Source organism: Phoxinus phoxinus, assembly GCF_949152265.1.
Source record: "Phoxinus phoxinus genome assembly, chromosome: 5".
Taxonomy (NCBI): Eukaryota; Metazoa; Chordata; class Actinopteri; order Cypriniformes; family Leuciscidae; genus Phoxinus; species Phoxinus phoxinus.
Genome location: NC_136880.1, coordinates 12,928,608 through 13,072,786, shown reverse-complemented (window position 1 = coordinate 13,072,786; position 144,179 = coordinate 12,928,608). Strand labels below are relative to the sequence as shown.

Genomic DNA, 144,179 nt, shown 5'->3' with positions numbered 1-144,179 from the left:
ACGTAGTAAGATTAGGTGGAGCAACACAAAAGTCACACCTCTGTTCAAACGGTTCTTGTTTCACACGTGACAGTCTTTTGATGTCTAAGGTATTTGCAGTGAAATTACTTTGCCGTTAAAAGAGCAAGAGATTTTCAGCTGGTCTCTGAAGGACAACAAAATGTGGAGGAGTAGGTAGCTAGTGATATGTGTGAGGTCAGTAATGTGGTACAATAAAAGGGAGTAAGGTTTAGCACCTGCCAAGTGACTTCTCCATCATATCCTTGCAACAAAAACAAACTGATAATTAAAACAGAAATGGTAAACAATATATAATTTACTATGTTACTTCACACAATACATTATTGACTTATATAACTCAATGTTAGGCTGCATAGATTAGGTCAGCCGGAACTGGGAACACTTCCCTTGTACTCGTTACATCATAAGAAGAATGGCATCTACGCTAATTTTAGTGTCTTTGTTTATCCCGAGGTTTTCCCGCAGCCTGCCGGATCCAGGCCGTATCCAGATCTGACGAAAGACCTTCGCCTGGACCCGATGACAACACAGTGCTGAAGTGCCAACTAGCCTCTCCCTATGGAGGATCCCTTTACCACTCTACAGATAAAGCGTTTTTGGGATAATTTCGGTTTCGCGTATCTACCCCGTAGTGATAAAATTCTGTATAAAAATGTTAAGGCCAGACAAGTAGTTTAAGGCTTGGTTTGTAGAGAATTATAAACCTGCGCACATATATTCAAATGCGTATAACTATAGAATTAATTCTTAATGCGCACGTAAGCGCCATCAGCGTTTCTCACAGGTTCGTGTTTAAAGTCTGTGTAGAGAGACCGGTGTCGTCTTAGCGGTCTCTAATTTAATAACTAATGATCGTTGCGACGGATGTGAATCAATCAAAACTAACTTTAGCTGGAAAATATCTTTATTCAAGAACCGCTATAAAGCCAAAACAATCTGTTACCTTAAATTATACGTTTATCTCTGTAAAGCCGCTTTGAAACAATCTACATTGTTAAAAGCGCTATATAAATGAAGATGACTTGACTTGTTTAAGTTGCTGTTGACATTTTGTGAATTCCTCTAAAACTCGCCTGAAAAATTGTTTAAATGTTTGCTTTTTTAGTGCATAAAATCATTATCATTCTGATTCCACCTATTTATTTTGGTTCCTTATTGGTTCTGGGGTGTGTTTCCTTTACAACTCACTGCTTAAAGGAGTGATAAACTTGAGAAACCCATTTTTCATTGAGCTTTTGACATATAAGAGGTCATCAAACTATAAGAATATCCTGTAAGTTTTAGAACTGAAAACTTCCTTGTTAGTCAAGTCAAGTCACCTTTATTTATATAGCGCTTTTTACAATACAGATTGTATCAAAGCAGCTTCACAGTGATAACATGAATTTTTTTTTTAAAAATTCATCATCGTCCACCTTTAAGGCAGATCTATAATATTGTTGAATATTAAATGTCCCCAACTAAGCAAGCCAGAAGGCAAGGCAACAGCGGCAAGGAACCAAAACTCCATCAGGGCAGATTGGAGAAAAAACCTTGGGAGAACCCAGGCTCAGTCGGGGGCCAGTTCTCCTCTGGCCAACGAGCGAACAGTGTATGATTATGATTCATGAGCATTACAGGTCAGAAGTTCAGAATGAATCAGAGTATTTGTCCAGTTCCGGTTGGTTGAAGTCGGAGTGGAAAGGAGGAGAGACTGGTTGACACTTCAGGTCAGCGGCGTCGTCGTGTCCTGGCGCTGGTCCTTCATCAGATTTGGATACGGCCTGGTTCCGGTGGACAGCGGTAAACCTCTGGATAGACAGGGAGACTAATATTAGCGTAGACGCCATCCTTCTTATGATGTACCAAGTACATCAGGATTTACGGGAAGTGTTCCCGGTCTCGGCTGTTCTAAACTATGCAGCCTAACATTGAGTTATAGAAGTCTATAATGTGTTATGTGTATGCTAGGCCGAAGAGATGTGTTTTTAGTCTAGATTTGAACTGAGTGTGTCTGCTTCCCGGACAATGGTAGGAAGACTGTTCCAAAGTTTTGGTGCTAAGTAGGAAAAGGATCTACCGCCAGCAGTCGATTTTGATATTCTAGGTATTATTAACTGGCCGGAATTTTGAGATCGCAGTAGACGTGAAGGACTATAATGCGTTAAGAGCTCGCTCAAGTACTCCGGAGCTAAACCATTTAGTGCTTTGTAAGTGATCAGCAATATTTTAAAATGTATACGATGTTTAATAGGCAGCCAATGCAGTGTTGACAGAACGGGGCTAATATGGTCATACTTCCTGGTTCTGGTAAGAACTCGAGCGGCTGCGTATTGAACTAGCTGTAGTTTGTTTATGAAGCATGCAGGGCAACCACCCATAGAGCATTACAATAATCTAGCCTTGAGGTCATAAACGCATGAACTAATTGTTCTGCATTATTCATTGAGAGCATATGACGTAATTTAGATATATTTTTAAGATGGAAGAAAGCGGTTTTACAGATACTAGACACTAGTATCAAATGAATTTCAAATGAAAGATTGGTTGTTAGTCCAATAAAAGCTTTAATTGACACCAGGCACAGCGAACGACAGGTTTTTCAAAGTGGGGATCTATGAGGTCAAAGGGTATCAAACACCGCCTCCGCAGAAGAAGATCGACGCCTACTTCAACACCGCCTGTTTAGCCCCACCCATCGATTCGCGCATTACATGAAACTCCTTATAATATTCAAAACTGTTATCCAATCATAGCAGTGGGCGTTTACTTAAAAGTCTGCAATGTGGCACGCCCATAAAAACCGAGCGTTTCAGGAGCTTGGCTCAAAACAGAAAATAGCCTATTACTTATTAATTTTGATGTTTTTGAATGTAAAAACCAAGCAAACGTCATAAGTTGACCTCAGACAACAATATAAAAACTTTTTAAAAGCAAGTTCATGACCCCTTTAACCACGATGCATCTTGGGACAAACTAACTAGATAGTCTCAACTGTTTCCTGACATAGTAACCTAACTTTGTCGCACATCCGTCATTCGAACCACGTTGGTTCAACAATAATAGTTTACGAAAAACACAGGTGGTGGAGTAATAATAATGTCTACTATTTAATCAGATCGAATTAATGTAAGATTATTGCTGTAAATAACGAACATGGCATCTGAACACTACTTCCCTATTTTTTTTTTCTCCAAGTATCATTCAATCGCAGGTTCCCTCTTACGTCACTCTGGGGTTCCCCTGGCGTACTAGAGCACGTACGCACACGCTTCAAAAACAGCACTTCAATTCTCTTGACAAACTAAAAGACGTAGAATGGAATCTGTATGTATTTGGAATGAAAGATATAGAATACTGCATGTGGCTTGCTTATTTTCCTCAAGAGCATTATCTAAGTTCACATGTGCTTCTAACCACAGTTCGAGAGCTTTAATTCCAACCACACAATTTTGCAATTCTGTTAGCAAATGTTCATTGGAACTATGATTTGGGGAAATCGTTGAACTGCTGGTAACGATGGAACTTGCGACCATAGTTGGCTAATAATGCTTTTGGGAAATGCACCCCTGAACGATTATTTTAGTAATATTGAGGAAGAAAGAATAGATGTGTTCAATGGATGGGTCCGTTCTTCATGCCTCGCTTTAATACATCTGAGATGAGATTTGACAGATGCTAAATCTTTTAATCGTGATAATTGATCTCTTGCAAATTTGGTTCTTCAAATTAATTTGCGAATCTGATTAAAATATCTGGATTTGTATAGGCTACTGCATATTTTATTATGCTGTTAGTGTTTCAACTGCATGAGCAGAATAATGCAAACGTTCTAATAAATACATCTGAGAAGAATACTCTATATCACGGAATCCCTCACCATCTGTGCTACAACGATGAATGATACCTAAACTATCACAAAGTCTTAAAGGTGGGCTCTTTTGACTGGTTATTGATCCACAAATATAGAAACTTTATCTGCATACTGTACATACAGTGTACTCACATATAGGGTAATATGTGCTGTGGGAAATCTCAACTGCTTGACCGCTTGTATCGTCACAAAATGTCAATTATATTATCACAGAGCTCTAATTTTCTAAATGCGAATACAAGACAAAAATATTAAGATATTATAAACGTTAACATCATGATTTTCTGTAAAGCTTCTATGTGTATTGGGAAAAGTGTCTTGACTTGAAAAATCATATTCAATATTTTTTTAAGCAATGGGCCTGCTTGTCAGATATAGTGCATCTAGACCACTTGCAATACATTTGAACTAAGAAGTGCTATTGGGGGTTTAGTATGCTGGTGTTATGGAAGGTTTCAGCGAGCCTTTCGGAGTGCTAGATGAATGACTATGAACAGTATGTAATGAGTATGTTGGCAACTGACACTCACAGTTGTTCCAGTAACATGTCATGTTTTGACTGCCTGCTCCATTTGGATTCACCCGAAAGGAACCTGTGCTTAAACCCCTGAATGTGCAGTATCATTAAAGGTGTTGTTGTTATTGTAGCTCATATTGTGACCACTACACATACATAGATATGGTGTGTGTGTGTGTGTGTGTGTGTGTGTGTGTGTGTGTGTGTGTGTGTGCCTGCGTGTGTGCGTGCGTGCGTGCGTGCTTGTGTGTGTCAAAAAGTAGTTAAAGTCCCCCTGTAGTGAATATTATCCCTTAAAACACATCTTTAATCACCAAAATGGTATATTTGAACTTTTTTTCTGTGAAAAAATATATATTCATGCCTTAAAATAGCTTAAATGCAACTCTACAGCCTTGCTTGATTTAGTGTATGTGGATCAATGAATATGCAAATGAGCCCTGCCTCCACTCACTCATACAGGCTCGCCTACAAGTCGATGTATCAGAATGTTAATGCATTTTATATATCGCTCTCTACAACATCGGACACATAACAGTAATTAATATGGTTAGCCTTTTGCTAGACTATGTTATCAAACAGTTAATAATGTGTTCATGTTACACAATCCATGTTCCCGCCCTCTCAGAGTCAGACAGCTGCCTTATAAAAACCAGCATCCTTAGAAACACTTTAAACAACTAAGAACATCAGTGGAGGAAGACATTGAAATATACCACATATACATAATTCACCCGCTATATTGCTAAATGTACCCGATTTTTCATGTCAACAGAAAAGTATACCTGGATAATCTGGTTCTCTTGAGACTCCTCTGCTTCGCAGCATCATTATGATGATATGCTAAAGCCGGCCACACGTTGACCTGATTGGTTACAAGGTAGTTTGTGACCACAGAAACACCAGCGATTTTATACTGTGTTTTTGAGACTGTCTTTGGTTCACTGCAGTTTTAAGGAGAAAATAATCATAATAATTTCTTACATTTATATAGCGCTTTTTCTGAGACCTCAAAGCGCTTCACATATGGAAGGGGGGAATCTCCTCAACCACCAATGAGCAGCATCACCTGATTGATGCGACGGCAGCCATATTGCGCCAGAACGCAATACACAGCAATGGTGTTGACTTATGAATTTACACATGGTTTGTCGGAAAGCAATAAAAACACCACATAGACATATAAACAACATTAAAAATTAGATTTTCACTTCAGTGTATTTTAAAGGGGTCTTTAAAATAATTTAGATCGTTGATTCACGCTCACGACGGGACGCCAGATTGTTTGAAGTAGACAGTGCCACTTTCACTGAAATGGCTATAAGTCTTGAATGCAATGAGATATTTTCACCTAACTTGTTATATTCATGTATGAGTTCATTCTGTGGTCACACAAAAAATATCTGTAGCGATTTACCACTTGGTGGTGCTATAATTCGAAAAATCGGTCCGATTGACTTGAAAATTGTCATTCAATGTCTTTGTCCATGTTGCCATTATGATTTATGAGGATATTTGTGTATCGTGAAAAACATGGCTGCCATTGGCCAGTAAAGTTTGAGCTCATATTAGACCAGGTTATTGGAGGCAGATCAGAACGAAACTCAGTGGGCCTGTTTGACTCATGGTCCTAGATGTGCGAGGTTTGAAAGAAAACGTCCACCAGGTGGTGCTATCACGTTTTAGACCCTATGAATCAAGCAACGTATCACACATACACACATTATTTATATCAAATGTTAAAGCAGAGCTATGTATTTTCGGGAATTTCTTCGCTGTATTCTCGCTTTTTGCTCGCAGGTTTCTCTATAGAGCTCCCCCTACAGCTTCGGAATATATATTTGACAACACTGTCGAAAAATTTGTTATCGACTCTCAGATACCAGTGGCTAGTAGATCAACGACATCATCAAAGCAGACGGGACATTCTTTACAACGTCGTCTTCATTCGGGTTCGAACAGCGTGAGGGAGCGCAATAATGACATAATTTTAGCAGATTTTTTTTGCCGTAAAGCAAATCGTTACATCGCAACCTGATATCATGCGATACTTCCTGACGGGGGCGGCCGGCGGCCCAAAGTTGCAAGTGTGTTTTTTCCGCTCACATGCGATAGGGGGAAGCGAGGCGACCACCATTCAACCCGAAAAAAGTAATATAACCATTCCAATGACTCCGAAGCTGTTCGGTTAAGGTAAAAAAAACTGCATAGTTCACCTTTAAATCTCCTCATGACTTTGCCTCAAGAACCACTGCTGTCAATCAAATCATTCATTAAATATTTGAGATTATATAAATCCTTGCAGGCCATTTGTTCGATTTGCTCAAAACTTGACATGCATCATTTAGAGACTATCATGAGAAAATTATCAAAATAATTTTGATCTATTCAGCAGATACAAATTTTGTCTGGTATGGTCCATTATGTTTATATGTTGTGTGCACAAAGTACAAACTTATAAAATATGTCTACATATGGAGAACAGTGTCACCAACACCGGAGGAGACAGACAGGTTTGGGTGCACACCGTGTTTATTGAAAGCAGAGTGGTGGTGGAACAACGGGAACCAGGCGATGGTGACTTGCAGAATGATGATGGTGACTTAGCTGGTGATGACTGAAGGGTGTACTCTGGTGATTGGGAACAAGTGGGCGGGTCCTGGTGATTGACTGATGATTGGGGCTGTGACGTGTGGCTGACTCTGGGACACATGCTTAGTTTCATGAATTTCTGATGCTCAGAGGGCTCACAGTAAATTCTAAACTATCAGCTATTCCATCTGAAGATGAAGGCTGTAATACTACTGTTGTCCACTAGAGAAGGATGAGAAATCTTTTTAATCAAATCTTTCTATCAGTTTCCAGCATTGACTGATAAATAAATGCTTAAAACCATTTTTATGATGATGCACTGGTAATACAGTTTTATATCATTAGATTACAATAGCAATATGTGAACTACTTATAGACCATTAAAATATATTTTCACAATATATCCCAATAACATTGAAGACATGGATGGGTTTAAGCCTTTCTTTTCTGTGTGTCTAAGTGTATTATTTTTTGTGCATATTTTATGGTGGCAGCCCTACAGTTCGGGTCGGCCAAAACCCTAACAGCATAGATGGCATAAAGGTCTTAAAACGCTTGAAACCCGAGTTGCTGCTCTCAGCTATTTTCAATTATGTCATTGCAATGGTGCTGCAATTATTATTGCAAATGAAACCCTTTCTTTGAGTTCAGAGAGCATTTTTGTAACTGACCTGTCTACTGTCATTAAGGTTTGTGGTCTGGAGGTCAAGAACACAAGAAAACAAAATCAAGTTGGCATCTTTCTGGGTTTCCAGCAGATAATGCCCTCAGTGACGTGAAGTGAAGTGGAGTGAAGTGAAGTGAAGTGGAGGCCAAGTATGCTAACCCATACTCTGAATTTGCCCTCTGCATTTAACCCATCCAAGTCAGTGCACACAGGAGCAGTGAGTAGTAAACACACACACACACACACACACACACACACACACACACACACACACACACACACACACACACACACACACACACACACACACACACACACACACACACAAAACAGTGATTAGCTATTAATAAGTTTAAATCCACCTGCCTAAAAGCAGCCTAAATGAAATATGTTAATTACATGAAGCAATCGTGATTCTTCAAAAGACTTGCTTGATTAATCCTATTCTCTTTATAAACTTTTTAAAGCGTTTTGGGAGAATGGATTTTCAATTAAGGGGTGGAAATTTAAAAAGATTTTAATTTGTGTCTTATGGATTTGATACAACATGACTGAGGATGAGAAAATGATAACAGAATTTTCATTTTTGGATGAACTATCCCTCAAGATTTAGCGTACACAATAAATTGTACAATTAGCATGCTTGTGTAATATAAAATCTAAATATAAAATGACTTAATCTTGGAGTTTATTACCTCCTATTTTTTTAGTTCAGTTAATGTATTTGGGGTTTACAGTGTGCACTCAAATTGTGCTCAAAGTACGGTTACTGTATATTAGGTAAGGTTACTGTAAAAAAATCCATAGATTACATCTGAAGATATCAAAGGCTTTACAGAATACACCAAATGTAGTGTTAAAGTCTGTTGAGAAATGTTTTTGTAAATGTCGCTATAAAGGTTTTTTTTTTTTTTTTTTTTTGTGGTACTGTTACGGCTTCCAGTCCCGCTGTCTCTAACAGTAACCAGCAACAAGCGCCCTCGCCCGAATACTAATGGTCTCCCAAACTCCAAATCCCAGTCTGCCTCACTCACGCACTGATTGCCTTTCCACCTGTGTGTAATGATCACTCATCTTCAACCTATATCAACCATGCCCACGGCTCACTCTGTGCGAAGTATTGTTTCACAGTTGTGTTGCATGTCTGAGCTCTCTCAGTAGTTATCCCGCCCATGTCCCTTGCTATTTCTAACTCTCTGTGATTGTCTGCAGCCTGCCTATCGACCCTCTGCCTGTACCTGGATTACGTTTGTCTGCTACCTGCCTACTGATCTTCTGCCTGGCTCTCTTCATGCTTCTGCACGCCCTCCTACACAGTCTATGCTGATATTGACCCTTGCCTGGTGGATTTGATTAATAAATTGTTGCAAATGGATCTGACTCGGTCTTCTGGTTCACAACAGAATACTTTGCCGAACGAAGATCCAGCAACGATGACTGCATTATCCACCGCTTTCTCTGCTCAAGCCTCCCAGCTCGCTTCTCATCATCATCAGCTAAACCGACTAACTTCATTAACCGAAGAATTAATACAAGCGGTCCGTACTCTACACACCTCAACCTCTGATCCGTCTCCAGCGCCGATGCCTGCCGCATCCGTGCCTGTGCTTCAATCATCCGCGAGCGTGAGTCCCCGCCTTGCGCTTCAAGAAAAGAACGAAGGGGATCCAGGTAAATGCAAGAGCTTTGTTCTCCAGTGTTTCATTTATCTCACTCAACAGCCCACGCTTCACTCCAGTGATGCTAGTAAAATTGCCTTTGTTTGCTCTCTCCTCACTGGCCGCGCTCTGGATTGGATTACGGCGGTATGGAGAACGGACGGCTCAGCTTTTTCCACATTTGACGAATTCCTTCAGCGGTTCCAAGCTGTCTTTGAACACTCCAAGGAGGGTAAAGGAGCAGAGGATCGGCTTCTGGAACTCATGCAAGGGCGCTCGACCGCCGCTGAATATGCACTTGAATTCCGGACCCTCGCAGCTCAAACAAACTGGACTGACAACGCGCTGAAGTTGGTCTATAGGCGTGGCTTAACCCATGAACTGCAAGCGGAGCTGACCTGTCGCGATGAAGGAAAGGATTTTGATCAGTTCATTCACTTGTCCATTCAAATAGACAATCTGATACGCTCAGGCCGCCCAAACAATCGCTCCATATCTACCTCACGCTACCTCTACACTCCGCGAGCCTCCGGTCCCACAGCAGCGGATACCAGTGAGCCCATGCAAATTAACACTTCTCGATTGACCCAGGAGGAAAAGGAGCGACGTAAATCACATAATTTATGCCTGTACTGCGGTGGGGCTGGTCACTTTCGTCTCAATTGCCCTTTAAGACCCACTCCTAAGGATGTGACACCGGTGAGTCTGTCTATTGATTCTCTTAATCTCCATTCCTGTGTATCTGTACCCCTTGAATTCAACATAAATGTTTAATCGATGTTTAATCCAGCTTTAATCGATTCCGGAGCTGCTGGAAACTTCATGTCCCGAGATTATGCCCTGCATCACCAGATTTCTCTAATTCCCTGTTCCTCTCTCCTTTCAGTCGAGGCAGTCGATGGGTGGTCGTTAGGCTCTGGTCGAAATTCCCACATCACTCAAGAGCTTCACATTAGAACTGGAGTTCTCCACTGTGAAACTATACTTCACGCACCGCACACACCTGTCATCTTCGGTCTACCCTGGCTCCGCAAGCACGACCCACACATCCAATGGACATTCGGTCAAATCGTCTGCTGGGGTAAGAACTGTCTCACTACCTGTTTAACCACTATCATCAGTTCAGAGCATCATCCAAACCACGGGAGAACATAGAGTTGAGCCGTCTTCCTTCCATGTATCACGACCTGACGGAAGCCTTCAGCAAGACCAACGCATCCAAGTTACCTCCTCATCGAGCATCTGATTGCGCCATCGATCTCATGCCGGGCTCCACACCATCCAAGGGTCGAGATTTCCCGCTCTCTCAACCTGAAACCGAGGTCATGCAGAAATACATAGAGGAAGAACTCGCTAAGGGGTTTATTCGACCATCTACATCCCCTGCATCGGCCGGGTTTTTCTTTGTGCAGAAGAAAGACGGCGGTCTCCGACCTTGTATTGATTATAGAGCCCTCAATGATTGCACAGTCAAGTTCCGCTATCCGCTGCCTCTAGTGCCCGCCGCTCTGGGACTCCTTCGCACGGCCAAGTTCTTCACCAAACTGGACTTGCGGTGTGCTTATAATCTGATCCGCATCCGCAAGGGGGATGAGTGGAAGACCGCTTTTTCCACCTGCACAGGGCACTACGAATATCTGGTCATGCCTTTCAGTCTTTCAAACAGTCCAGCCGTTTTACAGTCCTTCATTAATGATGTGTTCCGGGATATGCTCCACCGTTCCGTCATCGTCTACATTGACGACATCCTTATTTATTCTGATACCCTGAAAGACCACATCCAGCACGTCCGGGCAGTTCTCCAAAGGCTCGTTCAGCACCAAATTTATGCAAAAATAGAGAAATGCGATTTCCACCAGACCACCATAACGTTCCTGGGTTATGTCATCAAACCAGAAGGCGTGGCAATGGACAAGAGTAAAGTCAAGGCGGTGCTGGATTGGCCTCAACCCACCTCTCTGAAGGAACTGCAACGCTTCCTTGGGTTCGCAAACTTTTACCATCGCTTCATCAGAGACTTCAGCTCGGTGGCAGGACCTCTTACCTCTCTGGTACGGAAGAGTACGTCACGGCTTCCCTGGAATGAGAGTGCCACTCACGCCTTCAATCAGCTTAAACAACGGTTCACCACGGCACCCATCCTACACCATTCTAACCCCAAGTTGCCTTTCGTAGTGGAAGTGGATGCCTCTAATACGGGTTTAGGCGCCATTCTCTCGCAACAGCAGGGTTCCCCATCCAAGTTATATCCTTGCGCTTACTACTCCAGGAAGCTCAACGCAGCAGAACGGAACTACGATGTAGGAGATCGTGAATTACTGGCGATGAAAGCGGCATTTGAAGAATGGCGGCACTGGCTGGAGGGAGCTTCACATTCTTTCATCGTACTCACAGACCATAAGAACCTAGAGTACCTCCGCACAGCAAAGAGATTGAATCCCAGACAAGCCAGATGGTCTCTATTCTTCTCCCGGTTCCAATTCATGGTCACTTACCGTCCTGGCTCTAAGAACACTAAGGCTGATTCTCTGTCCCGTCAGTTCGATCCTGAAATGACCAAACAACCTCCTGAAATAGTCTTGAATCCCGACCTCATCCTCAGTCCCATCCAGTGGGATATTGAAACAGAGCTCAACCTGGCCAACGCCAATGTGGAAGTTCCTCCAGACTGTCCTCCCAATAAAGTTCATGTCCCCGAAGCACTCCGTGAGAAGGTCCTGGAGCATGTGCACTCTCTCCCCAGTTCTGGGCATCCGGTCATCACAGCCACCATTCAACTCCTCCAGAATCACTACTGGTGGCCCACATTAGCCCGTGACGCCAGCAAGTTCGTGCAGCAGTGTCAGAACTGCAATTCTCAAAAATCATCTCGACTTCGGCCTGCCGGTCTTCTCCATCCTCTTCCGATCCCGCAACGTCCCTGGTCTCATATAGCCATCGATTTCATCACTGATTCCCTCTCCCTCCGACTCCCTCTGACGGTCACACCACCATCCTCACTGTGATAGACCGCTTTTCTAAAGCCTGCCGTCTCATTCCACTCAGCAAACTACCCACTGCGTTACAAACGGCGGAGCACCTCTGCAACCTGATATTCCGGTTTCACGGGCTACCTGAGGACATCGTGTCGGATAGGGGTCCTCAATTCACCTCTCGTGTCTGGGCAGCATTCTTTCAGATGCTTCAAATCAATGTGAGCCTCACATCCGGGTACCATCCCCAGGCCAATGGCCAAGCAGAGCGCCTCAATCCGGAGATCACCCGGTTCCTCCGTTCCTACTGTCACCTTCACCAAGAGGATTGAAGTCAATATCTAATGTGGGCAGAGTATGCCCAAAACTCCATTCGCAAGCACTCCACGGGTCTGACTCCCTTTCAGTGTGTCCTCGGTTTTCAGCCACCCCTGTTTCCGTGGTCCGGTGAACCCACAAACGTTCCTTCTGTGGATGACTGGTTAAGACGCATTTGTTACGGCTTCCAGTCCCGCTGTCTCTAACAGTAACCAGCAACGAGCGCCCTCGCCCGAATACTAATGGTCTCCCAAACTCCAAATCCCAGTCTGCCTCACTCAAGCACTGATTGCCTTTCCACCTGTGTGTAATGATCACTCATCTTCAACCTATATCAACCATGCCCACGGCTCACTCTGTGCGAAGAATTGTTTCACAGTTGTGTTGCATGTCCGAGCTCTCTCAGTAATTATCCTGCCCATGTCCCTTGCTATTTCTAACTCTCTGTGATTGTCTGCAGCCTGCCTATCGACCCTCTGCCTGGAAAATGGAAGCTAAGAATAGTGTGGCTATTCCTTTGCCCAAATAATTCTTATTTAACACTACACACATTAGCTTTAAGATAATAAATGTAAATAATTTAAGGCAAAACATGAATAGCCAGTAAAATTCTCCAACTGCAATTTGATGACTCGTTGGTAACATCGTAAGATGATGCTTGAGGGTCATAGGGTCTATTTTCAAGATGCTAGAGACTATTTATATATGTTTATATAGATTTATATGTTAGATAAAGATTTTATGGCTTATAGTATTTATAAATATATGCCTTTCTGCTTTATTTGTCATACAGCTCATAAATTGTTTTTGTCAATTACAGTTTGAGTGATACTTATTCTTGATGTTTAACAAAGTTAACACATTGAATGTGGTCAGTGTTCCGTGTATCAGTCAAGCAAATAATAATAAAAAAGTAATAAAAAAAGATCACAAAAAAAGCTCTTATAAGGGTCACTCTGATTTTGTCAAGTAAGACATGTTCCTAGATAAACATATTATGTTGATCCTAGAACAACATTCCTGTCCGAAAGTTAAGTCCTTACCCTATCCCAACCCCTAAAACTAACCATATCCATAACTTATCCCTAAAATCAGTCCCGAAATGATGATAAATAACACTGATGTAGAAGCACCTAACCCTGATTGTAAGCCCAAACTTTAAGTCCCTTAAATCTGATTGGTTGATTGGAATGTCAAAGATGTTGATCCAGGAAGGAACACATTGGTCTTGGTGAAATCACATTCACTCTCTTGGTCGAGGTAAATGGTCAGTTTGAGATGAGAAGGATTTAGCAGTTTGAAATAATGTGTCACATCTTAGCAGTGTTTTCATTGTATATGCGGAATAACATAATAATAATAATGACGGCGCAATATGATGCCTGATATACTGAAAAGCTGGTTTGTCTTTGAATGTTACATTAAAATGTTCCACTACTTAGCACTCTGTCTTTTTGTGGGTGATGCATTAAGGGTCAAATCTGATGGATATGGATTGGTTTACCTACAAATGACAGTGATGAGCAGAAAACTAATTCACTTTTTGAGCTCAGATCCATTGTGTGAACCCCACCCTGCGGTGAAGTGTGCTTATATCAGCGTAAGTATATCAATGACAAGGTGACTAGGGGGTAGAGGAAAGGGGTTATTATCAGTGAAGCCTGCTGCTGCTGTTCACGACTAGTTCCAGTAATTACTTCACAAAGGGTGGTTTTTGCCATCCCACTGTTTTTCCCACACAGGGCAGGCACAGAATTCCAAGTGGCCTCAGACTTGCAATCTCCTTGCTTAAACCCAGGCAAATTGCTAAGCTTGGCCATTCTTCAGGAACTGTAATTGCATTTTAGTGCCGTTTTTATTGGTGCCGGCTTGCCCAGCCCCCCGGTCTGACCACTGAACACTAGGGATGCCATTGAATACAGGGTAAATAGAGAGTAAATAATTTGTTTATTGGGCGGTTTAAATTAGGGGTTAATTAAGGATTTATAAAAATAAAAAAAGGGATATTAAAGGGATAGTTTACCCAAAAATGAAAACTAAATCACACATTTATAATATTTATTTATTTAAAGTTCTATCTATAAACAGTGTTGAAGACATTGTGCAATTTCATAAAGTCAATTCTTTTAAAGGGTTAGTTCACCCAAAAAATGAAAATTCTGTCATTAATTACTCACCCTCATGTTGTTCCAAACCCTCAAGAGTTTTGTTCATCTTCGAAACACAATTCTGCTCAATTCATAAACCACTCAATTCATATGAATTAGTTTTAGGTGTCTCTTTCTGAACTTTTTGAAGCGTGTCAGTTTGCGTAGCAGTCAATGGAGGTACAGAAAGCTCTCAGATTGAATCAAAAAGATCTTCATTTGTGTTTCGAAGACGAAGGAAAGTCTCGACGGTTTGGAACGACATGAGGGTCAGTAATTAATGACAGATTTTTAATTTTTGTGTGAACTATCCCTTTAAAAGAATTGACTCTCTACTAAATAAATAATTATTACAATTTTGTGGTTTTCAACATGTTATATGTAACTAAAGTTATTGTATATAACATCTTGTAAAGATGTTTGGTCAGGTAATCTAAAATGGGCTTCATGTGACAATCTACAATAATTTGTGTTATTTATATGAAAAAAAGTATTATGTCTGAATAAATCTAACAACATTCAACAAGTCATTTTTAAGGGTTAAATCTAGCAGAAACATAACCTTAGGTTAACAATTGCATATGAGCTACCCCTGAATCAACAACCGTTTTAACCATTTTTAGAGGTTTGTTCAAATGTGGATGCTGAAGTTCATCTCATTAAAATACTAAAAGAGATCTAATTTTGTTCTTGGCACCATTGAGCTGTTCTTCTTGAGTCCCTGCTTCTCATTCGATACATTCCAGAGCTGGACAACCAAGCAAGTGTTGTTTGCATTGAATAGAAATAACAGCAGAAAACTGAAATGGCCGCAGGATTAAGGGATCTGAACAGGATAAAAGGATAAAAGATTCTTGGTGTTATCCATTTTAGCTTAAAAATGGAGTCTTAACCAGGATTTTGGACCTCACAACTCTTTATAGAGTCTTTATAAAGCATGGCTGTGCAATTTGTAATGATCCAAATTTGACATTTTTTGTATTATATTGTGTCAATGAGTAAACGGGGGGAAAAGAATGACAAAATAATATTTGTTGCATGCTGAGCACAATGCAAATGTTCTCAAAATAGTTTGGATGTTATAGCTTAAATGTAATAATTCAAAATAAATTACATTCAATAAAGTCAAAAAAGTTTGCAATGGTAAGTTATTTAACACAGTTGAGGACATTTGTGTCTTTTTTGGTACTAAGAGTGGTCATGCACAGTAATTGCACAGATGTGAGGAGCATAGATCAAACTACATCCTATATTGTGGATTGTTTATATTTTCTGAATAGTCACTAAATGCTGGCGTTGTGGTGGTTGCCACACTCAGAAAATAATACAAAAGAAGGTACCTTTAGGGGTACAACAGTGATAAACTGCTGTACCCCTAAAGGTACAATGTTTGCACATTTGTTCTGACCATGTAACACAGTCTCACCCCAAAACGTCACATACTGACGCGTCTTGACCATTCGGCAACATACGACGAAAAGGGTACCCTTTAACGTCCATATGTGACGATTCGGGAATGGTTGGGTTTAGGTATGCGGTAGGGTACCGCTAGAGGGCGCTGCTGGTGCGCTTATGTCTGCGTCTCATATGGACGTTAAAGGGTACCTTTTTCGTCGTATGTTGCCGAATGGTCAAGACGCGTCAGTATGTGACGTTTTGGGGTGAGACCGGCAGGGTGTGGCAATGCACTTGCTAATGTGTTGTGAGTGGTTGTTAACTTGTTGCTAGGGTTCCTTACTTGCCCAAGTCAAAATAGCCCACTCCAAGCCTCTATGATAGTCTTGTCCCATTTGACTTGGCTCCCCAAAGAAAGATTTAATTTTATTTAGTAAGACACTACTCCCCAACCAACCACATGATTTGAAGTATCATTCATGACCAACACACAAATAGCTAAGGATAGAAGTGAATAAGATGAAGAAATTTGTAAAGATTTTTTTTTAACTTCAGCCATGGAAAAACTTTAGTAAAGACAAAAAATTCTGTCATCAATTACTCATCGCATGTCGTTCCAAATCCATACAACTTTTGTTTATCACAAATGAAGATATTTTTAATGATATCTGGAAGATTTCTGTCCCTTTATTGAAAGTCTATTTACCCAAAACTCTCACGCATCAAAACGTTCATAAAGAGGTAGTAAAATCCATGTAAATCGAGCATTTTAATCCAAGTCTTATATGCTTTATATGATGAACAGATTTCATTTAATTTTGATCACCTATAAACATTGATAAACGAATATAAACTTGCTAGAACAAGCCTCATTTGAGAATCTCAAATGTGCTGTGTGACACACGAGAATGAACCTCATTGCTTCTTGCGCATCAAGCAAGTATGCTTGACCTTCTTGTTCTGGTTCTGCCAAAACAGAACTAGTTTCTGCTCCCCTACTGGTCATTTTATATTCTACTGCTTAAATTTATATTATTCCGTTTCCGGGGTTAAGTTTTGAAGAACAGCGAATGTTAAAGAAAGTTGATAACCAGACAGACGGTAGCCATTGACTTCCATAGTAATACCATAAAGTCAATGGCTTCCATCAACTGTCTGGTTACAAATATTCTTTAAAATATCTTTTTTTGTGCTGAACAGAAGAAAGAAACTCATACAGGTTTGGAAAAACATATCTGTCAGTATATTTATATAGTGTAAACAATTTGTATGATTGTCTCATGTTGAACATAATTGGACTCAAAAATTGTTAATGTAACAGTTTATTTATATAATTTTTTTATTTAATTTTACAGTTTTACAAATGTTACTTATTAAATCATGTGAACGACGACTTCCTGGTGTCAAGACTTAATATTGATTAGAACTGTTTAGCTTGCTGGGAACGAAGCCGGTACAGCTTCCTTGAACAAATTTGAATGCTGCAAAAATTGTTTGTTGATCAATGTTTAAATGTTAATAAACACCTAAATTAAGTATGTTCATATAAAGTGATCATACCTCTTCAGAAAACTTTGATTTAACCGCTCGATTCATGTGGATTTCTTTTACGATCTCTTTGTGAACGTTTTGAGTTTTGGATGAATAGACATCAGCTGGGGTAAAATCTTTCTTGATGAAATAAAGCATAAAGCAATAAAGCAAGTCACTGTAAAAAGCGCCTGCCACTGACCAGTCACCGTAAAAAGCGCCTGCCACTGACCTATCCACCGTTATATTCGCTTACCTGGTGATTAATTACCATTAAATACTTCATCCTTGGGACCTGTCACCGTTAAACGTGCCTGCTTGGCGATCCTTCGCCATTATATGGACCATTTCACTCCATCTGATAGACTTTCAATGGAGGTACAGAAATATTTCAGATTTCATTAAAATATCTTCATTTGTGTTCCAAAAATGAACCTAAGTCTTATGGATGTGGAACAACATGAGAGAGTAAAGGATGACATTTTTGGGTGAACTAACCCTTTAAGACAGACCTGCGTATGACAGATGGACAAGTTAAAACTAAAGATTAACACTGGGATCCCAGTGTTAAAATCAGTTACGGCATGCATAAAAATTCCAGTGAAGCTCCAAACGTTTATACTTCACTCGAACATCATGCATGGTGCATTTCGTACAGATGTGCTTGTAGATCTTTCAAATACTGCCTGGACTGACATTCCACCCCACAGATCAAACGCACACACACACACATGTAGATAAAGTCTCTCAAGAGGCCTTTCATGGTGAAAGCATCCCTTGTAATTATGAAGCTCAATTGCTCGGCTCTCCTCAGCTGTAATTTGTGCAGTAATCAGTATAACCCACATCTCACTTACAGTGGCCTGACACCTTTGACCCCACACACAGTGTTAAACAGCCTGTCAGTGGGGCTTAATAAAGCAAAATGACAAGTCTCCAGAGACGTTACCACACCGCCATGTCAGTCGGCAATGAGTGGTTGTTGCCGCCTGCCAGGTACTGAGGTATTTTATTTAGCCCTGAGGAGGACAGGTGTGCTCTGCAACAGCACGAGAGAGAGAATGCCAAAGGTCTTCTAGTTGGAAGCCGCTATAGGAGTTGGCGCACAGACAAGATTAACGTAAAAATGAATATTTCCATTATCAAGGAGCATTTTTATGCGTCCTCATTTTATTTGTACCCTCTTTTGATTCCGATAAACACAACAGGAGGTTTTAAGTCTCTTTGTGACATTTAGGAAATGCAGACAACATGACAGCATTCTTAAGTGTCAAAAGAGATTCATACTTCACAATCAATATACTGACTCTGCCACAAGTGCAGGATTAAATATAATTACAGAAATTATGCCCATCAAGGAGAAAACCTGTCTATGGGGATTTGATCATATCAAAAGAGACACTGGTGTGATGTGAAAAGCACTGAGGAGACACGCCTGGACCACCTTAGAGCGATGAGATCTCTGACGCTTTGAGAGGTTCTTTACATGGTTAAACTCCCTTTAACCCCATTAGGGGAATTCGACTGCCATCTCTTAGCCTTCATCCTGAGAGGACAAAAACTTGTGAGGCAAGGGTGGCTTACAGATCAAAATGAAAATGTGGCACACTGTGCCAAGTGGAATTGTTTTGGTCTCAAGTTTGTTTCAACAAGCTAAACATTTTACAAAGCATGCCCAACAAGGCGACAATAAAGGCCATGGCGATTTTTTAGTCAAGTACCTACACTGCTTTTAAAATGTAAGTATTAAACATGCTCACTTCAAACACCCTTGTGTCATTCCAGCATGTCTTGGCTTCAATCTGCCAAGTAAACCAGACGTCATGTTAATTTCCAAAAGTCAGGGACCCTGGTAGAAAATAAAACATGGGCTACACTTAAAACAAGTGCTATCACTTAACCAGGAAATACATTCAATAAACTTCCCTCACATGCCTTACTTCCTCGATATTACCTCACCGTGACTGCATGGGCCAAGTGACTGAACACCAAATAGGTGTCATTTGAGCAGTGTTAATGTATTAATGGTTGTGATGTCATGGTTGCAACAAGCCATTTTTTAGGTTAGTTTCAAAGAAAAGTCTTGGATTTGAGAGGAAGTTAGAAGTTCTGAAAGTTGATGCTGATTTTTTCCCCTCCAAAATATCAATGAAATCACGATTTTTTTCACAATGCTATATCCTTTAAGGGAAACATTTTATGGGCCTAGTAGTTCTTTAAGCCTTGTGCTCTAACTGCAATTCGTTATGCAGTCCAAAAGAGTAGAGTTCGAGCTGTGGGTGGAAACTCAACTCGATGACAGTGAAATATTTCGAAGGCTGCGCACGTTTCTCGACGGGACTGCGGAAGTGGTGCAAAATGCGATGTAAATCCCCTTAACGACCTTTCAGGCTATCAGTAATCAGCACACAAAGGTGATTGGCAGCCGACACTGAGAGGCGCATTTATTCGCGCTGAACCCAGCCCCTCTCAACGTTGACCCCTACTGTGCGAGGCGTGGGGTAGAGTGCCCAACGACTCCTGCTGCCAACACTGGGAGCCAGCGAGGGAAGGGGAGGTGTGGTCATAATGTTGTTTGTTTCCTAACCTGGACATCTTTAGGTTCTTTTGTAGCACAATCTCTTGGGCGTCTGAGAACAGAGGGGTTCTTCCACGTTTGTCAGTCTTCGTCAAAAAGCTACACGCTAGCTCGCTTCCCATTGAGAAATTGAGCAAGTCTCGTTGTTCCTGTCCCTGGTCAGTTCTTTACAATGAGAACAAATAGTGATGCACTTTTGCTATTGTTGTTATTCACGTTATTATTATGACAGACACGCCTAGCACACCAGGCGCGAGTTGCTTCACCCAATTTTCAATTGACAAAGCCAGCACGCCTCGTATTTGATGCCCCAAACTCTCAATGCACACACATTCTCCCACAATCCCTTTGAAGAACACACTGTTCTCACACTGTGCAATATTCTGCTCTCCAGGCCCCGTCTCAGAGGGGAACATGGTTGTACCCTACTGAGATGCAAGCCCCATTTCCTACTGAGAGGCCCGTTTTGTCCCTTGGCGGTCTTCCTCCATTGAAGCGGCGCTCCATGCTACCAATACACAAATCTAAGGGGATTATCTTCTTTTTGTGGTGAGTGACCCTATAAATAAAACCAGCAGTAGCTACAGATTGATGAGCCTGGACAGAATTATTTGCTGTTCTACATATTTACCCTTTATCTTAAGTTATTGTTGCTCTCTAATGCTAATGAATCTGTTAAAGGGATAGTTCACCCAAAGATTTTAATTCTGTCATCATTTACTCAGCATTTTTTTCCCTACTACTGACTACTGGCTTACTGTCAACTTTCTGTTTAAGATGAGTGTAAAATATGTGTTGGAGAATGTGCTCAGGAAGGAATAATTGATTATGGACTAATAAATGATTGGAAATTGCATTCATTTTCAATAATTCAGTCAATTATTCCACTTATTTATTTCCCTTATACCATTTTTGTAACAATTAATTTTACAGTGTCCTTGTTACATTTTACACGTAGTTACTATAGTAATAACTTTAAATTAAGCATAGTTGCATGCAACTAAACCAAACCTAATACTAACTCTAACCCTGTAAATACATGTAGTTAATCAATATTACTTGGTATTTAAATCTATAATTACACTGAAACAGTAACACCTGAGAATAGCGTGAAACCCCATTTTTCAGGAAAGTTATCAGTTTTACTACATTTCTCAATGACAAGGTGGTAACAACAAGTAATGAGAAATGTAATAGCAAAACTGTTTTATTGGTTAATGAGACAAGGAGAAAGGAGAATAGTTAAAGTCCCACTGTAGTTAATAATTTTATGCCTTAAAACTCATCTTTGATCACCAAAATTTGTAAATGATTTTTCCTGTGAAAAAAAAATCTTCATGCCTTAAAGTAGCTTGAATGTAACTCTACACCCTTGCTTAATTTATACATAAATCCGTACATATGCAAATTAGCCCTGCCTCCACTCAATCACACAAGCTCAGAATACCTGATACACTTGGTCAACTTTACTGTAGTAAACGCTGCACAATGGCAAGTGGAAATACTGGTTTAATTTTTGTTTAAACCAAAAACTGATTCAGAAGAAGCAGAGGAAGAATGAATATTAAATTAATATGATTAGCCCTTTGATTGACTACGTTCTCAAACAGCTAATATTGTGTTGCTATAATGTTACACAAACCATGTTCCCATTCACCATCTCAGTCAGACAGATGCCTTCTAAAAATCAGCATCAGAAATAATTTGAACAACTTAGATCATCAGTGAAGAAAGCCATATAGTTCATCATAACATCGTAATATACATACTTAGGAACTGACCTTCAGGGAGGCCTGGTGAGGCCTACTACCTGATAGCCAGTCAGGCTAGCTGTCCAGTTGCCCATATGTGGGAAATTGCCTTCAGGGAGGCCTGGAGAGGCCTACTACTTGATAGCAAGCTAGAAAACTGGTTGCTATGAACCCCGATTCCGGGTGTCAGTCCCAGAGTGTCCTGCTAAGGCCAGCTGCCCAGTCCTGGGGCTCAGTCTCGGAGCGGACTGTGGCCGGCCGCCTGAAAGTTTTGCCGCCTGACTGCCATTGACCAGTAAGGTTGGGGACTGCTTCATGGAGGCCTGATAAGGCCAACTGCCTGACAGTGGTCTTACTATCTGGCAACAATTACACACGCTGTTGGGGATTTGCCTTCTGGGAGGTCTAAACGGCCAACCATACAGTGGCAAATCTTATTTAGCTCATCATGATCAGGAATTGCCTCCAGAGAGGCCCACTGAAGCCAATTGTCTTATTGACCAGTGAATTTATCAGCCAAGCACCCTATCTGCTGCCTGTGTACCCTGTCACTCGAAAACTCATGAGAGGCCTACTCGGCCTGAGGCACGCCAGTGCTGTCAGCCAACAAGCCACACTGCTCGGACTCGCTTTCAGGGAGGCTTGGTAGGGCCTACTAGCTGATAGCAAGTCTATTCTGCTACGGACACAACATGGTTGGGAACCATACTACACCAACTAACCCACAGGAGGCCTCTTGAGGCTGGCTACCTGGTTGCAGCTTTAATGTATGTCCCACTACGTTAGGACTCTCTTCCGAGGAGGCCTGTTAAGGCCTACTACTCGTCAGTGAGTCTACTGCCCGAACTACTAAGGCCAACCACCTGAGGCAAGCTGGCCTAAAGAGCCCTTTTGGGGGCTGCTCATCAAGGAGGCCTGCTGAGGCCTACTACTTGACAGTGCAGCCTTCATTGGCAAATAAGCTGTTTACACAGCGCCTACAGTATCCTGGTAACTAACCACATTGCCCATGGCAGTGTACTCAGCAAAAACGCAACACCTTTAAGCAAGGGGAGTACAACATATGCTGCCCTGCCTCAATGGAGGCCCCAGATTGAGGGGCCTACCATCTATACGCATGGGCATCAGCTCATGGCAATGCTCTGGCTTCAAGGGAGCGTACTTCGAAAACCAAAAGTGAAGGTTAGAACTTTCCGCTCGACGGGAGCCATAGTGGTGTGAGGTAGAATGATACAGAGCTGAAAGTGGAGTACTCAGAACTACATTGTATCCACAGGGGAGTACAAACCACATGCCACTGAGAATTTAACAGGGTGCGGGCCTGCCAGTGGCTCCAGAGTTGACAGGAATTTTTCTGCGCCCAGCCTAGGGGAGTGGGGCTTGCTTGCAAGCCAACCACCTTCAGCCCATCGCTTGAGCAGTAGCTCAGCGAGCTGAGTGGAGCCTACTCTGGAGGCCCAAGTCTATATGCTAGCTCTGCACGGTGGGGTCTGGCAAACAAAAAACGATAACTTCGCCGAGCGAAAGATGGCCTAACTCTGCTCAAAAAGACCCATTGTACTGGGGAGGCCTTAATGGAGGCCTAACCCTTGGTCTTTCATCCATCAAGCCTCTACACCAACCTGTATTACTCTTCTCACCCCCTAATGCAGAGACGGGGGCAGGCCTTGGCCGAGCAACTCCCTACCAAGGGAGGAGGCTGTCATATAGGGATGCTAAAAAGCCTACATTCATATAGTGAAGAAGGGCAGATAACGCCTTCACTATCCCTCAAAATGCTCTCATAATTAGAGGAAGCCTTAGCTTTTAACATAGTTTACATCTAGAATGAGCGGTGGCACACCCCTTGAATTCACAACAATCACATACTCACACATAAAGCCCATATAACTGGTGCTTCTCTCTATCGTAACAGGGGGACTTCAGGGCCCAAATAATACCATACCTTACCTTATACCAGTGACATGACCCAATAACTCTACACAGGGAACTAGGGTCTGTAGAGAAATACATTTTAGTGTTAGTTGCACACAAAAATGAAAAATAAGACCCACTCAGCTCACCTGCGGCGTGCGAAGTGAAGACTGAAAGAGGCACTTTCACTAACCAAGCCAAGGAGGGCCGTCAGAATATCGTATTCCACTCATCTTGGGCCCAGCCTCAGGCCTCATGTAAGAAGCGCCTGGGGAGTCGTGGAAGAGAAGAGAGGGCTAAGATTTATTAAGCCCTCAGGCCGTTGCCTCTCTGAATCTTCCAACCACCGCCTCCACAGAGATTGCGAAAAGTTCAGAGGGCGAAATCGGTGAAACGAGGAGAAAGCCCTTCTCTTTCTTCCCGATGTCGGCCAGGTTCAGCCACAGAGAGCTAGATCTGTGGTGCGGCGCAGCTCAACAACTGCCTCAGGGAACAGCCCCACCCCCTGGTCGAGATCCCCCAGCAGATCGGCCTGGTATGCCTGCAACACAACCATGGTGTGCAGGGCAGCAATGGCCTGACCTGAGGGCGGCTGCTGGGGCATTGAAACATTCCACCCTGCGTCTTCACGAAGGTCGTCGAGGCAGCCCTTGTGCCGCTACGGCTTCACGGGGTTCGCATCCTGAACTATTTCGACGACTGGCTGTTCCTAGCTCACTCTCGAGACCAAGTTTGCGAACACAGGGACCTAGTGTTCCGGTACCTAGCTCGTTTGGGCCTTCGAGTCAACTGGGAGAAGAGCAAACTTTGCCCTGTGCAGAGGATCTCCTTCCTCGGTATGGAAATCGACTCGGACGACATGTGCGCGCAGTTTACGAGCAAACGCGCGCAGTCATTGCGAACTTGCCTGAGACAGTTCGAGGGCAAGAGTGCGGTTCCACTGAAATTATTTTAGAGGCTCCTGGGGTATATGGCAGCCGCAGCAACGCCACTGCCCTTAGAATGAGTTTCCACGCATGTTGTTGTCTCAACAGATGCCTTCACCACGGGCTGGGGCGCCATGTGCAATGGACATGTTGCCGTGGGAAAACACGACCAGATCATCAGGTTCCTGAGAGGAGTGAGGAAACTGAATCCTCCTCGCCTCCTCTTGTTTCCTCTTGGGACCTCTCAGTGGTTTTAACTGCCCTGCAGAGTGCTCCCTTTGACCCTCTGCAATCAGTGGAGCTTAAGTTCCTGTCAATTAAGACAGCCCTCCTGGTTGCATTGGCCTCTATTAAGAGGGTAGGGGACCTGCAGGCATTTTTCATTGACGAAGTGTGCCTGGAATTCGGGCCGGCCTATTCTCACGTGTTCCTGAGACCCCGGCCTGGACATGTGCCCAAGGTTCCCACCACTCCCTTTCGAGATCAGGTGGTGAACCTGCAAGCGCTGCCCTTGGAGTAGGCAGACCCAGCCTTGGCACTGCTCTATCCAATACCTTCCAAGCAAAGGTTGACTCGCTGGTTAGTGAACGCCATTGCTTTGGCTTACCAGCAGCAAGGTCGACCATGCCCCCTTGGTGTGAAGGCCCACTCCACCCGGAGGGTGGCTCCCTGTTGGGATCTAAGTGCATGGCGCCTCGCTAACAGACATCTGCAGAGCTGCAGGCTGGGCGACACCCAACATATTCGCAATATTCTACAATCTCGGAGAGCCAGTGTCCTCTCACGTACTCACTTCAACCAGCAGGTACTAGGATCTGCTCAGGTGTCTTCACTTGCTCGCCATTCAACTCCATGGACTGGATACGTGTGATATTCTCCTCAGGTGAGCCTCCCCGAGAAGCCCTTTTGCGATTGGCTAGGTGCCGCCATGTGCATAGTTCCTCCTCTGGGCGACCCCCATATGTGTATTTCCACTGTAAGCCTCTCTGAGCATGTGTCTTTCCCTCGGCAAGCCACCTTGCCAACCCTGGGGTTGAAACATTCCACCCTTCGGGCTGGACACCACAGTGTTTTTCCATATGCAGCCCCCTCTGGGTCATATGTGTATTCTGTAAGTCTGGTGGTTTCCAAGGTGCAAGCATTTTCCAAGGTGCAAAAAGACTCCATTGTTGTCGTGTCCAGGCGCAGGTCCTTCATCAAATCTGGATACAGCCTGGATCCGGCGGACTGCTTGCAAGGCAACCACCCATAAGAGCATTACAATAATAAAGCCTTGATGTTATGAACGCATGACATGAAAGCTTTAGCGTAAATTCTGCCGGGAAGACTCATTTGTTTCGTCACTTATTACCTTCTCATCTATCCAATCCTGTTCTAATTCTTTTAGTATGAAAAATCGGTACTTACACATGTCTGAGTTCGCAGATGCTGACACCTACATTCACCTCCATCGTCTCCACCACCACCAGGATGGTCCCTTCCCCTCCATCCTCCCCACCACCACCAGGATGGTCCCTTCCCCTCCATCCTCCCCACCACCACCAGGATGGTCCCTTCCCATATCTACCAGGGGGTCGTCAACAAGAGACCATCCTGTTGGTTTTGGGGAGGATGGAGGGAAAGACCCATCTTGGTGGCGGTGGGGAGGATGGAGGTGAATGGAAGCGTCAGCATCTGCAGATGTAAGTACCAATCTTTTATACCACAAGTATAAGAATATGATTGGATAGATGAGAAGTTAATAAGTGACGTAACGTTTGAGTCTTCCCGGCAGAACTTAAGCTAAAGCTTTCATTGAATGAATGGAATTTTTCCTCAGGGACACAATGTCTCATGCAATACTGTAGTAGACAATTGCATAGATATAAATTTCTTCCTAATATTATCAATCTTGCAAGTAAAGAAGTTAAAAACGTCTCGTTTTGTTTTCTTCCAGCTGCGCTCCATTTTTCTGGCTGCTCTTTTAAGGACCCGAGTGTTCTCGTTGTACCACGGTGTTGGACTATTTTCTTTAATCTTCTTTAAGCTCAAAGGAGCGACTGTATCTACAGTGCTGGAAAAGAGAGAGTCAATGGTAGGGAAGAAACAAGGGAAGATCAAATAAAATAAGAGTCCATTGCAAAATACATTAAACACAGGGTTATGTTTAGTTGGTGGGGGATCCACATTTGACAGTAAAGCACTGAGCTTGAGTTGAGATCCAGATAAAATTAACTTTTAGCAACAACCTAATTTTTACAGGGAAAAAATATTAAAATTCTACTCTTATGTTCCAATTTCTTGATGATTTGATCATTTATAATAGGGAGTTCATAATATCTAAATTTAAAAGCAAAATGTGTGAAAAAAAAAACTATATTAGAGAGTAGAAATGGCTAATAAGCCAATAAGTTTTTCTCTGCCACATCTGGTTATAGAAGTAATTTCATATCTTTTTAATTTTTTAAATAAAAACTTTGTTTGGTATGTGTTAGATTTAAAAATATTAAAAATTCAATTTAAATTAAAAAAATAATATTTAAACTGGATAATATTTGGAGATTTGAAGTACTGGAAAAAAGTGTGAAGCACTTGAAAGTCCTTGAAAAGTGCTTGAATTTTACTCTCGAAAGGTTGTACGAACCCTGAATGATGTCAAAACATTCAACTATATTTCTATCACAATACCATGGTTACAGTTAGCATTGCTACATTAAATTCATGTTGAATGTTGGTGATATGTGAACTGAAAAGCCTTCTTTAATTTGTCTATTCATGACACAATGTTTCTCCTGATTTCCATGTCAGCACTGTTTGATCTGATATCTATGGTTTATAACAGAAAATTCTGCACTGAATTTGAATGGTTCTCACTAGATCTCGCAGTAGCAATAGTTCTTGCGCTGCATTGTCTATTATTGGTCTGAGCTGATAAATGGTCTGGTGCGCAACTCAAAAGAGAGAGAGATATTTACTTTATTTAACAAAAGATTATTCAAATAAATTTGCAAGAATTGTTTTTAAACCATTTTAAATGGTGCAACATGAAGTTCATTATCAACAACAGAACACAAAGCTTCTCTATGACATCATATTTCTTCAAAAACTATTAGAGAGTTCATTGCTTTGTAAAAACTCAAATAAATTAAACACCTTGATATGATCAGCTGGGAACACCATTTCAACATTATATGTACTTTCTTTTGTTCAATTTGATCTCTTCAACTAATTTAAATGGCCATTGTGGCTTTACCTAAAGTAAAATTTAACAAACAACACCCGTATTTTCATTTGAAACCCAAAATAAAAGTTTGCCCTTTCCAGTAAAAAAGATTTAGCAAAACATCAAATGAAGGCTTAAGCCTTGGACAGTGCATAAAGATGTGGAAAAACATCTCTCTCTGGAAACAAAAAAAATATAGATTTAAAACATAAATAAAAGCATTAATAACAATAATGGCAAGCAGAATTCTCCATTGTAAGTCTCCAGCTCTTTTGTCAACGGTGGCTCATAAAGTGCTCTTCATCATTCAGATTATTTAATAGATTATACTGTGAAGTTTCTTGGTTTTATATGTGCTGCTGAACTTATTTTTGGTTCACTTGGTTCGCAGTTTGTGTTGTTTGTTTATTTTTAATATTCAGAATTTTTATTTTGTATTATTTGTTGAGTGTCACCATTGTAGTGTTTTGTATCATCAGGTGATGGAAGAAAAGCAAGACGACGTCACACCTTTCCAGGTAAATCCCAGCAGCTGCTTTACTATTGTGAAATATCCTTCTACAAACAATTAAGAATTTGAAATAAGATATTGGTAAATATTTATGCTGAAATAACACTAATAATAGTATAGTTTGACTGACTTAAAATCTATGCTTAAAATCAGCCAATTCTTGTTGTATCATTGTTTCAACAAATTTTTCATATCTGACTTGACTAGATCAGAAATTTGAATATGAATACACAAGGTCCAAGATCCCAAGCATATGCAACATAATCACCATTATGGTGACTTCAGAACAATTACAGTACTAAACAATATCATTTCTTACAGTTATCATGGTTAAAGAAAGACAATTTCATAATGTGAATTCACAGTAAAACAAGAGCAGTAAATTACTGTGAATTACTATTACATAATTTTGCTGTTGACTGACAGTAATTCATAAGAAAATGACCCAGCATGCATTGATTTCACTGTAAATTTCTACAGTAATTTATTGTAAAATAATACTCTTTAATCCTGTAAATTCCTGGCAATATTTTATTAAACAGATTCAACAACTAGCTACCATCTTTTTTGTTGTTGTTTTTGCTGCTGCTGTTGGTCAATAAGTGAGACTGAGATATGAGGTTTTTTTTTTACTTTTTTTACTATTTATTGTTATTTTAAAATGTATCATATTTACTTTGATAACTATGTGCAGGCTTATTTGTGTTTTGTGCATGAGCAACAACACACAATTATGTTGTGTTTCTGTAACAGTGAGTGAATCCAGTGGCTTTTGTTTTCTTTGTTGTTGAAGAAGCAGAATTCGACACAGAGCATTCAGATGTTTTCCTGAAAGAGAACCTTTTGATCTTGTCAAGTGCATTTATTAATATGACTCCATAAATTGACTTTTTGGCGTAACTGCACTTTGTGCTTTCAAGACATTACAGAACTATATGCCTCTTCTAAATGTCTGTCATCATGTCAAATGAATTGTTTGCCACTGAGTCCTGACATATTTTGCTCACTTATTTCACACCCACAGCTGCCCTAGAGCCCTTACTATAGATTTGTACAGGACAAAAATGTAGATTTATCGCCTCTTAGATTAAAACACTCTCGGGTGTAGTAAAGTTTAGATGTTATTGTTTGGTTCATTGTTTTATTTTGAATCATACAGTTCCTGCTGTGAACTCGCTATGCTGCCCCCTCTGGTGGACTGATTCATTTACTTTACACTTTAACTCCTGCAAATACCATCAACATACATGGATATGAGTATTTGCCTAATCTAAGTTTGAATCCATCCACAACAGAGCCAGTTTAGGGTGGAAAACACCAGTGCTAGTCTTTGGTGTTTTGGTAGGCTATGTTTGATTGAGGTTTTTTTTTTGGACAAACTAATAACTGGATGGATGATTTCCTATCGCTCACGTACAACAAGTTAAAATGGTACTTTATTTTGAACTGGATTTAGATGGGAAACAATTTTTTATTTTTCCACTAACTTTTCTCACATTTCCCTTAACAGGGTGGACGTACTAAGGTTGATCACACCAAATTTGAAAAATAAAATTGGTAAAAATAGATTGGTAAAAATTAAAATCATTGAGGATCTTACTCACTTGCCCAAGTTGTATTCCCTCCAAAGAAGTGATGACTGCTTTATGATATGATGTCATTTCCTTTTTCCAAATTTAATTTAAAGGGAAAGTAGTCAAAAATAACATGGTGGATAATAGATATTTTAAGCTAAAAACCTTGATTATAATTGTTAAAATAAATGGAATAATTGAAAAAAATGGAATACAATACTGATATACCCAACAATGTAATGTAATGTAATTTATTTATTTTTTGGGAAAAAATCATGTATAGTAAGTGTTGTATTTATCGTCAAAATGCGCTACACAGAAAGATATGTGATATGTGGTGGCTCAAAATAAAATGTTTGACTAATACAGGTTTAAAATTGATATTGTTCAACATTTTATGGCAGTAAGATCATGATTTTTACATGATCACAGGTTTAATCAGATTTTTTTGTGAATTTTGTGTCAAATGCATGTTAATTTCAGGGCCATAATCAATATAGACATTGAGGTGGACAAATTCCTCCCAATAATCAGAAATGACCAAACTGTGAAATTCAACGCTGTGCTTGGTTTAGCAGCGAAAGAGTGTGTGGAAAGATGCAAGTAAACATTCAGTAATATCCAGTGATGCAAACTCTCAACTTTTTAATGAACTTTTGCTGTTTTGAATTGAAAACATGCTATTATTTAGGCCTACATGATTTATGTAATTCATAACTGAATGTGAACGAGACAAGAAACATTTAGCATTTTTTACATTTTAGACATACGAATAAGAGTTAATGTTTTAAAATAAATATTATTTGCTAGTTGCAAATAGACCAATAACCGAAACAACACTTCTCGCAAACAAATCAATCAATACATGGATCAATAAAATAAATAAATGAATAAAAAACAACTTAGATCCTCACAAACAGCCTTGGTTCATTGTATTTTTTGGATTTAAACTGCACATCTCATTCCATTCAATTGTAACATGAGGCCTATAAATATTCCTGCTCTCTGGTATTATTATAAAGCATGGTGCATGAAATTTTGTCAAATGTAGATGTGTGTATGTGGAATATGATTGTTTTTAATGTATGTTTTTTTAGTTTGTGTTGTGATGCCCACTGCCATAATATAACTGCCCCTTGTGGGATTAATAAAGTGGTTAACTTTAACTTTATAATGGTCAAACCATGTTTGCAATGTAATGTAGCAATGTAGTAGTCAATGTGGGTTATGTCGCTTTTTATTAATGCTAACATCCCATTATGAGAAATAAATATATTTATTTGTAGTTTGTGTTTTCAACATCAACATAAATCTACTGGATAATGATTTGGCAATAGTTGACTTGTCACAGTATAGTTCTTATAGCAGCCATTAGTATCCACATGGCCCTGCCATCACGCTTTGTGCTTCTCCAACAGCGCATTAATATGTCTGTGCCAGCAGCACGGAGGAGACTGGGATCTGAGGTCCCACACGTCGTCCACCCCCAGAGGTGTAGCAGCTGTTAACCTGGCCTTGAGAAATGCCTCATGAAAAGACAGCTGTCTGGGGGAAAGTCAGCTTTCTGCTTTCAACATACTTTGATGCGACACACATGAATAAGTGTCTTTGTGTGCATAAGATGCAATGATTTGCTTAAAATGGCTGCAAACCAATAATATTAATAATAATAATGATGATTTTCATGTGTATAACTATTGTGTTACTTTTTATCTGGTGAAATTATGAAACGACGGACAACTTATAACTTGTCTAGATATAAGTTGTCAAGTATTGTCAACAATGAGCAATTGGCTTGATTTAATAGGCTAAATGCTGAGACAGTAATTGCCATTTCTCGGATTATTTTGAAATTGGAAAGAAAATGTTAACATGTTACGTCGATGTAACTATAATACAGTACATTTTAAATTAGTCAATGACACATATTAAGCTACTTTTTTACGTGGATGTGTGCGTGTTGGACCTTATTGTGAAAAAAAAACTATTTGCGATGTCATTAATTTGTATATCCTAATTTATGTATACATATCTTACCCTCATGTTCTTTATCTCTGTCTTTTCTTCTTCTTCATCTTCTTCTTTTTCTTTTTCAGTCTTTAATTATTACAATTTCTTCTTCTCAGTATTCTGATGATATTGGACATATTGTTCATCAAAAAAAGTTGTATAGGCTACCATAAACATGTAATCTCTGTATTTTTTGCATTGATAATTAAAAAATAAAATAAAATGCACACGTGTAGTACTAAACCTGACCTACAGAGTTCTCTGTTATTTATCACCTCCTCGACGGAAGTGATGCAAGACGCACTGACGTGGCCGGAAACCCGCCATCTTGAGGGAGGAAACGCCTCGAAGTTGAGGAAACTTGAACTGTGAGTTTTTTTCATTTAAAAAAATACATTTATAGATTTAATTTCAACTTTAATTGTTGTATGCGAAATTGTAACCACAGTGAAAACAAACGCTAGCTACTCTTGAATCATGCGTTACCAGCGAAAACAGATTAGTGGGAGATTTTCGGAGGTAAACTGAATTAAAGCCGGTCAGATGTGAGTGTCTGTGACAAAGGAAACAACAATCCGAAGTCAGCTTTACTTCTCAAATAAGTAATGTCGTAAAGATAATGTAATGCATCAACTTGCTCTAACTCAACATTATTATTCACATTATGTATGCGTATTATAGAGGTTATAGTCAACCACAAAACCTAGTTTAATCGACTTATTTTTTTTAATTATTATAAAGACGTGTGGCCATATTACTAAAGCGTCTGATGATCAGATCTAATAAGCTATCCTGATATTTTACTGAAATTGAACTGAAATCGCTATGCTTACTAAACAGATTAGCCTAACGTTAGATATAAGTTCTGCAAAACTGCCCCTGAACACTCGGATCCTTTATTATTAAATATTATTTTAAAATGCTTCTCCAAGCTGTTGTTATATCAGCTTTATTATTGAAAATTTTGATTATATATTCAGTCGTGAGAGCTTTTTACAGCATTTCCTGGTTTATTTAAAGAGTCAGTTGTCATGTACATGTTATCCACTTGGAGAATCACGCTTTGTCATTATGTCGACTTGAATTACACAGATTAAAGTTTAGCTGTTCGTATCTGTGAAGTGTACAAATACATAACATTTTTCACACTATTTGTGTCAGTAAGTGTTACACACTTGGTCCTGCTGGAGGAAGTGGCTTTTTAATTCACTTTTTGTCTTGTTTAGTTTCAGTGGATTGAAAAATAAAGCATCTCTCAAACATGGGCAACCTATTTGCAAACCTCTTTAAAGTCTTTGGCAAGAAAGAGATGAGGATTCTTATGGTGGGTCTTGATGCTGCTGGAAAGACAACGATTCTGTACAAGCTGAAGCTGGGAGAAATTGTTACCACCATCCCAACAATCGGTAGATGACCAAGATCTGTTTCCCATTATCAGCGTCTGATAAAGAGAATACATAATGTATGTGTTTATATATATATTTTTTTTCTTTTGTGTTCAAGGCTTTAACGTTGAAACTGTGGAGTACAAGAATATAAGTTTCACAGTTTGGGACGTCGGTGGTCAAGATAAGATTCGACCATTGTGGCGTCATTATTTCCAGAACACACAAGGTAAGACATTAATGCAGTGTCAGGGCTTGACATTAAGCCTTGTCATGTGCTTGTCCTTAAAGTGCCTCTATTATGCTATTTTAAAGTTTCCTAATGTTGTTTTGGAGTCTCCTACAACAGGTTCACATGCATCAAAGGTCAAAAAAGGTTTCATTTTCTCATAATATACATTTGCACATCACCAGATTTTCAATGATTCTCAAACGACTCGCCAGATGAATCAATCTCTTTAAATTCCTCCTTTCTGCGAGCTGCTCTGCTCTGATTGGCCAGACAGCTCAGTCTGTTGTGATTTGGCCTACCGCGTACAGCGTGCGTCGAAAACAAAAACTCCCATTGCCATAACAACATCAGCTCTGCGTGTCCTGAGGCTTCCAACACCTTTAACTAAACACAGTAGCGAACAATGACGTGGATTTGACCATATCAATGCGAGCGCGAGTCCGAAGATGAAACATTAGAAGAACTAGTTATTCAACCCGAACCTCCATCGCAAGGGCGACTCGAGCAGGACGTTTCAGTGATACACTAACGTTGCTCAGTTTGAGGGACATTATGACATGTTGCAAATGTAATTCCTCAGCATTAGCAAGTGCATGTCCATCAACCGATTATTTTACTTGTACTAATTTATTTACAGAGTATGTTTCTAATATATTGCGGTGAACACGTGGAAACTGTATCAATAACAGTGCATGGATGTATGCAATGTATTAGCCAAGCACGGCTACTGGCGGGCAATATGCTAATGTTTTGTCTTGATGTCACGACGAAACGGCTTATTACTTGTTTGAAAAACAATTAATTTCATTGACTCAAGAGTCGACTCTCACTTTTGAAAGACAATAACTTTATATACAGTGCAATTTCAGATTTAAAACTTGGCTCTAAGTGAATGAAAACATCCTGCAATGTTACACACTACATGAAAGGTCATTTTCAAAAATCCATAATAGTTTAAGTTTATCAAACGACGAGTACTTTTTGTGTGCAAAAAAAAAAAACTATTCATGTTATTCTCTGAGTGATTTCATGTAGTGTAACAGCGCAGCGCTTCTGTGTTGTACATCACACACATGACCAGCGTCGGCCAATAGTGAGCCTCTGCTGACGTACAACCCAGAAGCGCTGCGCTGTTATCGTTACCTTATTGTCGTTACATTATACATTATTATCCACTATCAGTCGCCACTTACACTAAATGTAATAAGAATCATTCTCACTTTTTGGTGATTCCCTAATTTTTTTTTTGTTATTGACGTTTTAATCAGGCTACTTGTCTGGTCAGACAAATCAAATTCTCTTTCTCTCGCCCCTTCAAAAATATCCACTTGTCTTGGATAAGCATTAATGTCAGGCCTATATATCACTATATATTTGAATAAGATCAATTAGTCAGTTTTTTGTGGTGTCCATGTCCACATTTACTTCCTCACTTTGGAAAGAAAAATTCCAACATGCCGTACCAACTTCTGCAGTCAAGTGACTCATTTAAACCGAATGGTTAAGCCAAGCTGTTTGTCCATGATTTCACTATAATACTAATAATCTGGCCAATATTTAAAGGGATAGTTCACCCCATAATGAAAGTTCTGTCATTAATTACTCGCCCTCATGTCGTTCCAAACCCGCGAGACCTTCGTTCATCTTCTGAACACACATTCAGATATATTTTTTATGAAATCTGAGAGGTTTCTCGACGAGGCAGCAACGTCATTACAACTTTCAAGGTCCAGAAAGGTAGAAAAAATAGTCCATGTGACTCCAGTGGTTCAACCTTAATGCAATGAAGCGACAATGAGCCGGCGTTTTGACGTAGAACCTGGTAGCGCTGCACTGTGCCTCCGTCCCAACATACTGTACAACACGACATACTTTCACATCAGTCGTGAAAGTTTCGAATTTGCATGCGTTTAAAGCCTGGCCAGTTGAACATTTCATTTGCGTGAGTATTGAACCAAGTTATCTTTCACATCTTATTGGGCTTAAACTGTCGAATACACACAAGGGTTACATTAACACAGTCGTCATGTCTAAAGTGAAAGTAAGACAGTTGGGGGAAAATCAGATGTGTATCTATATCCGCTCTGTGACAGCAATCTAATAATAAACACTGCCGCTAGTCCTTAAAAGAATAGTTCACTCAAATATTAACCTGTATGAATTTCTTTCTTCTGAACACAAAAGATGATATTTTAAAGAGTTGATGGACTCCATTGACTGCCATAGTATTTTTTTTTCCCAACCATGGAAGTCAATGGGGTCCATCACCTGTCTGGTTACCAATATTCTTCAAAATATCATCTTTTGTGTTTAACAGAAGAAAGAAATTCATACAGGTTTGAGGCTGAGTGAATGATGACAGAATTTTTATTTAGAGTGAGCTACTCCTTTAATAAACCGTATTTACCACTAGTTTTTCAAATTGCGATAATCAAACATGGTTTTAATAATTAAAATATGAAAAGTTAATACTAACCATCAGGAATTTATCATGGTCCAACCGGTAACCATTTCATCCTGACTCTGTGGCTGGAGCCAAACACAAGCTGGTCTCTCACACCAGTCCATTATTCTGATGTTTTCTTTCTCTAGGTCTGATCTTTGTGGTCGACAGCAATGACCGAGAGCGTGTGAATGAGGCACGAGAGGAGCTGATGAGGATGTTGGCTGAGGATGAGCTCAGGGAAGCAGTCCTGCTAGTGTTTGCCAACAAACAGGTGCTAACAGATTCCAGCTGATCATCTGCAGTTCTCTCCAAATGCGTTTTATTTGACGATGTGTTTGTCCGACAGGATCTACCGAACGCCATGAACGCTGCGGAAATCACGGACAAGCTGGGGCTGCATTCGCTCCGGCACAGGAACTGGTACATCCAGGCCACGTGCGCCACAAGCGGCGACGGCCTCTATGAAGGACTCGATTGGTTGTCCAACCAACTGAAAAACCACAAATAATGACCTCACTGTACCGCTCTTCCTTAGTTTCATATTCTCAACACTCGCTTTACTCTTGTTTTTAAACCGACGGTGCTGGAAGCTGCGCTCATTTCAAACACAGCGAGAAAGTGTTACTCACTTTAATGTAAATAGTTTTTTGTTGTGAGGCAGCTTTTTTTTGAGCACCATTATGCAAAATAGATTTAGTCCCCCCTCCATTCTTTCAGTTTGAGTCGTTGGAAAGAGTTTGAAGAACGCCAGTCCTGTAAACTCTGTCAGGTCTCATTTGAATCTTGCACATGTATTATTTTATTGTGCTTATAATAAGACTCTTTTAGATGTACTGTAAACAAAACTGTTTTGTTTGTCTTGAACTGAGTAAAGGAAATCAAACATTACGGACACTACCTGCACATATTACGGCTCAATTTTGAGGAAGAGAAACCAAAAATCCATTAGGCTCTAGCTTTACTGTCAGGATACTGTAGAGTGAAGCCTTTACATCATTAAGTCAGCTACACAAAGATTCAGATTATTATTTTTATTTTTTTAAATCAGATTCCCAATACACAGCATATGTTTTTTGTTGATATGATGTGGAAGAAAAGTTGGTGCGGCTCAGGTTCACAAAGGTGTGAGGTAAAATGTTCAGGCTCGTAACAGTAATGATCTTTTTTAAGGGGAGGTTCATTTAAAAAACAAAATGCAACAATATAAAAGAAATTTAGTTGTTTTACAAAAATAGGCTTTGTTTTCTTTTTGCAAAATATTACAATTATTTATTTTTGGCGGGTGAAATGTAACTTGGGCATATTTTTGGAGATTCACCTTTAAGATAAACTGAAACCTTAATTTAATCAAATTTCCTGTTGTTTTGACACTGTTTAAGTGTTACTTTCAACTTCATGTTCTGGATTTAACTGTGTTATGAGCTCAATATCTAACCAGCACAAGGAATAAACAACACCAACCTCATCTTAGCACATGATAGTTTAATATCTAGCAAATCAATAGTGCATTTTTATAGATTTAAGACATAAAACAACTATACGAATGTTGGCATGTTGATATCAATGACATGTTTGAGTTTTCTGTTTTGCATGTAGAAGTGATTTTCCCCCAGAAGCCCTGGTGCCTTTACAGTCCGCAGAGACACCGGTTTGAGATTAACAACCTTCACGTCGATCACATGATCACTGTTAATGCAATGTTAGAACTGATGGTTTAAACGCCACTTTATTATTTATCTTTTATTCTCTCTCTCTCTCTTTTCTCCATTAACCTCTGATTTGGTAGACACTGATTACTTGGGGTCGAAACTATGTGAATCTCATAGCAAAATGTTGTATAGTGTGACTCTTAACCAATGTCTTTTTTTATTGTTTTTCATTTTGACAGAAATGCACTGTAATTAAAGATATTAGTATAACTGGACTTTTACTGGCGTGCTCTTGTTAATCTGCTGCTTTGAAATATTTCTTGACTGCCATGGCAACAGTAATAAGTTGAAAAGGGTGGCTCATAACTGAACAAATAAATGGACACACATTTTGCTGATCCACATGGTGGTTAAACATCAGTTTTTACATCAGTTTTAATAAATATGTTATTTTTCAACCCCTAAGACTTAATATTAGGTTGACATTTCTGTTCTTAGGGTTTATCAAAGCAAAGTTGTAAAGTATCTCCTAAAACTTAAAAAACATATTTTGAAAAATAATTGGGGTAAGTGTATAATTGCTCATTCTTGTCAAAAGGTTGGTTAACAATTAATAAATTACACTGTTATGAGTGATATTACCTTTGTTCCATATAAAACATCTGCTGTGAGAGAAACTGTGTTTGTATAAAATAATGAGGGACAACATTTTTCAAAAAGTTTTTAATCCTGTTATTTTTAGAATTTGGTTGAAAAATGTAAAATCCAGAATATGTATGCGACATCTAGACAGTTTATTAATTTATTTTTATTTTATGAGGTCTGTTTCTCCAGATGAAATTAGAAAGTATTTTACCCAGTTGTGAGCATGTATCCTGTAGGGCAGGAAGTGAAGAGAAGCGATATATAGACATTCTGCTTTACTCATTCAGTGCCTGATGATGAGTACACATGTTTGATATTGAAAACTCATTTGGTAACATTATTTTAATGTATTATTGTAATCATAAACACTGGTTTGTAGCACAAATTATTATACCATTTACAGCATTTTGTTATTGTTACAATTTGATCTATAATGGATGACACGATACAAGTCACACACGCCTGGTGCTGAGAGTACCTAAATCATGCTGCAACATTAATACACATATAATCACACAGAGATGATAGGAAGACAATAGGACAATACAGCCCCCCAAAACAAATGTGTTCGGGTCACTTTGACCCGGAGAGGATATTCCTGTGCTCGAAAATGCTAGTTAATTTTATTGAAATGGACTAAAATTTACTGGCTTTACTCACCCAGGGTCTAGCAACTTGGCCAAAAAATTTTGATACTTTTTGTGTGTTTTCCCCCCACATTATAACACTTGTGGTGTTCCTCCCTCCCACTTTCTTACTTTTCCATAAAGATTTAATGATCTTCTTCAAATCTTTAAGACTTGTGCAGAACAAAAAAGCCCTTAAATTATATAATCTTCTGAAGGTATTTTTTGATGAAAGCCCCCTTGTGTAATATTATTTTATTTTATTTTTTATTTTTATGATTTCATTTTTGTTCTTTGTTTCTTTAAGGTTATGGTGTTATATATTCTGTTTGCTGCTATTTGGACTTATTGGAAATGTAATAAGATTGTCGTCTGAGGTTTGTTTGGTATTTTGTATGTTCTTTAAGCAATAAAAAAATAAAAAATAAAAAAAAAAAAACTTGTGGTGTTCCTGATCAAAAATGACTGGCCTACAAAAAATAGCTTCTAAATCTCTCATTATGCTACATCATCACCAAATATTAGATAAAATATTTTTGTCAGGTAAAAAACAGATCAAAAGTCAGAATGGATCAGAACATTCATAATATTATCCAGTGCCATCTGGTTGCAGATCGAGTCATCACGCCGGTATGGATCAGTGCCGATGGCTGTCGTGTTGATGAGGCCTTCACAGGGGAGAGTCTAGTTGACACAATCTCTACTGACACTTCAGGGATGCGTTGTGGTCGTGTCCAGGCGCAAGTCCACCATCTGATCTGGATCCGGCTGACTACATCATGCGTTGTGGACGTGTCCAGGTGCAGGTCCAACATCTGATCTGGATCCGGCTGACTACATCATGAGTTGTGGTCATGTCCAGGCGCAGGTCCAACATCTGATCTGGATCCGGCTGACTACATCATGTGTTGTGGACGTGTCTAGGCGCAGGTCCTCCATCTGATCTGGATATGGCCCGGATCCGGCTGACTACATCATGCGTTGTGGACGTGTCTAGGCGCAGGTCCTCCATCTGATCTGGATACGGCCCGGATCCGGCTGACTACATCATACGCTGTGATCGTGTCTAGGCGCAGGTCCTCCAACTGATCTGTATACGGCCCGGATCCGGTTGACTACATCATACGCTGTGATCGTGTCTAGGCGCAGGTCCTCCATCTGATCTGGATACGGATTTGTTCAATCCGTCAAGATAACACGTGAGTATCTCAGGGCTATAAATGATTTTTTTTAAAGCGCAAGCACAAACTCTGGCAGTGCGTTCATAAACCATGTTTAGCAAAATGGAAGCTTAGAAAATTGAGAACAAAGAATACAGTTTATTTAAAGACCGTAAAGGCTTGAAATATCTCACTTTGCATGTAATGCATCTATATAATATATTATTTTCACCTTTTAAGTTTAATTACTGAAATAAATTAACTTTTGCACGATATTCAAATTTTCACGTGTATAGCTTTATATGGTGCAAATGAGCGGTTTCTGCTGAGTCCTAAAGTATTTTTATCTTCAGTATGCATTTACATACAACATTATAAAATAATTATTTGGTAAAAGTTTAGCATTTTTAGTTTGAATATTGACCATTTTTAGGTTTTTCTGTGTGTACTCAAGCATTCCTTGCATTCCATTCATTCCTATGGGGGTCAATTGGACCCATAAGGGAAGGATTTTGTTACTTTTTTAAATTTCAACCACAAAACTCCTCGAATCCATTAAAACAATTTTTGGTGTGTATTCATGGTTCAAGTGCAACAAAAGTCACGGGGTCTTGGACCCCTCCGGTGAACACTCAATATTTATAAAAAAAAAGATATATATAAAATCCGAGTCAAAATGACCCGAGGGAAGGATGAGGCGATTTGAATGCACTATGTGTCAGGTATTTTTTTCCATCCACACTGTGTATTAAAATCGTTTAATGCATTATCCCTTACATATTGCATGTTCAGATATTCATAAAAAGGCTTGTGGGGAAAGGGTTAATCAACCTCAGAACTGTTTCAAATGACTAAATCTCACAAATGTTGATGTTCAGATGAACTGACAACTAATAAGAGCAAAGACATTCATCAAACCTGTTGAAATGTTTAGCCATCTAACTGAGGGGTTAACTGCTCATTTCTTTAAAAAGGTTTGATGTTAAGAGTTATTTGAGCAATAAGCGTCCGTGGCGAGTGCCCGGGCGTCCAGTGAGATCTGCGGTGCGTGTGCCTGGTGTGTGTGAGGGTGTTCTCTCGAGGAACTCATTAATTCTCCACTCAAACGCCTCCCTCGCCTTCTCAGCAGAAGCACTTTAATAAGTGACAAATAGGATGGGCTGGGCCTACGGGGTCAGCAGCCTGGAATCAGGCGCCCAACGAGGGGGAGGGAAAGCAATCTACAGCAACGTTCCTTTGGCCCGATTAGGCTGCCATGGATAATGCAGCCAAGCCAGTAATGCGTGGCAGGGAAGGCATGATGGTGGGAAAAGGAGGGGTGCGCTGGCTCTCTTACAGGGTGGCTTTTGTTCAGCCCACTCCTGCTGCTCCAGCGGCTTGGGGTTTGTGTGTGGCGCTCGGGCCATCCCTGGGCCGGGATTTTTGCACTTGTCTTTTGTCTGCGCTTTGCTCTTTTCTCGCATGGCCCCAGGTGCCAGCCAGCAGAATACCGCCTTTCACAGCAACTCAATGCAAATGCAAACACTCCTCTATTCTAGCGACAGGAGCGCATTCCTGCAGCCAGGACGTTTAAAATAAGAGCAGAATAGACTGAGAAAACAATAACTGAAGGATAGAGGTGTTGAGGGCAGGTGCGTTGACCATAACAATCAAGTTTATTTCACCAAACATATACAAGAATAAAAAGTCAATCACATCTGCTGTAATCGCTGGAGATCGTGTCATGACAGTGTTCTCTTTATGCATCGAAGACCAAAACGTGTCCAGATATCATTTCAGCTCCCAAAAGAAATTATATTTTGCATAAAGAGAATTAAACCTTTTTTTTTTTTTGCATTGTGTGATATTATATTCATGACAAATAAAGCCAAAATTACTCCAAAATTGTAATACGCAACTGATTTTTTGTCATTCAGATTGCTGTAATTTAAGTGATTTTTAAATAAGAATTAGCATAAATTCAAACACAGCAAGACAACAAATGGCAATATATCATTTGTTCTTTTTTAGCAGTAATGAGTATTTTGAGGGGAAATGATTTAGAAACTCTCATCCCATCTGCAAATAGAACTTTATTTCTTCTGATAAAAACAAACTAATATTTTTAGGAAAATAATCAATCTCTGCGAGTCCATATAATGCAAGTGAATGTGTGCCACTCTGTTGAAAACACCACATGACCCCAGTGGACGAGTCCATGTCTTCTGAATAGAAATGATAGGTATGTGTAAGGAAAATCCTCATATTTTTAACTTTTGAAAAAGTTTTGCTTATCATTTCTATTTGACACTCGCAACTTGCAGAGATTGCTTATTTTCCTAAAAATATTAGTTTGTGTGTTTAACGTAAGAAATAAAGTCATATACATCGCAGATGGCATGAGGGTGAATAAATGATGAGAGAATTTCATTTTTGGGAAAAGGAAATGCAGTCTCACGTTGTGTCCAGAATAAGAGTTATTAGTCTGATTAGTCTGAAGGAGAAGTTTTCCTTCCACGTTTACACGATCTCCAGGAGGAATGTATCCAGAGCTCCTCACTAGTGTGCTGCATGTGAATCTGTGCTCGCTGAGCTGCCGTGTCTCGTGGCCTAAGCTGTGCAGAGCTCGACAAAGGGGCGATCAGATCCGTTCTCGGGGTGAGGTGTGGACGGGGCATCAGGGGTCTGAGCCGGTGCGGTGGCGCCGCCGGTAGCCTGGTGACGGGGACCCGGGTCCATCAGAGGACGAGTCCGTGTCGTGCCGCTGGCGAGGGGGGGGCAGTGTCCTGCGGTCAGCCTTTGGCCCTCCTCCTGAATGGCTGTCACGGGCTCCGGCTCCACTCTGACTGCTCCTTGATGGATTAGGCCCATGGTGGTCCCGGGAATCTTTTCTCGGCCTGGGGAGCACAAAACACACCTAGACAATCATTTATTCCTGGTGAGCTTGGGAAGTTTGGCTCTGTTTGAGGGGAGAACCATAATTCAGACTATGAGAATACACAACCCTTGTCTACGGTTCATATCAAATTCACAATACACAATTTTTTCCAAAACTTCTTTATAGAAAATTATAATGTTGACGTGTATAACATCTTAATATATTCATGCTTTATAGTCGCAATTATAAGATTAGATCTGGGCGATAATATAGCTTATATTTTGCGATAATACAAGCAATCGAACCGTTTTTTAAACTCAGATTGCTATATAGTACATATCTCCCTATGCGAGTATACCGATGTATGCAGATAAAGCTGGGTGTACGTATCCAACTTTATATAAAAAGCTGGGAGATAATATGAATTACATTTTGGTGCTAAATAAAGTCAAGCAGTTGAGATTTGCAACATTTTATATATTGCTTTACATAAGCGGATTAAATTGGACAGTATATGAACAGCGGATTTACAAAGTCTACACACCTCTGTTTTTTGTGATGTAAAAAAAAGGAGAAGATAAATCATATCAGAACTTTTTTTTACCTTTTACATGTAAAAATTACAACCTATCCAATACCACGGAAAATCAAAGTGACATTTCAGAGATAAAAACTTGAAATATCCTAACTGCATAAGTGTGCACACACTTTTATGATCGAGTTTGTGGCTGTATTCAGAATGAGAATAAATCTCAGCTGTTCTTTAAAGATTTGTCTGATATCTTCCAGTTTGAATGCTTCTACTACAGATTACGAAGCATCAATGATATTGGGGCCTTTATAGTATTTGTGTAAATGTAAGTAGTTACTGTACTTAAGTATCTTTTTGGCAACTTTGTACTTTGACTTATAGTCTCAAAGATATTGGCAACTTTTACTCTCTACTCGACTACATTTTTGAGTGACTATATGTACTCTTCACTCCAATAGATTTGTAATGAGAAATGAAATTACTTATTAAATTTTTTAAGGCACCTAACTTTTCTGCAGCAGTATTTCTGCTATAAAAGAAGCGATACGGGCATCTACAGGACATTGAAGGAACTATCCCTTACGAAAAATAAGTTTTATCAGTACAAATGAGAAATGTAGTTGTGCACTTAAAGTTTAGTACTGTTCCACTTATAGTACGCTTAAGCATATACTTTTATATAATAAAAAGTGGGCCAATTTAGCCCCATCAGTATTGAAATAGTACAATAGTATACTACCAGTACATTGATATTAGTATACTTACTGCATAAAGTGAATTATACTTAAAAAATTGACCTGAACTTTACTTTAGTATACTTCATTAAATGAACCTTTTTTTGTAAGGGATATCTTGTGCATTGCCTTCACTCTCCCGAACCCGTCAACAAGGCTACTTTACACGAATGTGAGTAGCATGTAGTTGCTGAATCTCAGGTGTTTCATATATGAGATGAGGACATCCACTGATGAGGCCCAAACCAGCACTTAAGGTCCTGAGTCCGAAATTTTCATATGCATTTTTTCGTATTCGTGATTCGCCATTCAAACGCCATTCAAACGCTTGCTACGGATGCGAAAAACGCAGAAAATCGAACCCGAATTTTTTTATGACGACCGAAAGTTTCAGAAGCAGTGTGCAAGCGTGATTGACAAAACGTGAGGTCGAATTAATTTTTTTAACGTGCGTAAATTTCGGACTCAGTGTGCAAGGACCTTTAAGAGCGCTTAACTGAGGCTTCACTGTTTGTAGACTTTTAAGAGGCGGTTGTGTCCACCTTGATTAATTGCACTACTGAGATTTTTGTTGAGGACTAATGCATATTTGGGCCTACAGTCAGTATGAGTAAAATACTATCAAGACTAGATACTCGAGCCTGGTCTGTGACACCGGGGGTTAAAGGCTAGTCCCAGGCTAAAATGAGTGTGAGCTGTTTGAACTGACAGACACTTATATCTGAGATACCTTAAAATGTCACTGCCATTGTTTTGACTCAAGAGTCATTGATCTCAACATTTACTTCAGGTATGGTTTACAGGTTCTCTTTACATCTCTGGATCCAAGCACCAGTTGATTTTGTTATAGACTTTTGTGTTGTCTGCTCAAAAGCTGAGAATGAAGAGAACTTCCCCCTTTCAGTGGGACAATGATCCACAACACATCTAATCCAACAGAAGTATGGCTTCAGCAAAGACAGATGGGTGTTTTATAATGGCCCAGACCGGACTCCTATAGAGAATATGTAAGGGGACCTGAAGAGGACCGTGCACATGAGATGCCATGATCACAAGTTAACAGATCTGCAATGTTTTTGCAAAAAGTGGGAAAATATTCCCAAGTCAAGATGTGGCACGCTGACAGACTCCTATTTAAACAGACTTGGTGCTGTACTAAAAGGTGCTTCACCTAGTATTGATCAGGGGTGTGAACAAAAATGCAGCTAGTTATTACAAGTTTTAAAAAAATTCTTTAAAGTGTGTCACTTTGGTTTTCAGTTGCATTGCAGAGGTTGCAATTTTTACATTCAAGGTGCAAAAATATGATTTATCTTTGTTTAATTTTTTACATCACATTTTGTGTCATCACTGCTCAGCGATTAAGTGGCAAAGCTATTTTATCGCTAAAATCCATCGGGCAACGTTGACAAGTTTGTGTGTGTGTGTGCAGCACGATCTCCGGCGACTGACGCGTGCGCGTGTGTGTGTGTTTGCTTCAATGAAAACAGAGCATTAATATGGAAAGGTGATTAAACTGACTGGGAACTACCTGTGCATTAAACTACTTTATTGCACACCTTCCAGCCAATCAGAATAGAGTATTCAGACAGACCGTGGTATGAATGGCTTTAAATGACTATAGTGTATTTATGCATGAATGTAAAGTAGGATGTCATATATCCAACTTTTAATATATTGATGGGGGATACTATAGTTTAAATTTGAACCCTAAAAATCACGCAGTTGAGACCTGCTATAGTAGTACATATCGCGAAGCGTGAGTGTACTTTATGTAGTGAATATATGTAATGAAGCTTATGAGGTTTTGTTCGATTTACAAAAAGTTGGTGGTGTGTAACACTGATACGGTTGTAACACTCTCAATATTAGCGATGTTACATCAATAAATAGATATAAATCACAGTTCAAAATGTTGATCCCTCATCCTAAGCAGTTTAAGTGTCACAGTCACAGAGGCATAAGTGAAGTAAAATATTAATTATTAAACGGATAGTTCCAGTCCTTGATTCTGATTGGTTGAGCAGTGTTCGAAGCATTGTAAATTACTCAACAAACACACACCTGTGATCATAGATACACACAATAAAGGCTAGATGTCTTACGGCGGAGTCTCTAACGTCATCACCCGGTGGCCATCTTGTCACAGGCAAGCTTTCTGGCGGGCTCTGTGGTTCCTGATGATCTGCACGAATGCAAATACTCCTATCTCGCTGAAATCTTGACGGATTTACAAACGGTTTGGTTTCTTACAAATGTTATTAATGTGGCTATAATTCTGGATGCTTGAACATGTTGAAATATATAATATTATAATTATTCATAAGTATGCAGTGTCATAACTACATCTCTGATGTTTATAACAAACCCACCCGTTTGAAAATCGGTAGAAAATTGAGCAAGTTATGGTTATTTAAAAAGTACATGCACCATTAAAACACAATGTTACGAGTGAGCGAGCTGACTGTGACAAGATGGCCGCCAGGTGCGGACGTCGACCTCCATTGGCCAGCAACGCAGACGAGACATCTAGCCTTTATTATGTATGTCTATGCCTGTGACTGACCGCATTACATTAGTGTTATATACCCTAATCAAGTTTATTGTTTTGTTCTTCCCTCATATTTTAAATGATATATCCCCTCCGGACATCACTTTGGGCCTCTAATGTATGAGATGAATAATTACTAAACACTGCAAATGTGTATCTGTCTGCATCTACTGTCGTCGTCGTCATCATATCCAGTGACCTTCACCAATTATTGATTCTGGAAGTCTGGACAAAAATATTTGAAACCTGGAAGACTTTGGCCATGTATTGTCATTGCTGTTTTCATGTTTATTCATGTTTTTGTTCATGTAATGCAGGGATTCCCAAACTGTTTTGAACCCTTTTTAATTTTAATTTAATATTTCAATAATTTAATCAAATGTGTATGTTCACGACTCTCTGATTAATCCTGTTAATGGACACATTGACATGCAGGTAAACAAATAAAAAAAATTCTATGTTTAGTGTTCAAGTATTTTATTTTGATTGATTTTATTTAAAAATTATTTATTGTAAAATATATTTTTTTTTGTGATTTACTTATTAACCAACTCACGAACTCTCTGCATTTTTCTCACTAACCCTTGTTAGAAACTCGTAAATGGCGTAAATGAATGTTAAATGCACTTCATGACAACAAAGAATGGAATTTTTCTCTTTCTCTCATATCAATATGGCACACAATAATCCTATTCAAATCTGTGATAAAAGTGTTAGGTCAAAATCTATAAGTCTATAATCTAAAAGTTTTTTTTTTTTTTATCTTAGAAGCTCACCAAGTTTTTGAACAGACCAGAATAGTTTAATAATTTTCTTCAACCCAAACAAAGTTGCACCACTGTCTTCAAAAGGACAGTATTATGTAACAAGAAGAGGAAACTAACTAAAAGATGTGATGAACTAAAGCAGGTGAATTGTGTTACACCGCCCTCTTGTGAAGAAACTGTGTTACACCTTAGAGAAATTAAAAATCTATAGGTTTACATATAAAATAATCTATAACAAAAAGTAAACAAGGGTATTTAGTTCATTGACACAATGGGAAAAATATACACCGTTTACCTTTTACTGCAGATTTCAGAGTCCGAATCTGAAGAGTCCCTTCTGCTTCTGTGTTTCGACTTCTCTTTTCTCCTCTTTTTCTCCTTCTTACTCTTCTTTTCCTTCTTACTCTTCTTTTTGCTGTCAGATCTGTAATTAACATCAGGTCTCAACTTAGATATTTTACCTTTTTGTCAGTAGTATCTTTTTTGTACTTATGAATTCTCATGTTTCATCTTTTCCATCTTTAAAATTTATTCAAATATAATTTTTGGCGAAAAGATGTTAAATATAATCTTGTTTTTATACAACAACAAAAAAATATATATAATTAATTAAAAAAACTAGAGGGGTAGTTTAAGCCAAAATCAACAAGTCTTTAAAATCATAAAATGGATCAAACTTTTCTTCTTCTTCTGTGAATCATTTAGTCTATCTACCGTTTATCTCCTTTATCATGTCTGTTGGACTCCTCCGGCGTCTTAGCGGCTTCTTGCGGTCTGTCAGCTTTATGATGCTGGCAACAAATACATTTGAGTGTTAATAAGTTTGAGTGTTTTGATGTTCTTGTTCAAGAGCAAGACATTACAGTGGCTGTAGCGTTTCTAACAGTGCTATTCAATAAAACCACATGATTACTTGCGTTTGATACTTCATTTGAATCAATTATTATTACCTCATTGTTATTATACAGTATACTGTAAGTATTTTAAGTAATTTTAAAGGCTATTGTTCACTTAGGACTATTTTTAGTACCACAAAGTAATCGACCGATTACTCTATTACTGAAATAATCGTCAGTGACAGCTGTACTTCAGATATGAGCCATGACACATTCTTCAAATCAAATTAGCATTAAAAACTGATGATCTATATCTACATACCGTGAAAACCGGCAAACCCATTTTTACAGCTTCCTTTTCTTGCTTGGAAAGCAGCATCCCTCTCGCCCCGGCCCTGGTGAAGAAGAAAAGCAGAATCTCACAATGTTACATTCGACTTATAAATAAAACTGAGATGAAAATAGAGGAGCAAGTTACAGACTAAAGCTACTTCATACACTGAAAAAAAAAAATGGATTTGATTTTGTCTAACATTTTACATCACACTTTCACACTTCTAAACCTCAGCATCTCTATACAGAAGGGTATTCCAGAAAGCAAGGTTATCTTTCCACATATACCCTGAACTTAATCCACACCTTGCTTAGTCACGGTATGAAGACACGGCTCAGTAAACCCAGAGTATGAAATTCAGAGTTAACAGTGATTAACAGCAAAAATTTAAAAATTAAACAATATTCATGATTCTGGAGCTGAAAATACAGAAGCACTCTTTCACTGACTAGATACATTTAAAATAATGTAGGCCACTTTTTACTGGTAACATCAGACATTTGGTATTATCAGGACCCACACATATTCCCCCATTGCATTATTATACATTATATTCAACATTATATAATAGTTTAATGTAACTGACACTAAAACTCTGTAAACTTGAATTTTTTCTCACACAGTAATTTTCATTTTGGGTGAATTACACACAGTACATTGTGACCATGTCGCCATCCACGATACACATGGTTGCATTTGTGTTTTGCGACACGTGACACGATATATTGTTACACGGTCATATAATTAGAATATCATGAAAAAGTTGATTTAATTCAGTAATTCCATTCAAAAAGGGAAACTTGTATATTATATTCATTCATTACACACAGACTGATATATGTCAAATGTTTATTTGTTTTGATTATTATAACTGACAACTAATGAAAATCCCAAATTCAGTATCTCAGAAAATTAAAATATTACTTAAGACCAATACAAAAAAAGGATTTTTTAGAAATGCTGGCCAACTGAAAAGTCTGAGCATGAAAAGTATGAGCATGTCCAGCACTCAATACTTAGTTGCGGCTCCTTTTGCCTGAGTTACTGCAGCAATGCGCCGTGATGGAGTCGGTCAGTCTGTGGCACAGCTCAGGTGTTATGAGAGCCCAGGTTGCTCTGATAGTGGCCTTCAGCTCTTCTGCACTGTTGGGTCTGGCGTTTCACATCTTCCTCTTCACAATACCCCATAGATTTTCTACAGGGTTAAGGTCAGGCGAGTTTGCTGGCCAATTAAGAACAGGGATACCATGGTCCTTAAACCAGGTACTGGTGGCTTTGGCACTGTGTGCAGATGACAAGTCCTGTTGGAAAATGAAATCTGCATCTCCATAAAGTTGGTCAGCAGCAGGAAGCATGAAGTGCTCTAAAACTTCCTGGTAGACGGCTGCGTTGACTTTGTACCTCAGAAAACACAGTGGACCAACACCAGCAGATGACACCCCTGAAGGATAACAAATTTTAAGAATCTATTTCATTTTAGGTTTAACTGATGATTATTGAGTTTCCAGCAGTAGATTCCGGCCAGACTTGTAAATGAGTCAAATCATTGAATTCTCTCACCTTTAGTTCTGCAAATTACTTTCAGAGCCATTTGCTCAAGGTACAGCGGTGCCTTTGTCTCTATGATAATGTTAAGGTTTGAGCAATCAAGTCAGGATGATTGGATTAGCAATACAATAGCTGATTGGCTCGGGTTCTCTAGAGCAATCTAGAGAACCTGCCATACTGGTTTTTGCTGGATAAGAAGACTCCTCCCCCTGGGAATGTATATAACTACAATGTATACTGTTTAGATTTAGACTGTTTGAAAGAATTGCAGCCACGCGCAATAAAGAAGAACTTCTGCTTGAACGTGATCCAAACGTCTCCTGGTATTTGCTTAGAAGAAGGAAAAGTTTCCTACAGTTTTGGTGCCTTGTGACCCGGATAGAGCTACTCACAAAGATCTGACTGAGTTCCAGCTTCCTCCAACCTGAATCCTCAACAAAGATCTCAACTGACTGAGTTCCAGACTGAATCTCAAACAAAGATCTGCTTTCCAGACTGCATCTTTTGGAATCCAGAGCAAAACTTCCAGCTGAACAAAGCAAGGTCTGGTGAGTGCGACTATCCAAAAGAACCTACAATACCAGTACAAAAGTGTGATCCTCTGCGCCGACAGAGAAGCGTTAAACAAACAGCTGCAAGTTTTGTTAACTAAGTTATCCTCTAAAGTTTTTCTTTTAGAGATGAAAGTTATCCTCTGTTTTTAGGCAGGGAAGTTTAGCATTACGCTAATATTTTGGTATCCTCTGTTCTCAGGCAGGGAAGAATAGCATTACGTGCTAATATTTTGTTTTTGTTGGTATCCTCTGTTCTCAGGCAGGGAAGAATAGCATTACGTGCTAATATTTTGTTTTTGTTGGTATCCTCTGTTCTCAGGCAGGGAAGAATAGCATTACGTGCTAATATTTTGTTTTTGTTGGTATCCTCTGTTCTCAGGCAGGGAAGAATAGCATTACGTGCTAATATTTTGTTACCCTCTACGTTTGCTAGAGACGATTCATTTCTTTTATTTTGGTTTATCCTCTGCTTTCTTGTTAGGCAGGGAAGATTAGCATTACGTGCTAGTTATTTTGTTTATCCTTTGTTTCACAGAGAAGGTTAGCATTATGTGCTGATATTTTGGTTTATCCTCTGCTAGGCAGGGAAGATTTTAACAGATACATGTTAAGATTTGTATGTATCCTCTTGCTAGAGAAGGCCTGTCCTTTGTAAGCTAGAGAAGATTAGCGTCATGTGCTAATAAGATTGTACCCTCTGTTTGTAAGACAGTAGAGAGAAGTTTAGTGTTTGTTTGTGTGGTAACATAGAAATTCACAATGTTTAGGAAAAGTACTAGACTGACTACCCCTTTATGGACAGATAGTGAATTCAAGTCTTTGTTATCAGAGCACATGGACTCCATCGTGACTGAGCCAGTCAGATTGAATTTAACAAAGAAATTTGGCATTGATGCAGACAAAGTATGGTCAATTGAAGATTGCAAGAAAGTGTTGGGTGCATGTATCAGGAAGAAAAATGTGAAAGGTATTATCTTATGTCACAGAGAGTTTAGCTTATCCATTGTACAAGAACAGGCTCGTTGTATTGATAAGTTAAATGAACAGAACAAACCATTGCACACTCGAATGTCCTGTCTCACAGACAAGGTGGGCGGTAACAAGGCCTCAACCAAATGTGTCTCAGAAGACCAACAGTCAGATGAAAGCTATCCTGATCTACAGTCTTTTGATAGTATAGAGGACAATGTCAATGCAGATGTAAATGCAGTTGAAGTGTGCGTAGCTAGACAAAAGCCTCAGGGAAAAGGGGTTGACACAGTTTCATTTGCAACCCCCATATTGCCACCAAAAGCAGTCAAAACATCTTTAGGTCCTAAAGATATTGAGAGAATTGCTGAATGTTTGCCATCCGTGCAAAGAAATTTTTCTGAGTTTAGGAGAGAGTTGTCCAAAAAGATGCGGCTCTATGATATGACTCTAGCTGAAGTCACCCAGCTAATATCACAGATCTTGACTGAGTCAGAATTCAATCATTTTGAAAATGCTGTAAACAATTCTGAACTGCAACAGGCCAATAAAGATGAATTGAGAGAGGAAGTTCTGAGAGTGTTAACGGACATTGTTGGACCAAAAGTGGATTGGTCAAAGCTCACTAGTTGTTTACAGAAGAAGGATGAAACTGTTTGTGAGTACACAGAAAGGTTTTGCCAGACCGCTGCAGCTTACAGCGGAATTGCTGACACGTCAGAGAAGGTGCTAGGTGATAATGGTCCCCTAGTTCGCACATGGTTTCAGGGTCTTCTGTCAGAACACAAAAATGCATTGCCTTACTTAGAAATAACATGGTCCAGTAGAACCCTGGAAGACAACCTGGACAGTTTAGTCACTTGGGAAAGAGACTTTGATGTCAGAGAGAGAGTAAGAATTGCAGCAGTTACTGTTAAGGTCAACTCAGAGAAGCCAAAGAAACGCAAGAGTCCTAGAGAAGCCAGTTGTTCTTACTGTGGCAAGCACGGACATTTTGGGAAAGAATGTAGAAAAAACAAGCATAACTTAAGACAAGTTAACAATGTTATGCAGCTTTTACTCCATTTGTTTACTAGTTTGAAGCAACCCCTCCCCTCGTCATTGAACTCGTGGTTGTTTCCCCAACCTACAGGGACAGGATAGGACACATGGACCAGTGAGGAGCCCAGGGAAGAACCGGAAGCAACAAGCTTTCGGGGGCCAACCCTTGCGGTGAAGACTCCCTTATAGGCCTTTCCCCTCCACTAGTCCATCCTCACCTCACTGTTCCTTTTAGGTGTCTCATGAATAAAGTATTAGGGAAAGAAGGAACAACAAATAGCAGACTCAGATTGAACAGAGGATACAACCAGTCTTTACAACAAATACTGCTCTGTTGCCGTTTTCTCTTTTGTTTTCTTTCTTCCTCTGTGCAGATACCACATGGCTGTCCTGAGACCCATATGCACCGACCTCCTCACCTGCATATGAAGCCACAAACTTCCAGAAAACGACTCGATCCACTGCTGAGCCAACTATCACGAAGAAAAATAAAAAATACACAACGCAGAGAATCACATACGTTCCGTATGTCAACAGTGGAACCTTCAGTCATCCATCGAACATGATCAAGATTGTCACACTACTAACCATCATGGACATCGCGCAAAGTGTAGACTCCAGAAACAACATATTCTTAGAGCTAATGAATATGTCAAGAACGCCTTGTTTGCTGGAAAGAACGTTGCATGGCACATGCAACTTCAGCTTCTGCCACAAACAAAGAACATGGCTGCTTTCCAGGACTCACTTGTGCACAACCATGGTGGGGAAAGAACTTTAACAAAATCCAACAAGACATTCTTGATTTTTCAGCAAAATTACACCAGATGACTGAAAGTTTTCACGAACCCTAATTGCATGTTTGTTTCTGTGTCCGCATGCAATTACAGAAGAACTACACAGAATAAGTTATATGTGCCTGTAATTTACACCAGTTACAAGAATGAACTTTTAAGTGTTTAAATTTGTATATTATGTGAGAGTTTTAAAGAACTCTCAAACGGGGGACTGAAGGATAACAAATTTTAAGAATCTATTTCATTTTAGGTTTAACTGATGATTATTGAGTTTCCAGCAGTAGATTCCGGCCAGACTTGTAAATGAGTCAAATCATTGAATTCTCTCACCTTTAGTTCTGCAAATTACTTTCAGAGCCATTTGCTCAAGGTACAGCGGTGCCTTTGTCTCTATGATAATGTTAAGGTTTGAGCAATCAAGTCAGGATGATTGGATTAGCAATACAATAGCTGATTGGCTCGGGTTCTCTAGAGCAATCTAGAGAACCTGCCATACTGGTTTTTGCTGGATAAGAAGACTCCTCCCCCTGGGAATGTATATAACTACAATGTATACTGTTTAGATTTAGACTGTTTGAAAGAATTGCAGCCGCGATCAATAAAGAACTTCTGCTTGAACGTGATCCAAACATCTCCTGGTATTTGCTTAGAAGAAGGAAAAGTTTCCTACACCCCAAACCATCACTGACTGTGGAAACTTCACACTGGACTTCAAGCAACGTGGATTCTGTGCCTCTCCTCTCTTCCTCCAGACTCTGGGACCGCGATTTACAAACGAGATGCAAAATTTGCTCTCATCAGGAAAGAGGACTTTGGTCCACTGTGCTTTATTAAATCCAGAGTCAACGCAGCCGTCTACCAGGACATCTTCAGAGCACTTCATGCTTCCTTCATTTTCCAGCAGGATTTGCACCTGCCCACACTGCCAAAAGAACCAACACCTGGTTCAATGACCCTATTTGGTCAGTGTAATTACTGTGTGAGTTCATGTAGTATTCTAGTTTTCTGGGATTTTGATTTTGTGGGTTTCATAAGCTGTAAGCCATAATCATCAAAATTATAACAAATAAAGGCTTGAAATATCTCACTTTGCAATGTAATGAGTCTATATAATATATTAGTTTCACCTGTTAAGTTGAATTCTTGAAATAAATCAACTTTTTGATGATATTCTAATTATATGACCAGCACCTGTATGTTCATTAGGGTATTTTTATGGTGGAATAAGTTACTCAGAGCATAAGTGTATTTTTAACAGGCAAAGAGATCAAGCAAACTTGTCACAAAAGCTGGCGACGAACACACAGCGCCGGCTTTACCTGGAGCTTCCGAGCCCAGAGACCCGGTCCACGTCCCGCTCCTCCCCCTCTCCTTCCCTCCGGCACACGTCGGCAAGATCCTGCCAGCAACACACATGTGCGTCAGAAAATGCAACAAGAAATGCTGCAAATAATTAAAAATGCTTTACAAACGCAAACCTCTTTGGTGAGACCAGTTGGTTGTTTTTTGATGGTTTTATGACCCCTGAAACAGACGGAAACATTAAGACTTGTGCTGACTGTATTGGACGGGCCACTGATCGACCGAGCGCACTCACAGTGCTGCCAACATGGCCTCGTGCTCGGCCTCCCGCACCGCCGCCATCTCCTCCTCTCGAGACACCGCTGCGCCACCCTTCTTATCTCGGGCGTACCACGTCAAGTCCTTGCCCTTCTGCCAGCGTCCAACCGGCGCCATCAGGGAATTCCCTGAGGAAGACAAACAAGACCTGGTCACACTTTAGTTTTTAGTTTTTGGGAAAACATATTCACTATGACTTTTGTCCCAACAAGCTCCTAATTGGCTGCTTATTAAAGGTTAGTAAGGTAGTTGTTGTAGTGGTTAGGTTTAGGTACTGGGACATAGAGTATGGTCATGCAGACTAAGGTATCAATGTGTGTTTTATAAATACTGATAAACAGCCAATATGGTACTATATAAACTAATCAGCAACAATTTAATAGTGAGAATTGGTCCCTAAACTAAAGCATTACCCAAGACATTAGGCGAATCTTACATAACATGTCAAGAACAAGCAATATTTCACCCCAAAATCAAAAGAAAAAAACAAGAAATTATATTTAGCTTATATAAAAAAGAAACCTATGACCATCAGAGCAATTAAGATTAACTAGCCTACTACATTAGACAATTAACTACATTTCCCCCCATCATTTGCATTATCATATAAAGCATAAAAATCTCATTATTATAGGGCAATGTTGAAAATATGTTACATTATTAAAGATTATTGTTAGACAAATTTAACTATTTAAATTATATTTGCACCACATTGATTGTAGTATTGGTTGTACTGCATTTAATTTATGGCCAATGTAATTAAAGAAAACATGAAAATTATATTTATTTGCATATGGTGATGCGCATTTATTGGAAAATGTGCCAAACTATCATGAAAATATATATAATATTAGAATACTAAAACTATTTATGGTGTATAATAATTTTCTTTTTGCAATACATGTAATATTTTGATAATACATAATTGTCCTTATCAGTTAACATTATTAAACGGTATTTAATTAATTGTTTAATACGTTTGTAACAGAAATATAGCTATATATTGCCCTTCTCTGACTGATAGACACAAGATAAGCAAGCAACTTTGTAAGTTAAATGTCTTGGGGGTTAAAAAACTGCGTGGTACGTCAAATGCGCACATGGTACATCACATTATGAATCTACTATGATGAAGAACGCTTTCTTGAACAGGTTGCGTCACGTCTGCCCAGTGGGCCTCACTGACGTCATCACGGCATGAGCTACGCATGCGCAGTAGAAGGATTCCTGCAGGACGCTGGGGAAAGATTACCTAGCAACGACCGCATGACCTTATTAATATTCAGATGCTGAGCCTTTGCCATAGTAGGATTCGGGAACTGACGTGCCGCGTGCACGTCTCGTGCGACACTGGCACTTTAACTAGAAAGGCAACACGTCACCTACACACAACTGAGTCCGATACTTACACATTAAACTAACAGGCGTTGTAATGAGAGATCATACCAAGGAAAAAGGTAGGAATGTCTGACTTTACATTACAATTAAAGTTACTGAGGACTTTAAACAGAAGAACACATGCAAGTTAATGCAACGTGTACCCAGAGGACAAACTGTCATGGACAAGCCATGCTGATATCGATTAGCAATATATTTACAGAAAAGCAAACCAACTAACGTTACTCATTTCAAGTCTGCTAACTTACAATATCCTCACGAGTTGTTAGCTTTCTGAACAGGTCCGTGTGCCCGTAAACTACTAAATGTGATCACAGAGACCAGTTACATGAGCTCTACTTCACAATTGTTAGTTAATTCAAGCGTGTAAAGTGCACAAGAGATCACGCCTCTCTGAATATAACGCTATAGAGAGAGAATATAGCGCACACAATAATAGCGCGGACCGAGTTAGCGGCTAACGTTAGCTCGACACTTACCCAGATAGTTCTCTCTGTGTTTGTCCACTTTCACTTCATCCCAGTTGAACTGGTCCTGACCCCCTCTCACCCCTCCAGATCTCGACGAGCCGAACATGACTTCTGCTCAATACCCAGGCACACGTCCAGCCTCCCGGAGGCACTGAGAGATGCTTTACGCGCGTAGTGGAAGAGGAGTCAGGCCGTGGCTTTCCACAACATCCGGGAACCCGCTCGTCTTTACTTAGCAACACGTTCAGCACGAAGAGCTCTTTTAACGGCCACAAACAGTATCTCGTCGAGCAAGCTCTATTCACAACGACACACAAAAAAACGATTTCTTACAAAAAACAACAAAGCGCATGCAGTGTCGTGAATAGGAAAATGTGATGTGCACATCATCTGCCGCCGGGCGCGCGCTTCACTGATGATGTTTTGGAGATCTGCGGGACTGTCCGCGGCTGATGACGTCACCGGCGGGCATCAGTAATGGCTTTCACGCGAAAGCCGGTCACCTGAGCGAGAAAGCAAGATTTTAGGCGGAGGGGGGGAAGACATTCTCCCGATTTTTGATCACTCGTTTCCCAATGTATGTGAGGTTTATCTCCAGGCTTTTTTCAGGTGAGTTGGCATGAGCTGCCGCTTTAAATCCTCGCCAGTTGCATCATCCTTTCCAGTCCCAGTGTTATTATACAGATTAGTTGTGAAGTGCCATTATAATGTTGACTTTTCGTAAGGCTTAATTTTATTGCATGCATACTTTTAACGTTACTAGTAGCGGATTATTTTTATTAATCGCGTTCGGTGTGTTTCAAAGTGAACCTGCTGCGTTATGCTTTAGTCATATGCATGTCATAAACATGTAATGCATTATGCAAGCATTTATATGATAATACAGTGCTGTGCATATGCCTGTTTATTAAGGGTTTTTGATTGTACAGTGTAAAGATATGGAAGCTACAGTGTGGTCCAAAAATAAGTGAAAAAGTTTCTGGTTTCCATTTTTGTAATGTAATATAAACAAAAAGGAGTAATAAAGCACAATATCAGCCTGACATCTGAGAAAAACCTAATTGAAAAATTAACCTGAAATTGAAGCAAGAGTTAGATCTCTAAATAATGAAATATGTGATGTTTCAGTCAGCACTTCTAACAGTCAAAAGGCTAGGCAGGTAAACATGTGGAAGAAGACAAAAGTGTTTTTTCGAGCAATCTCAGTCTGACTCTGAGCAGAACATTATTCCACAATGGTCAACAAACAGGCAATAGCAAAAAAAGACTACACTGGGTTTAATCTCTTTAAATGTGCATCCTTGTACTTTCCTCGCTTCCTGGCTCTGCTAAATGTTAGGAAAGGATGCAGCGAATGAATCTGAGGAATCGAAACACAACTTCTTTGTAAATTGTTATATTCTTGATCACTTCAAAATGTCATCCGCTGCGCCCAAAGGATATGTCCTCATGTTGAGGTTTGGTGGTCTAAGACAGTCATACTGAATATTGGTCAAGCGAGAAGCCCTGTTGAAATGTGTGAAATGCACTTTTAAAAAGGGGGTGCATGATCTTGCCAAAATTTCATATCACGATCTAAATCGTGATCTTCCCAATTTTGAGATACATTATCGATAAAATCCAGATTGGAACAAGGCAAGCCTATGGACTTCTCTGTTTGCACAATTTTTTAAATGCCGTATTGCATTTAACAATCAGTTGTCAAAATAATGAAACCCTACAAAGTCTTCACTGTATGAATTGATTCTTATTAAAACTACTAAAGTGATTCAGTCAACAGTAGTGAGTGATTTTGTGTCTTTAGTTTAACAGACAGCAGCCAGTATTTGCACTTGGTTTAAAGACAGAATGCATGGATCTAATATAATGACATACATCCAATTTCTCAGACATAACTGACTGTCTTTATACTCGCCAAGATGGACATTTTGACACATTTTCTGTGTATATTAGACCGTTTAGGTGCGCGCCTGAACCCCAGGTATACTTTGCTCATCCGTGTTTCGCTCCGTCTTGCAGCGCACACAGAAAGTGTCTTTCGCAGTTTAGTGCACTTTTAATAACTCATTTTAAAGTAAAGCATTTCCCGCTGTTGACTGATTTGGACAGTTTTGGACTTTAAGGAAAGCTGAACGCACATAGCTTTAGACTTAGTGGAAAGGAATGACATGTGACATAATGTTCACATTATCTTGATTATCACATTTCCACAATCATTAGAAGCACGGGCGTGGGAACCAGACTCGCATTGGGACAAGACCCACCCACTTTTTAAGACCAATGATATTGGACCCGCTCTCTTTTGCCGTCTCTAATTCAGCGCATACGTCTGTTCACTCTTCAGTCAAATCCAATGAATGAAACTGCACTCCAACAGCCTTGACTTCCTCGATCCACTCCACCGGCTCATTCAGAGCCACTATTAGCACCTCAGTGTTGTACATTAAACGCTATGCAATAATAACATGGTGTAAATGATTACATTTATTACAATTATTAAATGGATGCCACCTTATTGGGACAATAAAGCCCTTCCTAAACCTACTTCTAACCGATAAACACTTTATTATTAAACGCACGTTACACACTTTATTTCCACGTTTCTAATATTTTGTCGTCAGGTCGCTCACCCCTATGCAAAGGTAAAACTAAAGCGAAAGTTATAATCATTGTGACGTGAAGGAGGAGTAGAATTTGTACATGTGTGAGGTTCTTCGACAGCTAGAGCTTTTCTTCGCGTCTAACGCCTGGTTTCTCAGTGCAGTTCGAGAAGACTTTAAAGGAGAACTCCGGTCAATCGGTCATCGGTCCTGTTTTCGGTCGAAGTCCAAAGTAGTCGATTGTCGAGTTCACGCGCGTGATCTAAGTAACTAAACCTATGCGCTTCAACTCGACAATCGACTACTTTGGACTTCGACCGAAAACAGGAACTAAATACAGGTATGTGCGCTGGCTGATATAACATCATTTTTATTCATATCTTTCACATCTACTGCAGTCAGATTCACTCGTGTTCACTCTGAAGGAATCACTCAACATGGCTGGGCTCTTGTAATGAAACATTAAGGATGTTAAGAGGCTAAAAGCAGGTTTAAAACATGCCCCATTCAAGTCAATAGGGTGCAAATTTTAAAAAGAGGATAACACAGTGTAGGCAACACCGATTTTTGTCGTTGTTCTCTGTATTGACAGCACTCCAAATTTACTAAAAATTGAGCTCAATGTTAAAATTGACCGGAGTTCTCCTTTAAGGTGGCGGATTGATTCCTTCATTGATTTCTGGGTCGATGGAGTTTGAGTATTGAGAAGAACCCACTCGTCTTGTGACCTTGAAGACTTAGACATGGACGATACAGCACACAACACAACATTAAATAGTTGATGAGGAAACAAACACGCAAGGGGTTGCACCATATGACTTGCATTAAAATGTGGATGTCACACGTCGAGCTCATTCATTTGAAGACATCAGTTTGTAATGGAGAGGTTGAAACACTGAATTTAAGAAAAGAGGAAAACAGTTGCACATGTGATAGGCTCATTAGGCTGGAGGAAAGCTTTTTTATATAGTCTGTCAGTATGAGATGTGGCCTGTCTTCTGATCATTGGCGAGTGTTTCCCTGTGATTTACAGCGGTGTTGCAGTTTAATCCAGAGGAGCGTCCAGCTGTAGTGATTTACACCGATGTAGATGGGGCACATTCATTGCTCAGGGTTTGATTGGTTCAGGGTCCCTATTTAATTGAATTATTGAATAAAGAATTTAAATTTAAATAGTAGCACAAGGTGTCATGTTGTGGTTAACTGTGCTTGAAATTGTGTTTTATTATAGGAGAGGGTTTTATTCCAGTAATGCAAAAGAGACATTTTTGCGTTGCATACTTTTTAGGGAATCTGAGGAGGGCTCGCGTCACCTTCGGAGAGACACGAGACGTGAAAAGTGTGAGAACTTGCTTGATTTCACTGCGGATGAACTGTAAACATTCTCTTGTGAGAGCGCTGGCTGATTTTGACACTGAGAAGGAGCTGTTAGGACTTCCAAGCCTATTATCTTCAAGTGCCTTCTGTCCCTCACAGCTGACGTCACTGGAATAACACGCAAGGCCATTTTCAAATCAAAGATGCCATTTTAGGATTTCTCCATTTGGCTGCCTAGTCCTTTTAAATGTACTTCAAAAGTAAAAAGTGACTTATTTTGTAGGGGTTTTTTTCTTTCTTTTTTTTCATTTTTTTTTCAAAAGATTGATTAGCTTAAAGGGATAGTTCACCCAAAAATGGAAATTCTGTCATTAATTACTCACCCACCCATGCAGTGAGCAATTAATGACAGAGTTCAATCTGTTCATCATATAAGCGATCGTCACTCTTCAGAAAATTTGAACTAATCCGCTCAATTCATATGGATTAGTTTTACAATCTCTTTATGAACTTGTTGAAGCATCAAAGCCGTAGTTGTGTAGCTGTCTATGCAGAGTGCAGAAAGCTCTCGGATTTCATCAAACAGATCTTCATTTGAGTTCTGAAGATGAACAAAAGTCTTACAGGTTTGGACCGACATGAGGGTCAGGAACTAATGACAGATCTGATTGTTGTTAAATGTATTTTGTCCCTCACAGCATTGTTTTCATTCTTGCCAAATATGAAGCTACCCTGACTAAGATATATAGGCTAGAGTTCAGTCTGATATTATTATGATTTAAAATATACCATAAACCGGTAATATTAAATAAATAAAATGCAAAAAAAACAGTGTCTTGACGTGTGGTGACTACGTACTGTAGTATATAAATGTACAATATAAAAACTGACCTTGCATGGTGTAGACTTGGCGGAGGTGATTTGTAGAAAAGTGGTGCGGTAACAAATACTACATTAAAGTAAAGTGATTTCAATGAGAATAACCATGAGAGTGTGTGGATTGTGAGTGGCGTAATGGTTAATGGAGAGCCAGACCGGTAACCCAAAGGTTGCAGGTTCGATTCTCAATATCAGCACCTAACCCCCAATCGTCCCCCAGGCGCCACAGCAAGAAATGGTTGCCCATTGCCCCAGGTGTGTGTGTCCACGGTTTACAGTGTGTGTGTGTTCACTACTCCTAATGTGTGTGCACTGATTTGGACGGGTTAAATGCAGAGGACAAATTCCAAGTATGGGTTACTTGGCCTTCACTTGTCACATTCAATGAGAGAATAATGGGTCTCATTCACTAATAATTGATGGAATCCTCCTGATTCACAACACGTGTGTGTGTGTGTGTGTGTGTGTGTGTGTGTGTGTGTGTACATTAGTTTGTTCTTAACCTCGTTCTGATGTTAATGAATTTGGCGTATTCTTAATGAGCGACTGCATGCCCAAGGTTAGTCATTTGGCATAAAACCTGCCCGGACCATCTCCATTTAAAGTTGCTCTGTGACCCGGAAGTTGCAAACGACTTTACTTCAGTGTTTTGACTTGTTTCCAACTTATTTGTTGTGACTTATTTCCTTTTTCCAAACTGACGTCCTCATAGAACGAACGCCATTCCAGAGCAGAAGTAAATTTTCAGATTTTGATTAAAAATTACCACAAAAAAATAAAATTCTGTGTATTAACTTGGACTAGTATAGTTGGTATAGACTAGTAATGTGCGCTAACAAAGTAAATGGGGTCAATTTTGATCAATCATGATGACTTTAAGGGCTTTCCACACAGCCTTTTCTTTACAGCCATTCATCATGACTCTCATGACACTCACGTTACTCTCTCGAAAGACGCCTGAAAGATCCTCAAAGGTGTGCCATCCTCAAAACCAGTTCAAACTCAATAAACATCTTTTCTACAGACCCACAATATATATATATATGTATGTATGTGTGTATATATGAATACATTTTCCTCTTAAAGGAATAGTTCACTTAAAGGGTTAGTTCACCCAAAAATGAAAAGGATGTCTGTAATTACTCATTCTCATGTTGTTGTTCTAACCCCTTAAGACTCGTTCATCTTCAGAACACAAATTAAGATATTTTTTTATTAAGTCTGAGAGCGGTCTCACTCCTCCATAGGCTTCTATGGGATTGAAACTCGCCGGCCCAGAAAAGACATCGTTAAAGTGAGTTCACGTCGTGCAACAGCGCAGCGCTTCTGGGTTGTACGTCAGCAGGCAGGCTCACTATTGGCCGACGCTGGTCATGTGTGTGATGAGTGTGACGTACAACACAGAAGCGCTGCGCTGTTACACTACGTGAACTCACTCAGAGGCCCACACAGAAGAACATGAATAGTGGAATAAAGTCGTTATTTTGGTTTGTTTTTGCTAGAGCTGCACAATATATCGAAATTATCGAAATATTGCAGATGTATATATCGCGATATGCATATCGCAACAGCTTGCAATAACTGGGGTTTTGAACAAAAGACAGAGAAAATCACTCACTGCTCTTGGCTGAATAACTTTTGTAGCTTTAATAAGAATCAGTATTTTATTCATACAGTGTAAACTAAGCAGTGTTTTATTTTTACATTTGATTATTCAGTTTCTGTTGTTAAATAACACTAATGTAGGCCTCCCGGAAACCCTAAACCCCGTTGTTTACACTGATGTTAAAATAACACTTTTTATGCTACAGTAAAACGCTAATGTTCACTTTCAGAAGCTGTAGGGATGTTTTCTTGTCAAAAAAAAGAAAGCATGTGAAACACATAATTTTAAATATATTTTAAAGATAATTTAAGTTTATTTTACTCACTTTAAGCATTATCGTATCACATATCGAATATCGCATTATTTAAGGAGTTATCGCATATCGCATTTTTTCTTCAATATTGTGCAGTTCTAGTTTTTGCGCACAAAAAGTATTCTCGTCGCTTGATAAACTTAAGGTTGAGCCTCTGTTGTCACTTGGACTATTTTAACGATGTCTTTACTAACTTTCTGGCCCGGCGTGTTTCAATCCCATAGAAGCCAATGGAGGAGTGAGACCGCTCTCAGATTTAATCAAAAATATCTTAATTTGTGTTCCGAAGATGAACGAAAGTCTTACAGGGTTAGAACAACAACATGAGGGTGAGTAATTGCTGACATACTTTTAATTTTTGGGTGAACTAACCCTTTAAAAATTAACATTCTGTCATCATTCACTCACTCCCTCATGTTGTTTCAAACCTGTATGAATAAACGGTAACCAAACAGTTGATGGACACCATTGACTTCCATAGTATTATCTTTTCCTAATATGGAAGTCAATGGGTCCATCAACCGTTTGGTTACCAACATTCTTCTAAATATCTTCTTTAGTGTTCGACAGAAGAAAGAAATTCATACAGGTTTGAAACAACTTGAAGATGAGTGAATGTTGACAGAATTTAAATTAAGCAAAATATTCATTTAAAATGATTATGAGCCCAGCCAGAGATTGATTTGTTTGTGAAAACATTTGTACATATAGCCTATTTCACACATGAATCAATACATGTGTACCAATGATAATTAACAAAAAATAGTGTATGGTAATGAAAACTTTGGGGAAGGTGTAGTTTAATTGTCAAGAAAAATATAAATGAAAAAAAAAAAAAGATATCCGAAATGTCCAAATAGACATAAAAAAATGTACATTTCTTTATTAAGAATAATTTTTCTTTTGATTTTAAAATGACTTAAATGCTGCCCTGGACATGTTTTTGTGACATTCATATAGCTAAAATATATCATTTGAATTTTATTTAAATTTGAATACTTCAGTAGATTAATGGGAAGTTCTCTCAACTCGAATGTTGGCGCTGTAGTTTGTGTTGTCGTAAGTACTGGGCAGATGTGTTTCTGAGTCAGTCTGGTGTAATGTTGATACCATGGCAGTCACTCGTGTAAAGAAGGCTGGGTTGTTTGACGGGTTTGGCTTCCAGTGAGCTGATTGGAGCAGGATATTATCAGAAAGCACACACACACACACACACACACACGCGCGCGTTCAGATCAGATTGAGTGATTGTGAGCGTTGAGTCTTTTGCACATTTGAGCAAGGTAAGCAATATAAACACAGAGCTTGAATTGTGATGTAAATTGACTTATTGTTATTATTAATGTATTGAAATATTGTTTTAATGCTTAAATATAAATCCTGTAAGCCTTAAGAGAGCAGTTTAATGAACATTACATAATTGACATTATCATTAACATGTCAGCTGCTCTAGTGTTTCTTTTGCTAACATTAGTTTACATGAACTAAGAATGCCTACAGCATTTATTAATCTTAATGTTAACATTTACTAATACATTATTAAAATCAAAAGTTGTATTAGTTAACATGAATTATTAATACACTGAATTAACATGAATGGACAATGAACATCTGCACTTTTATCAACTATCATCAACAAAGATTAATATTAATACATTAACTAATGTTAACAAATGAAAGCTTATTGTAGTGTTATTGAATTTTCTACTTCAAAGTGCAATGGGAAGTCAAACTAACTTAATTTAACATTTTCTTATATTGAAATAGTTTATTGCCTAATCTTTAACATTTCATCAAGCTCTTAATTCACCCAAAAATGTTGGTAATCAATCAGACAGTTGACTAGCCATTGACTTCCATAGAAGGAAAACAAATAGGAAGTCAATGGCTTCTGCCAACTGTTTGATTTCCAACATTTTTTTACATTTATGTTTGGAACAACTTTGGCTTTGTCTTCTCTTGGAATATGTGTAGGTCAGGTTTTTCCTGTCAGTCATCATTCGAACAGAACACACTTACACATGGGGAAACACTGACTGTTTGGTCAATATATAATTTAAAGGACAAGTTCGGTATTTTACACTTAAAGCCCTGATTACAGATCGTATCTGATGAAATATAACGGTTAAGATTAAAATTTGGACACATGCTCCTGTCCCGAGAATTTTAGTTTTATTTAGCTTTCCCCCCCCACCCCCACAATGGTTGTCTATGTGCACTGGCAGATTCCTTCCTAAAACACATTAAACTTTCGTTTACAAAGACGTGAAACTCACCGAGTGGTCAGGGGTGTTCACTGATATGATCCCAAAAAAAAAACGCTGAAAAAGATGCTTTCCAACAGGTTTTATCGTAGTGTTTGTCCACCTCCATTGACTTGTATTGAATGTGCTGTGTGAGGTACGTTATTCCTCCGCCGCTTCTTCTTCTGCTTCTTTTGTGTATTAAATGAAATGCCAGCGGTTTGCTTGCAATTGGCAAAGGTGCATTATCGCCACCAACTGGTGTCTATTATTCAAGCTCTCAACGGAAGAATCTGGGTGTGACGCGTTTGGCAAAATAGGTCCACAAACGCTAAATAAACCTAAAATTCTCGGGACAGGAGCATGTGTCCAAATTTTAATCTTAACCGTTCTATTTCATCAGATACGGTCTGTAAACAGGGCTTTAAGTGTAAAATACCGAACTTGTCCTTTAATAATTTTGCCTGATATGGGGATGATTAGGAGGCCATGATGGACGGAGACCAAGGGGCAAATTTGGCCAGGTTTCCTGGGGTTTTGAATGACCACAGAGAGTCAGGTCCTCAGTTTAACGTCACATCCAAAGGACGGCGCTCTTTGACTGTATAGTGTCCCGTCACTACACTGGGGCGTTAGGACCCACACAGACCACAGGGTGAGCGCCCCCTGCTGGCCTCACTAACACCTCTTCCAGCAGCAACCTGGTTTTCCCAGGAGTCTCCCATCCAGGTACTGACCCGGCTCAGCCCTGCTTAGCTTCAGTGGGCGACCGGTCTTGGGCTACAGGGTGATACGGCTGCTGGCTGGTTTTAGATCATTTGATTTTCTTAATTGCGTTTTAAAATAGAAAATTCTCAATATAACTCGAATGGGTTGTGCATTTTATCATTGGCGCCGGGATAGGAACGGCTCACGCAAATCGTATCACATTTTTGGAGCGCGCTGGTGAAATCTTGCACCGTATACAGTGATTCGTGCAAAATTAAATAAACTGAGCTGTTTTAGTCAAATTGCTGTGATAATTGGTCCATTCAGTTTGGAGGGGAACTTGGGTTTCATTCACACTGTCAGTCCAAATCCGATTATTTGTGTATCCGATTGGAATCCGATCTAAAGCCTCGTTCAGACTGTCAGTCCATATCCGATGTCCGTGCATATCCAGTTGAAGTCCGATCAGATTTAGCAAGTGTGAACAGCAAAAAATCATGTTGTAAATAAGACATCTGCTTTGCAAACCCCTCCATGTTGTTGATGTTGTTGTTGTTGTTGGCGTTTGCCATCAAAACCAATGGAGATATTCTGGTAAACGAAAGTGCCACAGGACATACACATCGGATCTGAACAGTTGCCATACACACTGTGGACAGTCAATCATTTTAGATCAGATACACTTTTAATCTGATTTGGACCGACAGTGTGAAGATTTTGATTATTGGGGAGGTTACCTCCCTCCAGAAACATGGCACAATACAGGATCTGTAATTTTCCACTGTCGTAGTAATTAAAAAGTCCTTGGTGAATTGGCTCATCTGAAACTCATTAGCTGCGTTCAGAGCTAGCGAGCTGTTGTGCTTCAGTCCTGTTGGAACATGTTGAGACGGGGTTTTGGCATAAACAAGTCACTACACTACCGGACAAAAGATTGGAATAATTAACTTTTTGTATAAATAAATATATATGTTTTTGAAAGAAGTTTCTAATGTTCACCAAGGTTGCATTTATTTGGTAATATTGTGAATTGGAAATATTATTACAATTTAAAATAATTATTTTCTATTTTAATTCATTTAAAGGTGGATTGTGTAATATTTAGGAGGATATGTTGACAAAAATTCAATATCAATATCATATACATAACTGTTTTCAGTGGTGTTGTTTAAAGACCTAATGAACCGGTATGTTTTTATTACCTTAGAACGAGCCGTTTCTCTCTACACACACCGCGGGTCCTGAACGGACAAATGCGCTTCGTCGCTATGTTGTTCTTCGTGCAAAGAAGCTTACTAAAGTCAGCGAGTAAAACACTGACACAATGATGAACAATACAATAATATTCACAATAACATATAATTTTACTGAATAATTAAGTAAACTTAATTTAGTAATCATTGTATCATTGTAAAGAAACCTCATTACTTATCTGGCTACTCTGCTGTCTCAGACGACGACATCACTTCCTGTCGGGCACCGTAACTTCTATTGGTTGCAAAAACCTCACCGCTAGATGCCGCTAAAAACTACACACTGCACCTTTAAAATGTAATTTACTATTTATGATGGAAAGCTGAATTTTCAGCATCAATACTCCAGTCTTCAGTGTCACATGATCCTTCAGAAATACAGAAATTTCTGAAATTATGATTTGATGCTCAAAAACACTTCTGATTATAATCAATGATGAAAGCAGTCTTTGCTGTTCTTGATAGTTTCTTTCAAGGTCTTGATTTTAAGGTAAAAATGGAATATTGTCCTAAAATAGATTGATTTGATGGAAAATCTTTGTAATTTTGAATAATAATAATTCATTACATTTATATAGCGCTTTTCTTGACACTCAAAGCGCTTTACATAGAAGGGGGAATCTTTTCAACCACCACCCATTTGCAATGTAAATGTCTTAAAGGGAAAATGAAAGCGAAAGTTTCTCCCTATTGTAGACCTTTAGTATTTATTGCTCAAAGCTCAGATCATTACAAAGAGTGACGTTTCGTCTTTTGTTTACGAAGGATCTTTAGTTCCGTAAAGAGTTCGACTGATTCATTCTTGTGTGAATGTGACTTTAATCTGAAAGTGCATTTGTTCTTGAAGATTTCTGAAAGGCTCTTTCTTCCTCTCTGTCTGTGGTGTGTTTGCAGCGATGGCTGGACCGAGGCCTGTGGTGATGAGTGGACCCTCCGGGGCTGGGAAGAGCACTCTGCTGAAGAAACTGCTCAAGGAGTTCGATGGTGTATTTGGCTTCAGCGTATCCCGTAAGTCACATACTATAATACAGGTGAAACTCTGGTGAAAAATTAGAATATCTTGTAAAAGTTAATTTATTTCAGTAATTCAACTTAAAAGGTGAAACTAATATATTATATAGACTCATTACATGCAAAGTGAGATATTTCAAGCCTTTATTTGTTATAATTTTGATGATTATGGCAGATTATGAAAACCCCAAATTCAAAATTAGAATATTGTGAAAAGGTTTTCATAAGCTGTAAGTCATAATCATCAAAATTATAACAAATAAAGGCTTGAAATATCTCACTTTGCATGTAATGAGTCTATATATTATATTAGTTTCACCTTTTAAGTTGAATTACTCATGGGCGTCAGTTTGGTTTGAAATGTGCTGGGGACAGAGACGCGCATTCGGAAGTGCATTTTCACAAGTGCTGGGGACAATGACGCATTCATGTTTTTTTCTCTTTCGCACAGGTCATGTTGTGAAAGACGATGTCCTGTAGCTTACTAATGTAAATAAACAAAAATGGATACAAAAATGTGATGTCCGACTCGCTTCATAAAGCCTTAAGTTTTCTAAAAGCATTGGACATATGACCCACTATTCTACTTATTACTATATAGTCAATTATTTTATCTCTTAAAACTCGTCTTTGATCACCAAAATGACTTATTTAAGAAAAAAAATCCTGTGAAAAAAATTTCTTCATGCCTTAAAATAGTTTGAATGTAACTCTGCACCCTTACTTTATTTAGTATATGTGATCCATGAATATGCAACTTAGCCTCGCTTCCACTCACACCGGCATTAATATGCAAACTAGCCCCGCCTCCAGTCACTCACACCAGTTCAGAATACTTGATCCACTCTGTCAACATTTTACTCAAGTTTTTGCATTTTACTCTGCAGCACAAGGATATCGCTCTTTACAATGTCGGACACATAACAGTAATTAATATGATTAGCTTTTTGCTTGACTACGTTATCAAACAGCTAATAATGTGTTGCTAATGTTACACAACCCATGTTCACCATCTCAGAGTCAGACAGCTGCCTTATAACAATCAGCATCAGAAACACAGAACGTCAGTGGAGAAAGGCATATAGTTCATCATAACACCGTAATATACATCATATACACAATTCACCCGCTATATTGATAAATGTACCAGATTTTTTCATATCAACACAAAAATATACCTGGATAATCTGGTTCTCTTGAGACTCCTCTGCTTCGCAGCATAGTTATGATGATATGCTAAAGCCGGCCACACGTTGACCTGATTGGTTACAAGGTAGTGTGTGACGTCAGAAACATCAGCGATTTCATACTGTGTTTTTGAGACTGTCTTTGGTTCACTGCAGTTTTAAGGAGAAAATACTCACCAATTGTGTTGACTTATGAATTAGCACATGGTTTGTCTGAAAGCATATTAAAAACACCACATTGACATATAAACAACATTTAAAAACTTGGCTTTCACCTCAGGGGGACTTTACATTTTCTTAATTAAGATTGGTCTTTTTCCAGATACAACGCGAAGCCCCCGTCCAGGGGAGGAGAACGGCAAAGGTTAGGCTTTTGATCTTGAGTGGTAAAGAGAACAATGTTTTTCTGAAAATATCATTACATAAAAATATCTAGTTATTTCAGTTGGTAGTCAAACAGAATCAAATCTTAAAGTGCCCCTATTACGCTCTTTCAAATATTACCTCATGCAGTGTGTAATAAAGCTGTTTGTAAATGTGAACTGTCTGCAAAGTTGTAAAGTTGAAAGTGGACGATAAATAAAGTTATTGTCTCCCAAAAGAAAGATTCGACTGAACCGCCTAAACGAGTCCCAGTCTCACTTCCGTGACCTTCATACGTAACGCAGCAACACGTTAGCGTAATGCCCGTCTGATGCTGGTTCGTGTTGTATGTCGAGAAGACGATGTTTTCTGCTCTGAAGAGTAAGTGGTTAATATTACCACAGCGATACAACAGTATAACCATTACTTCTCAAATCTTCATGAGGTCTAAATGTGATTTACAAAACGCATTAAAGATAAGTCAGTACCCACTTTAATTGGACCAATTTGTTCCTCAGAATCAAAACTAGGGCTGAACGATTAATTGCGAAATTAATGTAAACAGTCAGTTATGTCTTAAGGTATTAAACATCTTATATTTTAAAAGAGATCTGTGCATTAGTGTGAAGCAGCTTATCGTATCTAAACTGAGAAAGAAAAATCACTTAATCACAGCTCTTGAATGGAAAACATTCAGACTACTCTTAAATACTGAAAGCACTCTTTGTTTATTGCTTGTAATGTTTTTTCACCTCTTTGTTATTGATAACTTTTGTTTTGAAGCTATTCGTTTATATAGCCTATTTAAAATAACATGTAACTGTATTAATTTCGTTTTTTAATGTGTAATTATTTTTAAAAGTAGCCTACTTATAATTACATATGTAATTAAATAAATATTTAAAGTTTTATTAATAAGATTAATTAATAAATAAAAAAAGTTGATCGGCTCATGAGGTGCCTAAAGATTCCCATCCATATTTTACAATGATTTATTGCTTGTGTTTGTTGAATAATATAAAAGATAAAGAGCTTAGAAAATAATCGCGTATTAAACCGCAATCGCAATATTGGTAAAAATAATCGCAATTAGATTATTTTCCAAAATCGTTCAGCCCTAATCACAACCTGTAAGCATGATTAACTATTGATTTATGTATTTTCTACCAGGTGTTCAAAATGCGTAGTTTTGTGTTTTATTTGTGTTGGTCTCCTGCTAACTCCCGTTATCACTGTCTTACTGCAATACTGCTGCTGATCAGTTGTGGGCCACTGTTACCTAAAACTGTATATTATTGCAGATTGTATGTCGTTCTTACTTCTTTGAGTAAAGATAAAGGATGAGCAAGATTTGTTTTATAAACTTTAGTTACATCAGTTTTTCATATTAGTGCTCGGCTAACGTACGCGCTGTTATTGATTCAGTTCCCGCATGTTCACTGCAATAAATGAGAAAAATACACATTGGTTTGTCGATGGACATACACTTGTTATGTGGATGGTGAGGAATTATAGCTGCAACATCTCATAATGTACCTCAAACTGAGTAAAGTTAGTGTATGTATCACTGAGGAAACGTCCTGCTCGAGTCGTCCTTGCGATGGAGGTTCTGGTTGAATAACTATTTCTTCCAATGTTTCATCATCGGACTCATGCTTGGATTGATCAAATAAAATTGACGCCATCGTTACGGTCTTTACCGTTCAATCGCTGAATTTTAGGAAGCCTCTGGAGCTGAAGTTTATGGCAATGGCCGTTTCGTTTCTGACGCGCTGTAAGTGGTCGACCAATCACAGCAGACTGGGCTGTGATTGGTCAATCAAATTGGTCAATCTCTGGGCTGTGACTGGCCAATCAGAGCAGAGTAGCTCGTGGAAAGGAGGGATTTAGAGAGACTGAAGCATCGGATGAGTCGTTTGAGAATCATTGAACGTGGTGATGTGAATTGTCGGGCTGCAACAACGAATCGATAAAATCGATAAAAATCGATTATCAAAATAGTTGGCAACGAATTTCATTATCGATTCGTTGTGTCGCGCGACACGGAGATGTTTAAAAACAAAAAATGTAAAAAAAAAATTATTTGAGCGCAGAGCTATGAGGCGCCGGACAGGACAAAAGCGAAGCAAACTCCGCGAGCGACACTGCGCTTGTGCATGTGCATGTGACACGCGTGCATGTGTTTGCGCCGCGAGTGTGTCTGCACGCGTAAGAGAGACCGAGAGCGCGCGATATAGAGTGTGTTTGCGCGCGAGTGTGTCTGTGCGGGAGAGAGACCGAGTGCCTCTGAGAGCGCGCGATAGAGACCGAGTCTATTTGCGCGCAAGAGAGACCGAGTGTGTCCGAGCAGCACTGATTTTTTCATTCTTTACTCTAAGTCTAAATGACTCAGAGAAACTTCACTATATGCTCGGAAAGGATGAGCTGCAAAATACACACCATACGAGGTGGTCAATCCATTGTATTTTTTTGTGAGTGTGTGCGTCTATGAGTGTGAGAATTTGTGCGTCTGTGAGTGTAGTGTGGAGAACAAGTTCTGACGTTTAAACAAATCCTGTTAATTTTTCTGATTTGTATTTTTCTTTATTTTTTAAAAATTATTTATTGTTCTGACAGCTCAGGTCCCTTAAAGGTAGGGTAGGTCAGAATTGTCTAAAAAAACTTTTATTCAAATTTGTTTAAACTCTTTATATACCAATACACTTGCGCAAGCCAAACACTTGTTTCGTCCCGGTAGGAATTAATGAGCTGTGTTTATTGTAGATTAAATACACTACAGTCACTCAATTTTTATACTCTCTTTTTCAAAGTACTTACATTTTAATTATGTATTGGTATATAAAGACAGTTTAAGCCAATTTGAAAAAAAGTTCTTTAGACAATTCTTACCTACCCAACCTTTAAACAAAAATATACATCTTTTTGTGCACTTTATTTAAAAAAAAAGTCCTATATATTTGGCAGATGTAAAGCATACATGTGTATGTTTTTTGTGTTAGTCAATTAAAAAATTTTTTATTACTTTAACAGCTCAGGGATGTTCAAGGAGCAACCTGTTTGTGCACTTTCTGAAGATTTTTTTTGCACTGTGAATTTGCACTGTCAGTTCTGTTTTTGAATAAAGGGTTGGAAATGAATGCTTTTTTATTTTTATCCAATTAATCGAAAAAATAATCGACAGATTAATCGATTATTAAAATAATCGTTAGTTGCAGCCCTAGTGAATTGTATATTATGCATGCAAACCTCTTGTAGGAGACTCCAAAACAACATTAGGAACCTTTAAAATAGCATAATAGAGGCACTTTAAAGTCGGCATGAAGTGGAAGTTGTGCAAGTCTTTTCTTCTCTATTCCCAAATTGTCTGATGCAGTGATGAGCCAAAAACATGGGTCAGCAGATATGTGCTTAAATGAAGCATCAAATATATGCTTTCCAAATGTGTGCTTTCAGTTGCATGTTTTAATTGGTATTCTGGCTTATTAAATAATAGCAACATCATTTGAAATATATATATATTTTTTTTGAAAGTCAGTCGATGAGTGACGTATCTTCTGAAAAAAATCTTCTTTTTCTTTCAGATTATCATTACGTGACCAGGGAAGTTATGCAGGCGGCAATAGCAAATGGTGAATTTGTTGAAAATGCCGAATTTTCAGGGAACATGTACGGAACAAGGTACATCCCTCTGGAAAGTCTTGTTTGAAGGCACATTTAACCGACATCCTTCTTTTGAAACCACTGATACAATCCCACTGATAAGTGCTTGTTCTTATTGAATGGTCTATGACTTAACACGCTTATCCTCACATTCAAACTTTAGAAATATGTATGCAGAAATATTTCTGTAATTATAACTAACCTCACTTTTGCCCTCTTCACAGTAAAGCAGCTGTACAGGCTGTTCAGGCCAAAAATCTGATTTGCATTTTGGACATTGACATGCAGGGAGTGAAGAACATCAAGAGGACTGATCTCAACCCCATCTATGTGTCCATCCAGGCCCCGTCAATGGACATCCTGGTGAGAAATACTTTAAATGAGCGCTCTCTCCCCAAATATTATGTTTACATGTTTTTGTTGTAATCTCAAATGTATAACTTTATTCATTTTAGGAAAAAAGATTAAGGGATAGAAAAACTGAATCTGAGGAAAGTCTTCAAAAACGTTTACATGCAGCCAAAGTGGACGTGGAAATAAGTAGGTATCCGTTCCTATACGAATACTCTTGAATAAAATGCTGCAGTTTTTTGACATGTAGAATAGCATGCTAAACGTTATTCATCCATCTTTCAGGTAAAGAGCCTGGATTATTTGATGCGATCATTATCAATGACGATCTTGACGCAGCGTATGGGAAATTAAAAGATACTCTTCTCGAGGTAAGATTTTCCAGTCTAAATGTTCATCACTCGGAGTCTAATGGTATGAAATTTTATCGGTCACGGCACAAACATTTTCACAAATATTTCACAGATTTAGGGTGCATTGCTAATAACTATTTGAATAATATAATTTTTATATTAACCCGCCTATAGGTAATGTGCGCCTATAGGCGGGTCCAAAACGAGCGTACACTTTGTCCCGTAGATGGTAAGCTCGTGCGCGAGATCCGTTTCCTCGCTAGAGAAGCGTTCAGTTTTTCCGTCATGTAAATAGCGAATCCGCCATGACGCGAGCATAACTGGCTTTTAAAGAAAATGGGAGATGAGACTGGTTGGTTTATTACACGTAAAGCCCAAAACACACCCATTACTCATTAAGAGAATAAGGACAACCCTTTTACCCGACCAGTTACAACCCCAACCCGACCATTTTTCCCGTCGTGAAACTAGCAAAAGTGGATTGTGCACTTGCATCCTGCGCTTTAGATCATGCACTTAGATCGTTAAAAAAATTTGTTACATTTATATAGCGCTTTTCCACCTCTCCTCAACCACCACCAATGTGCAGCATCACCTGGATGATGCGACGGCAGCCATATTGCGCCAGAACGCCCACCACACACCAGCTTACTGGTGGAGAGGAGACCAATTATTATTATATATATATATATATAGAGAGAGAGAGAGGGATGATTAGGAGGCCATGTTGGACAGAGACCAAAGGGCAAATTTGGCCAGGATGCCGGGGTTACACCCCTACTCTTTCGAAATACATTTTTTGTGACCACAGAGAGTCAGGACCTCGGTTTACCGTCTCATCCGTAGGATCCGGAGTCTCCCATCCAGGTACTGACCCGGCTCAACCCTGCTTAGCTTCAGTGGGCGACAGGGTGATAAAGGGCTTAAATCTCCTACCTTCACCCAGGTTTCGGTAATAAACGTGATCTGGCTGCTGGCCATAATGGAGCCCTTAGAGACATTTAAGTTATAACCAATTCTTTAACTTGTATTACCTTCAGGATTACTAAAGTATTAATCATCATCAACTTTATTTTGGATTTCTTTGAAACGCTCTCAATCAGATTTGCTCTAAATCCAATTGCATAATTTAGCAAAAAATATGTATTATTTTTATAGAACATTATTAATAATAATAATTATTATATTAGTATTATGACAATTTATTTCCATAGAACTTTCATGGGTTGTCAAAAAAGTTGACGGTACCAGCATTTCTGCAGCACCGGGTATATCCGGTACCCGCTGATACCCGCTTTCAAACTCTCAGGTTCGTGTTTGTTTCTCTGAGCCTCACAGGTTTCTATTTACAGCGTGTTATACAAGCGTAGAAAAAAGTCTCATTGTAGCCAATCACAATCATATCTGTTGCGCATGTACGCAATAGCCAATCAGAGGTGCTAGTACACGAGTCAGAATCCACTCAACACTGCTGAAAACGCACAAGGTTTTGTTTTGTTCAACGCGAGTCCTTTCCTTATAACCAACGAAGTGTACGTAAACAAGAGATCGTACAAACGCGAGAGTGCAGAATTCAGCTTTAGAGATTTGACAGCCGTAGTGATTATAAAGGGGGCTCTTCTCTTGCTTTCTGTTCATTACACCCATTCACAATCTGAAGGTTTTCATGCTGCTCGCATCGGTACACTGTAAAGTTTCTGGATTGACAACTGTATTTAAATATGCGTTTGCAATAAATATGCAATTGATAAAAACAATTGTCGCATCTTGACTCGTCCATTGGTTAAGTACAAAATTTAGATTGAGAACCGGTATTGGTACTGATTACTGTAATTTTGGGGCCGTGACAACCCTAGTACTTTCTATCTTCTGTGTTTTGTAACTACATCACCTTAAATGAAAGTGTTACCGTGGTTCCTGCTGCCGTCTATAACGGCCATCCAACCACCAAACCCTAACCACACTGGGACTGGGGGATTCTGGGTTGAGTGACAGTTAAATGAATGGAGAATTTAGACATTGAACATAATTGAATGTATAATAATGGAAATCTAATTCATAGATTTCAAATCCCAGTGGACTGCAAAATCACCATACCGATACATCCTTTTACCTCATTTAAAAACCCCTCTCGTGTCTTCCTTCATCTGTATAACTAGGTGTTTTACCTTTGGAAAATATTTCACTTCCACTCAAGTCTTCTCTTCCGTTAACAGGAAATCCAAAAGGTCAGAGACACCAACAAATCCTAGAAGAGAACACACTTGCCAACAACAGCGACCTCTCTATCCTCTTCCAACTCCTAAAGTTTCAGATCTGCACATTCCTCCCAGGGAAGACTTTAAAAAGTTCGGTCAATACTCCAACAAAGCTGAATGTAAAATATATTCATGACTAAAAAGGTGCAGACTACTATATTCCATGTTCTGTATATTATTTTGACCAAGTATGTTACTTCATTTCAGGGCTAAAGCCAAGAAACACTCTAAAACTCTCAACGCTTGGTCTTTGAGACAGTTTCTGTTTTTATTTTGTATAATGAAGGAAGATGGATATATCTTGGCTATATTGATTGCTTTATCTATTTGGTGTTGATGTGTCGAACGAGCATGTTCACTAACTTATTGTTTTCCCTTGTATGATAACTTGCAGTTGTGTCTTAGTTGCTGCTGTATACACATTGGATAAGCAGCTTTCTGTTTGCGATATTGAAACATTCTGGCCCTCATCTCTACATATAGTGTGTTACGTCTGCTTTTATCAATACGATAGCATCTGGACATCTCACTTTGCAAAAGTCAAGCAAAGCTTCTTAACTAATTCTGAAAAAATGGTAATGGTTGCTTCTCATATGCTGGTGTCTTGAACTGCATAATCCCGTTTCACAGACACAATACATGCATATTGCTCATATCAGAGTGAGATGTTGAGGAAACATCGGTGTGGTTTCAGACTTGTAGTGTAAGGCAGCTCATAAACACAGCCACAGTAAGTTTAGGACACACTTTTAGTCTTATACAGCGGGTCTTTAACAGATGTTCAGATTGCTCCAGCTCTTCTAATCTGTCCGTCAAAACACAATCATTTTAAAATCTGAAACCACAGAATAATTTGTCTTGTCGATTGGTTTACACCCTCGTTTATTAGCAGTCGAAACATTTATTTTTTTTAACTGATTTTTACATGAGTAAATACATTGATAGACATTTTTCTTTCCTTCCCATATGTCAAATATCATGAACTAAGTGGTTCCAGTTTACCTGATATAATGTTATAACATAATAGTTTTCTTGTATTTCTATTTCTTCTGTCGAGCACATACACTGTGACTACAGTTCAGCAGAAGTGTGTATTCGTTTCTCCCAAACCTTCAAAGTACTCTGTGTGATCCATCGAGTGTGAAAACAATGCAATATAATGTAAATTGTGGTGTATACACATTCATGAAGATTATCAAATGGGGAAAAAGGTTTTCTTAAAATGGCACATTTTTAAAGAATTGAAGGAAACCACATGACCAGACGCCTGCTGTTTATGAAATCCTGTGTATGGTGCAAAACAACTGCTAAAAATTGGGTTTTTGCATATACAAGGTGACAGATTATTGTTTTTTATGTCTCTAGGGTCTTACAAAACTGCAGAACCTATTTCAGTTTTATTTTATTCCTTGGTGCGTCTTAAACATTTTGTTGAAAGAGACCTGTCAAACATTTGTGCCGTGTATGAAATCTGAGAATGCTTTTGATGTCTCAAATGTATAAACCAAATGTCACTCTTTTCTATTTTATTCGAAATCTTTGTACATGTATCGTGCAGGTGTAATAAAACTACACTATTACAGTGTGACTGAATGTACATTTCTATTGACAACTAGTCAGTCATAGTGATATATTTGCAACGACATAGATACAGATCATAAAAAAAATGTAAAACATTTTTTCAATTGTGCTGATAGATGTACTTCTAGTTAAGGAAGTGAATGGACATTCATTTTGGTCTGATATTACAGTGTGTCTGTAGAATCATAATTCATTAACATCTTTTGTGAATGTCTGATGGCCATTGAGTCAGATATGACAGTCTGACAGGAGTGGAAAACTATTCAGTTTTATTCCAGGATCTTGTAATGAAATATTAAAGCTCTCAGCTGAACAAATGCTAGTGCTTAAATTTATTAAAATATTTTTTTAACAGCAATCAAGCAGGTTTCCACAAGCTTAAGATCGTGAGAAACAAAGTTACAATACAAAAGTGCAAAATGTAACAAATAAAACATTTTGAAATGAGGCAAATGTGAAACTGAACAAAAGCTAGTTGCTGGCTTTGCACATCAACAACACTGAGATGATAACAACACAAACATGGACCTTTAGATGAATGCTCATGATCTCATAACTATGCAAGCTTGTTTCCGCCACAGAATGAAATATAAAGGTAAATGCGACTTATACTCACAATTCTGATTTTTTTTTCCTCGCAATTGCGAGACTGACTTCTCAGAATTGCATGATATAAAGTCGCAACTGTTATAAAGGCTGAATTTTTTCTCAGAATCGAGAATGTAATTGGGAGATATAAAGTCAGAATTGCAAGATATAAAGTCTCAAATTCTAACACGCAATTGCGAGAAAAAGAATCGTAATTCTGATTTTATAACGCAATTCTGAGATAAAAAGTCGCAATTACCTTTTAAAATGTTTTATTCTGTGGCGGAAACAAGCTTCCATACAAAACAAAAGTGGTGTAAGAAAAACAAAAGATACACCGTGATGCTTCACTCCCAAACATGCCTTCCCAAGTTCACAGGTTAACATATGAGCAGGTGTGCTTCTTAAAAAGTAGAATAAATTAGAGGCTGTAAAATCAGTGAGAAGAGTGGATTGAGTGCTTTTGCTGGTTGTGGACCTCAGAGCACGGCTACACCTCCGTCACAGCGGCTTGTGATCATGTTACCGATCTCGGTCCACGTGTCCAGGTGCGGGTCATAGATCTCCACCGAGTCTACAGTGACCGGTGCTGAAAAGTCCCGGCTAGTGGTCCGACCCCCCACCGCATATAACAACCCATTAACAGCCGCCACTGTGACCCCGGCGCGCGGGACGGCCATCGGCGCCACCTCCACCCATTTCTCCTATAAGAACACACACACACACACACACACAGCATTACCAGGAGAAGCATTTGCATAAAGAGTCGACTTGATATCATGTGAAGCAGACTTCTGGACTCCTAACCTCCTCTAGGCAATACTTCTCCACAGTGTCCAGTGACCCCAGGGCCTCGTTCCAGCCTCCCACAGCGTAGATGCAGTTATTGAGACTCGCTACGCCCACGTACGCCCGGCGGGTCACCATGACGGGCAGGGCGCTCCAGCGGCGAGAGATTGGGTCGTACACCTCAGCCGAGCGCAGCTCCGTTCCCTCATCACTGATGCCGCCAATCACATAGATGAAGCCTGGGGCGTACACACACCTCTTTATTCACACACACCTTGCAAAACTCGTTATTCTACTGAACACTAGAGCCAGACTTCCACAGTGCGACTGAGCACTTCTGGATGCAGCGTCCAGAAGTCACTGGAGGTTCGGTTAAATGCCTGACTCTTACTTTGCAAACTATTCTAATTCAAACTTTCAAGGAGAATGTGTTTTTAAATAACGACTGAAAGAGTTTGGTGCTGGTGACGTCACATGACGGTGGTGAAATTCGTTTACAGCCTACGTTAATCTTCAGCCTATTGTATTTAGGCTTCGAAATTCATAAAAGGTGTGTTCATTTGTGAAGATTATCATTAACAAAAGTTTATGGATTCTTTTTGTTCATCACAGAACTTATTTTCTGCGATAATCCAAAAGCCAATGGGAAAAAATCCTCTTGGGTTTTTGGTGAGGGAACCAGGCTGACGCAAACTTCCTACAACAACATGTCATCACTGCGGCGCTTTACTAGCCAAGCTCGTTTCCGCCACAGAATAAAACATTTAAAAAGATAATTGCGACTTTTTTTATCTCACAATTGCGAGTTTACATCTTACAATTCTGACCTTATTTCTCAGAGTTGCAACTTTATATCACGCAATTCTGACTTTAACTCCCAATTGCGACTTTACAGTATATCATGCAATTCTGAGATAAAAATTGCGATGTAAACTCAGATAAAAAGTCAGAATTGTGAGATAAAAAGTCGCAATTACCTTTCTTATTTTTTATTCTGTGGTGGAAAGCTTCCAAACTTTATAGTTATGTCCAGTTTGTGAATGTATAATTCTTTTCTCTCCGTTCTTTTAGTGGACTTTTTTTTTTTTTTTTTTTTTCTGCTGTTGAGTGTCAAGCCGTAACATTCAAACACTGTACAAGTTTGGCACCGCAATGAGCAAAAGTTGTGCAGTGGAGAACAGAGAGTGAGAGCTATACATTTTAATGCTACAATATTTAAAATAAATACGTTTATGAAACAAAGTGGATGTTAAAGTCAAATATATTAAACCTTTAAAGGTCATTTATTGGTCATCAATATGTCCAGTTATCCATGAGGACGCACCTTGCAGCTCACAGCAGCCAAAATAATATCGAGGAACAGCCAAGCTCCCAATAATCTCCCATTTGTTTTCTGCTGGGTCGTATCGTTCCATGGTCTTCCCGATTTCCGAGCCAATCCAGCCTCCTGAAACAATACACATCTACAGGTATGCATTTGGAAGACACTTTTATCCAAAGCCACTTATATTGCCCTCGATGTGTACATTTCATCAGTTCATGCATTTGGGAACCCAATCGATCACATGGTGTTATAGTGAAACCGAACAGAACCCTGGAGAGAGCAGACCCGCCCCGCCAGACTGTGTGCGTTTGCATACCGAGTGCATAAAGCGCTCCGTGACAGGAACAGACTCCGACCCCGCAGCGTGGATAGGTCAGAGACGCCACTGCCGCCCACTGCTTGGTCACTGGGTCGTACCGCTCCGTGCAGTCGAAGATCATCGAGTCTTTTTCTCCTGTGCAATACAAGATGGCTGCATGTTTACCATCGTCTACTCTTAATAAAATGATATTCTTAATACAATTTTAGTAGATTGCTATGTGGTTATGCTAGGTAGCTTTATGTGATGGCTTAATAGCCCATATTCTCATATTCTGGTCTCTAGATCTCGTTTCCAGTGTGAAGGCATTTAATGAAACCTATAAAGTTATAATAATCATTCTAATTCTATGAGAATATTGAAGTCCACACCACATTTATAACGATAACAACAGGAAGGAATCACTTTCGAAACATTTTTTTTTTCAGCTGATAAACGATAAAATCACTGACAGCCAATCAGAATCCACCTTGCTTAAAATGCTTGAGCATTTTAAATGGCAGACAACATAATTGCAGCACATGCTTATAATATACAGAATGTTATAGTTATTGTTTTTGGTGTGAATGGGCCTTACGTTTTTTTATTTCAAGTGTAAGTTAGTAGTAGTTAAAATTTTTGTAGAGATACTCTGTGGTGAAAACCAAGTTTATAATGTTGTTTATATGTCTATCTGGTGTTTTTAATATGCTTTAAGACAAGCCATGTGTAAATACATAAGTCAACACCATTGCTGAGTATTTTCTCTTTAACACTGCAGTTAATCAAAGACAGTCTCAAAAAAAGCCGTATTTGACGTGATTAAAAAAAAAAACTTTAAATATGTAATTTTGTTGATCAAACTTTGTTGAGTTTTAAGTGATAAAATGATTGACTACAGGTGGACTTTAAAAATGATACACACTACATATGGACAAAAGCATTGGGGCACAGGAGTTTCAATCAGACCCATTGGCACAGCTGTATGAAGTCAAGCACCTGCGCATGCCGTCTGCATCTGCAAACATTCATGAAAAAACAATTCTTTCTGAAGAGCTCAGTGAATTCAAGTGTGGTACTGTGATAGGATGCCACCTTCGCAATAAGTCAGTTAGTAGAATGTCATCCCTGATATATATTCCACGGTCAGCTGACAGTGGTATAAGTGGAAAGTGGAAGCGTTTAGAAACAGCGGCAACCGAAGACCATGTAAAGTGCTGAGGCGAATGGTGCGGTAAAGTCACCAACGCTTCGCTGACTCCATAGCCAAAGCGTTCCAAACTTCAACTGGGATATCACAAATATCACAAACTGTGCTGGGGGATTTTCATGGAGTGGGTTTCCAAGGCCGAGCCGCTGCGTGCAAGCCTCACGTCTGCAAGTCCAATGCCAAGTGTCAGAAGGAGTGGTGTGAATGACACCGCCACTGGACTCTTGAGCGGTGGAAACCTGTTCTGTGGAGTGACGGATCATGCCGTCTGATGACGGGCGAGTCTGGCTGTGGCGGTGCCAGAGGAGCGTTACCTGCCCGACTGCATTCAGCCAACTGTTGGAGTTCGGCGGAGGGGGATTATGGTGAGGGGCTGTTCTCCAGGGGTATCCAGTGAAGGGAAATCTTAATGTTTTGGCATCCCAAGACATTTTGGAAAACGCTATGCTTCCAACTTTGTGGGAATGGTTTGGGGAAGTTTGTGGGAATGGTTTGGGGAAGGCCATGGGAATGGTTTGGGGAAGGCCATGGGAATGGTTTGGGGAAGGCCGTTTTCTATTCCAGCATGACTGTGTCCCAGTGCAAGGTCCATAAAGACATGGTTGGAGGAGTTTGGGTTGGAAGAACGTGACAGGGCCACCCAGACCTCAAACCCATCGAACATCTTTGGGAGGAACGGGATTGCGAGCCAGGCCTTCTCGTCCTGCATCAGTGCCTGACCTCACTAATGCTCAATACTGGAGGAATGGGCAACATCTTGTGGAAAGCCTTTCTAGAAGAGTGGAAAGTGTTATAGTTGCAAAAGACCAACTCCATATTAATGTCATGTCACTTCTTTTTTTTAGTACTTAGAATGCAATGTCATTACAGTCCCTGTTGGTATAATGGTCAGGTGTCCCAATACTTTTGTCCATTTAGTGTATCTCATAGGGGGTGCAGCCAAGAAGTAGTTTTGCATGGGCCCTAATATTGATGAGGCAACACAATAGAAAAAAACAAAAAATAAACCCACACAAGACATTTTTGCATGAGGCAACACAATAGAAATAACTCACACTTACCCCCAACTACATATATCATGCCTTCCAGTACGGCCACCCCGAGTCCACTGCGGGCCTGATGCAGGGAAGACACGGTGGTCCAGTACTGGCTGAACGAGTCGAAGCGTTCAACACAGCTCAAAGCCCGACTGTCACTCCACCGGCCGCCCTGCAGGCGCGTGTACCCACCTACACACAGCAGGAGGAGGAAGTGGAACTGAAGAACATGACTCAAGGCTCGCATGCACTACATGACTTTTGCCCAGGTTTACAGCCTGGAAGAGTCAACGATATTCCTGGCAGCAGGACATTTGGCATGCTTTCTTCCCCAGCACTTATTTTAGTAAGCATCAAAAATGTGTCATCATTTGGACCCTTAAACACTCAAAACTCCTCCCGAAACTGGACCTCGCATTGCCATGAAGACAGCACTTTTACTTTACCAGGCTTCATTTTTGTAGCATCAGCTTTGGAACTTGGTAAGACATTACTTTGTTTTTCTAGAGTCCAAATTATTTAGTCAAATATATATTTTGTATAATAAGTTTAGTTTAGTACATTTGCTTTACAGTAAACTTTTTTTTTGAAGAACTTCTGCAAAAATCTGCTGAGTGTCTTCTTTAAAATAAAATTAAAATAAAGACCAGCCTTAGGTCTGTATTCCAAAGCATTCATGAATTACAAAATAAATAATAAAGTAATAATAAAATAAAGTTCATCCTCGATAGACAGTTAACGGGTTAAAATCTGTTTTGATTTGAAAACTGTAGTGTATTCCAGCCTTGAGTTGAATATCACAGCTGGCAGAAGAGTTTACGCACCGATGGCATAGAGGTACTTGCGGGCTTTTCTCCTGGGCCGGGTCTTGGCCGTTTGCAGAAGGCTGAAATGTTTGCTCTCTTTAGGGGACTTGTTGACTTCAGTGTACTCTCTCAGAAGGGTTTGCAATGCAACCCGCAAACTGAAGTCAGAAATACCTGTGAGGGAAAGTCTCATCACCAGTGTGTACACACAAACACAAACACAATAAAACTCATAATTCCAGCTGTAAAGTATGACTGGATGAGACACATTTGTTAAAAAAATAAACAAGATACGCACACCTGCACATTCATTCAATTCTGTATCGTTCTATTTATTGCACTGCATTATTTAATTTCCATTTATACAACAGTTCGTTCTGGTTCTCGAATCTGATTGGCCGAGGGCCTTTCCCAGCAGTGCGACATTCCCCCAGTATAGCACTCTGACAGTATTTAGTTTTTTTTTTTACAAATACTACTGTTGTTGTGTCACGGAATGTAGTTTTGAGAGTTTTTTAGGCGAGAATGTAGTTATTTAGACCTCAAATATGTGACTCGTAAATAAACATAATGGGTCTCATTCATGAAACATTCGTAAATATACGAGTAAATATGTGAGTGATTTGCGGGTAAAGAGACCTTCCCGAAAACTCTTCTCCTGATTCACAAATATTTCGTAAACGTCAGATGTGATAGTGAAATGTGTGTGTGTGTTAATGAATTCCAATCAGTCGTAAATGGGACGCGCGTGCACGCCCATTCTCAACTACCATAAATCCCGCCCATTAAATCCGACTGACAACTATATATGGGCATCATATTATGACACCAAACGAAGGATTTCAACATGTCTTCTCAAAAGCGAATGAAAAAGAATAATGTCTCATTATCAGATAATATTTTATTATCAGAAGTTCATTCAAAACGCCACATTTTATTTTCAAGCGTACATAGTGGCGTATCAGGTCCTAAAAAAAGGAAGCTTGGCAGATATTACAGATGCAGTTAATGGAGTTTCATCTGTTAATCGAACAGTCAGAAGTGAAAAGAAAATGGTTCGACATGAAGCTTAACTGCAAAAAACTAATTAGTTCACTTCGAAAAAATATAGCCCAGCCCTATTGAAAGCAATTAATTATTTGATTAAAGTGTTCCTTTTGCAGATGCTATTACTGGCTCTCATAATAAAAGTAAAAAGAAAAACCGAATGTAATTACTATATATTATATTTTTTCAAAATGCTGTGTAAATATGTACCCGATTAAGGTGAATTAACCCAGCAGGCACAAGACGTCTATATGACGTCAGTCTGACGTTGGACCCCAACGTCGGACAGACGTTGCATTTTGGTTGAATATGAAAATCGGGTTGACGTCAGAACCTAACGTCAAATTAACGTCAACTTCCAACGTCTCTCCAACGTTGGAGGTAGACGTCAGACTGACGTTGGGTTATGACGTCAACCCGATTTTCATATTCAACCAAAATGCAACGTCTCTCCAACGTTGGAGGTAGACGTCAGACTGACGTTGGGTTATGACGTCAACCCGATTTTCATATTCAACCAAAATGCAACGTCTCTCCAACGTTGGAGGTAGACGTCAGACTGACGTTGGGTTATGACGTCAACCCGATTTTCATATTCAACCAAAATGCAACGTCTTTCCAACGTTGGAGGTAGACATCAGACTGACGTTGGGTTATGACGTCAACCCGATTTTCATATTCAACCAAAATGCAACGTCTCTCCAACGTTGGAGGTAGACGTCAGACTGACGTTGGGTTATGACGTCAACCCGATTTTCATATTCAACCAAAATGCAACGTCTCTCCAACGTTGGAGGTAGACGTCAGACTGACGTTGGGTTATGACGTCAACCCGATTTTCATATTCAACCAAAATGCAACGTCTTTCCAACGTTGGAGGTAGACATCAGACTGACGTTGGGTTATGACGTCAACCCGATTTTCATATTCAACCAAAATGCAACGTCTCTCCAACGTTGGAGGTAGACGTCAGACTGACGTTGGGTTATGACGTCAACCCGATTTTCATATTCAACCAAAATGCAACGTCTCTCCAACGTTGGAGGTAGACGTCAGACTGACGTTGGGTTATGACGTCAACCCGATTTTCATATTCAACCAAAATGCAATGTCTTTCCAACGTTTGAGATAGACGTCAGACTGACGTTGGGTTATGACGTCAACACGATTTTCATATTCAACCAAAATGCAACGTCTCTCCAACGTTGGAGGTAGACGTCAGACTGACGTTGGGTTATGACGTCAACCCGATTTTCATATTCAACCAAAATACAACGTCTCTCCAACGTTGTAGGTAGACGTCAGACTGACGTTGGGTTATGACGTCAACCCGATTTTCATTTTCAACCAAAATACAACGTCTGTCCAACGTCTGAGATAGACGTCAGACTGACGTTGGGTTATGACGTCAACCCGATTTTCATTTTCAACAAAAACACAACGTCTTTCCAACGTTGGAGATAGATGTCAGACTGACGTCGGGTTATGACGTCAACCCGATTTTCATTTTCAACCAAAATACAACGTCTGTCCAACATTGGAGATAGATGTCAGTCTGACGTTGGGTTATGACGTCAACCCGGTTTTCATTTTCAACCAAAATACAACCTCTGTCCAACGTTTGAGATAGACTTTAAACTCAAGTTGGTCCAATCTCCAACAGTGTCAACACAACATTAGCTGTCAAATTCCAACTTAAATATATATACTAAGAGATATATGGTTATTTTGTTGGCACGACATCGAACTTTTAACAGAGCCAGGTTTTCATTGTAAAATAAAAATCAACATACAAAGAAACTTCATAGCAACAAGGTCGAACAGAGGTCAAGATCCAATGCGAGACAACCCAAAAGTATCTTAAGACAAGAGCAAACAGAAAAGTAACTTGGAGTACACATGTTGTTTATTAGAAAAATGACAAAACAATTAAATGGATTCTAAAAAAAAAAACTTTTATTAGTATATATATATATTTTTTACATTATTTTAACAGAAATAGATTATAAAATTAGTTTTTTTTTTTTTACATTATTTTAAAAGAAATGGAACTATAAATCTTCAACTATAAAGCAAATTTACCATTATCCTTTATTCTTTATATCTAACAATCTTTCTTTCTGCCACCTCCGCCCACCCTGTCTGGGGCATATTTTAAACAAAAGGCGACAGCCGCTGAAATATTTGCCTCCGTCTCCTTGGAAGTCCTCTGGACACTCTCTGTAAGAAATATTTTAAAAAAGGAAATTTATGGGGAATATAGGTTATGATGCACTGCAGTAAGCATTAAAACTACAGACATTAAAGTGCAAATCTATTCAAAGTAGGCTAACCGAAAAGCACATAAGAAAACCCACTGTTAGTGATAAGGTTATAGCAGAATAAGATCAACTACAGGACGGGCCTTCAATCTAAAATTTGTAATCAAATTTATTACGTGATAAATTGATTAATGAATCTAATTAACCCCAATCACATTTATCATCATTTGAATGGAAACGCTTCATAATAAAAATATTTATTCAATGCCATTAAAAAATTGTGACACTTGACTAAAGCATTGAATATCTCAAGGTGGCATTAATCAAATGGGTTTCTTTCCAAATAGCCTACATGTTGTTGTTTTTTCATTTAATATAATTAAGCTTATCAATTATGTTGCCATAACAGTTTTTATTATTATTGTGGAGCTCGACATTAGGCATTGTAATATGGTCAAGTTACTTGTCCGGAGAGAAAAGAAAAAGTGTTCTAGACTCGCCTCTTTAAAATCAGCACCAAAAACATACCTGGCAACAGCAATGGCTTTATCAGACCATGGAAAGGAAACAAAACGCATAAAAAAAACCCCAAATAAAAACAAGGTGATTTCAAAGTTGGGTATACATTCATGGGTTTTACGAAATAGCATATACTTTGTAAGACTCGTCCATTAAGCAAATTCCATTTACATATCCAATATAAGTTATTGTAAAATATTTATATTTCTCAACTCTTTACTAAAAATGTCAATGACGTGACGCCTAAATTCTCTGTCCGGTTGCATTTTTTTTTAAATTAATGGGTTTAATTGGGTTTAATTTAAAAATGGGTTTAAACGCATAACAAGATACCAAATATGTACTTTAACTTTTAAAAAAGCATTAATTATTTGTCATTTTCTGTTTTTTAAAGTGCCAAAATATCTTATTTTGACTATCCGGCCATACTTTCTTTTTTGGAAACATTTTTGAAATTACTCTAAATTTATGCATATTTATTTTCTGCAATATTTGGCATGATTTCCAAAGTGTTTTGTAAATTAATCCTGTACAATATTGCAAATCATTTGTATATTTGCATCATAATATACAAAACAAACATTGTCCGATGATGTGCATTTTATGAATGGGCGACCATCAAGAAACAACCAATTAGGCCTATCTGTGCATTAGTTACTTATGAACTATGCATATTAGTGCACCCGGATTGTAAAGTGTTACCCAAGTTCTCAGTAATTAAATTGTTTGCATTTCTTTTGAGTTTTTGTAAGTAATGATCTCATATTTTTGTTCTATAATTTCAGTTGCCTTCTTAAATGTAGTTAACAGACTTGTTTTCCTGTAAATCGCATTAAACTGATAAAAATACCATTGACTTAAGCATACTGTATCATTGATTCATATTTCAGCCACAGAAATGAGAGATTTTATATTTTTATTTGATAGTTATTGCTATCATGCCTAGGGGTGTGACGGTTAGTATATAACCGTGAGACCGACTGTTATAGTTAAACACCGTCATTAGAACTATATAAACGCCAAAACCGTGTTATTATTTTATATTAATATATTATTATCTGCTGTTTTATTATATATTATATTTCTTACAATTTTTTTTTAGCAACAATTATTTTCATTTTTTAGATAGGATCATAAGATGCGCAATATGTCGGGAGACATGGTTTAGGCCGTGGGCCGGACCCCGAAATTGTGAATTTCACAGATCCCTGCCAAGGAACTAAGTGATTTGTTTACAGATGGAATGTAAAAATTCTTATAAGTAGTGTAATCATTGTTTCCAACGTTGATGTGTGCACATTTTATGAAGATATCGATTTAAACTCTTACATTTTTAAACGGGCAAATTTGTAGAACTACTAAATCGTAGCGCCAGAAAACGTAAACAAATCACCCGTCTCCTTGACAACCTGTCACGTCTCCCTGACAACCAACATATTTGATACAGTAAATTTGCTCTCTTTATAACGAAATCCTGCGATTTAAATAGTCTTTATATACTTTTTGTCTACACGAGCTATACTATACATTGTGCACTTACCGTCAGAAGATCTCTAAGGTTATTGATCACCCGTGACATACATAGAAATTTACATAGACCGCATAACAACAAAGCGGGACGCGATTGACAGCCGGTGTGCGACAATATGAAGTGCTGTATACATGTTGCTTCTAGGGCAAAAAGCCCAATAACCTTATTTTCTCAAACAAGTTGGGCATCATTTGTTCAGTGTGCCCAGAAATGGGTTAACCTCAACACTGCTGAGAGTTTAATAGCTGAAAAAGACACCGCAACATTCAATTTAACAGAAACCTGGAGAGCCCAAGATGTGCCAGTTAATGTGGGCTTCCATAGGGAATGCTACATGCTCTTCACCAATAAAGATCACATTGCAAGAGCATGTAGGAGGAGAGAAATGGCAGCCAAAGACACTGAAGGTATGTATCAAATCCATAAATTCTGCAAATTTTCTATTAAAATAATTGTGTATTGATCATGTAACTTTGGCTATGTATGTGTGTATTGTAGTTAGTTTAAGAAAGTATGTTAAATAAACCTCACACTACCAGTGAATATTAACTACACAAAGTGATTTTTTATTCATGTATATTTTTGAACACTTTATCTTAAAAAAATTATTGAAAAGCTGGAGATTTAACAAGGCCAAAAAGCATATTCAATATAAGATTACAGTGAATAGTGTAAGGTTGACAATGAATTGAACACAAAAGTCATTTTTTTAAAGGAATGTTTTATTTGAAACAAAGACATTACATGGTATTCTTACAAATCTAAACAGTGAGATTACTAGATTAAAAGTAACCACCTTTGATAAACACATTCTTTGTCATATTTGTCTACCTGACAATTCATCCTATTCATACTGGAATATATACCAAAATATTTTCTATTCCTCTGTTCTACAGGAGAAGTTTGCAAAGCCTGCCAGGCATACCTCCCCCAATGCAGCATGGATGGAGGATCGAGGGGGAATTCTATGCAGTTCATTGGATGACATTTCCACCAGCACCAAAAAGTGTCTTGGAGCTTGTGCATTGCCAGTGCAAAGCATTACAATGTGTGGGGGAACTGCACATGTAGAAAGCACCAGCTACCATGCACAGACATGTGTCTATTGGTGCTTTTCCGCTGCATGGTACGGCTCGGTTCAGCTCGGAGCGGTTCGGCTCGGAGCGGTTCGGCTCGCTTCACTTTTCCACTGCGTGGTACGACTCGACTCGGTACGGCACGGTTCGGTTCGCTTTAGCTCGGTTGCTTTTCCACTGCAGTTAGTACCGCTTCAAAGTGGGTGGAACTGATCGTTAATAGTTGCCGCCTCTACTGGCTCGGTAGTCACTTTTTATTTTTTTTAAGTTTGTAGGTCCGGTGGTAGCCGTGTGCGGCTAAGAGCTGTGCTACTTCTTGGAACACTTTTTCATTCCGTGTTGCCCCATCCAGCTCTCGCTGGATCCGCTCCTCGTCCACTGACCACGATTCAGCCATTTCTTGTTTGATTTTTTTTTTACCTCTTTTGTCAACTAAATACTCTAAAAACAGGTGCTACCGCGTTGGCTGTTGTCTGGCTATTTACATCTAGCGGGTTTAGTGTCTCGTGTCGCAAATACAATGCGACACGAGACGAAATACAATGCAGAAGTGACGATTCTGTCTGACCAATCAGTGATCTGCAGTGTTTTCACGTCACATTTAGTTTCGGTATGGTACGCTTGGAACCTCAACAGAGGTGGTACCATTTAAAGCGAGCCGAAGCGAGCCGTTCCGTACCGTACCATGCAGTGGAAATGCGCCAAAGCGTGCTGTGCCGTACCGAGCCGTACCGTACCATGCAGTGGAAATGCGCCAAAGCGTGCTGTGCCGTACCGAGCCGTACCGTACCATGCAGTGGAAAAGCGCCAAAGCGTGCTGTGCCGTACCGAGCCGTACCGTACCATGCAGTGGAAAAGCGCCAAAGCGTGCTGTGCCGTACCGTGCCGTACCGTACCATGCAGTGGAAATGCGCCAAAGCGTGCTGTGCCGTACCGAGCCGTACCGTACCATGCAGTGGAAAAGCGCCAAAGCGTGCCGTGCCGTACCATGCAGTGGAAATGCGCCAAAGCGTGCTGTGCCGTACCGAACCGAGCCGTACCATGCAGTGGAAAAGCGCCATATGTAGGAACTGCACCAACGCTGTCTAAGGATGAAAAACACAACATTGTGAGCGTGCAGCCATGGCCTGAGTACATCTTTAAATAACATGACACTAATAAAAGTTAATCTGGTTCAAGTTCGTTTTTGTCTGGTGTTGTAAATTCACTAAATAGCCCTAGTTAGCCGTTGATAATCTAACTCAGGGGTTTTCAAAGTGTGTGGCGGCCCTCCAAACAGTTTCAGGGGAGGATCAATGGAAGTGAAACTATTACATTACTTGCATTAGTTATCAAAAGGAGATCACACAGAAAAGCCCACATGTGTGAGAGTTCAGATACAGTAGTTTTGGGAACTGTTTTCCCCTCATCAGGCTGAAACTAATAAATGCCTTAGGACAGACCTTTGTTTATAACTGTTTGGTGCAGTAAGAAGTTATGTTCAGCAATATTAGGCTATTTTGGCTCAAATGTTGAGTGCCTATGGGATAAAAAATATATAATTATGATCCCAAAGGCATCCAGGAATTGAGCGAAACTTACCAAGTAAACTAAAAATGTGGTGGGGGGCACGTCGTTTCCCACGCTTTGTTTGAAGGCACGCAGTCTCAGACTTTGAAAACCCCTTATCTAATGTTTGCCTTAATATAACATTAGCCAACTATACAAAATAAATCCAACCTGGACGTTGCCTCATGGAGATACCGTTAATACGTTGCCTACTTCACCCAAGTGAGGTGTTCCAAGAGCGTCTGCCTTCTGCCCTTCAGATGTCGGCTTCACCATCAGGAGAGGAAACGCATGCAAAATATACAAAATACAATGTGCGATTAGACAGGAATCAGGAGATAACGTAAGCTAACTATATAACCGTGTGTGTTTTAGACATCTCCCTGCCCCAACATAGCTGATTCAAATTGTCAACTCATTATGAACTATGGAAGCGGTTTATATCATCTGTGTTGGAGCAGGGAGATGTCTAAAACAGGCAGGACAACGTGTATCGTGTAACTTACTCCTGGAGATGTTTGGGAAATACTCTCGCAGTACATAAGCTTCACTTCAAATAAGATAAATTCATATAACTGTTAGCTAGTTACACGGAAGGGGCTGAACGATGGAAAAAAACTTAAAAACTTTCTTCTTCTGGATGAAAAAAAAAAAAAACTTCAGCGTCATAGTCAACATTTTAAGACAAATGCAAATAAACCCTTGATAAACTCTTTACAACACACAGTTAAATAAATAATTAGCTTGCGGTATCCACAGAAAAAAAAAGCTGATCCTACCATACAAAGTTACTTCAGGTGCTAACACTAGCCAACTTACGTTACCGTATACTACATTTAAAACGACAAATAACTTAGCATTACCCACGTGTGTAGCATTCGGCGAACATATGCCAAGACCAATGCATTCAGACTTTTTACAATGTTTCGGATAATGCTAGTGCTAATCAGTTACCTACCGTTTCCACGATGTGTGGTGCAACCGTACATTGTAGCCAAAAAACGGAGGACTCGCCACTGACCGGCCGCCGCGCCCGCGAGTTCAGTTCACATCCGGGTCTTCGGGCACCGGTTCAAATAATGACGTGATTGGTCAACTCAAGTTGACAAGGTAACAACACGAGCTTTGATTGGTTCTTACTCCGGCTAACATTTTGTGGTTAGCTAGCGAGATTATATCTACGTTATATTTTTAATGTGCAACAATTGACGTTGGAAACAAGCAGTAATGTGCTCAACAACAATTTATAAAGCCAGTTATAAAAAATTAACCAGTTCCCTGGAGGAGATCTATCAAATCGAAAACTAAAGGAGAAAAACAGACTTGGCCCACTGCCTATTACATGGAAGTTTTGTTTTGTAAATCATCAGAAATGCGTTTTACAACTTCAGTTTTGCTCTGTAGAAAGCCTTTCTTTAAATTTCGTTTTGTAAAAATTTGTATCTTAATTTTAATAAATGTTTCATCAACCAATTGCATGTATTTAATAAATAAAAAGCAAATATAGCAGAAAATATAATAACCGGTCCGTGACATGGAGGCGCCGTCGAAAATGGGCCTATATAGCCCAAGTAGGCCTACGTCATTGATCCACGAGCACATTTTACACAATAAAGTGATCGAGAATCCACGACAAAGGACAAATATGGCCACAATGTAAACATTTTTTATTGTATGTGTCATGTGGAGGGCTCCGTAAAATTAATGTAAATTAAAGCATTCATTTCACGTGCTATAACGTTTCCCCGACTCCCCCAACAGCGGCTGATACTTGCGAACAGACAAGCCGGCTCACGTGCAGTTCAGTCAGAAAAATGTGCGCTGAGGCGACTTTCATTTCACTACTTGTACTATTGTACTATAGTTATGTATAGTTATAATATTTAAGTCACTTTTAACTGTACATTATTAAAGATACTCTGGCAATGCAGCTAGCCTAGGCTAGGTGGAAATTCGCGCCAGTTCACAAAAATCCATTGCTGTCCCACAGAAAATTAAAACTAATAAACACCCATATTTATTTATATTTTCCTTACCTCTGTTCACTCATCGTCCACAGCAGGTATGTCAGCAGGATGTTGAAAGGTGTGCAGTGCCCGCGCTATGCAGTGAGTACAACAGCTAGAGTGGTATTTTCCACAAAGATGGAGCAGAGGACATTAATGCTTGCCTAACTGTGATTGGTTAGTGAGGTGTTTTCCACAAGAGGATAGGGCAGAGGAAATTGATGCCTAACTGTGATTGGTTAGGAATTAATTTCAAATTTCTTTCAACAAAACAAAAACCAAACTACACTTCAATAGGCTAATTTGATTTTATTATCGTTATTCATATTCTAATCATTATTTGTATATTAATACTTAGGCTACTGCGTTTGTCTGACAGCTGCACTGTTATGAAGCTTTAAAATAAATTATGGGTGAAATGAGTGGGTACAGTTGAGACACTTTTTGATTTTGATTTTTCACACAAAATAGATACTGAAAACAAAATTTCCACATGACATGCTACATGACATTTCATTAGCTTGTAGACTAAGATATTATCAATCAATAATACCCATAAGTAGTTTATATTTTCCACAATTAGCTCATAAAAATAAGGTGCTTTTTGTCTCAACGTTGTCTCAACTGTACCTATATGTGGAACATATTAAATTAATTTTAGAAAATATAGGCTATTCATTAATAATACACAGTTTAAATATTACAAATATCAAATTTTATTTTAATTTGTGTCCTGTGCTGGCTAATTACGACGTTTAACCTGTTATCATAACACTGACCATCTAAACAGCGTGTGATGTCTATGGATCTTTATCGCTGGGACACCTCGCACATTTCTCTAATTTTTTCAATGACCTTGCATGACACAATATCATGAAATATGCCAGTTTTTAGGGCACAGAATAACTTTTGTATACCAGTTACGTTTAACAGTCACATAAGGATAAGCTATTCATTGTGGAGAGTGCATGGTGAAGTGAACGTCTTAATTTAGAAAAAAAACTTTTGCTGATATCTTCAGATCGGAGATGTGTCTGTTGTTCAAATTTTCCACGATCAAAGAGGACACTAATACGCATGTGCACAACAAAAATCACAACGTGTGCTTGCTGCGCACGCAAGTTATTTAAGGTGTCTCAACTGTACACATGTCTCAACTGTACCCAGTCTACCCTATGTCTGTGTCTCCTCATGGAATCCAAATTATAAGGCCATGTATAGCCTTCAGGGCCATGAGGTCCAACTCACCAGTAGTCCTGATAAAACAACTAAAACCTTCGTCAGGTGGTTGGGCGTATGCTATACAGATGTTGAGTACTGTTACCACTAGGCCTACCTGTAGCCTATTCATTGCTCTCTGATAAACTGCGTATTTTGATTTAAAAAAAAAATTGATTACCCAAAGGCACAACTTGAAGAGGTAGTTCACATTTCACCCACACAGTGGTATTTGCTGTTCCATAATGTAGATAATCCAAATTTGAACCGTCTTTCCCTCTTGTAAGAATGAGCAACTTACCTGGAGTGTGCTGCTCTAAAATGAATAAAGTGTATACACCTGCAAACAACATTTTGAGCAGCAAACCAGCTGATTTAAAATATATATATATATGTGCAAAACAACACAAGGTGGTTTAGGATTCATTATATAATTGTAGAAATAAGTATAAAATATGTTAAAAACGAATCCCAAACAGTGTTGTTGTGTGCACCTTTACAGCACTCTTTCAGAATTTGATTGCTTGGTGTAGGCCTATTTTAGACATTGAATTTATCTTACCCAACACTACAACTGAAATCATACCAAATATGTCTAATGTTGCCTGTATCCTTTTTTAGATGTATAAATTAGCATGCTGACGTTTGTGTTTTGTTAGTAATGATATACAGTCAACAAAACAACAACATCTGATAAAGGAATGTCTTGTTGTCTAGATGTTTTAAACATTGTGACAGTGCTGGGTTTAGACCACCATACCTCACGATAATTTAGAAGATTGTGACCCAACAACACATTTTAGTATTTGACATCAATATGATGTTAGAATTTATTGTTGTGTGGACGTTACCATTACAACGTTAAGGAGACATTGGGTTTTGAAATGTCATTTTTTGACGTCACTATGATGTTGGCTTGACATTGTAGTAAATACCACAACCTAAAACCAACAAAATATCAACGTCTAATGATGTTAGAGTTTGACGTTGTGTGGACGTTAACATTATGACGTCAGATGATGTTGGGTTTTGGTCACCATACCTCATGACTTAATGTCAGTGTTTGACGTAAATATGATGTTGTATGGAGACGTTGGCTTGACGTTGTATTTTGGTTAGTAAATACTACAACCTAAAACCAACAAAATATCAACGTCTAATGAAGTTATAATTTGACGAGGTGTGGACGTTATCATTATGACGTCAGATGATGTTGGGTTTTGGTCACCATACCTCATGACTGAATATAATAATAATAATAATAATTTGTTACATTTATATAGCGCTTTATCTGAGACCTCAAAGCGCTTCACCTAGAAGGGGGGAATCTCCTCAACCACCACCAATGTGCAGCATCCACTTGGATGATGCGACAGCAGCCATATTGCGCCAGAACGCCCACCACACACCAGCTAATTGGTGGAGAGGAGACAGTGATGAAGCCAATCAGTATATGGGGATGATAAGGAGGCCATGATGGACAGAGACCAAGGGGCAAATTTGGCCAGGATGCCGGGGTTACACCCCTACTCTTTTTTGAAGGACATCCTGGGATTTTTAATGACCACAGAGAGTCAGGACCTCGGTTTAACGTCTCATCCGAAGGACGGGTATATAAGTGTTTGACATCAAAATGACGTTGTCTGGAGACGTTGGCTTGACGTTGTATTTTGGTTAGTGAAAACCACAACCTAAAAACAACAAAATATCAACGTCTAATGATGTTAGTGTTTAACGTTGTGTGGGCGTTACCATTATGACGTCAGATGACATTGGGTTTTGGTCACCATACCTCATGACTTAATGTCAGTGTTTGACGTAAATATGACGTTGTCTGGAGACGTTGGCTTGACGTTGTATTTTGGTTAGTGAAAACCACAACCTAAAACCAACAAATAATCAACGTTTATTGATGTTATAATTTGATGTTGCGTGGACATTACCATTATAACGTCAGATGACGTTGTATTTTGGATGGTAAATACCACAACCTAAAACCATCAAAATATCAACGTCTACTGATGTTATGATTTTACGTTGCGTGGACGTTACCATTATTACGTCAGATGACGTTGTATTATGGTTGGTAAATACCACGACCTAAAACCATCAAAATATCAACGTCTACTGATGTTATAATTTGACGTTGCGTGGACGTTACCATTATTACGTCAGATGACGTTGTATTATGGTTGGTAAATACCACGACCTAAAACCATCAAAATATCAACGTCTACTGATGTTATATTTTGACGTTGCGTGGACGTTACCATTATTACGTCAGATGACGTTGTATTATGGTTGGTAAATACCACGACCTAAAACCATCAAAATATCAACGTCTACTGATGTTATAATTTGACGTTGCGTGGACGTTACCATTATTACGTCAGATGACGTTGTATTATGGTTGGTAAATACCACGACCTAAAACCAACAAAATATCAACGTCTACTGATGTTATAATTTGACGTTGCGTGGACGTTACCATAATGACGTCATATGACGTTGTATTATGGTTGGTAAATACCACGACCTAAAACCATCAAAATATCAACGTCTACTGATGTTATAATTTGACGTTGCGTGGACGTTACCATTATTACGTCAGATGACGTTGTATTATGGTTGGTAAATACCACGACCTAAAACCAACAAAATATCAACGTCTACTGATGTTATAATTTGACGTTGCTTGGACGTTACCATTATTACGTCATATGACGTTGTATTATGGTTGGTAAATACCACGACCTAAAACCAACAAAATATCAACGTCTACTGATGTTGTACTTTGACATTGCGTGGACGTTACCATTATTACGTCAGATGACGTTGTATTATGGTTGGTAAATACCACGACCTAAAACTAACAAAATATCAACGTCTACTGATGTTATAATTTGACGTTGCGTGGACGTTACCATTATTACGTCAGATGGCGTTGTATTTTGGTTGGTAAATACCACGACCTAAAACCAACAAAATATCAACGTCTACTGATGTTATAATTTGACGTTGCGTGGACGTTACCATTATTACGTCAGATGACGTTGTATTTTGGTTGGTAAATACCACGACCTAAAACCATCAAAATATCAACGTCTACTGATGTTATAATTTGACGTTGCGTGGACGTTACCATTATTACGTCAGATGACGTTGTATTATGGTTGGTAAATACCACGACCTAAAACCAACAAAATATCAACGTCTACTGATGTTATAATTTGACGTTGCTTGGACGTTACCATTATTACGTCATATGATGTTGTATTATGGTTGGTAAATACCACGACCTAAAACCAACAAAATATCAACGTCTACTGATGTTATAATTTGACGTTGCGTGGACGTTACCATTATTACGTCAGATGACGTTGTATTATGGTTGGTAAATACCACGACCTAAAACTAACAAAATATCAACGTCTACTGATGTTATAATTTGACGTTGCGTGGACGTTACCATTATTACGTCAGATGACGTTGTATTTTGGTTGGTAAATACCACGACCTAAAACCAACAAAATATCAACGTCTACTGATGTTATAATTTGACGTTGCGTGGACGTTACCATTATTACGTCAGATGACGTTGTATTTTGGTTGGTAAATACCACGACCTAAAACCAACAAAATATCAACGTCTACTGATGTTATAATTTGACGTTGCTTGGACGTTACCATTATTACGTCAGATGACGTTGTATTTTGGTTGGTAAATACCACGACCTAAAACCAACAAAATATCAACGTCTACTGATGTTATAATTTGACGTTGCGTGGACGTTATCATTGTTACGTCAGATGACGTTGTATTTTGGTTGGTAAATACTACGACCTAAAACCAACAAAATATCAACGTCTACTGATGTTATAATTTGACGTTGCCTGGTTGTCACCATAATGACGTCAATAGACATTGGATTTTGGTAACTTTACAACACAACCTAAAAACAACCAAATATCAACGTCAGCTGACGTCGGTATTAGACGTCAATTGTACGTTGGCATTAGACGTTGTATTGATGTTGGATTTTGGTCACCCGACGTCGCAACCAAAACTTAACCAAATATCAACGTCATATGACGTAGTGTGCCTGCTGGGAAAATGCAGCCTTATTAATGAGCAAAACGTTCGGATGTTAAACACACTATTTACGCGTGGCTGGGAGCAGGTGTAGATTTCTTTCGTACCAACTAACATTTGGAAAATACGAACATTTTAATGAATCCGAAAATTTACGCCAGAACCACTTTACACACGATTTACACAAGAATTCGTGTGTAGAATGCTCGTGTTTCATGAATGAGACCCAATACCTATTTTACTATTTATTTTAGAGTTAAACACGACGTATAATAAATGTTGGGTACATCAAACGGGCGATCTTTGGTCTTATTAATCTACTACAATCCCTAGAGCGCCTCTTGAGATCAGGGGAGTGAGGTTTACACGCACAGCGACTACTGGCCTACCCTTATTGTTTAAACATTTTTATTATGCATCATTTTTATGCTCTTAAACCCTCTTAAAATGTCTATTTAACACATTCTGAAATATCATCGAATGTGAATATATATTTTAACATATTTTCTTTGCTTTTATTATTTGACAGAGTATTTTATTCAGGTTATTATTAAGAATAAATTTAATTTTTTATTTATCATTTGTGTTTACATGTAATACTGCTGCCATTGTTTTAAAAAAAAAACACCTCTCAAATCTGTGACAGTGACTTGTCAGAAAAGTTTAGTTCCACAATTTTGACTATTTCTCAGCGTGATGTAAACTTGCAATAGCAAGTTTTTAAGTCAGAATTCGCAAAGTCGCAATTTGGTGTCGCAATCAGAATTGTGAGAGCATTTTTTTTCTCAGAATTGGACTATATAACTCATAATTTTATATATTTTAACAAGTTTATATATTACAATTCTGAGAAAAGAAGTCAGAATTGTGAGATTAAAAATCGCAATTGCCTTTTACTTTTTTTTTCATTGGTGGAAACAAGCAAAGACATCTCTCGTCTGTTTAAATTGAAATGTCTTTCTGTAAATTATAACCTTTGCCTATGTCAGACAATGTGAAAGTTTCTTCCAATTATATCTAATAAGAAACCTATGGAAGCTGAAATAAATAAATAAATAAATAAGTAATTGCACATTTTTATCACACGGTTTACATCACGCAATTCTGAGAAAATAAGTCACTGTGAATTGTGATATAAAAGAAGTCAGAATTGTGAGATGAAAATGATGAGTTTCATAGATGAGTGTCGCACTCATCTGAACCCCGTCTCTCCAGCTCACCCTCGATGTACTTGTAGAGTCTCTGTGGAGACAGCAGAGCGAAGCGCACAGGCTCCAGGACCTCCACCACGTGCTTCTTCCGGTGGGGCACGTTGTGGTGCAGCCAGTCCATAGCAGCCGTGAACACCTGATACTCATCTTCAATCCTCAGCTCCTCACTGCGGAGCAACTTCACCAACTGGTCCTTACACAAGCTGGAGAACTCTTCTGAGGAGCGAACCTGTGGTACACATCACCGAGCACATGAGCTTTTGATTGGTTCTCAGAACAATCATGGAAGCTGGTAACAGTGGACAGTTATTACAATACCAAGTCATTTAACTGGGTGACTTTCTACACGTTAAAAACCCTCCTATGCTGTTGGGGACAGTTTGACCGGCATTCAATTTTCCAATTGACCCTTTAGTCCAGGCGTTTTAAGCCAAAATGGGGGTCAACCGTGAACAAATTGCAACAGAATCAAACTCAACTGATTTTGTATTCTCCATATGTCCTGAGTAAGGAAAAAAAAAGCCCAGAAGAATCCCATAAGGGGAAAGTTCAGAAAAAGACCCAAATATATCCTATTCATACGCATATTCATTATTTTTCTCACGTGAATAGAGTAAAAAATTTAACCTTTAGATATCACCATCAAAATTACTGAGTTGATTACTTACATCAAGACAAACAACAAATGTATTACAAGTTTTTTTAAAATGTTTGTTAACATGGACAAACGGTGCATAATCTAATTACAGATGTGCTAATTATCATAAATACCACAGCAGATCTAAACATTGGGTACAGCAGGAGAAAATGTCTTGTTGAATCTTGTTGACATATTACAGTAAAAGACTAAATGTTAAGGTCTGAATGGAACCCAATTCGTTATTATTGCAGAGATGGGGTTTGGGGCTGGGTCCGTGGGTCCGTGGGTCCCAGCCCCAAACCCCATATCTGCATTAATAATTAATAAAGGCTGTTTTAAAGTACTTCTTCCTGCCCGTATGTATTTATGCTCATGGGTAGCCTAAATGGGTTCCATTCAGACCTTAACATTTAGTCTTTTACTGTAATATGTCAACAAGGTTCAACAAGACATTTTCTCCTGCTGTACCCAATGTTTAGATCTGCTGTGGTATTTATGCTAATTAGCACATCTGTAATTAGATTATGCACCGTTTGTCCATGGTAACAAACAATTAAAAAAACTTGTAATAAATGTTTTGTATGTCTTGATATAAGTAATCAACTCAGTAATTTTGATGGTGATATCTAAAGGTTAAATTTGTTACCCTATTCATGTGAGAAAAATAATGAATATGCGTATGAATAGGATATATTTGGGTCTTTTTCTGAACTTTCCCCTAATGGGATTCTTCTGGGCTTTTTTTTTCTTTACTCAGGACATATGGAGGATACAAAATCAGTTGAGTTTGATTCTGTTGCAATTTGTTCGCCCTTTTTTCCTAAAACGCCTGCACTACTTCACAGGGAGCTTGATTGACAGGCGATCTGCCCAATCATACTTTGCCATCCGCCATTTTGTCGGACAAAGCAGTCAAGAGAGTTAGTAGATTAACGTTGGAGGATTTGAACTTGAGAAGCGGAGTGTACTGACGCCTTTCCGCGGTTAAAACAACATTCCTTCTGATGTTCAATCATGTTAATTTGATGCTATAAATGAACTAGACGGAAGAGATGATCGTTTCACAAGCAGCTTTAACTGATGCTCTACAGCGATCTGACTGACACATTAAAGAGCCAGAAAACAGTATTTATTGTTTAAATTTCTTTAAAAAAATGACCAAGTTTTGTGGTCAAAAAGGTAAGACTTTGTTTAATATCAAAAGTGACCTGGTCTGTCCTGTCTGTCAGCGTGTTGTCAGTCTCCTCTCTGCTCCGCGATGTGTTTTACACTGCGTGAGAACATGGTGTGGCGAGAGCGGCGTGGCTTGTCGGACATAGCGACAGTAACTAAAGGGGTCGGGACTTTGCGAACGGTCAATTGCTTGAAACGCTGGTAATTCTGAGACACATTTAGGGTCATGAATGTGCATGCAATTTTTTACACATAGATGTGTTTTGGAAAGGCTGAATAAATGTTGGCAACATCAGTTGTTTTAGGGGTCAAATTGGTCCACCATTAGTTGACTACTCCATTCAATTTGCCAATAATCAACACTTTGAATAAAGTAGGCCTAACAGAAAAAAGGGGAAAAGATCATCTTTCATGTAGCATGTCAAAAAATAAAATATACATGAGAAATAATGAATTTAAGTCTCATATTGTGATCCATTCAAGGATAATTTACGTTTTTTTTCCGTCTATTTGAGTTTCACAGTCACAAAAATCTGTGAAAGAATGTTTTTGGTCGTTCATTTTGTTCAATTCACCTATCCTGCGTGAGTCAATAAACCCACCTCTAGAAAGTGGCAGTGGATGTAGTCTTCAGTGAACTTTAACAGCTCCGTGCAGGCGATCTGCTCCAGGAAGCGGTAGATGCCCACACAGTTGGACGGGTCCATGTGAGCGCGCAGGAACTCTCCGCAGATGTCCACCACCTCGCTCAGCGTCAGCATGTCTGCAGCCACCATCAGCTCCTGCACAGTGTCCACCGTCACGTCGATGCAGCCTGCGGGAGCAGAGGCTTAGCGTTCACACACTCGGAAAACTGTGTGGAAGTAGCTAGGCAACAGAGGATAACACAAATTGCTTGTTTGTTTGTTCACATTGACTTTTTACAGTAGACTATTACACACTATTTAACAGAAAAGTTTTTATCCAAAGAAACTTGCAGTGTACAGGTCCAGTCCCCAGCCATGGACATAACACTTATGTACGGTTTTAAAATGTATTTTTAATAAAAACTCTAAAACTGATTAACTTTTCAAGGATTATAGAATAAACTGCTCTTCAAAGACAGCGGGCATTATGAAGCATACAACTGCCTGATATTAAAAGTAATGATGTGTACTCCTCTGGAGTGTCCGCTGGGTGTAGATGATCTGGTTCCAGTGATTATTGGATGTAGAAAATGTGTGTTTTTCATGAAGTGTGTTTGGAATGCACTGATCCCATTCATTGTGCCATTTTGTTGATTATGTACGACAGGATTCCTCATATCTGGCACCCGGAGGGCCACTGCCCAACCCTAATCAAACACACCTGAGCAAGATAATCTATGTATGAACTTTATACGTTTTTTTAGTCTTTCAACATCGGAGTCTGATAGCCCCTCCCCCTCCGGACAGTCGAGTGCATGAAGTGTCCAACGTCCCGCGCTTCATTTTTTCCGGTTAAATAAGTGCATCATCCGGGGACTTAAAGTGCACTTTTTCTTTTTTGAATTTTAGTGTGAACGCACTACTCGCACTATTTATACTACAGAATGGCGTAGAATAGTGCACGATTTGGGACGCACCTTATGAGATTGGGTGAGCATATGGAGCACTTTTGAGGTCTGTGTTATAGTACCTCTTTAGTTTGCTTATTTCCGGGGATTCCACAATGGCCAGTTACCCAACAGAAGTCGACATATGAAAATTTAACAGTTTAAATGAATCATTACAAGTGTTGGGAGGTCATTGTTGACGGCCACCAGAACAAAACTTTATTTTTACAAATGAAAACATCCCCAAATGGAAGCGTTTTTGTCAGATTTAGCTCAATTCAGGATGCAAATCTCTCCCCATATAGTTAAGTAGGCACAAACACACACACACTAGTCCACTTAAACTCTTTACTACTTGACGCGACGGTGTCAAAAAAGTGACTGGATGACGATCTTGAAACAGAAACTACTACTAAAGTATTCGATTTCAGATCCAGCGATTGCAGTGTAAAATGTGTTTTGACCGTTTATTGTAAAAAAAAAAAAAATATATATATATATATATATACACGTTTAAAAATGGACGTAGTGTCCATGACGACACCCATAGGTTTCTGAAGAGCACTTTTGAAGCCCAAAGTGGGCGGAGCTGGCCGTTGCCATCTTCGCAGTACGTCACCTCGCGAAAATGGAAATGAAAATGGAGAAGCGGATTAGCTACGAGAAAGCAGACAAACCGCTAGTAGTGACATCAGCGACAATCCACCTGTCACTCAAGTGGCCACGCCCTTAATTATGCACAACTTTAAGGCTTAATATAATTTAAACGGATGAGTTATAAAATAATTCCCCCCCTCACAGTTGTCATGAAGGACAAAATTAACTATACAGACGAAAACCACTTTTTGTACCAGACTGTAAACATGTTTTTTTCTGCTGTAAAATTGTGCATTTTAATATGATGGGGGTCTATGGGATTGAGTCTCTTTTGGGCCTGTCTCTAGCGGCCAGTCGATGAATTGCAGTTTAAGTCACTTCCGTGTGGGATTCGAGAGAGAGTTGGAAAGGTTGCTTGATTTTGACTGGAAATTCCATCGGTGACGATCAGCAGCCAATGAGAGAGCAAGGAAGAGTTCAGGGGGAGGAGCCATAAAGCTGAAAGAGAACATCAGCAAGCATGGCTCATCCTTCATATTATAAAAAAAATTTTTTTGCTGCAAATCAGCGCACAGACAACTTGGACCGCAAGCTTCTTGTGGGCTACCGTTTTTAACAGGAAGAAATCCAGTCTCGCACGAGAACTTAAGTATCACGCGTGATTTCTCGTTATTTTCTGTGTCACTTCTCACATGTGTTTGGTTGTGAAACGTAGTTTGTAGAAGAGACAGAGTTCTTGGCGATTCTTCCATACAACAGCAACTACATGGTACCGCAAGACCGCCGTGTAGTGTGAGAAGAACAGCGATCCGACGACTTTGAAAATCATGCAGTGTGTACCCGGCATACGTCAATAATAGCACACCTCTCCTCAGAAAGTTGGATGATTCGAGGTATCGTTCACGTAACGGGTTGAGTTTAACACTTCTGGGTAGTAAAGTAATTGTAATCTCATTGTTCAAATTAGTAATATCAATAGTGACGATGGTCATTAGCAAACATACAACAAATATGACTCTAACATACCAGTGTAAATAAATCCCAGGAGAATTTCAAAGACGTCAGCCTCCACTCCAGCAATGCGGACCTCCTCCTCGCGGGCTTCGCTCATGCCCCCCGAGAACAGAGCAGTGAAATACGGGCCGCTGGCAGCCAGCACCAGCTTGTGGACCCCGAACACCCGTCCGCCCACCAGCAGGCGCACGTCGCAGAAGTCAGAGAGCAGGCGCAGCTTGTTCATCTGGGCCAGCAGGAGGCCAGCGTGTCTGTCCGAGGAGTAAATCCCACGGTCACTCGCTGCCCCGGTCTCGTCTCCAGCCGCAGGACGGCGAGTGGATGGAAGAGAAGGACCAGCGGAGGACATGATGATTCCAGCCGGGCACCACAACAGCGCTTTTACCTAAAGCACACGAACAGACACCTTTAATAATGCTGGAGCTGACCCATCCAAACCCCTCACAGCGCCCTTATTACAGAGTCATGTGAAGACACAATTCAACAGAAAATACCTAAGTTGATTTACTTTGTGTATTGTACTTGATAATCATGTTTTATAACATTTTTTTATTTATGAGCCATGCTGGAAACAAAAAGTAAAACCTAAAACGGAGCGTAAACAACCATATAATCAACCGATTCAACAGACTGATGTCAACACTCGATGAAAAGATTGAATTTAGGCTTTTATCACATATAAACTGTCATCATTCACACATCAGTTGTGGTAAACAGAAGCTCAATTCTGATTGCCTGACGTGTGAGAACCAATGAGGTTCATTCTCGTGTGTCGAGCTTCTGTTTATGTCCACTGATCATTGTTCGATGTGATTAAAAGCCTAAATTAAATCTGTTCTCTGTATAAAGCAAATTAAGTCTCTTCGTAAAATTTTAACTAAACCTATCAATCAATATGGATTAGTTTTATGATCTCTTTATGAACTTTTTTAAGCATCAAAGTAATAGTTGTGCAGCTGTCAATGGAGGGACAGAAGCTCTCAGATTTCATCAAAAAGATCTTCATTTGTGTTCTGAAGATGAAAGAAACGACATGATGGCGAGTAATCAATGTAAGAATTTTCATTTTTGGGTGAACTAGCCTATCCCTTTAACAAAATAAAATGGATCACTAAAACTGTGTTATTTTTAGGGCCCGTGGCTGTAGCCCCTTTAGTAATTGTTAGGTTTCTTCATCGTATTATTATTTCTTCCCTTATGGCAGCCCTATGAACGGGACATCGGAAAATGATGAAAATTGGCACACAATTATTGTGATGATAATGAATAGTAATCTGACCAACTTTGAGGTCTACAGCACTACCACCAGTTCAAAAATGTACTTTTCAAAAGGTTATTAATATATTTCGATAAGTATTGGTACTGAAATATATTGTTACACCAATACCAGCCCCACGTTCTCGCTATCTCTTCTCTGAAGGTGAATAGACACACACCCGCCTCCACTCACTCCCTTGTGTAGTTCAGTTGAATAGTGCTTGTATTGCGCATAATTTTAGTCATTCCCGCAGTTTTTTTGCTCACACCAAAAGCGCGTACACCGCGGGTCTATAAGTGGCACGCACACAACACTGCATCTAAAACTGCTGGCGAGTACCAAATGTACTTCTTTTTCATGGCTTATTGTGCTTAAACATTCAATTACATACAAAATTATGTCAAAACGTGACCGCCTTGCCAAATATTCAGGTAAATACAGCCGGTTGTAGAACGTAAATAGTTGAGAGAAAACGCATGTTGTGTAATAGTAAATCTGTGCTAAGCTCTTAAAGTGACAGCGGCCTAATAAACCTGCTGCTGTCTGTCATGTTAATCAAGGAACAGAAAATCATTCGCTGCTCTAGACTGAATAACTTTTGTCACTTTAATTGTAAGCATTAATCTGTATTTAATTTCTACAATGGAAACTATCCAGTGTTAGTTTACATTTGATTACTTTATTTACATTTCTATAGGCTAGTATTTCTTACTTGAATACTGTTAGACCCAACTGAAAATGTTTATTTTGGGTTTATTTCATTTATCTCTTTATTCTATTGTATTTATTTGTGCTAGCGTTTGCAATTTGTTTATCTGTTCTTATTTATTGCAATTTGTATTTTTTTGTAAATGTAGTTCAAAGATTGAAATAAAGCCTCCCTGTGCTGTGTGTAAGTTATTACAACAAAATGTGTCAACAAAATGCTGTGTGTCGGTGTATGGCTGGTTTCCCCGTGAGCTAAAGATTGTGGGTTCAATTCCTGCACGGGTAAAACTTCATAAAAGAGTGTATTGTTATGTCACTTCAATTCATTTGTTATCTGGGTCAGCATTGTACTTATCTTTCTCCCTCTTGGATTAACAGATTAATATATATATATATTTTTTTTTTTTCTGTGATCACTGTCATATAAACTTCTTTTCATTTTAAATTCATTCTCACCTGAACTACTGAAGCTCGGTAGTGAGGTGAATATGTGTCGTCCAAGCGGAGCGTGGTACTGAGTAACATTCACCTGATCTGAAAACTGTGGCTTCGATTCCTGCGTGGTGCAACACTATAAAAGTGAGTGTATTGTTGTCATTTCGAATCCTTTGTAATCCAGATAAGCATTGTCCTCATATTTGTCCTTCTTGGATTAGAAATGTTTTTTTTAGCTTTGTTATTCATTAATTTGTATGTTTTTGTGATAGTTCTTTCCAACAGACTGTATGATTTTGAGATCCATCTTTTCATAATGTGGACAATTGAGGGACTCAAACACAACTATTACAAAAGGTAAAAACAGTCCCTGGTGCTCCAGAAGGCAAGACAGTGCATTAATGCATTAAGGGGGCATATTCTGCAAGGAGTATGTACTTTATTGATATTAACATTATCGAAACAGAAACAAAAAATTGAGGTGGACATTTTGTGGTGTTCTATGGCTAAATAAAAAGCGCATTTGATGGGTGTAACCGCAGAAACCCCAACCTGTTGTAGTTTAGTTTAGTTTAGTTTAGTTTGGGCTGGGCTGTGTTTTTGCTGTCATGCTGCTGTGAACTGATCACAGGAACAACCTGTCGAACCTGCAGCCTTTCAGCCGCTCACACCAGGTGTGTGTGACACATGAGACACTCCTCCTCCGTGAAATCACGACAGCAAGCATCATCCTGGACTCCGGTGAGGACTGAAATGACCATGTTCCTGTGATAGATTTACAGCAGCTTGACACCTAACTTACAATACTGCCCAGCCCAAAACCACAACAAACATCAACATTAGATGCTCACACTGCAACATAAGTTACCCGAAAACCATAAGCTCAGTTCAACAGTTAGAACAGTCAAGAGTGCAGATTTCCTCTGCTCAATGGACGTATAAGCCTACTTACATTTTAATGTCGTTATTTTCTCCACTTCGTTTATCCATTATGATCATAGACCGACTTCCGCATGGGCATCGAGTTTTCCTGCATCGGCATTTCAGTCTGTCAAACCATCGGAAACCTCCAAATATGTTCAGGAATTCTTAAAGACTTCGGGACTTGTGCCAGGATTTCACGATAATTATTGTTATTATTATTTGCCTTTTTATATTTATTTGTTTAAATTATTGTTTTTTTTTGTTTGTTTTTTTCAGCCGTTTTAAAACAGTCCTGTTGGTGGCGGTAATGCGCCAAATGGCGTTCAATGAATCTGAAGAAGAATAAGTCATCTGTCAGACCGAAGTAATCGATACACGACCATTAACTTAAAATTAAAATACACAATTTGCACAAACATATACAACCCGCAACAAATATATAAAGGGGAACAATTTATGCCAGGAGTAGTGACGCAATGCTTCGTAAGCTTTTTGTTTTTAATATTATCTAAGTAGTGCCATATTGTTTAATTTCTTTTATAAAATGTTCACAATTTGGCTTAGCTTTAGCCCATTTCTTCACATGAATGTGATATTTTCTAAGTGAGGAAAAAAATATGTATATTGGAACATAATACAAATAAATGTGTATTGATGTTCTAAACAGCCTAAAAATTAAGTTAGGGACATCCAACCCAAAAAATCTCGAATATTGGCCTACACATTCAAAGAAAAGATGGATTTCCGATTATTTAGCAACAACACAAAATTCACAGTCCTGCATATCCAAACTGAAATGCTCAAGTAACTCTGTGTAAATTCAGATCAATTCAAATAAGGTAAATTCTGTGTAAAATTGTAAAGGTTAGGCTACCTCTCTTACATTATTAATTATATTAATAATGTATATTATAATATATATATATACCCCCCCCCCCCCCCCCAATTACCTTTTATTTTTATTTGATGAATATAAATGTAACATTTATGATAATTTTCACATTTTTGTGGGACTACTAGAAGAAAAAAAAAGACAAATCGTGTGTCTGCTGTCTCTTTATTTTTGTAAAAAATAAGTTCAATTTAGATGTTAAACTAAACAATTGTATTGTGTTATTCCTTGCATGTCAGCTGGTTGTAATCAGCCAGAAGTGCTTTCGTTTTTAATTGTCTATTTATTTATTTATTTATTAATAAATCAAGGTTGAGAATAGTGTGACGGGGTTAAAGGAACACATAGCCTTCAATTTTAATTTGTTTTGATTATTTTCAAATTCCCTCCAAGACTCAAATTCAAACGCTGTATTACATTTTAGGCGGCCATGTTTTTAATAAAGACATCAGTGTATAAATTTAGATTAATTTATACTTTATTAACTAAACTGCAGTGAGTATTTAAAGGGATAGTTCATGCACATTTAAGCTTGACAGACTTGACTTTTAAGCTTCTTTTATTTACAGACACTTATAAAAAAAAAAAAAAAAAATATTACATTACACAAGAAAGCATTAAAAAAATCTTACCTACATATACATAAATAGGTTATTTGCTCACATTAAAAATTATTTTAATTCATAACATTATCATAACCTCTCTCTTCACTTTTTTTTTTTTTTTTTTCACTTGGTTGATATAAAATACCTTTTAGTTCCCCACACTTTCGGAAAAAAAAGTAAAATTTTGTACCAAAGAAGGTACAAACCCTTGTCACTGGGGCGGTACCTTTTACTGGTACAGAATTGTACCTTAATATAGAGGAACAAATTTGTACCATTACATTTTGTACCTTTAAGGACATGATTTGTACCATGGACAACCAAAATGTTCCTTTTGTTTTTTTTAAACTTACTGGTGCAATATTGTACCTTCTTCATCTAAGGTACAAATTTGATCCTTTAAGGTACCACCCCAGTGACAAGCCCTTTTGTACCTTAACCGAGTCAAATGTGTTCCTTCAAGAACTATTAAAGGCCATTTTTCTATTGAATAACATACACACTCAACAACTGATCCCAAATAGCATCAATTTAATATGAGGAACAATACACATCAAATACATGTTTGAATTAATACTTTGTTACAGGTTCAAATATTTCTTATTGAGTAAATACATTCTCTACAGTTTACAATGAAGATTTAAAACACATTTTTAACAGAACTTTAAAAAAAAAAAAAAATTCTCCATTTGCTACAAAATATTTCACTAAAAATGTCAATTTCGTTTTCCAATCTACAATAAAAATGTACAAGCTATTCACAATACAATTTAGACTTTTAAATTCATTTTTTACCTTCCACACAATACCCTAGCATTTACATAACATTAAAAGTGTTAAAGAAGTAATTAAATATGTAAAGCATTATAAACATTGTAATGAGATGTGCACAAACCTAATGTTTTGTAGTAAGTGACTATGCATATCTGGCTCCTACATACAAAAGGTCATCAACCACATAAAGGTCAAGTGGAAATGAGAATCAAACGATTGTGGGAGCAACAGTTTCCCACACAGTATCCACAATGTATCTACGTTGAAAACATACTTAACCTGAAAGAATAAAGTAACTTCTTTATAATGAAACTTTCTCAATAACGAATACATCTTTGGTGGTGTGTTTTACATTATTTACACAAACCTCTTTTACTCGTTGAAGTGTTTTCCCTGCAAAATCTATGGCTTGACGACTTTTGTGACTTTTAAGTGTATTTTGAAGTTCTCTGGGTAAAGATGGAGTGCTTACGCTTGTTCCAGTCACTTTTTCATAATCACACAACATGCTTTCTGATGAAAACTCCCAACACTGTTTAAATTGGTGTCTTTTGCTTAAGGAAGCTGCAATATTAATGAAGTTTCTACAGGTGCTAGAAACAGTTTTAAAATACTGATGCTTACTTTCAAAACGCATACACCAAAGTGGACGCAGCGGACCATAAGATGAAATAAGTCTAGCATAATGAATAAGATAATGACATAATGTGAAGACAGACGTCAAATACATCTTTTAACTCTTCTAAAAACTCTTTCACTTTCAAATCAAGAATCGGGAGGCTTTTCTCTGTTTACTCCATAACAGTATCTGCAGTATCTCGAAGAAGATAAACATTCCAGTGTTCAGAATTGGGTGGAATCAAAAAAGGTAAAAGCCTAAATAAGCACCATTTTTGTGAGGCTGATCCTGAGATGCTAGAATTGTGTAAAAGTTTCTCAGAAAGGTTTGTTTGCTCTGTCATTTTGACCTATTGAGAATTGACTCAATTCAGCATTTACTTCCTGTATAGTGTTGTAGAAATTTTAAACTGTATATTAAACTAACCATGTTTCTAACATCGAACCTTATTTAACCTCTAACATTTGAACAGGAGGTACAAAACCAATGGAAAACTTGTGAGTGAGTGTGTGTGTGTGTGTGTGTGTGTGTGTGTGTGTGTGTGTGTGTGTGTGTGTGTGTGTGTGTGTGTGTGTGTGTGTGTGTGTGTGTGTGTGTGTGTGTGTGTGTGTGTGTGTGTGTGTGTGTGTGTGTGTGTGTGTGTGTGTGTGTGTGTGTGTGTGTGTGTGTGTGTGTGTGTGTGTGTGTGTGTGTGAATAACAAATATGGGAAATGAAACTAGACAGATATCTAAACTCGAAACCAAAAGCAGAGTTTGGTTACCTAGTAACAAGAGGGCTCAACTATGAAGAACCAATCAAATTGAGTAATGTTTTATGTCATTTTGCCATACCTCCTTATTCTATAAAACTGTTGTATTTGTGTTTTACGGGTGGGATTCTCAAAGGAATTTGTCTGAGATCCTCCGGCCTTGATTCCTCTTGGGAGAGTTTCTCTGAGAACTGCTCGAAGACTCTCCCGGCCGTTAATAAAGGCATTTAAAGGGACATTTGCTGAAAGTCTGTCTGATATTTCTGCTGCGGCAGGTCTGTTTAGGGAAGCAAGTAAGTTAGAGTAAGAGACTCGGCCAGTTGTCGACGGGAGACGCGAAGAGCTAGAGTATAAAGGTTATTAAGTGTCGATTGGAAGACGCAGAGCAGACAAATTGTCCCCAGAGATAGAAGCCAGAGCAACACGCACATTGAATGTCTTATTACTGAACATCAAATCAAAGCCATCAGTTGACAGTCATTTTAAATCATACAACAGAGGTTTCAGAATAATGTCCATGTGCTGCTTAAACAAAGAATGCTTAACGAGTAATGCAAGGCGGATACGCTTTAGCTGAGACCTGCGTTTTACACCTATATTGCCAACACTATAGTAAATTGCACAGAGTTTGTGTTTGTTTCTTTTGGAACCAAGCGGATTGACCACTTCAAACTCGTCTTCGTAAAAGTGCAGGCGCAATGCAGCTGGATGTTTGGAAAAGAATGGATGTTCCTTAAAGTACTTTCCGTCATTGTAGTCCCTCAGCACATGCTCATCCCTAGGCTGAATGTTTTGTTCATGTATAGAGTCCCATACATCCTCATGGCTGCAGTACTTTTTGAGCACATCAATGATGGGAACATAGGCAAAATTTCCAATCACATGAACATTAACATCCCTTATGCTGCACAGGTTCTATCATGTCCAAATGAGAAATACAGTATTATTTGAACAAATGTTCAGAGTCTATTACTTTACAGGCCTCAGCAAAAAAAGTCAAATGATTGTAAATGACCTACAAGTTCAAGAATTTCTTCAGTATTAAAATCATTTTGCTTTAGATGGTAAGAAAGCAAGGAATCGGTTTTCTTTGAAGAAACTAAACAGAAACTTGACGTCTTGCAAGATTTCTTGCTGAACAGACTGCGGTAGGACATTTTTTTTTTCTCTGCATTTCAATACAAAGGAAACCAGATTTCCTCTGAAATTAGTCAAAAGATCGTTCATATCCAGCATAACATCTTCAGGAGTATCCTCTGCAGTGTCAAGATGTTGGTCTTCATGGTCACTAATGTCAACTTCATCCTCTCCAGGGACGTTGTTATGACTTGGCCAAATGTGAGTTCTGTGTTTTCTATATATATATGACGCCTGAAAGACTCTTATTTGAAAAAGTTATTTTGACATCCATCAAGTCCGCAACAGATGGAAAAGTCATGCTCATGAGCATGAATCAATCCTATATGTTTGATTAGTTTCACTACAGTAAAATGTCTGCGTGAACACTTTGGACATGCATAGGGTCGTGGCATCCTCTCAGTCTAAGATAAAAGATTAATGATCCTGACGACAGCAGTTGGCAATGGTTTATCACCAGGTGCAGTTACCTTCAACACATGCCTTTGGAGAAAGAGTAGTGTTCCTGTTGTACGAGGGATATGCAAGGTTGAATACAAAATACGCACAAAAAGCAGAGAGAACACCGTCCTCCACCCCAACTTCTTGGCAAACTTCAGATCCCTCCATTTGTACAGTGTTGAAGATTCTCTTCTCGCTGAAGACCTGTTTCCAGTTAGACGCTCCCAACATCTGTACAGTAGGATATGGTGTGGCTTCCTAAACAAAAAGGAAGAACCAATATTACAAACATCAGAATAAATCTGGATTAAATTCATGTTCCCAATGACTAGTTACAACTGTCCATCTACACTTAAGCCAGAATAGTTTTTATATTATCTTACTTTTAGGGATGCACCAAATAAATTTAGGGCCAAAACTTCTGGATGCATTTGCCCAAAAAACGAAAATTACTTTTAAAAAATAATTATTAATTTCTTATTTTCGAAAGTCGAAATTTCGGTGCATCCCTACTTGCTTTAGATTCTTTGCATTCAATACCTGTCCGATTGTGACATAATCGTCCACAAAGAAAAAAAAGAGTCAGTATCATTTACGAATTCATAAAACTTGTACTCCAAAATTAACCTACTTTTTACCAAAGCCTTAAACATATGTAAAGGATCAATTCCTCCATTAAGAAGTGTTTTATTCTTCCTTGTCAGCCAAATTGTAATTTTAGCCTTACCAAACAAGAAATTAATCAAAACTGTTTGTGTCCTGTTTGAGGCACTATGTTTTGGGTCCAAAAACAAAAAGACCATTTGTGAAAAGTGAAAACCAACTCTATGACTCAATTCTCCTAATACACCAAACATGTCTTTTATAGCCTTGAACAACCAATAAAAATATGAAAAACAGTTTCTGAAACTCCACAAAAAGAACACTCTTCCTCTTGCAAAGCATTCAAATGTGCCTTATATCGATTTGTTGCTATTATACAATGTGAAATTCGCCATTGCAAATCTCCATTCCGTTTTTCAATTGGTTTCTTATACAAGGACCTCCAACTACCTTTTGGGGAGGTACCAGACTCAACAAATTCAGTCCACTTAGTTTCTGGAAGTTCTTTTAACGATCTTAAACTGAGATATTTTACACAAACATAATAGACAGCTTTCTTAGAAGTAATGTTAAAAAGACCAAGTTCAGGCGTCCTAAAAGAGAGCAGACTTCCCTCAAACTCCTGCCACTCTCCTACATCCACAGCCACATTGATCTTGGGGAACACATTCTCCGATTTTTCAACTTGTAGTGGCAGAACAGGAAAAGAGACTTGAATTTCAGCCAACAGTTTTTGCAGAACGGATACCAGTCTTTATGGACAGTTTTTCTGCAGTAATTCACTGGTCATTTGACCTGAGATGGCAGATCTTATCGACTCCTGCTCTCACCAAGCTTGTGCTGTCTGTGATTCCAATATCGCACTGGGTAGGTGAGAAGTAAAAATTAACATCCCAAAGACTCTGTGTTTCAAAAATCTCCCTTTTAAAAATAAAAATCCAACCAACCCACTCGATTCAATAAGGCACAAGCCACTCTTATCCAGTTCTGAGACTGATGATAAAGTAGTCTCTGAGCAGTTTGCAGTCTAAAAGCAGCCACTTTAGACTTAATATCCATAAGACCTTGACCTCCTTCATTTACCTCAGATACAAGACTGACTAGCCAATGTTGTCCAGACCAGAAAAAATTTACAAACAATTTTTGGACTCCTCCAATAAAATCTTCTGGTGGATTCAATACAATTAATCTATGCCATAGGATAGAGGCGGCAAGATTATTAATAACCAGCACTCTTGCCCTATAGGACAGTTTTGGCAAAATCCAGTTCCATTTTGACAATCTGGCACAAACTTTGTCCTTCACACCTTCCCAGTTTTTTCTTTGGTAGTTTTCAGAACCCATAAAAATTCCTAAAAACTTAAAACTAATTTTTTCACACATAACATTTTCAGGGATAACTGGTAAAGGCATTGTTGTTTTATCATTACACCAAAATGCTTCCATTTTACCCCAGTTGAGTTTTGCAGATGATGCTCTCTCATACAATCCAATTGTAACGGGTTGAAGACAGCAGGCGAAGACGAGGATCTAAACGCAGGGTTTATTTAATAAAGTAACACATAACAGAGAACACATAACTCGAAGAACAAAGTAACAAAACCAGGGGGCATCGCTGAGACAGAGACAACCATTACACGTACAACAACTGACAAGGTAACAAGTGAAACACAAGGGCTATAAATACACAGGCAAACAAGATTAACAAGATAACAAGGGGGCGTGGCTAATAAGAAACACCTGGGAACTAATCAACATAACGGGGAACTGCTAAACATAGGACAAGACAGGGGAACACATACATGAATCATGACACCAATACTGTAATTAATAATATCAATATATTTTTGTTCTTTCACAATTACAGTAATGTCATCCGCATATACGCAGTCAGTTTAACAGAATGAAGATCATCACCAATCCTTAAACCGGAGAGTTCTTTTCTTAGTAGACATAAAAGTGGTTCCACTGCTAAAGCATATAGCTGACCTGACAGTGGACACCCCTGCCTTAATACACTTCTGTATTCTTATTGGTTGACTTAAACCACCACCAATCTTTAAAATAGAAGATACATTCATATACAAGAGTTTGATCCATGAAATAAAAACATTTCCAAACCCAAATGCATGCATTGTTTCAAACAGAAAGCCATGGTCAACTCTATCAAAGGCTTTTTCCTGATCCAGGAACAAAAAACCTATATCCACTTCATAAAGTAGTCCACACAATACTCTGATCAGAAAAATATTGTCATGTATTGTTCTTTCTGGAATACAATAGGGCTGGTCTTGATGTATTATATCACCCAAAACAGATTTAATTATATTGGCCCATAACTTAGCTATTAGCTTATAGTTAGATGTTAGAATTGATACAGGCCTCCAATTTTTTAGCAAACTCAAGTCTCCTTTCTTAGGTATCAGTGCCAACACTGCCCGTTGACAACTTTTGGGAAGTAGTTTATCTTTAAAACATTCTTGAACCACAAGTCTCTTCCGATGATCTTCCAAAAAGCCTTATAAAAGTCCACTGGCAGTCCATCAATTCCAGGTGCACGGCCAGCATTCATCTGTATTACTGCATCAGTTAACTCCTTAAAAGAAAGGAGAGTCCAGAGTCCGACTCTGCTCTTTAGTGATGGTAGGAAGCTGTTGTAATAATTGTGAAATGCATCCAGTATCAGTGTCCTCCGTTTTATATAGTTCTGAATAGAAATCCACTGCAATCTTTCGCATTTTTCTTGAATCAAAAGTCTTTAGTCCGTCTGGTGTTGTTAAACAGTGCATTTTATTTTGTTTCTTTAAGACCTTTTCTAAATTAAAAAAATATGCAGTGGGAGTGTCACGGAGCGCTCTGCATCGCCTCCTCCTGGTCTCTCCAGATCACTTTCCCCCGAGTATTAAGGACTGCACTTCCCATCACTCCCTTCACCATCTCATCACACTCATCACCGTCCATCCCTGCCTGGTCATCATCATCACTGTCATCTCTGTCACCTGTGCACACTCAGCTCCCTTTTATCTGGACCCTTCTCCCCTTTGTTCTCTGTCATGTTTTGCCCATGGATACATTTCTCAGCGTTTGTTCCCTGTCTCCCAGTCCTAGTCTCCCTGGTTTCCCTGGTTCCTCTATCCCTGCCTGTTTCCTCGGACTCTGTTCAAGAAGGTTTGCTGCCTGCCTCGTCCATTGCTTGTTTCTGACCACGAGTTCTGGATCGCTCCTGTGTTTAATTGCCTGCCTGTGTTTAATCTTCTGTGTGTTTGTGTTCATCTAATAAAGTACTCCAAATGGATTTGAACGCCTCTGGCTCCACGTTACAGGGAGCATCCATGTCATGTATAGACATAAACGGCGACCTTATTAAGGCACCTTTAGCCCAAACTTGCAATAAAGTTTCAAGATCTTGCTTCTTTTCAGATAACTTTCCATCTAATAATGAATCTGAATGTTGAATCATTCCAGATGTAATCTGAAAGATCTCTTGCTCTATTTCAGATATTTGTTGTTTAATTTTTCTAGTAGACAAGAAAGTAAATTGCTGACAACTTTTATTTGGGTTTTTCCTATTTCCCACCACTGTATCAAACTTTCAAAATCATCCTTTTGGGAAACCCACTCACTCCAAAACAATAAAAACATTATTTTAACAACGCTACATTAAACTTCCAGTAAGGACTTTTAAATTTTTTCTTTGTCAAAGCAATATTCACTGTAATAAAATGATGATCTGATACACAACATGGAAAAATGTTACACTCCATTAATCTATTATTTACTGTATGCTTGATATAGAGCCGGTCAAGTCTAGCTGCACTAATGTAACTCTTGTCCATGTGGAAACAACTAGAGTAAAGACCTATGTTTTGCTCAAAGAAAAAAGCAAGAATAACTGACCAGATATCACTACTATATATACAGGAGCATTTATGGGTATTTTTTATCAGTACAATTGATAGAATATATATATATACTTTTAAAAAATTTGCTGTCAGGAGATTAGCCTGGCTCCGCCCTCCTATGTACTTCCACCCAATTTTCATTTTCCTTCAGTACTAGGTCTGGAATTTGTGGTGTATTCTTTGGTTTTCTGAAATCAAAATTTTACCGGTCCAATCAGCGAACAGAGGGAGTGGCTGAGAACGATGACGTTGATGTCGTGCGTTAGTTTGAGTTGTAGTTCAGTAATGGCAGCGGAGAAAGATGCGAGCGATCACTGATCACTACACGGCATTTGCGGCAGATCCGAACCGAGCGCAGCGGCGTATTGTTAATGATTAGACCCAGCTTCGACAGTTGACTAAATACATTATCACTATCCTCAATGTCAAATATACATTTAGAATTTGTAATTGTTCCGTGAATTCTTAAATTCGAAGAACAAAACCTGCAGCTCTCGTTGGCAGACATCTTATTCTAAACACAATCCACTGATCATTCGGATGCGTGTTTACGGCCGGTTTCGGCGCATGACATACGTCACGACCAAACGTTAGCGATTGGTTATGGCAGATCCTGAGTGGCTCTGGGCAGATCCAATAGTTTTAAACTTCAACAGAGTACCGCCTTCAAGGAAGTTAACGCTTGTCAATGGAGAGAGGCCAGACTCTGTACAAATTAAATGTACGAGAGTCTGGTAGAACCAGGCTATCAGGAGATGCCATGAACTGAAAATGCAATCTGACATTAAACAGAGGAAGAAGAAGCATGCAGGGAATATGCTAAATGCACATTTCAAGGTGTTTAGGGAAACTGATGACTCCCCAAATATAATCTTCAGAGCCTTTTGGACTGAGCTATTAGAAATAGGGATTAACCTTTAAAGGTGCAGTCTGTAAGAATGACAACTAGTGGTGGAAATAGGTACTGCAGTCCAATTCAAGATATCTGAGATCGTGGTTTCTCCCGCGTCGAGTGCACTCCTCAGACTCGACGCTCACACGGGTCGCCAGTTTGAGCACACGCAACAGGAACCCCAAGTTGCTTTGGATAGTTTGGTGTGTGAGACACCTGTGTGAACTCGAAGAAACTCTTCTTTAGATATAAATTGTTGAAGAACTCTTCATTCAATAGACCGTTTAGAAAATATTTCATAATTTCTTTTTATTTAAGTCAAGTCAAGTCAAGTCATCTTTATTTATATAGCGCTTTTTACAATACAGATTGTATCAAAGCAGCTTCACAGTGATAACATGAAAATAATACAAAAAATAATTTCATCATCGTCCACCTTGAAGGCAGATCTATAATATTGTTGAATATTAAATGTCCCCAACTAAGCAAGCCAGAAGGCAAGGCAACAGCGGCAAGGAACCAAAACTCCATCAGGTGACAGAAGGGAGAAAAAAACCTTGGGAGAACCCAGGCTCAGTCGGGGGCCAGTTCTCCTCTGGCCAATGAGTGAACAGTGTATGAAGTTCAGAATGAATCAGAGTATTTGTCCAGTTCTGGTTGGTTGAAGTCGGAGTGGAGAGGAGGAGAGACCGGTTGACACTTCAGGTCGGCGGCGTCGTCGTGTCCTGGCGCTGGTCCTTCATCAGATCTGGATACGGCCTGGTTCCGGTGGACAGCGGTAAACCTCGGGATAGACAGGGAGACTAATATTAGCGTACCAAGTACATCAGGATTACGGGAAGTGTTCCCGGTCCCGGCTGTTCTAAACTATGCAGCCTAATTATAGAAGTCTATAATGTGTTATGTGTATGCTAGGTCGAAGAGATGTGTTTTTAGTCTAGATTTGAACTGACAGAGTGTGTCTGCTTCCCGGACAATGGTAGGAAGACTGTTCCAAAGTTTTGGTGCTAAGTAGGAAAAGGATCTACCGCCAGCAGTCGATTTTGATATTCTAGGTATCAGGGGCGCCGCTAGAAATTTTAGGCCCTATGAAAGAATATGAGGTTGGGCCCCCCACCGCACCCATTCCATTAATAAAATCAATCTCTGGGGGCCCCAAAAGTGCGTGGGCCCTTAGAATCGTCCTAACTTTTCCCCCCTTAGCGGCGCCCCTGCTAGGTATTATTAACTGGCCGGAATTTTGATATTGCAGTAGACGTGAAGGACTATAATGCGTTAAGAGCTCGCTCAAGTACTGCGGAGCTAAACCATTTAGTGCTTTGTAAGTGATCAGCAATATTTTAAAATTTATACGATGTTTAATAGGCAGCCAATGCAGTGTTGACAGAACAGGGCTAATATGGTCATACTTCCTGGTTCTAGTAAGAACTCGAGCTGCTGCGTTTTGAACTAGCTGTAGTTTGTTTATTAAGCGTGCAGGGCAGCCACCCAGTAGAGCATTACAATAATCTAGCCTTGAGGTCATAAACGCATTAACTAATTGTTCTGCATTATTCATTGAGAGCATATGACGTAATTTAGATATATTTTTAAGATGGAAGAAAGCGGTTTTACAGATACTAGACACATGACTTTCAAATGAAAGATTGGTATCAAAGAGCACACCCAGGTTCCTAACCGACGACGAAGACTTAACAGAGCAGCCATCAAGTGTTAGACAGTACTCTAGGTTATTACGTGTGGAAGTTTTTTGTCCAATAATTAGAATCTCTGTTTTTTCTGAATTTAGTAGTAGGAAATTACTAGTCATCCAATTTTTTATATCAGCTACGCATTCCGTTAATTTTGTGAAATGGTAGGTTTCGTTTGGTTTTGAAGAAATATACAGCTGAGTATCGTCTGCATAACAGTGAAAGCTAATTCCATGTTTCCTAATGATATCTCCTAATGGTAGCATGTACAGAGTGAACAGCAGCGGTCCTAGTACTGAGCCTTGTGGTATGCCATACTGAACTTGTGATCGATAAGACATCTCTTCATTTACTGCTACAAACTGATAACGGTCAGATAAGTATGATTTAAACCATGCTAGTGCAATTCCACTAATGCCAACATAATGTTCCAGTCTATTTAAAAGGATGTTGTGGTCAATGGTGTCAAATGCAGCACTAAGATCCAGTAATACTAATAGAGAGATACAACCACGATCGGATGATAAGAGCAAATCATTTGTGACTCTAACGAGAGCTGTCTCGGTACTATGGTACGGTCTAAATCCGGACTGAAAATCCTCGCAGATATCATTTCTTTCAAGAAAAGAACACAGTTGTGAGGATACTGCTTTTTCTAATATCTTTGACAGAAATGGCAGATTAGAGATCGGCCTGTAATTGACTAGTTTTGTAGGATCAAGTTGCTGTTTTTTAACAAGCAGTTTAATCATAGCTAGCTTAAAGGTTTTTGGTACGTATCCTAGAGACAAAGATGAATTAATGATATTAAGAAGAGGATCTACTATGACATCTGGAAGCATCTCTTTCAGCAGCTTAGTCGGTATAGGGTCTAACATGCACGTTGTCGATTTAGATGATTTGACGAGTTTGCAGAATTCTTCCTCTCCTATAGCAATGAATGAATCAAATTTTCCCTCAGAGAGACTACAATGCACTTCCTGATGCGATACTGTATTAGACGGTTGCATAGTTATAATTTTGTCCCTGATATTATCGATCTTATAAGTGAAGAAGTTCATAAAGTCATTACTGCTGTGTTGCTTGGAAACTTCTGGGCTTGAAGCTTTCTTTTTCGTTAGTTTAGCCACTGTTTCAAATAAATACCTAGGATTATGTTTATTTTCTTCTAATAGGGTTGAAAAATAAGCAGATCTAGCAGCTTTTAAAGCCTCTCTGTAAGCAATCGAGCTCTCCTTCCATGAAATCCGAAACACCTCTAGTTTTGTTTTCTTCCAGTTGCGCTCCATTTTTCTGGCTGCTCTCTTAAGGGCCTGAGTGTGCTCGTTGTGCCACGGCGTTGGACTATGTTCTTTAATCTTCTTTAAGCGCAGCGGAGCAACTGTGTCTAAAGTGCTGGAAAAGAGAGAGTTAAAAGTTTCTGTTGCAATATCAAGTTCTTCTAAGCTATCCGGGATGCTGAGATGATGAAACTGATTAGGAAGATTATTGATAAAGCAATCTTTAGTGGCAGAAGTGATTGGTCTAACATATTTATAACACAGAGTCGGCTTTGCAGCCTTGGCTAAATGTAATTTACACGAGACTAGATAGTGATCTGAGATGTCATCGCTCTGCTGCAGTATTTCAACGGCATCAACATCTATTCCATGTGATAGTATTAGATCTAGAGTATGATTACGACAATGAGTCGGTCCTGACACATGTTGTCTAAATCCAACTGAGTTTATAATGTCTTTAAATGCCAATCCCAATGCATCTTTTTCATTATCTATGTGTATATTAAAGTCACCAACAATTAGTACTTTTATTAATTAATTTAACTAAAGAAAGAATCAAGGAAGCCAAAGTGGAGCCTCTTCCGCTGTTCCCACGTTTATGTTATAAATGATCTACAAATGATGCTGTCACTATCACCACTACTTGATAGGTGTTGGTTGGTTTTCTTTATTATTGTTCCAATGGCAGCCCTAAGAACAGTATAGGAAAATGATGAAAATTGTCACACTTGTAGTGATGGTAATGAATAGTAATCTGACCAACTTTGGGTCCACCTACGGGTCACTTTTGAATAATTTGTCAAAAATCATGATCTGTGTCTATGGGTCCTTGGGTCATCATGACGAATACGTGTGGTTTTTTTTCAGGATCAGGAAAATTTTAACTCAGCGCAACCTAGTGTTCCAGAGATATAAGGATTTTTGCACAAGCGCTTATAACTTTTGAAAACATTGTCCAAAATGTGTTTTCATTATGCTCCATGGTGTCACGGAACGCTCAGCTACGCCTCCCTCTGGTCTCATCCGCTCCCTCTCTCCGGATATTAGAACTGCACTTCCCATCACTCCCTCTTGCCATTATCACTCTCCATCCCTGCCTGGTTTACCTATCATCCTCATCACCGCCACCTGTTCCCCATCATCTCCCCTTTATCTGCCTGGACTGTCCCTTCCATTGTTCCCTTGCGAAGTCTTGTTTTGCATTGCATTCTTGCCTGTCTCGTTATATGTCTACTTACCTGTGTTTCATTGCATGTGCCAATAAAATTCGGCAAATGGATCCAACCGCCTCAGCTTCAGCGTTACACATGGTTTATGCCGTCTCAATTGTCATTTTACATCAATTTGTCTGTCTACCATATTTAAGTTTTTTTCCAAATCTCATATGTCTAAACTGCTACTGATAAGCCAAGTACATTCAAGGGTTTATTTATATTAAAAGTGTTTTCTGCTACGTCTAAAAAGATTCTCACCTTGAATCTCAATATCAAAACAAGAATCTGCCCTCTCTGTGATGTTAAGCAACAGAAAGTTTCCAAATGAAAGTTTGAGTTTACATAAATCCTGTTTGACAAAATCAGAACCATTTCAATGTTCTGTTAAAACATATTTTTATAACCACACCATTCCTATAGAACACTTCAAAATGTTAAAAGTAACTTTAAAAACCAAAGTTGTTATATTTCCCATTTTCTTTCTCTCTTTTTTTTGGCTACTTTTTGAATGAACTCATGGAACTAATGGAGGGGTTTGGCCCCATTATTGCTGCTAGCAGCTATCAGAATTATTTTTATATTTTAAAGTATGCATTGCTCAAAAAGAAATGGAATATCATGTACAAATTACAGTGTGTGTGGGTGTGGTGATTTTCATGTGATGTAATAGTCTATGCTGTGTGTATTCTAAGCCACAATAGGATTGGATATCATATGACAGCGTACAGAGTGATACAGTAATCAGGGTTTACTTGTCATACCTGCACACTTGTTACAAGCTGTCCTTGCGTGATGTAACCAGGAACCTGTTCTTCACACACTGACAAAGCTTTTAAGCCCGTCCACACTGCTGACACAGAGCGAGGGCTAATCCCGAACACGCTTCTCATATGCAACCGGTTACAAGAATGTCCTTGTTCCACATCCCCACCTAAGACCTTATTATAGTCTTCCTGTGCAGATTTCTCTGAACGTTCAGTTCGTCTGAACTATTACCAGCAATAAGTCCTATTAGTGTCACTGGGTCATTCTCAGGAAACGATGCCATTAGTGAATGGAAATTGATATTCAAGGATTTTACATTGAAAAGGTAATCATTGAACTTTCAACAATTTCTCTCACTCCAGACCCAGCAAACAGACAAATCATGTTTCCATGAACTCGTTGCAATCAAAATGTTGTGTGTTTGAATATAACAGGGTTTAATGTTCATAAAACTGTTATATAATTGACTATTTTAGACAGCTCAGGCCTGGTTTGCGCTGCACATTTACAAGACATTCATTTAATGAAGAAATACATCAGACATGTGCTCTGAATTTAATTCACAATCCGTTCTTTTATTCGATTTTTTTTAAAGAAGCATGCAAGGGAAAACTTTGTAGCCAAAAAAATAAGCTCTGCAAATAAGGGCAAATGTTCCCTGTCTGCTGCTGACAAATGACATAAAAAAAATCATTTTACAGAGAGTTGTTCATCTCAAGTATGAGCAGTTTGGCATTGTGTCGTTTAGCATAGACACGCTCATTTGTTACACTCAATGAAGTGTCCCATAAGACAACTACACTGTCCTGGCTTTCCTAATAAAAAAACAAAAAACAGTAAACATTAGAAGTAGAACTTAAAGTCAACAAATACATTTCCTGTTACTTTAAACAGGTGCAAAATGGATACTTGTATTGTGCACAAAATATTTAAGCTGTCCTTAAAGTGTTACTCAACTTTTATAAACAGTTTCTGAAACATTTTTGGATTTCTAATAAACCAAGCGTCAAGAACGTCCTTACTTGGGTGCAAAAAAATAAAAAAATAAAAAAAAATGAATTGCAGGCATCTTGTTTTAGACAATAAAGCAAGATTTGAAAGTGTGCCAATCAATAATAAACGCACCTGTGTGTTACATTCACAAAATACACTTTAAAATGTTTTAATAAAACTTTAATAAAAAGGCTATATGCATTCATCCCCACTTAAAAAGCGCGATCGTATTACAAAACCCTTAAAAAAAACAATTTCTGTTGTTTTTGTGACTATCTGTAAACATGTCTACAAAGGGCTCGTCGAATACTTGTTCAAGTACTGGAGTTTCTTTATGACCATGAGGAATGCTTTGGAAAGTGCAATACACAGTTGGTTCCACCCTTCGCACAATGTAAAATGAAGGGCCAACGCCAGCGAGTGGCAACTCTTCTTCAGTCTTAGTGCACGTGGTCTTCAGTGGACTCCGCTGTGGACCGGGTACGCCAGCCGGACGTCCAAGGCCTGGTTGTGCTGTGCCAGTGACGTGTGGTGGTAGTGCAGAACGAGATCCTTCAAAGACTTGTGGAGATCGAACGGTTCGACGAAGCCGTAGCCGCGCTCGGTGTGGCGAATCACACAGTGCCTCACCTGGCCGCCCACCCTGTGGATGAAGACGTCAGGAGCGGGGTTAGCGGGCTGGACACAACGGCTCATCGAGCAGACACATTTATACAGCTTTCACAGTTGAACCTATGAGCGATGATTTAATACCCTTACTTTTCTGTCTGCACTCTATCGTACTAGACAAAGGCAAAAAAAGCAGTTTTTATTTGGCCTTTAGGATTACTGATGAGTCATTAGACTAGTTGTGCAACGCTTAAAGGTTTAGTTCACCAAGCTCGATCTACAATCATTCTCCCAAATATCTTCCTTTGTGTTCAGCAGAAGAAAGCGATCCACAGGTTTGGAACAACATAAGGGCGAGTAACTGATGACAGAATTTTAATGGCGTACTATCCCTTTAATCATTTCGTGACGTGAATGACTAAGTGTGAAGATGTTTGTTTGATGTTTTAATAGCATCTGATTCAAATGTCTACAAAAGGAATTAAAATTCATTCATTTCAATTTATTTGAAAACATAGTTTTACACGACACCGTTTTCAACTAAAACCGTATGCTTTTTGGCCGTTCGTTTACACGACAACGGCGTTTTGGGGCCTGAAAACGCAAACTTTTGAAAACGGGCTTCAAAGCGCATGTTTTTGAAAACGGTCTCCGTAAAACTATAAAACCGTGAATCTCTGAAGACGATGATGTCATGCACATCGTTGTCGTGTAAACGTGCCCTTAAAGGGATAGTTTGCCCAGAAATGAAATATCGGTCATCATTTACTCCCCTTATGTCATGACAAAACTGTATGATCGGGCCAAACCGATCTCGTTGCTAAACCGCTCCACACTGTGCTGATCCGGCTTGATTTATTATTATTATTAAAAGGAAACTTAAAGAAACGAAAACGATGAAATTCCTAATAGGAATAGTTACAATCCCAAATCTCATCAATGTTTTTCTATTTAAGCAACATCAATTTATATTGTCACACAGAGTGCATAAGTGCATTTATTCACGCACAACGGCGAACAATAGTCGAGATCCATGTGTGGATTTATTACAGTTCATCACTACGGTTTGATGGCAGATTTAGTCTCGTGAGCCGAACACAGACTGGCTGAATGACACTTAAAGCAGAAGATCTCACATGGAGATTGCTGAACTACGGTTTACTTGTTTGTCTCAGTTTTCAGTGTTTTCAGATCGGCGGCACTTTCGCATTATAGAAAGAGCTTGTGCGCATGATTGCCAGATTGCAAATATTAAGTAAATCACCGGTCAGAAAATATATCTTTGGTTATATCGTTCATGGCCAGAAAAAGATCCAATGTGGATCAGACTTGCAAAATGTCTGTAAACTTGTGGTGCTCTCGCGGGTTACCAGGAGATAACGACTTCACGGACCGTAACTACCACAATGTCAACAAAAACAAAAGGCTGATTTAACGTTTACTTGACTGACGGGACCTCTGAAGATGATAGATTCGCATGAAGTTATCTTGTGCTGCGGAAACACACAGGACAGAGCGCTGATGGATGACTTACACCACAGAGCAGGCGTAGCAGTCCTTCGAGCTGCTGTTGCGGATGAGGAAAGCACCGGACGGTTTCCCGTGGAGAAGCTCCTCCGCCTGACCTCGACCGAGATCTCCCACAAACCACCGCTCTTCCTCCAGGAGCTCCACGCTCTCCTCTTGCTCCTCATATGGAGACCTGAGGACACAAACACTCGATGATGAGCACAACGCCAGAGAGCAGCTCTGTCTCCTAAAGCCCAGATCCGGTTCACCAGATCGGTCTGCTCTGATCGACTGCATCAGGCAGACGTGTTCCACTCTCTGCCTTTGACTTTGTTCATAAAAACGGGACATTGAACCGCTTTGAAAGGTGCCGTAATATTGAGAGACTTGAAGTAATACAATATTTTTTTAATCCAATCAGTGGTGACGGGTAGATAATTTAGAAATGCAATAAAAATCATAATAACTGGTGTTCGTAAAGTCAAGCATCACACATTAAGGGATAGTTCATCCCCAAAATGAACATTAATGAAACCTGAGAGAATTCTGTCCCGCCATTAAAAGTTAATTCACCCAAAACTTTGCCGCTTCAGTAAGTACAGCTTAGCTTGCGTTTACCATATTTGATGTGCTCGATGTGTGTGTGTGTGTGTGTGTGTGTGTGTGTGTGTGTGTGTGTGTGTGTGGGTGTGGGAATAAAAGCTTAAATTAAACCCGTTCATCTAATAAAGCACATGTGTCTCTTCAAAAGACTTGGATTAAAACGTTCAATTCATATGTATTAGTTTTATGATCTCTTTATTAACTTTTTGAAGTGTCACATTTATGGGTGAATGGACTTGAAATGGAGGAACAGAAATCTCTCAGGTTTCATTAAAAATATCCTGAGTTGTGATGATGATGACGATCAATGAAAGTTAAACTTGAAACTTATGAAATCGGTTTTATTTTTCTGGATTTAATAGTCTTTTTGCTTTAATAGTCTGATTGTCTTATTAAATTAAACTTATTTTTTTACAAGTGTATCAAAAGAAAAAGACATGTTTAGATGTTTTATTATTTTCTGGATTATGCTGTTAGAGGTTTAATTAAAATTAATTATCAAAAAAACATGTCTAATCAATTTAATTCATAAAACTTAACTACTAAATGATTTATTAACATTTTTACAACAATAAAAAAAAAAGTTCTATTTTTCAGAAATTCTGTTGTGTCGTTTTCATTTTTCAGTATTTATGATTTAATACACATTATGATCAAATAAAGGCATAAAACATTAACAATTTTAATTAGTCATTTAAAATGTAGTCAAACTAAACTAACCATTCATTTTATTTTAGGCAAACAAAGTTCTGCACAACATTTATATAAAAACAAGTTTTAAATAAAATTAATAATTGTATTACTATTATTTTGATAAGTATCATCTTCTTAATATCAGCAAAATATTTCTGTCACAATTTCTTCAAATCAAACCAAACTTTTACAGGTTGCCGTGAGTTGCTGTGTGCGTATATGACGATGAAATGCTGATGAAGTGACTGGAGAATGAAAGAAGATATTTTGAAGAATGTTGGTAACCGAACCGTTGATGGACACCACTGACTTCCATATAAAAAAATTAAAAAATAAATAAATCAACTGTTCAGTTAAAGACATTCTTCTGAATATCTTCTTTTGTGTTCAACAGAAGACAGAAACTCATACAGGTTTGGACCAGCTTGAGTAAAGGATGTAAATGACGGGTGACCTATCCCTATAATTCCCAGGGAAACACTGGTGCTCTTTCAGGACTGGTGTTGCACTCACTGTGTCAGGTGACTGTGGGTTGGGTCGGGGAAATCCTTGCAGGAGTTCTCGTGAGAATAACACTGCTCTTTTGAGATCTCGGTCACACTGACGGGCTCTACGGTATTTCTGCTTTGGATTTCCTGTAAAGCAACAGGGGAAAATCTTAGAAAAGCAATGCATTTGACATACATTCCTTAACACTTTTCAAACACTACTATATCAGCACATGATCCTGAAAGCTTACCTGTAATAAAGTGGTGCAAGCATCATATAGCTGGTCATACTCTGCCGTCTTCTGAAACAGTCGTAAACATTCTTGAAGCTTCTCTCGGGTGGCGCTCAGAAACTCTTCCTTCACAGGTAGATCCTGAACATGCAACAGAAGGACTTTGCTTATTGGCACAAAAACACACTGACTAAAGCTTCCTTTCAACTAGGATCACAATGAAAAAGAGTGAAAGGTACCGACCGTGTGGCAGTGGGACACGGGATAAGCCAGTGTGACGTCCAGGGACGTGTTGTACTGGACTAAGCTCCTGTGCCTGTAGTAGGATATCAGATCCGGCACCGAGCTGAAGGTCAGAGGCTCCGAGAACCCAAACTTCCCGTCTCGATGCTGGATCCGGATGAGTTTGTTGCTGCCGTTGTTCCTGCAGAGAGAGAAGCGCTTTCAGACATACGGCCTTTCCTGTAGATTCAACGGTACAGAGCATTTCTCCATGGAGAGGTCATGTGTGAAGAGAGCCCATTGTTGAAATCCCACAATAAAATCGGGCAATTTACGCTTGCCGACTAAAGAAGCAGTTAGATTGCTGGAAAAATGTGTAAAACCGCTCTATGTGTGAACAAAAGCCATAAGATCAAGTTAACATTTAATTTGAGCACATTCAGGTTTAGGATGGGACACGGTTATGTGTGTGTGAGAGATGTCATCAAATTAGGGTACGTTTACAGGACACCATTTTAAACTAAAAACTTTTAATGCGTTTCGTCCATTAATTTACACGACAACAGCATTTTGGGGCCTGAAAGCAGGTTTGAAAGTGCACGTTTTCGAAAACGATAGCGTTATTGTCTCGGTGCAAAACAAAACAAAAACTAAAACTAAAACCGTGAACTTGTGAGAACGGCGTTGTGTTCAGTCTATGAGCACGTAGTGCGTCCTGTTATCGCCAACCATTGGCCAGGCAGCAGAATACAGCGTTTTCGCGGATCCGTGTGAACAGGGATCGTTTTGACAACATTGTCCTTTGTACGTGGAAATCGTAAAGGAAAAACTTTAGTACATCATTGTTGTGTAAACGTACCTTTAGACAGATGCTAAAAGTGCTAGCAAAACCACATCACAGAGTTTTAATGACACTAATGTGTGATAGGTCGCAATACCGACAAAAGACTGTATTGTATGTGAGTGGCGCTAATGATTCTGTCAGTACCCGAGTCACAAATCTGCTTCACTAAAGGAGGAATCCTACAACATGCAGTCCTTACCTCACAGTTAATGTGTATTCTCCCTGCACCCGGCAGGAGGCATTTCGGACCAGGAACGCACCGTCAGGCATGCCGTGGAGGATTTCGTTCACCTCCTCCCTAATATGCAAGTGGTATAAATTCAATAATATGCAAACAAATTGATAAAGACAAAAACGCTAAGGCTTATTCCGGCTAAATAGTGTACCGAATAAAATTAAAAAGCACTCACCTTGATACGTCAGCCCAGAACCACCCGGCCTCCAGTAACGAATCGCTGGCCTCCATTTCTCTTGGTAGATGATCGGCGCTATTGATGACTGATGAAGAAACATAACGTGAGACAACCGAATATTGAACAGTTCAGCAACTGGTACATTTCTACAGGAAAACCTCCAGCTAGAAGTTGTCAATTTGTCAGGTTTTGGTCACTGAAAATGAAAAAAACTCGATTGTGCCAATCCACTATTTTACTCATTGTATTTGAAAAATAAAATAAACAAATCTTTAAATTGTTGACTGCAATTAATTTGTATTTCAATATATTTTAACACAATGGATATAATTAATATGATGTAAAATATATTAAATTATATTGAATAATGATATTGTAAAATTAATCAAATGTTTAATCTAATTTTACACAGAAAACATACAATTTTCGTATTTTTGTCAATGTCAGTTATCACATTAATACACATAATCTTAATACAAAAACGAGTGACAGAAAGTGACATTGGACAGAAATAGAGTACGATACAAGCAAGAAGAGCAAATATTTAAACGTTTATGAGGAGGTTTTGCGGAGCAACGGCAGTCACGAATCCTTTAATGAAAAGCAGATGGCCAGCAGACAGAAACTTAACTCTCCTGTTAACCGGCTATCAGTAATACTGTTAACAAGAAGACACAGTATGTTTGTGTAAAGACGCCTGTCTTGAACTGTGTGCCTGAAGTGACAGCTGTGGACAGAACAGCGCTCGGGATTTCCCTGGGATCCCCGCTCGCGAATTCAACAATCCCACTATGGAAAAGGTGAAGGTCTGTGAATATTCAGTACATGGCATGACGTTAATCAGCGAGTCTCTGTGATTGGCTAAAATAAAGACCGTTGAAAACGGCACTGGGCTCATGAATACTAATCAAGTTACCTGATTGGACACTCAAAGACTGTTACCAAGCGACGTCACCATTGCCTATTTAATATTCATGAGCTCACGCTTCGCCATAGTAGGATTGGTAAGTTTCGTGGCCCGACACTCCTGCACTTCTGACCTCAATGAACTCAGCGATGACATGTTGAGACATGCAGGACTCAACGAATAAAAAGCCCGAGACTGAGCTAACTCACTTTTATATCATATTAACGAACTTTCACAATTGTTATCTTCATGAATACGGCTATATTATTGTTCCAAAGATTAACGCTTGACACTTGGGATTGTGTTTGAACGAGAACAAAGACAGTGTGGTTTAAACAGAAAACACACCAAATATAAAAAGATGAGAAGGAAAACAATAAATAGATATAGTTACGTACCAGTGCCCGCAGCGCTGACACGACTCATTTCGATGTAGGAAAAAGGTTCAGCAGACGACGACATCCTTTCTTCAACAATGGACCGTGTTCGCGAAGTGAATTAAGCCCTTTAAATACTGTAAATCGGACGTCAAACAACTGTGAACGTTTGTCTAATTGTTATATCTAAGATAACGAAGAACACAACGGCAGAACAATGTTAAAAATCCGAAAAAAGACCGTTTTTCCACTTCTTAATCCAAGTGTCCGGTTGTTAAAAAAAAAAAAAATTGGCAACCAGTCATTCAAAATAAAACTTAGCAATAAAGCTTATGGTCATGTACCAGAGTAACACACATGATCATCACGTTCATAACGCTATAAGTATTGATCTAAACATCCAAATGCACAGAGAGTCTGGAGTGAATCAAACTCTTATAAGGTTTGGGACGATGTAAGTGTCTGAGGACGATACCATCGATCTGCACAGGGAACACTTTATACAGGATGTCGTTGTGTTGTTGTTTGTATGATTTTTTGTTATTGTAAATTGCCCTTGCTTTTATCAAACTAATGGAAAATACATTTTAGAAACGGATTATTAGTTGTACGCTCTTATTTAAAGCCACTGTTGTGTTAATGTTAGGAGGAATAACCCCCTTTCACCGCAACTATGTTCCGGTCCGTTTTTGTCCTGCACATATATCGCATTGTGCCAATTGATACTTTTGTTTAACTTGTTAAAAGTCCAAAACCTGAGTTTTCTGCACACTGACATTGTCATTTATGTTTTCTTAAAGGAAAAAAATTAAACTGTTTTAATGAATAAACCGTGGCATGAGGTTTTGTAACTTAAATATTATGAAGGTCTGCACAAAGGGGGTGTTCCTTCGGCGAAGGGAACATTGTGTCCTGTTGGCATTGTCTGCCGTGTGCCTAGTCTGCCTACCGAGAGACAGTGAACGGTTCACTCCTAAACAGTGTTCACTCACACACTAGTGCGCTTGAGCTTGCAGAGCAGCATGCTTTTCAGATACACGAAGACATGTGAATTGCTTTTGCATGATATAATATCTCTTGGAAGTCGATGACAGAAAGCATTTTTAAGTGCAATTATTTAAGGCTACATGTTAACGATTAAATAAGTCTATTAAATTAGACAATATATCGTGAGTGATCACACAACATTAAAATGAGAAAGTTGCTCTAAAAAATTAAATAATTAATTACTAGCTAGGCTACTAATTACACCATAAGCACTGTAATTAGGTTACTGTACTCATTATTATCTAGTACTGGATACGTATTGCTAATTACTTTCTTAATCCCATATCAACCTAGACCAGTTGAACAATACAATGATAGAAACTGCACTTTTGATTCTGTCAAATAAACAATATACAATTGCATAATTCTTGAACTGACCAAATTTTGTAGAGGGGGAAGGTTACATTAAAACGTACATTTTAACATACAACTTTTTGTTTTATAATTGTTCTATAATCTCTACATCAGAAGTAACTGTAATTAAATTACAGAAAATTATAATAAGTAGTCCCTTACTTTGCTTTTTCAAAGGAAAAGTAAATTACACTATTTTTTCTTAGAAGAACTTTTAAGAATCTTTACTAAGATTACAGTTATTAATTACACCTGACACTAAAAATGTATAACATGTTTTGATATTATAATACATAATTTCACATTGAATCTCCAAACTAACATAAAGACGGTATATTTTAAATAGTTATTTAATTAATAAAAACTTTTTCAAGAATATATATTTTTTACCAAGTACAATGATTAAAGGCCATGCGGCGCCGGTGAGCATGAAACCCTAGCTTGATGCCAGGAAGGGAATAAAGGTTAGGTGGGCAATTTTCGGAGAGGCTAGCAATAGCGAGTTAGCTTTGAAAGCATAAGATCCACCCTTCCTTCAGAGCGTCTCCAAAGCTCCGCCTCCTCCAAAACACATGATCGCGTACAGCAGGGAAGGGATCAAACAAAAGCGTCACAAGAGACGGCGTTAAATTATACCTCGTCTCAAAGCACATTACATTACAATAATAATGAACGTAAACAACTAAAAGGGCACTGACCTCTACCGCCTGACTGTTGCATTTTGGAGTTGATAATGATGCCATTGAAACGCATAAATTTGAGTCACAAACCGCTCTGAGTATAACGGTAAACATCTCTTCCAGATTACAGTAGTTATGGCGTGAAAGCTGCATAAACTGGTTGTTTTGGTTCAGGAGGAACTGTAAAAGTTGGCTGCTGTTTCGTTCGCGTTTGCGTTTGCGTTTTTTTGCAGTGAGAGGCTCCTTTTTAAACTTGTTTTCCTATGGCAGTGAGCGTTCTGCGCGCTGTTTATGCGCCCCAGGTGTTTTACCGCTGCTGTGCATCGCGTTTTTGCAGTTGAAAAAAAGGAACTCCGAGCGGAAAAAGCGCCTGACGTCATTGCGTTTTTTTTCCACTGTCCAATCGAATGAATGGAGAGGCGGCCCTTCTGTAAACTTGTGGTGCTCTCGCGGGTTACCAGGAGCTAACGACTTCACGGACCGTAACTACCACAATGTCAACAAAAATAAAAGACTGATTTGACGTTTACTTGACTGACAGGACCGTTGTTGCGGTGGTTGCCTAGCAACATAAAAACCCCAGCGCACTGCTCGTTGTGTGTGATGGGCCAGTGCTGTGCAAATCAGCCTCGCGCTTTCAAACCTGAAAAACGCGTTTGGTGTCATAGCGTGGTGACGTGTGATGTCTAAGCGAGCAGAGCACGTGGAGGTTTAAAAATACATGTGTTGACAGGCAGGGAGGACTCGTACATCGTATCATTGCATTCGGACCGAATATATATACATACATACACATGATTACATTTAGACCACTTAACTTAGTGATTGCTATCAGGATGTGAAGAGACTTTCAACTAGCATTAAAAAAAAAAAATCTGAAAAATCACATACCCTGCCTTTAATTGTGTTCAATATTTTACCATCAAAAATGAACATGGTTTTGACAGCCCCTATATGATTGAAAAACACAGTCTATAATAGTCTATTATTCACGTTTCGTCTGAATCACTGCATAGTGTTATGTATTTTAATATCATTTTACATCAAGTTTTAATATGTAGAACAGATTTGCAGATCTGCCATAGGCCTACATATCAGATATAGATATTATAGATCTGGAAATGCCTCACAACTGGCAAGTTTTCTGTTCTTTATTGCTCTTTGCAAGTATTACAACAATGATAATAATAATATATACAAATAAAGTAGATCAAATTTGTTTCAGATCAGATCTGTGTCTATTCTGTATGGAATAGTCTCTGGGCAGAAATACACAATTGGCATCTCTACCATTCAGTTCCAACCAGTATTGTTTCAAACGCTTGTTATAATTTACAGTTAATTCATCACGAGGAAAAGTTGACCCGCTGTTATTATGTTAGGAATGTGATTGCTCATAAACTCTCATTTTCAATAATGTGGCAATTCATGTCAATACACATCTTTACGTACTGAGATGTCAGAATAGAAGTGTTGTTTGTGTAATATGTGCCGTATACTGGTTTTCTGTACACTGACAACACCATTTCCAAACACGTCACCGAGTCAATAAACATTTCCTTTCCATTTCATATTCTTTTGAAATAGTCTCGGTGTCTAATACAAACAATCCACTTAAAATAGAACAAAAGATCATTTGCTTGTGGCCAGATCACATTGCACTTTTCCACAAGAGATACAGTGTTCTGGTCGTTTGTGTTATAGGAAAAACTATGCCAAGATCAGGATGTGCGTATACAGAGCCATGGCCATTGTGTTTCCGGCATCACAACTTCATTCTGTCTCTGTTAGCAAACCAAGATTAGAGAATATGAATCATTTATTCTGTGCTATGGCTTCCACTGCGTTGGATTGGGTTTAACTGTGTTATTATAGTTTTCTCTTGCTGTGGTTCAATGTTGATTTTTAATGATTTATGGTTTCTGTGCTGTAATAGTTGATTAACAATATCTGTTCACCGAAACAATATTTAAAAAATTTTTGCCCCCATTATGCTATTCTAGACTCATAGTTTTGTTTTGGGCGTCTCCTATAGCTTTACATTTACAGACTGTTGATGCCGTTGAAATACTGCAGCAGAGCGATGACATCTCAGATCACTATCTAGTCTTGTGTAAATTACATTTAGCCAAGGCTGCAAAGCCGACTCCGTGTTATAAATATGTTAGACCGATTACTTCTGCTACTAAAGATTGCTTTATCAATAATCTTCCTAATCAGTTTCATCATCTCAGCATCCCGGGTAACTTAGAAGAACTTGACATTGCAACAGAAACTTTTAACTCTCTCTTTTCCAGCACTTTAGACACAGTTGCTCCGCTGAGCTTAAAGAAGATTAAAGAACATAGTCCAACGCCGTGGCACAACGAGCACACTCAGGCCCTTAAGAGAGCAGCCAGAAAAATGGAGCGCAACTGGAAGAAAACAAAACTAGAGGTGTTTCGGATTTCATGGAAGGAGAGCTCGATTGCTTACAGAGAGGCTTTAAAAGCTGCTAGATCTGCTTATTTTTCAACCCTATTAGAAGAAAATAAACATAATCCTAGGTATTTATTTGAAACAGTGGCTAAACTAACGAAAAAGAAAGCTTCAAGCCCAGAAGCTTCCAAGAAACACAGCAGTAATGACTTTATGAACGTCTTCACTTATAAGATCGATAATATCAGGGACAAAATTATAACTATGCAACCGTCTAATACAGTATCGCATCAGGAAGTGCATTGTAGTCTCCCTGAGGGAAAATTTGATTCATTATTCCTATAGGAGAGGAAGAATTTTGCAAACTCGTCAAATCATCTAAATCGACAACTTGTATGTTAGACCCTATACCGACTAAGCTGCTGAAAGAGATGCTTCCAGATGTCATAGATCCTCTTCTTAATATCATTAATTCATCTCTGTCTCTAGGATACGTACCAAAAACCTTTAAGCTAGCTATGATTAAACCGCTTGTTAAAAAAAACGCAACTTGATCCTACAAAATTAGTCAATTACAGGCCGGTCTCAAATCTGCCTTTTCTGTCAAAGATATTAGAAAAAGCAGTATCCTCACAACTGTGTTCCTTTCTTGAAAGAAATTATATCTGCGAGGATTTTCAGTCCGGATTTAGACCGTACCATAGTACCGAGACAGCTCTCGTTAGAGTCACAAATGATTTGCTCTTATCATCCGATCGTGGTTGTATCTCTCTATAAGTATTACTTGATCTTAGTGCTGCTTTTGACACCATTGAGCACAGCATCCGTTTAAATAGACTCGAACATTATGTTGGCATTAGTGGAATTGCACTAGCATGGTTTAAATCATACTTATCTGACCGTTATCAGTTTGTAGCAGTAAATGAAGAGATGTCTTATCGATCACAAGTTCAGTATGGCGTACCACAAGGCTCAGTACTAGGACCGCTGCTGTTCACCCTGTATATGCTACCATTAGGAGATATCATTAGGAAACATGGAATTAGCTTTCACTGTTATGCCGACGATACTCAGCTGTATATTTCTTCAAAACCTAACGAAACCTACCAATTCACAAAATTAACGGAATGCATAGCTGATATAAAAAAATGGATGACTAGTAATTTCCTACTACTAAATTCAGAAAAAACAGAGATTCTAATTATTGGACAAAAAACTTCCACACGTAATAACCTAGAGTACTGTCTAACACTTAATGGCTGCTCTGTTAAGTCTTCGTCGTCGGTTAGGAACCTGGGTGTGCTCTTTGATACCAATCTTTCATTTGAAAGTCACGTGTCTAGTATCTGTAAAACTGCATTTTTCCATCTTAAAAATATATCTAAATTACGCCATATGCTCTCATTGACAAATGCGGATCAATTAGTTCATGCGTTCATGATCTCAAGGCTAGATTATTGTAATGCTCTACTGGGTGGTTGCCCTGCACGCTTAATAAACAAACTACAGCTAGTTCAAAACGCAGCCGCTCGAGTTCTTACCAGAACCAGGAAGTATGACCATATTAGCTCGGTTCTGTCAACACTGCATTGGCTGCCTATTAAACATCGTATACATTTAAAAATATTGCTGATTACTTACAAAGCACTAAATGGTTTAGCTCCGCAGTACTTGAGCGAGCTCTTAACGCATTATAGTCCTTCACGTCTATTGCGATCGCAAAATTCCAGTCAGTTAATAATACCTAGAATATAAAAATCGACTGCTGGCGGTAGATCCTTTTCCTATTTAGCACCAAAACTTTGGAACAGTCTTCCTAACGTTGTTCGGGAAGCAGGCACACTCTGTCAGTTCAAAGCTAGATTAAAGACACATCTCTTTGACCTAGCATTCACATAATGCATTATAGACTTCTATAACTCAATGTTAGGCTGCATAGATTAGGTCAGCCGGAACTGGGAACACTTCCCTTAAATCCTGATGTACTTGTTACATCATAAGAAGAATGGCATCTACGCTAATTTTAGTGTCTTTGTTTATCCCGAGGTTTTCCCGGAGCCTGCCGGATCCAGGCCGTATCCAGATCTGACGAAGGACCTTCGCCTGGACCCGATGTCAACGCAGTTCTGAAGTGCCAACTAGCCTCTCCCTATGGAGGATCCCTTTACCACTCTACAGATAAAGCGTTGTGGAAAATTTGCGTATCTACCCCGGATAAAATAAAATTCTGTATCAAATTTATAGGCAGGACAAGTAGTTTGTTTAGGCTTGGTTTGTAGAGAATTACAAACATGCGCACATATATTCAAACGCACATAACCATATAATTAATTCTTGTTGCGCATGTGAGCGCCATCAGCGTTTATCACAGGTTCACGTTTAAAGTCGGTTTAGAGAGAACGGTGTCGTTAGCGGCCTCTAATTTAATAACAAATTATTCTTTCGACGGAAGTGAATCAATCAAAACTAACTTTAGCTGGAAAATAACATTATTCAAGAACCGCTATGAAGCCAAAACAATCTGTTACCTTAAATTATACGTTTATCTCTGAAGCAGCTTTGAAACAATCTACATTGTTAAAAGCGCTATATAAATGAAGATGACTTGACTTGACAGACTTCATGTAATCATTCTTACGCTTTTTGTTTGTTCGTTTTTTGCGAAACTTTCCTTTCCTCTGGTTCTGAGCGATTTAAAACTGGAATGAAATTTCTCTGTTCAGAGGAAGCAATTTATTACTCACAAAAAAAAGAAAAGGGCTGTAGATAAAAAATAATCAAAACCAACTTTCCAAGCTTTTTTATGATCGAGCACAACTGCAGTAAAATCCAACAGTGATTCTAACTACAACTTTTTAGTTGACTTTACTTAATGTCTTAACTTAATTGTAAAAATCTAGTAATCTGTACTATTCACATATATGCTTTGTTTACTCAGAAAACCCAAGTTAAGATTAATTGATTGGTTTAAGTGCCGTTTTTTGAGACGGGGAAATTCATTTTTCACTAATTTCCTCACTTCTGCAGTTATTTTTCTCGGTTTGCATTCACTCATGAAAGTCATCTTGAATGTTGAATTGCCAATACAACTGAGACTTTTGAGAGAATATCACATAAGTTGACTTCATAAATTGATGTTGATTTTCCTAAAATATTTTCAGTCACCATTATGGCGATTGGTGATCCCTTTGGTTGGACACTAGGAACTTCATTTACTTTATTGTAATTCTCTTCCTATTGATGCAGCGATGCAAGATATCAGTTGATTGGTGTCAAAGGAAGAGAAGTTGTGTGCGTGTGTGATGTATAACGTAACTATATTTCATGTCAATTAATGTTCTTTTATAATTTTGTTGCCAACACTTGTGTCTTAAACATCTTGTGAAATTATTAATTGGGTTTATTTAATCCCCATTTGTGATAATCTTGTAATTGATCATGCTTGAGTCACACAGACTTCAACACTCATGCAAAACACAACAATGGTAACAATTACATTTGATTTACAGTTAATTATCAAGTGCTCTCTGCAGTTGTTTTTCATAGTTACTAGAACTCTTGTGTTAGTGAACTAACTGTCAGTACCGCATACTATTCCTATTTCACTTTACTTGCTTTTTTTAAGGCAATCGGTTTCCTGATATTTTCCTGTGAACTCTAATGAGAAGTTAACACAACTAATGATTTTGATTCAACAGTACTACTTGAGTATACTTGATTAACGAGTTTCCCATAAAAATTGTATTAAGTTGTGCCAACTAAAATTAATACACTACTTTACTTGTGAGACTTTACTTTCACTGCTTAAAAAGTGAGAAAACCAATTGCCCTAAAATTTCGAAGTAAAGTCAACTTATTACATTTTACAGGGTGACTATTTATTAATGTTACATTTGATCTGGGTTTGAGGTTTTGTTTGAGTTGAGTTCTTGTTTGGATTTGCACTATTTTCAGTTCAGGTGTTAGGTTTACACAACAACGATGTAAAAATGAAATGCGTTTTTCGAGTACAGAGAACAACGTTGTCAAAACAATCCCCGTCCACACGGATCCAAAAAACGCTTTAAGTGATTACAAAACAAAACAAAAGATAACATACTTTTATGTCTGAAATTTTTTTTGTCTTACATTTTATAATATTTTTGTGAATTTAAATGTGTGCAAAGGATTGTGGGTGATTTAAGGCCGCAAAGGATACATCCTTCAACACAGGCCGAAAGAAGGAGGCGAAGCGAAGGCGGCTTTCAGGGATCCTTCAAAGTGAGACGGCCTCCAGCGACGTTTGACGAGATGTGCAGCCTTCCGTTCGAGAAACACACATCGACATTTACAGAGATAATAATGGTATTATTACTATTTTTTAAGCTTGCACTTTGAACCCTGTTTTCAAAAATTTGCAAGTTTGCCCCTTCGGGTGCTGTTTACACGACACCATTTTCAACTAAAAACGTAAAACTTTTTATGCGTTTTGGCCGTTCAATTACACGACAACAGCGTTTTGGGGGCCTGAAAACTTTTGAGAACAGGTTTTTGGTTTTTGAAAATGGTCTCCATTTAAACAACGTGAATCTCTGAAGACGGTGAGGTCATGCACATGCGTATAACGTCTAATGGCCTGGCAGCAAATACAGCGTTTATAGTCGTTTTCACGGATTCGTGTAAATGGGGATCGTTTTGTCTGTATGCGAAAAACTCAAAGGAAAAAACTCTCTGTTTTAAGCATATCATTGTCTTGTAAACGTACCCTTAATGTTTCCTTTGTCCCTGTTCATTAGTTGCCATGGTTTTTGATATTAGACCTGTGTCTCGTTGATCTCGTTGAGTGAAATCCCTATAGTGTTTCCCTGTGTATTCCCTCAGTTTCAGTTATTCTATGTCTTTATCATCCATATTTGCTGGTTGTTCTGTCCACGTTTTGAGAAGTTCTGAGATACCGTGTTTTGATTTTGTTAAGAGGATCAATAGTTTGCTTCAGCTGCTATATAGAGAGGTTGTTTTCACAGTCAACATGCTTACATTGAGTTATTTTACAGGATCATAGACTAGTTGCCAGTATACTCTGCTTTATTTTTTTATATTTCCTTAAAATGCCAGCAATTTAAAGTTTTCAGCAAACACACAGAACTGAGATATGACTTTTTTGAACATCTGCTCCATGAGCAAGCTGCATTCTGGGATGGGATGTGCGTTTGTGTTTGATGAAGTAATGTCTAGCACAGGTCACAGTCTTCAAATGAGAACAAGTTATTCCAATACAAACTATTTAGGGGAAAATAACTGTAACGGGGCTTTGTTTGTGGTTCATTCTGACGTACGTAGAGGTCCTTTGTTAGGAAAGCATGTGACTTGCTCTCTACTGATATTGCTCAAGGATCCTAAACCTAAATAATACCGTAGATACACTTTGGCAGCATTGCTGTTTTTAAAACACTTTTGCAATCACTGTATGATAAGTACCTTTTTTTGTGGTTTGTGATGTAAGTGGAATAAATGGTCCATTATTGAATACATTAATTTAAAAGTGAGGGGACCAATTGTATGTTTGAGAATCATTTTTACCATTTATTTCATTCCTCAAATCATAGTTTTATGATTGATGCTGAGCCAGCAATGGAAATTGTTCTGATAATTAAAAATACACCATACATATAACTCAATCTGACACACGTGCACAAGAAGATGCAAACACAGCTCCAGAATTTTATAACAAACAAACAACAACTTAAATTATGCATTTATATCTACATCTCCTGATACGGATACTTGAGAGTTTACAATGAAATTAATGTGTGTGTGTGTGTGTGTGTGTGTGTGTGTGTGTGTGTGTGTGTGTGTGTGTGTGTGTGTGTGTCTTCCGTAAATTCGTAATGAATGAATGTAGGACATCAAGAAGCTTTAAAAAATACTATTCTTTTAATATATTTTTTTATGACAGTGGACACCCTAGTGAAAAAAGTATAATTTATTGTCATTTAAATGTATTCCCTTTTTCAATAGTAGGCCTACTTTTTTTTTACAAACTTTAAATATATTAAAAGTATATTAGCATCATGCTTTTACCTATTTTCACAATATACACACTTTAAAATTATTGTACGTTACATTGTGTGCTGGAAATGTTCATTGTAACAATCCATTGAAAGGATACTTTTAAAATACATTATAGTATACACTAGTATATTGTGCAAAGTATAGTAATATTTGTTTATTGATGTGCATTTGTTAGCCTATTGAAGACAAAGTGTGCAATTTGTAGTATTTCGAATAAGCCAAGGGTTTTACTGAGCATACACTTTTTACTAAAATATTATACACTTATATTTGCTTGTACTGTATATTTGCTTGTGTGTTTCGAAGACACTCGTAATGA

At 38.8% G+C, this 144,179-nt stretch overlaps 5 protein-coding genes across 11 annotated transcripts; 2 read left to right on the top strand and 3 right to left on the bottom strand.

The window, feature by feature from the left end:
* The first annotated feature begins 32,374 nt into the window (after positions 1–32,374).
* On the top strand, positions 32,375–38,123 carry arf1 (ADP-ribosylation factor 1). Its single transcript, XM_079612006.1, has 5 exons — positions 32,375–32,504; positions 33,363–33,542; positions 33,640–33,750; positions 36,346–36,470; positions 36,546–38,123. Exons 2-5 carry the CDS (start codon positions 33,398–33,400, stop codon positions 36,705–36,707), a joined length of 543 nt encoding a protein of 180 aa, XP_079468132.1. The 5' UTR covers positions 32,375–32,504; positions 33,363–33,397; the 3' UTR covers positions 36,708–38,123.
* A 3,776-nt stretch (positions 38,124–41,899) lies between these two features.
* Positions 41,900–57,435, bottom strand: cUnh1orf35 (chromosome Un C1orf35 homolog). The gene is made up of 8 exons (XM_079613711.1): positions 57,297–57,435; positions 55,397–55,547; positions 55,278–55,323; positions 55,119–55,198; positions 48,879–48,951; positions 48,435–48,511; positions 48,016–48,144; positions 41,900–43,155 (listed from the first exon to the last, which is right to left on the bottom strand). Exons 1-8 carry the CDS (start codon positions 57,391–57,393, stop codon positions 42,936–42,938), a joined length of 873 nt encoding a protein of 290 aa, XP_079469837.1. The 5' UTR covers positions 57,394–57,435; the 3' UTR covers positions 41,900–42,935.
* guk1a (guanylate kinase 1a) lies at positions 56,563–78,971 on the top strand. Of its 5 annotated transcripts, none has more exons than XR_013797766.1 (9): positions 56,680–56,876; positions 69,101–69,214; positions 70,727–70,768; positions 74,349–74,445; positions 74,652–74,790; positions 74,883–74,967; positions 75,064–75,149; positions 77,348–77,533; positions 77,605–78,971. XR_013797766.1 is itself a non-coding variant. In XM_079613713.1 (8 exons), the coding sequence occupies exons 1-8, from the start codon at positions 56,852–56,854 to the stop codon at positions 77,381–77,383; spliced, it is 624 nt and encodes a 207-aa protein (XP_079469839.1). In that variant the 5' UTR covers positions 56,563–56,851; the 3' UTR covers positions 77,384–78,971. The 5 variants fall into 5 exon arrangements, 3 of the variants coding, with proteins under 3 accessions (XP_079469839.1, XP_079469838.1, XP_079469840.1); XR_013797767.1 differs by lacking the exon at positions 56,680–56,876 and adding an exon at positions 65,221–65,285; XM_079613713.1 differs by having other exon boundaries at positions 56,563–56,876; positions 77,348–78,971.
* Positions 78,972–79,120: 149 nt separating this feature from the next.
* ipp (intracisternal A particle-promoted polypeptide) lies at positions 79,121–109,980 on the bottom strand. 3 transcript variants are annotated; one of them, XM_079613708.1, is made up of 11 exons: positions 109,883–109,952; positions 108,952–109,066; positions 106,542–106,914; positions 103,948–104,159; positions 101,542–101,761; positions 85,041–85,196; positions 84,241–84,408; positions 81,988–82,125; positions 81,672–81,794; positions 80,366–80,586; positions 79,121–80,262 (listed from the first exon to the last, which is right to left on the bottom strand). In XM_079613708.1, the coding sequence occupies exons 2-11, from the start codon at positions 109,018–109,020 to the stop codon at positions 80,038–80,040; spliced, it is 1,905 nt and encodes a 634-aa protein (XP_079469834.1). In that variant the 5' UTR covers positions 109,021–109,066; positions 109,883–109,952; the 3' UTR covers positions 79,121–80,037. The 3 variants fall into 3 exon arrangements, with proteins under 3 accessions (XP_079469834.1, XP_079469833.1, XP_079469835.1); XM_079613707.1 differs by having other exon boundaries at positions 108,952–109,051; positions 109,883–109,944; XM_079613709.1 differs by lacking the exon at positions 108,952–109,066 and having other exon boundaries at positions 109,883–109,980.
* Positions 109,981–125,967: 15,987 nt separating this feature from the next.
* On the bottom strand, positions 125,968–133,783 carry pik3r3a (phosphoinositide-3-kinase, regulatory subunit 3a (gamma)). Its single transcript, XM_079612034.1, has 8 exons — positions 133,332–133,783; positions 132,024–132,111; positions 131,813–131,911; positions 130,791–130,971; positions 130,566–130,688; positions 130,340–130,461; positions 128,556–128,723; positions 125,968–127,055 (listed from the first exon to the last, which is right to left on the bottom strand). Exons 1-8 carry the CDS (start codon positions 133,393–133,395, stop codon positions 126,869–126,871), a joined length of 1,032 nt encoding a protein of 343 aa, XP_079468160.1. The 5' UTR covers positions 133,396–133,783; the 3' UTR covers positions 125,968–126,868.
* Between the last annotated feature and the right edge of the window lie 10,396 nt (positions 133,784–144,179).

Excerpts from the sequence above, each read along its gene's own strand:
- guk1a (XM_079613712.1), top strand. The coding sequence starts at position 57,863 with ATGTATGTGAGGTTTATCTCCAGGCTTTTTTCAG. Across the intron at positions 69,215-70,726 it reads ATTTGGCTTCAGCGTATCCC|ATACAACGCGAAGCCCCCGT; the intron begins GTAAGTCACATA and ends GTCTTTTTCCAG. Across the intron at positions 70,769-74,348 it reads AGGGGAGGAGAACGGCAAAG|ATTATCATTACGTGACCAGG; the intron begins GTTAGGCTTTTG and ends TTTTTCTTTCAG.
- pik3r3a (XM_079612034.1), bottom strand. The coding sequence starts at position 133,395 with ATGTCGTCGTCTGCTGAACCTTTTTCCTACATCGAAATGAGTCGTGTC. Across the intron at positions 130,972-131,812 it reads GAATACACATTAACTGTGAG|GAACAACGGCAGCAACAAAC; the intron begins GTAAGGACTGCA and ends CTCTCTCTGCAG. Across the intron at positions 130,689-130,790 it reads CCGTGTCCCACTGCCACACG|GATCTACCTGTGAAGGAAGA; the intron begins GTCGGTACCTTT and ends TTGCATGTTCAG.
- ipp (XM_079613708.1), bottom strand. The coding sequence starts at position 109,020 with ATGTTACTCAGTACCACGCTCCGCTTGGACGACACATATTCACCTCAC. Across the intron at positions 101,762-103,947 it reads TCCACTGCCACTTTCTAGAG|GTTCGCTCCTCAGAAGAGTT; the intron begins GTGGGTTTATTG and ends TGTGTACCACAG. Across the intron at positions 85,197-101,541 it reads ACTCTACAAGTACATCGAGG|GTATTTCTGACTTCAGTTTG; the intron begins GTGAGCTGGAGA and ends TTTCCCTCACAG.
- arf1 (XM_079612006.1), top strand. The coding sequence starts at position 33,398 with ATGGGCAACCTATTTGCAAACCTCTTTAAAGTCTTTGGCAAGAAAGAG. Across the intron at positions 33,751-36,345 it reads TTATTTCCAGAACACACAAG|GTCTGATCTTTGTGGTCGAC; the intron begins GTAAGACATTAA and ends TTCTTTCTCTAG. Across the intron at positions 36,471-36,545 it reads TAGTGTTTGCCAACAAACAG|GATCTACCGAACGCCATGAA; the intron begins GTGCTAACAGAT and ends TTTGTCCGACAG.
- cUnh1orf35 (XM_079613711.1), bottom strand. The coding sequence starts at position 57,393 with ATGTTCGGCTCGTCGAGATCTGGAGGGGTGAGAGGGGGTCAGGACCAG. Across the intron at positions 55,324-55,396 it reads GAGGCCATGTTGGCAGCACT|GGGTCATAAAACCATCAAAA; the intron begins GTGAGTGCGCTC and ends CGTCTGTTTCAG. Across the intron at positions 48,145-48,434 it reads CATGATAAAGGAGATAAACG|ATCTGACAGCAAAAAGAAGA; the intron begins GTAGATAGACTA and ends TGTTAATTACAG.